The 121,896-nt window shown below is 40.9% G+C and overlaps 1 protein-coding gene across 2 annotated transcripts; it reads left to right on the forward strand.

The window, feature by feature from the left end:
• The first annotated feature begins 2,925 nt into the window (after nucleotides 1–2,925).
• On the forward strand, nucleotides 2,926–114,919 carry rxfp1 (relaxin family peptide receptor 1). Of its 2 annotated transcripts, none has more exons than XM_085789144.1 (18): nucleotides 2,926–3,262; nucleotides 19,010–19,147; nucleotides 60,836–60,919; nucleotides 71,941–72,046; nucleotides 74,188–74,259; nucleotides 75,560–75,631; nucleotides 88,789–88,860; nucleotides 89,134–89,205; nucleotides 89,391–89,459; nucleotides 89,619–89,690; nucleotides 89,886–89,957; nucleotides 101,968–102,039; nucleotides 103,893–103,964; nucleotides 104,407–104,478; nucleotides 106,038–106,267; nucleotides 112,444–112,854; nucleotides 113,070–113,275; nucleotides 114,013–114,324. In XM_085789144.1, exons 1-18 carry the CDS (start codon nucleotides 3,220–3,222, stop codon nucleotides 114,085–114,087), a joined length of 2,010 nt encoding a protein of 669 aa, XP_085645270.1. In that variant the 5' UTR covers nucleotides 2,926–3,219; the 3' UTR covers nucleotides 114,088–114,324. The 2 variants fall into 2 exon arrangements, with proteins under 2 accessions (XP_085645270.1, XP_085645269.1); XM_085789143.1 differs by having other exon boundaries at nucleotides 2,930–3,262; nucleotides 113,070–113,288; nucleotides 114,013–114,919.
• The last annotated feature ends 6,977 nt before the right edge of the window (nucleotides 114,920–121,896 follow it).

Genomic DNA, 121,896 nt, shown 5'->3' on the forward strand with positions numbered 1-121,896 from the left:
AAATGTTTCCGGCCTTAGTTGGTTATTTCATACACCCTAATGGTGCAGCTCGGACAAATCCTCAGTGATGAACCCATCATCACTGTCATAAGGTGTTTCGAGTCGTGTCCGAGCAGCGCTACACCATGGATCTGCCCTTTTGATCCGCAGCCACCTTGAGGCTTTTTCCTGATGGTTTTGGTGGTTTTCCTTTCCTGCAACCCTCAGATCCCAAGGACCCTGAGTGCCCGGTGCAGAAATTGCCTTGGGAAACCCTTACAGCCCACCTCGAAAGGCTCGCAACGAGCCCCCCAGCCATTCTCCCTGCAGGCTTCCACCAGCTCCAGGTATTTGGCCTTCTTGTGCTCATAGGCTTCGCTCATCCGGTCTTCCCAGGGGGACCGTAAGTTCCAGCAGCCCAACTTTCTTTGTGGAGTCGGATGTTAAAATCAGGTCTGGCCTGAGCGATGTCTTTACAATGTGCTCTGGAAACTTCAGCTTCCTCCCCAGTCACGAGCTGAGGCTGGCAGCCCGGTTGAGGCCTTCCGCTCTGCTCGAGGTTTCTCTCCTGCCCTGATGAAATGGATGTTGTGCCTTGCTGGGAGCTGATGTTTGCTCTGCTGGGTTCCTGTGCAGATGGTGTCAGCCATTGCCCTCAGAACCTGGTCATGGCGCCAGGTGTACCTCCCCCTCTCCCAGGGCTTTGGGGCAACAGCTCAGAACGTGCCCCAGGGTGCCTATTGCTGGACACAGTGGGCATGCAGGCGTTTCTGCTATAGGCCCCAACAGTGCAGGTTGGACAGGCTTGGGATTGCATCATACACCGACTGGATCAAAAACTTGAGTCTTAGATAATAGTTGTAAAAACATCCACAATATCAGAACAAGATGGTGAAGCTTTTTTACCCAGTTCTGCGTATACGCTGCACATATAAAAAGAAAATCATTGTCAATTGTCAACTTCCATGTTTCTTTTTGTTTTCTACAGATTTGTCATCAACAATTTGCTACTCGAAAGAGTACACACACTATGTTTGATTCCCTGAACATGTTTGTACATAATCTTTTTATTATCTTTTTCATTATTATTATTGTAAACAGCAACTATAATGATCGACAGAAGTATGTGGGCACTTCCTTTTGAATCGGTTGGTGGGGGGCATGGGGTAAACAAAGCCTTAGGTTTGTTCTTTAAAGCAGTAATAATTGATGGTGTTTTGTTTTGGGGTTTTTAGCCTATTTTTTTTATTGAAGGCACTTGTTGGCAGTGGAACAAGCTGAGAAAACATTTCATTACCAAAGAAAGTTGTTGTTGTTATCATAGTAAAATTGTTAGTGCACAGTTTGCACACCCAGCAGATATGGAGCAACATTAGCATTTATTTGAAGTCATGTTCCTGGCTGTCTCCACTGACTCATGAATAATTTCTGGCTCTTTAACTACTAAATGCTCCACTGTTGTTCACATCAACGTCTTGCCGACTTTGTGTACCTGCTGTGTGGTGCTGAACAGATACTAGACAGTGGGTTTGTCTTTTTTCACTGGAAATTAAATTGCTGAAAATGTGAATGAGGAGGGGAAAAACTTAAAGCAGAAGTAAGCGATCCGGTCGTTTTGGTTAACTTCTTGTCAGCCGATGGAGTTAGCAGTCCCCGCCCTCGTCCCTACGTCCCCACATTCACGCGCATCCCTTGGCTGCACACACAGAGAGGACCGCCCCTTTATGCCGTTCTCTCTCCTCATTGGATAAAGGTTGTAGGATACAAGGAAAGTTTTCTCCTCGGCTTACAGTAGAGCAGAGTGACTGACAGACCCGTGTTTTCAGACCAAACACTCACACTAAGTGATTTCTGTCGGAAGATATAAATGGTAAATGGACTTGCACTTATATAGCGCTTTTCTAGTCACTCGGACCACTCATAGTGCTTTACAATGTAATGGTCGCATACACCCTTTCACACACATTCATACAGCACTGTTCACAGACAGGCTTTGGAAACTAATCATTCACACACATTCACACGGGCAGGTGTGGGTTCAGTGTCTTGCCCAAGGACACTTCGACATGCAAACTATTTCCGCTTACTTCTGCTTTAAGGTATAATTCACAAAAGTATAACAAGCAGAAAGACCTCTCCCACAGAGGCTGCAATGTATTTACAGTAGCCCAAAATGGACAAAATAAAGAGGTATAGTGGGTTGCAGTGTGCAGCATCACCACTAGATGCCGCTAAATCCTACGCACTTGCCCTTTAATAGACCTCTGATGAAATAACTTCTCAAACTGATGAGACTGAAGTAATTCGGATCAACACAAACAGACAGAGAAGAGAGACCGAGTGAGTGGAGGAAAGATGAATTGAGTCAATAAACAACTGGGAATAAGATTTCAGTCATGGCTCGTTCTGTCTATCGGAGCAAAGACACATACACTCCCTTAAAGCAGGTCTTTATCAGTGAGCAAATAAACAGCAGCCGGGGATAAAGCAGCAGAGACAGGACAACACATCCTGCTGCTGATTACTTAGGACTTACAGCGCAGGTCTGGCGCAGGAAGGGGAAATTCTCTCAGGTATAATGGTGCCAGGTTTTAATTTCCCTGAAGAATAAATCATGAAAGGAATCCCAGGCTTACAGAAATTACAGGTTGTGTTTCACTGCCCTGAAATACATTGGTCATGCACTCCGTGAATTGCTGACATGGTGCAGGTTTAATGTGTTGATTGTGCCTCTATTTGTCATTACGCAGGACTGACCCACTGCACCTGATGAATGCAAATCAGCTGAACAATTTGATGAGCAGGTCAGTTCTCATATTTCCCTGTTACACTCAATACTTCTTCTCCGCCGCCTCCCCCCTCTCTCTCACTCCTTCCTCTCTCTCTCTCTCCCACCCCTCTCCACGCGCTGCACCTGTGCTGCTGCTGCTGCTGCTGCCGCCGCCGCTCGTGCGTCAGATGATGGCAGCTGATTCTTTAAATCTTTCTCTCAGTCGAACTGGCGGCAGACCGCGTCCACCTCGCGACGAGGCGCCACTTCTCCTCCTTGTCTCCACTCACTCAGCGTGTTTTCTCTCCACGCTCCTCCACGCCTTGGTGCCACAGCGGCGAGAGGCGAGCAAACTTTTGGTGATATCTTTACGCACAGATTTGGACAAGTAACCGAGAAGAGCTCTGTTTCCCCCCCTTTTTTGGGGCATCAGTCACGATTTTCCACAAAAATAAACTTCGGAAGGAGCCATGCAAGTTTATGTGGCTGTGATTTTCGCTTATGGAGTGTCGGGTAAGTTCGCCAACTTCTATTTTTGACCAAATCGTGAACTCATTGCATGTGCTGTGCATTTTTCCGGGCGGTAGCGAATTCACATTAAATTCCCAACATCCAAGAGATCTAAGAAGTAGCCTCGAGATTAGTTCTTTGAACTCTGTGTAATTTCAGAAACCGGGAGGCATTTGAGATTTGTTTATGATGGCGAAGCGGCATCATCACTAAATACTGTATGAGGAGGCTGTGGTTTGCACAGTAAACTCAATGTGCTGGTGTTGGAGCACCAGGGGAGCATTGGCACGTTTTCAGTTCAACACTGAAGCCACACGCTGCGTGGTAACTCCCTGCATATTATTGAATTGTCTGGAGGTGGAGGAGAGGGAGAGTGATCAGCGGGAGAGCTCCCTCAGGATGCTCAGTGATTCTGAAATGAGATATCTTAAGTACCAGACTCTAACTGTGAGAACTGGCTCTACAAACAGGATATATTTCCTAATGTGCAGCTGAATGTAAATGAGAGCTTAAGTGTTCTTCTCACCCACAGTGCTGGTGGTACACCTCATTATATCAGTGGTAGGTGGTTTTCTGTCTGTAAAAATTGGGTCTCAGGTCCATGGAAGTGTTACATCAGTCACTGCCTTCAGGAGTCAGTGAGATGCTGTCAGTCACTGTCCAGTAGTTCTGTTGCATCTGGTTCGGATGAAGCAAGCGCAGGGTTAAAAGGTCTGTGAGAAGCCTGAGGGAATAGGATTCAAACACTGAACTCGCTTTGCCAGTGATGTTTGGACTTAAACTGACAACATAGTGCGTAGTTCACAGAGCAGAGGGACCTGAATTCATTTTGTTCTCCGAAATCAAATTTAAACAGCTAATCACTGTCACAAATTCATGGACACGATAACACGAAGAGCACAATTACATTTGTCAACTAAACAGCCTCTGGAAACTGATGTGTAGCTTAATCTTAAATCATACTTTTATTTTTCAATTAGCCACAGACAAGTTAAGTGCATTTCTCCTCAGACTTTGGTATCTCACAAGGATTTCACTTTGCTGAACACATTCATTCATAAACTCACATACGCTGTTGCATAACTGTGTCTGCCTGCACTCTGACTGGAAGCATCCAAAATCTTAGCAGGGAAAAAAAGAAAATAAAAAAAAATGAAAACATTAATTGGCCAGACTGTGTGCTGGCTTGTGGGGAATGGATCTCCAGCAGAAGGAAGCAGCCCATTATGTTTTTCTCTCTTTTTTTTTTTTTTTTATCTTGTCGAACAGATGATAGACTGCTCCTCAGACGTTCGTGCCCTAAAGATCTCTTGGACTCTTATTCTGTCAGCTCTTGGCAGTGCTGCCTGTCGTCGCCCCTTATCAGCTTCTGTTTGGCTGTCTCAGCATATTAAATCAGGGGAGGAGAAGATCAGAGAGAGGGAGGGAGGGAGAGAGGGAGGGAGGGAGAGGGAGGGAGGGGGGGAGACATCTGAGTGATTGACAACCTTGTGAATCATTCTTCCCACTCATTTAGTGCTTTCTCATGTATTTCCCCTTCCCTTAAGCAAAAAGACAATGAATCAACAATGCAAAGCAGACTTTTCCAGGCAATTTTGATAACAAATTTCATACGATATTGAACATTTACAGTGCTAACAATGGAGTGAATCAGAATAATCTGAATTTGTTTGTCTTTGGACAGTGATAGTGAAAGTTGCTTCTTCCAATGCAGGTGCACAGCATGCAACATGTTTGCAGTTGGCTGGCCTTCAGCTGTGTTCTAGTGCAAAACACAGAGCAGCCTGGCTTCTCCACATTAGTCAGCAGAACAGACTTTACAACCAGAGGCTCAACGGTGGTCAAATGTGATTGTGTGGTGTAATTTGTGAGTGATTTGTCATATTTGTGTTAGTCTGTGAACACACTATAAAAGAAGTAGCAGTGAAATGTCCATGACAAGTTGCAACAATGTTCCAACGCAAACATTTTTTCATTTATTTTATCTTTTTAGAGCGTTGCAGTTTATTTCCTCCAAACTCTGACAGTCCACAGTTGTCCACAGCTATTTCTTGCCAAAACAACAACAAAAAATTGACACAGAAGGGCACTCATGCGCTTCAGCCAAACAATTGTCGGTGCTCCTGGCCCAAGACAAAGGTGCTCGATTAAATGGGCCACTTTAGACGCTACTGTGGCTTCATCAGCGTCAAAACGTTTGTTTGTTTGCACCTTATTTAAATCTCGGCTATCTATCGAGTGCTGCAGCCTCTTTTCATTTGGGTTCAGTCACTTTGAAGTGGCCCATTTGATCCAGCACCTAACAAAAAAATGACCTCATACTGTTAGAAGTCGACTCTATTAGGAACATGCAATAATCAGGACTTTATAAACCAAATACTTAAAAGAAAAGTAACCAGTAATATTAATTTAAATTAAAGCCGCAAGCGGCGATGGCGGGCCCTCGCTCGCCCATGCCACCACGGGGCCTGAGGCACGCCGGGGCTGTGGCGCGGAGCAGAAATGGAGAAAAAACCTGGAAGGAGGCCAAAAATGCAATGTTTCGTTCATCCACCAGGGGGCAGACACCGCATGTGGTGTGGTGCGTTCAAGGGGCGGCTGCTCATCACTCATGTGAAGTTTGGAGTGAATCGGACAAAGCATGAAGGAGTTATGAGCAGTTAAAGGTTCGTCCACCAGGGGATGCGTGCAGGTGTGTTCAGGGTCAGTCCCTCATCACACATGTGAAGTTTCGTGGAAATCGGACAATGTTAATGTAAAATATGGCACTTCCTGTTTCCACTAGGGGGCGAATGAGTGAGATCGCCTATGAGCATATGGAGACGTTGAGGTCGTGACCCTGGACCTGTGTACCAATTTTCATGTTGATACGAGTTCAATAAAGCCATCCAAAGGGCAAACGTATTGTCATGGCGAGGAATGGTCGCCGCGTCGCCACAGGGACGCCATTACTCGTAGCTTCACAGCGTTCATAATGTAACTTCACCAACTGGTTCTGCATGTTTTAGAAGTGGAATGAAGTTGATGGGGCAAAGTATGTACATTTTCCAAATTTTAGTACACTTCCTGTTACCACCGGGGGGCGCTATGAGTTACGTGGGAAGTTAATATATCGGGACGTTCAGGGCGGAGCCATCATCATGTCCAGCAAGTTTGAAGTTGATTGGATGAAGTATGTGGGCGTGAGAGCCACTCGTATGGACATGGCGAGCACGCCACAGTGAATTGAGCGCTGGCAGCCACGCCCTTTGACCTACGGACTCACGGAGCACAAGATAAGCTCAGCTAGGTCTGGAGATGTGGTGTACCTAATTTGAACTTGATCGGGCGAACGCTGTGGGAGGAGTTCGTTTTGAGTGGGAAAAATCAAAACCAAAATGGCTGACTTCCTGTTGGGTTGAGGTCATGAGGTCAAGAGGCTTTTTTGCATATCTGGGTATAATACATATGTGTACCGAATTTTGTGTGTGTATGACAAAGTAAGACGATGGCGATGCCATTGACACGTGTTTGTAGGGGGCGCTATTCGGTCATTTTGCGCCGCCCATGTGCGGCACCACCAAAATATCGAATTTCGGAGAAGGCCGGACGTCCGTGCAAAAGTAGACGCATTTTCGCATTTGGGAAAGGGGCGAAATTGGGGCATGAAGTTGCGTAAGATTAATAATAATAATAAACAGCGCGATTTCAATAGGGCTTTCGCTGGGCGACTTGCAGTCGCCGCTCGGGCCCTAAATATATATCTTTCTGCAATATGTTCTGAACAGATAGCCTGTCTTAAATATTTGCATAAACTTTGTTAGGCAAATGTACAGCATGATGTAATCACTGGTTTTCTCTTCCTCTAATCCTATATGAGGTGACTCTTCTATTATAATCACAAACTTATCATTTGCATCGATGAAGATTCGTAGTGGATGCCACACATTCTCCTGGAAAAATGTCACATTTGCTGATAAAGAAAGTTTAAACTGTCGGAGAAGGTGATTTATGTGGAATGTGTGTGTTTGGAAAGCAGAGACCGGCTTAAACCTTCCTCCTGTCCTATTAGGAGGAAAAATTGCTCTTGATGTTGGTCATTAGTTTGTCTCCTGTCAGGTGGGAGCATCACAGTTCAGTGCCAGATTTTAAGTGAAGATGTAAAGTAAAGAAAAGTCAGTCATGGATGATGGTTTCCCACATCATACGGGATCATTTATTTAAGTTGTAAGTGGAGGTGGAGGTATTAGTAGTGACAGTTTTATTGTTTTTTGTTTTTCCATGAAAAAAAGTCATAAAACTCATCTATAAATGTAGTTGCAGTAGCTCATGCTGAGTTTGAAATTTGCGAATGGGGGAGTAGTCACTCAGAACTGCTGCTCTCAGATCCCAGCCACTCATAAATACTGTATTATAAACTTTAGGCAAACTGCAAGTTAAGTTTAGTTTTGGCCCCCGACTAATTACATGCAAAGTAAATATATAGGTCCGACATCTAAATCAGTGTTCATGCTGCTGTTATTGGTCGCCATGGTGGATAAAAAGTTCATTAAGTTTATGAAAATGTTGCTTTCTTCAGGTTGTCAACTACAGTGCATCCAGTCATTGCCTATCATGCTGAGTGTCAGTTATGGCACACAGCAACAACACTTTGGTTTTCATTAGCTGTCGGGGTCAGAATCACCCGTTGTGGTTTCACTGCTGTAACATGGTGAATCATCTCAAATTATACCGTGGGCAGACATGCCATGTGACTGCATTACATTATGGATTATTACTGCCCACAGGGTTCCTCCTCTGTTATTGGTTTCCACTTACGTAAATGACTTAAATTCAGATACTGAATGAATGGCTCCAGAATCAAGTGTTTTTGACATTAGTCCTATTTTGTGTTGTTTTGTTTTTGTTTTTGTTAAATTTCATTCCTTATTCAAGGTCCATTATTCACCCCCGTTGCTAGTGGTTCATGAGCCCAGCAACCTCAGATGGAGTCACTCTGCACGTCTCTTGTTCCCTCATTTCCTGTCTTATCTCCCCTGACGACTTAACTAATAATGATGCGTAATTATAGTTGATGCTTAAAATATCAGCTTATAATTTTCCATCACACCACTGATGTTTGACCTTTTATTATAAGGAGCAACAAAACACATCCAAGACACGTCCCCCAAAAGTTTCCTGTCAATGAATACTGAGGGTATATGTTAGGTGTTTGATGTGTTTTGTAGTAAACAGGGTGTTGTGACTGGAGGGAGTTCTTCGTTTCACATGAGTATTTGTATGATTGAAGCAGCCATTCGATTGCTTTAAAATCCCTGTTTTTATTGGATTGGAGCTGTATTTATGCCCCCAACAACAAGATATTCTGCTGAGCAAATCTGATCATTTTATAGATAAAGAAAGCATGGATTTTATTTGAACATGCCCTCCAAAATGTATGTTTGTAACACAAATAGTAGGCCATGTTTATATATAACCTAACAATACTATGCCTGGAGAAACTGGTAAACAACATAAAAAAGCTATTTGTGTTGTCATGGCACCCTAAACTCTTGAGTTGCCACTAGGCTATTACGGGTTTCAGAGCGTGTTTGTGCCGCAGTGCGCAGAGACGAGAGCTGGGACACCAGGGTGGAAGCCAGGTACTACACTGATGTTGCAAAGTTGGTTTTCAGCCATGAGACGCCAGGTGGAAGGCAAAGAGCCACCATTCTCACTCGTAATAAGGTACAAGTCATGTAGTTAACTATCACAATTAGTCCTGAGCTTTTTAATTAAGGTGAAAATGTAGTATAGCCACACAGGAAACATCCTGCTTAGTTCCTCTTCAAGTCTGAATAAAAGTGGTTAACATTTCTGGGCACATCTCAGTCACCGGTGAATGTACCCCCTAAACAAACACGATGAAGGAGGAGTAGGTGGGGGGAACAGATGGAGAAGACAAAAGAGGAGAAGCAGATGGAGGATTCTGCAGAGGGTTGAGCTGACATCACCACCGAAATTCGTGAACTTGGGGAAGAAATTAAAAAAGACTGAAGGGTCTAAAAATAAGAACTTCAACAACCTCAAGGATGAAATTAACTGGAAATTGTTGGCAAATTTTATCAATGAAATGTAAGATCCCATGTGAGGCTACAGGAGAAAGCTGGAAACAAGAAGATGGAGAAACAAGTAGGAGTATGCAGAGGGTGCAGAAGGAGACTCTTTACTCTAGAGAAAAAACAGAAACGTCAGACGGGACCTGTGTGCAAAATTCACACAAGCGCTGAGGAAACTTGGCCCCAGGAAAGCATCGTGATCTGCAGTGGTTCATTTCTTAACAGTTTCTGAGCATGACTATGTGACAGCGGGGACCTAGGAGCTCATCTAGACACGGTTAAGAAGGAAATTAAAAAAGGGAACTGGAGGAGAAAAAGTTGTTCAAGTTCCAGAAACTACTTAATAAAGGTGAGATAACAATGCAACAGAAATGGCAAGAGAGTTGACGAGGGGGGAACTGGACATCCAGGTGATTAAATCCAGCAAGAACATGAGATGGAGGACTGGATACAGAGAGCGTCGTCATGACAACATGTACGGGGTGCCAGGAGCTCAAAGTGAGATGACTTGACGAGCAAAGCAGGAACTGCAGGAGTTTGAAGAGGTGAATGAAGAAAACAAGTGACAGGGATGTGAGGCGGTGTTGTGTGCAGGACACGAGAAAGAAACCGCACTGAACAGAGAGAGAGAGAAGCTGAGATTTAAAGAGTTATTTATCAGAACACACCAGGTTATGGGGCTATATATTGTCTTCCAGGTATTGTTAAAGCTGAGCACAGAGGCTGGATATAAAGAGGCAGCTGCAGGTTTCTCTTAAGAGAAGGTGCGAGTGGGTCAAACAGAGGGAAGTTTGACACAAAGAGAGATCTTTAATATCCTCTGTAGATACCTCTAGTAAGGAGCCCTTCCTTCAAAAGAGGGTTATTCTTGTTAGAGGTCAGCAAGAAAAGCATCCTTTTTAAGAAACAGGTTGAATACAATTTGTTTGCCTTGAAATAATCTCTGTTTAATGTGAACAATCTAGTGAATAGGGGGAAAGAAAAGAGATGCACTCTGCAGGAACATGAATCATTCAAAAAGTGCGGCTTTAAAAATGCATTCCATGACTCATTGAGATTATAAAAGAGGTTGAGCTATTCTTCTCATACAAATACAACAAAACGTTGGATGCCTGAGACAAACCTATCACAGAACAGGCTTTGAAGCAAATAAAATATTAGCCAGGTGAGTTAGAAATAAAACAAATGTTCCTAAAAACAGAGACCCTACATCTAACACTTAAATATTAATTCAGACGCACCTGTTGTGGATGAAAGGTAAAATAAATTCATCCAGCAGTAATAGGTGAGAAATAGAATCCCATTATTGACTCAAATATCACAGGAAAGAAAAATGGTAAAAGCAATTAATGGATGAAATTGAAAACTGAAGGAGTTTCACTTCTGAATGGTATGAAATGCCAACTTCACTTCAACACTTTTTTGTATTAATAAAAGGCAGATTGCTCTCTCGTGGAACTCTCCCTCATGTCTAAATGAATTAATGAAGACCAATCAGGCCTCATTAAGACAAATACCAAACACAGTTAACACAAGATTAAGAGAAAGATGCCAAATATAATTGAGGAAATGCAAAGAGAGCTGGAGAGTGCCATCCTAATTTGGGTAGTAGACCCAGAAATGGTTTTCGATATTGTTTGTTAGAAACTTTTAGATCTCTGGAAAAATGTGGCCTCAGTCAGCTGCTTTGAAACACTGCGTCAGGATCCAGTGTCAAGGCTAGAATAGGGAAAGAGAGTATGCAGTTGCAGTCTGTCCCTGGCCCTCTTGCAATTTTTCAATGCAATTAAAATATTTAGGAGCCAACGTGCACCAGGAGATACACCCACTTTAACATCCTGTAGGGGGTGTGCTGGGAGGTTTTCACTAATTAAGTTTGCATTTATCAAAAGTCTTGTCTGGTATTAGCATCTAGATGATATGATTTGGTTCAGGCTATCTTTCATCGTTTCGTCAGCCTGATCTGAAAACATCATGGCTGCCAGTGGTGGAGAACCTGCTTCCTTCCGTGGAACTAATCATATATTAGTCATACTTATTTTCAATAAAACAACAGTATAAATTCCTAAAATGAATTAGAACAGTTGTCTAAACATTCTCATGAAGAAAAAATGTTCCAACTGTGTTTGTGGTGTTACTTAGCAGCTTTTGAAATGTATGTATCCCATGAGATACGTTGCCAGATTAGGGGTAGAAATTTGGTCAATGTTCATTATTCAAAATGTTGTTTCAAACTGGAAGGCATGCTAATAATTACTGCAGTATCAGATATTATCATGCACAGCTTTGCCCATTACAACAGTATAACTGTATTTTACTTCAAGCAGGGCATCTCGGCTAGGTCATTTTATGGGAAAAGAAAGGATGTGGTCAACTGCTGTCACAGAACCAGTCACACACAACACAACAATAAATACAGACTATAAATAGCTAAAAATAAATAATAACTGGTGGTATGTATGTAGTTAGGGGTGTAACAAATAGTCAATTCACGATACTTTACGAAATACGACATAGGACTCACGATATGAAATAGTCACGGTATAATGTAAAGTGTGTGTGTGGGGGGGGGGGGTACCCAATGAAGATCTGTGTGACAAATTTTTGTTGATGAAAAACAATTTGACTGCAAATGGACTTTATGCACAGTTCCATAAGCCAGCTCGTTTATTTCCTGTCTTACATTATTGGACCCACTAATTAATCCAGGTGTGTCTGACCTCACAACAATGGTCAGACACACCTGTATTAATCAGTGGGTCCAATAATGTAAGACAGGAAATAAACGAGCTGGCTTATTTCAGGAAGTAGTGGAACTGTGCATAAAGCCAATTGGACTGCAAAAGTTGGAGAGAGTGTTTTTATTCTTTCTTTGTGAAGCAAAACACTCCTGCACAGATTTATCAATCTCATTAGTTCGTTTTTATTATTTCCTATACATAGAAGTTTTGAAAGCTTTTGACTTGGGGCCTTTATACTTTTGGCTCAAAATGCACAACTCAAAATCATATCTCTTAGCTTATAACAATTATAACAATTCTGTTTTTAACAAGTAGATCCCTACCTTGCTGAGGCTGAAACTACAGCGAAAAAGACATTATCTAAGACACAAACATAAAACACCTGAGTCAGGCAGCCCACAAGACCTGGGGCCTCATTTATCAAAGAGGGTGTAAAACTGCTACTAAAGTTTTGCGTACGGCGAAAAGACGAAAATGGCGTACACCCGAAATATTTACACCTTTTTCAGATCAATCAAACTGTGCGTACGCACAACTCTCCGCAATAAATCACACCGGACCCAAGAATGGTGCACACGTGAACACACCTCTTACTCCACCCCCGAACGCCTATATACAACTATATATGGTCAGCACGTGCATATTTAATTAGCCATGTGCTCTCTGTGGAGCGGCAACAAAGTGACAACAAAGTGACAAAGGAGACAACGGGCGGAGGGCGGGGGAAAGAAGCGGAACTTCTCCGCTTCTCCGAAAGCAGATACACAGGCAATAAATCAGTCAGAAAAATGATCTTGCATTTTAATAAGCTACAATAAAAACCAAAACCTCCCAAATCTCAACAAACAGGAGCAGAAAGAAGAATAATCTTATGTAATCATCTGCCCCTTTATCACAGAAAATCTTTTTTTTTTTTTTTTTACACCTAGATGTTAAAACAATAAGCAGGGTTTCCACGATAGTTACCATTACTTTGAACGGTTACGTTGTCTCAGTCTTTATTCTCTCGTCAGCTCCAAACTCACGTGCACCTCGTTAACTCAGGTGACAGATTAATAACAGTCTCAGTAGCTGCAGATCAGTGTGCGCTGCTGCCGGTTTGTTTTTAAACTTGGCGAGTTTGATCCTTGTCGGACGTCACACTAGAGTGTGTAAAAGCAAAAAAGCAAAATCCTCAATCCGCTCTGTTTATCAATTAACATAAAGCCTAGTGTTATTATAGAGCGGGTTGGATTGCCAGCATCAACGGTCCACCACTACCACAATTACTACAAAGAAATCCTACTGTCTCTTCTAAATGTACTCCGCTCCTCTCTCCCTCTCACACTGCAGTTCTCTGACTCAGCAACGGTGTCGCCAATTCCTCCTGTTCCTCAAAAAAGGCGTAAATCACGGTACGCCAGGGTCAAAATGGGTGTAAATGTCCGCACTTTTTCCCGTCAGGTTTTGGCTTGATAGATCAAAATTTGGCGGAGAAAAGTGCGTACGCACAAAACGGGGGAAAAAGGGTGTAAAAAAAGGTGTATCCACAATGATAAATGAGGCCCCTGGTCTTTTTGTTTTTCAGTCTTTTCCTAACTATGTGCACAAAACAAGCAAGTATTTTGCCATCTTCTGCCATTCCCATGTGCAAAATGTTAGAATACAATGTTATTATGAGTTAATTTAAGATTAGTGCGAAATACAAACATAAAATTCTGTCTCTCTAAAGGTAAATGCAAAAATATAATTTTTTAATTTCTCCCTTATGCAGACTTAGAAACATACAAAAGTTTGTTGCCTGTCTTCACTATAAAACAGTGTTTCCACTAGGATTTTTTTATGGAGTAGCAGCAGTGGCGTGTCACTTCTTTATGAGACTGCTTTCTAATGAGATTACAAAGTTGGATTGGAAAAAATTAATAAAATCAACTTTAAAAGGTCTATGTGTAATGTAAATGACCAAGGAATATAACAATGTATAACTTATCTTCATCAAAATGAGCATTAATATGTTTATCATTTGGGCTCTTTTTATACCTTAATAGGGCAACGTATCCCGGGAGATACAACTCATAAAATCCAAAATATTTAATATATATATATTTTGAATTTTGAAATATTTTTCTTAGGGCCTAAAGAGATGAGTGATAACATTAAATTATTTTTTGCAACTTATTTTCCACTCCTGCCTGTTTAAGGGTTAAGATAAAGGTGTAGTTGACAAGTCTGGGTTGTTCACAGATGGGATCATGAACTTATTGCGATAGTTCACCAGAGCTTTAACAAAAAACCTTGAAGCCTTGAATTACTATGCAGTAGGGTTGTTCGGTATACCGGTACTAGAGTGGTACCGGGGTACTGACGCATTTAAAACGGTACCATACTGCGCTTAGATGGGACCGGTACTTTCATTCTGCGCCGCCGGCAGCGGTGACGTCGCCACGTGAAGTCGCCGCATTGTAATTTGAGCCGAGGCGAGCGAGTGAGCGAGTCACAAACGAAGCAAGGTGCTGTTTTTATTACCGTTACAGCGCCACCTGTCCATGTGCCTGTGTTTGTGTGTGTATCTGTGTGTGTGTGTGCGCGCGCCGCGCGCGAGAGAGACGGGCCGCCACAGACTCGTTAATTAATGCAAACAGTGCTGGTTGATACGTTTCGTTTGTACCGCGGATCACCACTGGCATGCATGGTCTCTCTCTCTCTCTCTCTCTCTTTCTGTGAGTGAGTGAGCACAGCGAAGGAGCGCTACGCGGGGGGGGGGGGGGTCAACGTATGGGAAACAATAGGTGTGTGTGTTTGGTGTTTGAGTAACATGAACATTTGTGTTTCGTTCTATAAACTACTGATGACAATTTCTCCCAAAAATTACAACTGGTCAAAATAACCAAAAAAGATGCAGTGTTTTCAGACCTCAAATAATGCAAAGAAAACAAGTTGATATTCATTTTTAAACAGACCACTAATGTTTTAATTCAGGAAGAGTTCAGATTAATATAGATGGAATTTTACTCCTGCAGCAGCAGTGACTGTTTACCGATTTACTGATTATTTAGTGCTGCATATGTTATAGTTCTAAGATTTTCTATTAAAATAAAGCCAATAGTGACATTTTTTGTGTTCTCTTTTTATTTGGAAAAGTACCGAAAAGTATCGAAAAACATGTTGGTACCGATACCGGTACCAAAATGTTGGTATCGTGACAACACTACTATGCAGTTACTGTACGCGTTGCAATGTAGCAAAAACAATGTCTTAGACATTTCTGAAAATGATACAGCCCTAAACCAGGAGCCCAAAGAATATATAGAAAGATGTTCGGCACTTACATTGGACTTTTTCTTAATAATTTATTGCCAAGATTGTACCACTCTCTTCTGGTATCAAGCTCTAGGAGAGGACAGAAGCCAAGGATTAAGTGTACTATCCCTCCGTTCTTCAAAGATAGGGCAGCTTGGGCTTTAGCAAATCCTAAAGATCACTAACGATGCTCCACAGCTTCAGCCTTTGGTCGGCCAGAGCGATACGATATCTACTACAAGATGGAAAGATGTTGAATTGAATGTGGATGGATGTCCAAAGACGAAAGTGAGGAGCAGCTTGGCTCAGTCATGAGATTAATTTAGGAAATTTGGTATTCACTGTTTTTAGAAGGGGAAAAAAGTTAAAAGTTCTGAGAAACCGTCACAGTGATCAGCACAGTAATTTGAAAATTTCCCCAAATTTTAGAAGAATTAGAAGAACCGCCTCGTGGTTGTCTGCTTTTACCACTAAACCCTGCTCCAGTGTCACATTAACCATTTGTGTGTAGCTTTTGTCTTGATTAAAGCCACAAAACAAATAGCGAGTTTGTTACTATGACGATTGTTGACCCTTGACCTCCAAAATGTCATTTGTCTATGAGTCCCACACTCTAACAAATGATGTGCTGGTTCAACGCGAAAAAAAAATTGAGGTAACAATTTCCATGGATATTTTTAAGTTATTTCAACTTAGCTAGTATTAAAGCAGAAGTAAGCGGAATATTTGTGTTAATATAAGTCTTAAATAGTTTTATCTTCCGATGGCAATCACTTACATAGAGTGTTTGGTCCGAAACACGGGTCTGTCAGTCACTCTGCTCTGCTGTAAGCCGAGGAGAAAACTTTCCTTGTATCCTACAACCTTTATCCAATGAGGAGAGAGAACAGCATAAAGGGGCGGTCCTCTCTGTGTGTGCAGCCAAGGGATGCGCGTGAATGTGGTGACGTAGGGACGAGGGCGGGGACTGCTAACTCCATCAGCTGATAAGAAGTTAGCCAAAACGACCGGATCGCTTACTTCTGCTTTAAGTACATGCCACAGAACGTCTCTAGTTAGGCCAACTTAATTACTTAAATACAAGCAACATAATTTGCCTTGTCCTCTACAAGCTTATTTAAGTCAAACCAACTTAATTGTAATTGTGTTGTTAATAAATTGTGTAGTTATTCTAACTTATTTATTTTCATTTCATTCTACTCAGAAAGGTCCATGGAAATTGTTACCTCAATTTTTTTTAGTAGTAAGAACTTATACAAACTAACCCAATGAATCACTTTTACTGCAAAAATGTTGAAGGGATTCCTTTGAGGAGTTCTGTAGCTTTTGTATTTATAAGGCAAAAAAACCAAACATGTTTTGTGAGGTCACTGTGTGTTAACCTTTGACCTTTAGTCACTAAAATCAATTTGTTCTTGAGTCCAGTTGAACAATTTTACCAAGTTTAAGGAAATCCCCTCCAGGTGTCACACAGATGCAGTGTTCACTGGGCCAAAAATGTTGACCTCTGAAGCCCCCCCAGGCTTGATGGCATAAGAAGTGATGATGAATGAAAATGAGATGAATTCATACATTTAAAGACAGTAACAGTATTCTGTTTGTGTTGTAAGTGATGTCCACCAGGGATGGACTGGCCATCAGGCAATATGGCCAACGGCAGCGTAATGATGCGGCCGGTGGAAGTTCTGCCTTCCTGTTGCAGTTTTCACAGTCCCCTCGGAGAAAGGGAACAACAACAGGAAGAACCATGGATATTTCGACATGACTGTAAAGATATTCTAAGCGTATGCTTTTTGGTGCCAGTCCGTCACTGATGTCCACCCACCCTGTGATCCATGGTGCTCAGTGTCGAGGGGCCTGAAGCTGTGGGCACCAACATGAACATAAATTACACGCACATACTCAAGACCCTCATAAAAATGTTGCTTGTGCAATCAGTATTCTGCTGTGAAATGAAAGGCACCACTTGATTTAAATTAAATCAATCTTAATGTGATCTTCAACAGGAGTTTTAAAACCCAATTTTTCTTCCAATCAGATGCAGGTACTTGTCACAAGTGGATTTTGTAATTTCAGTAAAACTTTCATTTTTCATTTGGGACCTTGTGAAAAATGTAACTGGTTGGTGGATTTCAATCAGGTCAGTTCAGACGAACTTTAAATTAGACAAACTTTGTCATCAGAGAGCGCTGATGTGTAAAATCCTGTGGTAACCTCCATCAAATATTTTTTCAGTAGCCTATCTACAGGTCAGAGATTTTGAGAAAGACATGAAACCAGGTTTTGTTGTGATTCAGTTCAGTTCAGTTCAGTTTTATTCAAAGTTTTATTCAAGTTTGATTCAAATAGTGATTGTGACACTGAGCAACACACATAAGAATATTGTTAAGTGATTTCTGTGTTTTACTCCAAACTAAAGTCAAAACATAAATATCCAAAAGTTACAGGTCTAATTTATATAACACACAAAAAATTAAAAAGATTTTGGCTCCAACAGGAATTCTGCTGGGGGAAAAAACGGTGGCTGGATTTTATTCCTCCTAAAAGGAGAGGTAGATATTAATCTACACTGCCATGATGGATGTTGTTTAATGTAGATCGCACTGTTTGAAAATGAGAAAGTATTGGGATGATGTATGGTGCAGGCAGCTAACAGCAATATTACTGTATGTGATGTATCACCCAAGACCTTAGTGCAGCTTTATTTAGGAAAAGTGATGCACAAAAGGATGGATGACATGCACATAAACTGAGGAAATGTTGTTAGGGACACCTGCGAACTGGCTGCACATATTGTCGAGGACATACATGAAAGACTCCTGTTTTTAATTCAACAGCTGAGTGAGATGTGCCCCTGAAAGGAGGCTGAACGAGACTGAAACTATGTTCACAGTAACATTTTGAGCTCCATCATTAACTTGTGTACCTCGCTGGCTTTAGTGCTCTTGTATGTTCAATAATAGCAATGAAAATCAATATAAGTATGTGCAAAACAGTCAGAAAAACGTATTAAACCTACAGTAAGTACAAACCTAAAATATATCACCAACTTGCTCTGCATGTAATGAGACGATGTAGTATGAGAGTCTCATATGAACATAACATGATCAGGGATTTAACATAGAGCCAGAAAGCTAAATAGAATCATAAATTCTATTGTGTTTGTAATTGAAGGCAGCACAGGTGGAATATCTAATCTGCAGCTGGCAGATTGAACAGGTTGAACGCCTGTTTGCTTTGTAATGAAGGAATTTTCCTCCTAATCAAGGCCGGATAAGTTGAGGGAATGAGTCGCTCTCTTTCTCTGCGCTTTGCTTTACTTTCCCCCACATTTGTCGTATCCATCTGTTCGGTTTGTTCAATGTCTCTGCATTATTTAGACTGCAGAGTAAAGAACAACAGCAGTCACAAGTATGTTGATTAAAGAAACGCAGCAGCTCAGCACGCACAAAGAAAGAAGGAGAAGCGCTCCCTGAAGGGTGGATGAAGCCCGACGTGAGATGGTACAAAAGAATAGCAAAGCCTCTGTAATGAGATGCACAGACTCCCCATATGTACTCAGATCTTTAATAAGAGCTTTTAATATGCACTCTAATGAAAACAAGTGGATTAAAATGATGCAACTCATAATTGTGTTTCTGCTTTGTTTATAGCACTTAATGTCACAGAGGAGAAGGCAACATGCCCCCTTGGATATTTCCCCTGTGGCAACTTGACTATGTGCCTTCCTCAGCTGCTGCACTGCAACGGCATCGATGACTGTGGGAATCAAGCGGACGAGGAGAACTGTGGTGAGTCACTGTTCCTGCTACAATGAATGTTAATGTGACCACGTCTGTTTAACTTCATGCCCACGCCTGTAATGAACCAGCTCTGTGGGGGCACTTAGGTAATGATGTGTCTACATGGAAAACAAAAGAAAAATCATAATGGACTCTGAATTTGAAAGAACAACTTTCTGCACTAAATCTACTTTTGAGGTAATTATATTTGCATCCACTATGTTATCACTTTTTCAAGCTAAAACAGGGTGTGAAGTTGCTCTCTGCAAGTCAGCGTAAAGCCATGGTAGACTTTAAATATATATATATACAGTATATAGAGAAATATGCATAAAAAGTATAAATACTTACTGACAAAAGCAGCTATTCCTTTTCTGCAAAGCTTCTGCAAAGCTCAGTGCTGAACTTCACTTGATCTATACCCCCAATCAGATCAGAGTGGTGTTGCTGCCGTAGGCTGTATAGATAAAACTGTGGGGCATTGGGGTTCTTGTAGTGACGCACAACTGCGTGGAGAAATAAACAAATGTTAAAGTAAATTTACAAAGGGAACAAAAATTGCAAGGCGTGATCCATTCTATTTCTTTTTTTTCATTTTTACTGGATTACATTCCCTCATGTTCGTGCCTCGTCAGTGTTACAGTACTGTTTCTCCAAATCCCTGTGTACTCTATGCACAGCTGGTGTGGATACTTTCATTCATTATTTATTTCACCTGCCACGGCCCCAGGATTTATCAGCAACTGACCCCTGTAGTTTTGTACACAGTGGTGAGATGCTCTTAAAGCTGTTAAAAAATCCAATTATATCAGGAAAGGTGAAAAGAACACAAAACAGTCTTTCTCTCGCTCTCTCTCTCTTTCAGAATAATTTCAGTCGTGACTAATTAAGTTTTACCCATTCTCAATTGTTAAAATATATATTTTCTACAAGATACAAACAAGAACTCAACTCAGTTTAAGACGGGGTCATCCCTATGTTCCCCGGGTCCTATGTTCTCCGCTGTGTATGTGACCGGGAAAAATAGAACCCTTTTTTAGAAAAAGGATCCTATGTTCCCCGCTTTTCCCCCAAAGAACCTGGGGAACATGCAATTTTTGGGGAGCGTGCCTATGTTCCCTCTGGACTCTCTCTACCTATCTGGACTCTGTCTATCTGGCCTGTCTAGCCTCTACCTGGTCTTTTTACTAAACTTAAAGCAGAAGTAAGCGATCCGGTCGTTTTGGCTAATGCTGCGTTCCAGGTAGGCTTTTGAAACCGTAAATTACAGCTTCAAGTCACAACTTGCGACTTTGTAGCGTTTCAGGCAACCCACTCGTGTTTTTCCGACCTGTTTTACCTGTGAAAGTCACTATAACGGCCACTCGTAACTTCCGACCCGTGAACTCGTACCAGATTGAACTGGTATGACTTCACAGGTCGGAAAAACACGAGTTACGAGTTTCCTTGAACGCACCATAACAGTCCTCGTCCCTACGTCACCACATTCACGGCGTCCCTTGGCTGCACACACAGCCCTGCATGCCGTTCTCTCTCCTCATTGGATAAAAACTGTAGGATACGATAAATGTTTTCTCCTTGGCTCAGAGCAGAGCAGAGGGACTGACAGACCCGTGTTTCGGTCCAAACACTCTATGTAAGTGATTGCTGTCGGAACTCGGAAGATATAACTATTTAAGACTTATATTAACACAAATATATCACTTACTTCTGCTTTAACCAACTCCTTTCTTCATTGCCTAAACCCAACCAATGGTGGGACCAAATAGTACAGCGGTTAAGCCCTCAAATCAAGGGGAATTGTGCACTTTTTGAAAGAAACATGAAACTTCTACCATAGTTAGTTTATACCATGAGGTTTATTTTAAGATCGGGAGGGAAGTCAGATTTGACCTCTGAGGCCCGGGAGAGGTCAAATCCAAGATGGCCGCCAATAATATTCAAAAATGCCTATCGCTGGAACCAAACACAGTAGAAAAACACTTAAGGTGTCATTTCCCCCACTAACTTTTTGGGTGCCCATTCTGTTGGTGATACCTTTGAGACCAATATAATTCAAGAAAATGCATTTAGATCAATGTGGAGGTCAAATTATGCAGACATAGGGAGGTGAACGGTGCAAAAAGGTAGTTTATTTCCAAAATAATAGCCCAACAGTGATGATGATGTTAAAGGGATAGTTCAACATTTTGGCAAATTGGCCCATTGCCATAATCGCTACAGTCATAGCAGTAGGTTCATTACCTTTAATTGTAGGTGTAAGCTATTTTCAGTACGGCGGAGCGCAGCAGCTGGCTGCTGAGAGGAGGCTAAGGGAATTTCTTGGTTTCCCTCATTAAACTCATCAAATTCAACATCCCAAAACTCCACAGCGCTTTTGTAGACAAGTTGTGACCTGCACAACCACCACGCTATGAGATAATGAGGGAACGATACGAAACGGAGCCGTTTTCGAGGTAAATACAGGGTAAATACGGAGACTGCTTGCTGAAAAACTGTCCCTGAACGCAACGCGCATCAGCGATTTTGTATGAATTTACCTCGAAAACGGCTCCGTCTCGTATCGTTCCGTCATTATCTCATAGCGTGGTGGTTGTGCAGCTCACAACTTGTCTACAAAAGCGCTGTGGAGTTTTGGGATTTTGTATTTGATGAGTTTAATGAGGGAAACCAAGAAATTCCCTTAGCCTCCATAGCGTAGCTCTGAGCAGCCTGCTGCTGCGCTCCGCTGTACTAAAAAATAGCTTACACCTACAATTAAAGGTAACGAACCTACTGCTATGACTATAGCAATTATGGCAATGGGCCAATTTGCCAAAATGTTGAACTATCCCTTTAATAATGATGATAATAGTGCCAATAATAATAATCATTATCATAATAAGTTCTTTTTTTTTTAACTGATTTTATTATGAACTCATTGCTGCCAGCCATTTTCAGAGCAGAGAGCTGCATACCATTTTTAGAGCATTCTTTACAGATCTTTCAAGACCCACAGAATATTGGGTTTCATGTAAACATGTAAACACCAAAACTACCAAGAGAAAGAGAAGACTCTCTTCTTTCATTAGGAAAAAAAGTTTGTTTCTACCTTTTTCCATTCTTTAGTAAACGGCAGTAGAACATTGACTGTTTTCGCCAAAAACACCTGTTTTTGACCAAAACACTGAGAAAACAAACTTTTTTGTGGAAAGAAACATGTCAAGCAGAACAGTGACTTTGAAGTTAATATAACAACAGAAACAACACGTATATAGACATCAATGGCACCAATGAGTTAAAGAGATACTGTCTCTCGGCTCTGTTCGTGGCACTAGTACACCACAGCCGCTTGTTACTCTCCCTGGCTCTCAGGCTCTGGTCCACTTGGTGCTCCTCCTCCTCTATCCTTGCCTGACTGAGGGCTGCCACCGTGCCCCTGGTCCACCGGTGTGAGGGATGAGGGGACTGCCAACTGGGGGCCCACGCCCTCAGAACCGACAAAAGCTTGGATCATGGGCTGACTTTCAAGAGATCGCAGCGAGGGAGCTGCTCTGCTACGTACGAAACCCTGACCCAGAATCAGGTCGTCTGCAAGTGATTTAGCACCAGGTTCTCCACAAACATACGGTGCGAGATAGGAGGAGGGGGCGACCACCATCCGGCCGCGCGCCAACCCTGTCACCAACGGCTCTACTCGCTGTAATCAAAAGCCGGTTGTCAGGGGCCAACCGAAGATCCGTTGGTACTACAATTCTGACTTAGAGACGTTCAGTCATAATCCCACAGTTAGCTTCGCAACAATTGGCTCCTCAACAAGCACATACACCAAATCTTGGATCTTGGCCGCCACAAGCCAGTTATCCCTGTGGTAACTTTTCTGACACTCCTGCTTAAAACCCAAAATCGAAGGATTGTGAGGCCCCGCTTTTCACGGTCTGTATTCATACTGAAGATCAAGCAAGCTTTTGGTCCTTCTGCTCCATGGGAGGTTTCGGTCCTCCCTGAGCTCACCTTAGGATACCTGCGTTACTGTTTGACAGGTTAGGGTTAGGTTTGGCTAACCCTTAACCCAGTCATACTCCCCACCTGAAACTGGTCCCTTGCCACCAGAAGCGAGAGCCCGCTCAGGGCTTGCCTCCCCACCTCACCGGGTAAGTGAAAAAATGATAAGAGGAGTGGTATTTCACCGGCGGCCGAGGCGTCTTATTCTACACCTCTCATATCTCTCACAGTGCCAGACTAGAGTCAAGTTCACTTGTCTGTTCCTCGATTACGGACCACAGCGTGGTTTTCCAGACAGCATCATTTAACTCGGGTGAAGGAATAACAACGGTCTCGGTACAGATGAATTCTCATGTCGGACATCGCGCTCGCGACTCTTTCCAGTGACAAACGCTCTGCCCAATCAGTGGAAGGCAGTCGGCTGACGTCACGTTTAGGTATGGCTGTTCCAGGATTGAGGACTATGGCCCTCTCCGGGAGCCGAGCTGGCCTTCAAAGGGATGAGGGGACGGCCGCAATGTTGGGGGTGCCCTGAGGGGTCCTTTACACAATGCTGGCTGGCCCTCTATAACGGGAACCCACCCGCCTGGCTGGCGGTCAGCTGGGGGCAGTTTGGCTTGTAATGATTATAGAAGGTGGCGGACCAGCTGCTGATGCAGAAAATATGGGTCCGTGTGGGCTGTATCATGTTGCAGTACTCCCTCGATGGCGCCTAACGTGCAGTAAACACGGAAAGCCGTATGACCCAAAGTAGCCAAATGCCTCATCATCTAATTAGTGACACGCATGAATGGATGAACGAGATTCCCACTGTCCCTACCTACTATCTAGCGAAAAAACCACAGCCAAGGGAATGGGCTTGGCAAAATCAGCGGGAAAGAAGACCCCTGTTGAGTTTGGGAGCTGACGAGAAGATCGAAAATAGAGAGAGAAACAGTGCGGCCTTGCGATCCCCCCACACTGCTGAGGAGGAACTATAAGAACTCAGCTGTAATGGAAAAAAAAAAGCACCTTTACTGAGCCGTGCCGTGACTGTGTAGTGGAAAAGTGCCAATAGGTACTCCCGCCGTTTTACCTGCACTCATTGAATTTCTTCACTTTGACATTCAAAGTAGAGTTCTCAACGGGCCTGAAAATTACAACCCGACCTGAACCCGGCCCATGGGTTTTAAAAAAGCCCGGACCCGACAGAGGCTCGATAAACCAGCATTAGTTGTCTGGCCAAACCCAGCCAGCCCAACAAAAAAAAAGAAAATGAAACTAAAAAAGTGACATCTTTCTTTGCAGCGAGAGCAGACGGTGCCGGTGACGCAGCAGCACCTATCAGCGGGTGAAACTGATTAAAATTTCGGCCACAAAAACATTGTGGTTTTTTTGAAGATACATACAGCATTACAGACACACTCTCTTTCTCTCTCTCTCTCTCTGCTGTGCCAAACCCGACCCATCGGCCTTACTTGGGTCAGACTCGGGTTGGGTTGAAATTGGAGAACTCTAATTTCAGAGTACTGGGCAGAAATCACATTGTGTCAACTCCCCCCCGTTGGACCTTCGCAATGCTTCCACGCAGCGTCGGGACACCACCCCCTCTCGGCACGGAAAGATGAGGGCGACAGTATTATTAAATTGCAGATTTTACCTTTTACATAAAATGCATTTTCTTTGAATTCTAGTGGTCTCAAAATATAACGTCAAAGTACAGCGTTCTGCTTGACATGTTTCTTTCCCCCAAAAACAGCTTGTTTTCTCAGTGTTTTTTGGTCAAAAACAGGGTGTTTTTTTTTGGCGAAACCAGCCAATGTTCTACTTGCCGTTTACTAAAAGAATGGAAAAAGGTAGAAATAAAAAACTTTTTTTTTCCTAATGAAAAGAAGAGAGTCTTCTCTTTCTCTTGGTAGTTTTTGGTGTTTACATGTTTACATGAACACAATATTCTGTGGTCTTGAAAGATCTGTAAAGAATTTGCTCTAAGATGGCTGGAAGTATTATGCAGCTCTCTGCTCTGAAAATGGCTGGCAGCCAACGAGTTCATAATAAATCAGTTAAAAAAAAGAACTTATTATGATGATGATTATTATTATTGGCACTATTATCCAGGGATGCAAACGGGTCAGGACCAAAAAAGAGAGGAATTGTCTGGCGTGGGGGGGGGGTGCTCACCATTAACAAATGATTACATTACAATATCATGGAAAAGTCCATTTCCAGTAGTTCAACCCCAACCAAGTACTGGGTGCATATAGATGGACATAGTTTTCAGAAGGCCAACATTTCTATATTAAAAATGCTTTTAAAAAAAAAAAAATCCTTTGCAATATTTCACTGAATGATACTGAATTTTAGGTCTTCACTGAATGTTAGTCATAATTATTACTATTAAAATAAAACTGAATAAATTGAAGACATGGATGTTTCATTCAGTGTGTAATTGGACATATAGGCCTATATAATGTGTTAGTTTCACTTTAATTGAACACATTCTACATCGCGGAGGCGACGTCTTTCCACTTAGGGCTTCCTTCACCTCTGAAACGGGGCAGAGCTGCCTGACACAGCAACGTAGGGAACCGTTCATGTCCGCAGCGCACAGCTCCACGACATCACAAGCTCCAGACATGCACGGGGAAAAACGGCGTCGCCGTCGCACCGACTGCACGGTGGCTACGCGCGCTTTGGGTAACGAGCGCAGCGCGCACGTCGCGCGTTAACATTGGAGGTAAGGGTTGTGTATCAGTATAATCAGAGACAACCATGAATGAGTTCGCCTCAGTTTCACATGATTGTCACTGTCAGCCTGTTAGAAAAACATTTTACTGACCCCAGCTGAGACGCTGAGACCCCCCCTCCTCCCTCAAAAACAAAAACTCTTCGGATCTGAACGATTCACACAAGTCACCTAATTGGTCATGAAAAAAGCGAGTTTCGCTTTTCGGCGCGCTGTTTGCATCCCTGATTATCATCATTATTAACATCATCATCACTGTTGGGCTATTATTTTGGAAATAAACTACCTTTTTGCACCGTTCACCTCCCTATGTATGCATAATTTGACCTCCACATTGATCTAAATGCATTTTCTTGAATTATATTGGTCTCAAAGGTATCACCAACAGAATGGGCACCCAAAAGTTAGTGGGAAATGACACCTTAAGCGTTTTTCTACTGTGTTTGGTTCCAGCGATAGGCATTTTTGAATATTATTGGCGGCCATCTTGGAGGTCAAATCTGACTTCCCTCCCGATCTTAAAATAAACCTCATGGTATAAACTAACTATGGTAGAAGTTTCATGTTTCTTTCAAAAAGTGCACAATTTTCATGCTTAGCCGCTGTACTAAAAGGGCTGTGGGAATAGGGCCTAATTTTCAGTGACAACAAAAGTTAGAAATGAGGGAACATAGGGCTGAGGGAACATAGGGCCTAATTTTCAGTGACGACAAAAGTTAGGAATGAGGGAACATAGGGCTGAGGGAACATAGGGCTGTGGGAACATAGGGATGACCCCCGATTTTTGTACCCATACCTGGAAGTGGAGTTGTGACTTTGCAGATTTTTGCCTATTTCTGAATGAGAAGTTGAGTTGTGACTTTGAGTGAGAGGTGTAATTGTCCCATTGGTTGGGTTTAGGCAATAAAGAAAGGAGTTGGTTACGTTTAGTAAAAAGACCAGGTAGGACAGGCCAGATAGAAGAGTCTAGATAAGTAGAGAGAGTCCATCGACCAGCAACAGCGGGGAACATAGGACCCCTTTTTTGAAAAAAGGTCCTATGTTCCCCAGTATCTATTGTGACCGGGGAACATAGGACCCTTTTTGGGAAAACCGGGGAACATAGGACCCGGGGAACATAGGTACGCTCCCGTTTAAGACTGTGGTTGTTGAAATAACAACATTTCAACATTTAATCACACACTTGAACTGCATAACTTACTGTAAGATACCCAATACCCAAGACAGACAGTCAATTTCAATACAGAGAGAATAGAAAAATTGGTTAAAAAATGTACATGGTTACATATTGAAACACTTTGAAACAGTGACCTCTGTAACATCTATGAGCCTCCGCCTCTGCTCCACACAGGATTGTGCATGACTGATCGGCTGAATTTATCTGACTCTGACTGTGATGAAACAGGTGCAGCTTGAAAAATAGCTGTCAAATTGTAATAAACGACATTAATAAAATATATAACTTCCGTCCATTCCCCAGGCGCTCCATTTAGTCATACCACAGGAAGTATTATGATGTGATGTCGGCTTTTTGTCAAGTAAGTGCTCGGGGTTTAAAGTTAGGACCATTTCATTTCGCCGCCTATTAAGCACACCACACTACCATTCAGTGGAGTACCACCACAAATATGATTTTAGCGTATTGGTGTCCGACAGTGTAATAGATTATAGGGAGATGTACATGTTAATTTCCTGTTGCTGGTTTGAAGCTCCCCTCCCTCCCTCTCAGGGTTTCAGTTGCACAATCCACACACACACAGCAGAGTGAACGTCACAGCAGCACAATAACCTGGTCGTGGGTCGCAGTAGTGGGCAAGTAGAGCATAAATACTATTCATCTTTTCTATCAGCTGGTGTTCATGCAGCACCACAGGTATTTTCTGGGCAGAATGCCCAAACGACTGACGGGCTGGACTCAGGCCAGGCAGCGGCTCAGCAGAGGCCTCTATTGTCTTCAACCTCAAAGTGGCATTACTTCATATTTTAGATCCAGTGAGTGAGGAGTCTGTTGTCTTTGGCCTGCGTTGGTGAAGACGATAAATCAATATTGGACTCGTATTACAGTTGCTTGATTGCCAGAAACACAACCGTAAATAAATGCAGTGGAAGTTGTTTAAACATGTTGCTAACCCGTTTTGCTAAATCAGCTTCATAGTGGAAGATGATTAAATATTAGTTTGGTGTTTGCATTTTGTTGCACTGCCCTGATGTGTCAAAAAATAACTGCAGGTTAAATAACATAAGCTGTAACGTCATATACTCCTGACAAAACAGGAAATTTAACTAACATATCCAGGAGAGATGCAGCACTTTGCAATTCAAAATACAGATAAATAAATAATATTATTTGGATCGTTTTTCTTGGTTTTTAGAGCCCTTTCTACGGAAGCTTATTGCATTCATTCAATAAAAAAAAATACAGATCCTGTTTTTCTGAGTAATTTTTTCTGTTTTTCTGAGTAATTTTTTTTTAAATCAGTTTTTCTGAGTAATTTTTTTTAAAATCAGTTTTTCTGAGTAATTTTTTCTGTTTTTCTGAGTAATTTTTTTGGATCAGTTTTTCTGAGTAATTTTTTCCTGTTTTTCTGAGTATTTTTTTTTGGATCAGTTTTTCTGAGTAATTTTTTTCCTGTTTTTCTGAGTAATTTTTTTGGATCAGTTTTTCTGAGTAATTTTTTTCCTGTTTTTCTGAGTAATTTTTTTTGGATCAGTTTTTCTGAGTAATTATTTCTGTTTTTCTGAGTAATTTTTTTTCCCTGTTTTTCTGAGTAATTTTTTTCCCCCTGTTTTTCTGAGTAATTTTTTCCCCTTGTTTTTCTGAGTAATTTTTTCCCCTTGTTTTTCTGAGTAATTTTTTTCCCTGTTTTTTTGAGTAATTTTTTCTCTACTTCGAAATCTCGCGATAACTACGGAAGCCGGTGCTTGGCCGCCGCCGCCGCGGTTCATGAAGCCTGGTTGTCCCGACATGATTCACTCACAACACTGCGGCTGTAACGTTATGTTGTGTGTGTTATAGCCTACTTTTCGGCTACAACACACCAGAGGAGGCTGGTCCATTGAGGCAGAGGAGGTTGGTCCTCCTCTATTTTTGAGAGGCAAAAGGAAAATTTATTTTTTATTTAAGAAAGAGTAACTGGTTGAAATAAATCATTACCAAATCTCAGTATAATTTATAAAATATTATATATGTATTTTATCATAAAAAAAGTTTGTTTTTTGGAAGAAAATCCACTTAAAACGGCTCAACTGCGCCGCCAGCAGGCTCAGGAGACAGAGCAGGGCTGTGTGAGGAGCAGGGAGCAGGAAGGTGGGGGGCTCTACGGAGGTGGCAAGATTTTTACTTCCCTAAACTGCCTCGGGGCGGGATCTTCTTCCATTGACTCAATGCATTTAGGATGTCTTCATCCTGACCTGTAATTGGTCTAAGACCACGTAAAATGACGTCATGGACGGAGGAGGCTCTTCTGTACCAATCAGCAATCAGAACACAAGATTGACAGCAGGTTGGTCCAATAACAGTTCCCAAATTTCATTCTCACATTTATACAGCTGTAAACAGGAAAATAACCGCTATGTATTTTACAGCTTTTTCACTACCAGCTATGCTCGGACAAGAAATATGGAGTTTTCAGCGATATTGGAATCGGTTGGAGGACATAATGTTAGCGGCACGACCGGGACACAATACGACAGCAACGAAGTTGTTTTGTTGTGATATGCTGCTGTCGTGTGTGTAGTTACTCTGACAGCTGCATTCGCGTTGACTGTCACAACGGTAACCTGGGGTCGAGGCGCGGAAGGAGAAGATATTTTAGCGGCACAACAGCGGGACATAATACGGAACAGCAACGCACTTTGTCTTGGGCGAGTGTACTAATGAGTGTTGTGTGATGTGCTGTGCTGTCCTGCAGTCTTTGTAAACTGCTGCGGTAGCGTAGTGGGTAGAGCAGATGGCTGGCATGCCGGTGACTGTCCCGACGGTCCGAGCCCCACTAATTACCGTATTTTCCGGACTATATGTCGGCACCTGAGTATTAGTCGCATCTGCCTAAAAATACGTCATGAAGAGGAAAAGAACATATATAAGTCGCACCGGTTTATAAGTCGCATTTATTTTTTCAAACATTTAATTAATAGCCGGGTGTCATATAATGACCAGGCTTTGTTTACACGAAAGGCCGGCACCTATAGCGCGCGCTGCTGTTATGCATGCGCGTTTCTCTGTGGTGTGTAGCCTATGTGTGTGTGAGGATGCGGAGATGAATGAAGGCGATCGTCCCAAGGGGGGCGGCGGCGGCGAATATCGCTACTTTTTTTTTTTTTTTAACACGTTAGTTTAGGCGGCAGCGCTGGAAACCCTGTGATCAGAAACCCTTTGTGGACTCTGTGAAGACAGACGGGAGTGAAGCCGACCTCTCCTCTGCTTCAGAGAGGGACAGCCCTGCACTGTCGGACCTGGCTCTCTGCTCCGTGTCCGGAGCCCAGTCGGGACCGGAGCAGAGACCGAAGACTGACCGCAGAATACGCTGTGAAAATACTCTGAATTGACGGAGTGAAGCGCTACGGCGCAACGGAGACAGGTCAGACAGCGCAGAGAGGAGAACAGCACATGAGGAAGATGAAGATGAGCCACTGAATGAGGAGGGATGTCAAAGTCACTGCTCCTCTCATGGTCCTGATGTCAAAGTCACTCACCTGCTCTCATGGTCCTGATGTCAAAGTCACTGCTCCTCTCATGGTCCTGATGTCAAAGTCACTCTGCCTTGTGGCTTTACAAATTCTAAAGAAAAGGTGAGTACTTAATAGTTCAATTATTTTTTTCCTCAGTGTTTTTTCCAATTACTATGAAACTGACAAAGTTTGATTTCTGCTCACTCTGCACCTCTGATGTTGTCAACAGGATCTCTGCTCCTCTCATGGTCCTGATGTCAAAGTCACTCACCTCCACTCATGGTCCTGATGTCAACAGACTTTTATCATTTAATAAAATGTTTTTTTAAAGAAGTCTTGTACGTCATTGTTTTATTACTCAAATTAAATCGAATATAAGAAAGTAGAGATAGGTAGTTGACTAAAATAACATGACACCGTGGACTGGTTTTCCTCCTGTCCTCCCCAATTTTTTCAGTCACCAGCCGCCACTGCAACACACACAACATAACGTTACAGCCGCAGTGTTGTGAGTGAATCATGTCGGGACCAGAGCGATTGCTGGTCTGGACAACCAGGCTTCATGAACCCGCTTCACAGACCCCGGTGCCCGGCCGTAGGTGGCTCACACACCCGGGGAAGGCCATACTGGCAGCATAGTTAAGAGGAGAAACTTTCTGCTTCTAGTTTAGGAGCAGCGCAGCGGCTCGCGGCTGCAGCTCTGTTCACTTCATACACTGAAACGTTATGTTGTGTGTGTTGTAGCCGAAAAGTAGGCTACAACACACACAACATAACGCTGCTGCTGCTGCTACGGCGGGGGCGGCCGGGCTCACACACCCAGGGAAGGCCATACTGGCAGCATAGTTAAGAGGAGAAACTTTCTGCTTCTAGTTTAGGAGCAGCGCAGCGGCTCGCGGCTGCAGCTCTGTTCACTTCATACACTGAAACGTTATGTTGTGTGTGTTGTAGCCGAAAAGTAGGCTACAACACACACAACATAACGTTACAGCCGCAGTGTTGTGAGTGAATCATGTCGGGACAACCAGGCTTCATGAACCTGCTTCACAGACCCCGGTGCCCGGCCGCCACTAGAGCAGCGGCGGCGGCGGCGGCCAAGCACCGGCTTCCGTAGTTATCGCGAGATTTCGAAGTAGAGAAAAAATTACTCAAAAAAACAGGGAAAAAAATTACTCAGAAAAACAAGGGGAAAAAATTACTCAGAAAAACAAGGGGAAAAAAATACTCAGAAAAACAAGGGAAAAAAATACCCAGAAAAACAGGAAAAAAAAAATTACTCAGAAAATCAGAAATAATTACTCAGAAAAACTGATCCAAAAAAAAATTACTCAGAAAAACAGGAAAAAAATTACTCAGAAAAACTGATCCAAAAAAATTACTCAGAAAAACAGGAAAAAAATTACTCAGAAAAACTGATCCAAAAAAATTACTCAGAAAAACAGGAAAAAAATTACTCAGAAAAACTGATCCAAAAAAAATTACTCAGAAAAACAGGAAAAAAATTACTCAAAAAAAACTGATCCAAAAAAAAAACTCAGAAAAACGAAAAAATTACTCAGAAAAACTGATTTTAAAAAAAATTACTCAGAAAAACAGAAAAAAATACTCAGAAAAATAGGATCTGTATTTTTTTTTATTGAATGAATGCAATAAGCTTCCGTACCTTTCAGTGTATTTTAAAAAAAAAATCTTTTACCACTTTTGCTTTAGCTGCATTCTTTCATGACTTTTTATTTATTCATTAGTAGGAAATACTTAACTAGATTACAGTTTGTTTGATTTTTAGTATAAACATTTAAATCTGCAATTAGAGAATGAAGCAGTAGAAGTTGAAATGTTTTCTGCTTTTCTACAGCAGCTATTCACATTCACAGCCTCAGACTCTGGACCTTTTGGATATTGCTCTTGTCAGGAAAAACACATTTTTCACCTCCAACTTTGAGGGTGACTGATTAAATCGTCCCGGGGCAGTTCGACTGTAGCCCCTTTTTTCAAGCATCCCTGAGCAAGACATTTGGTTTAAATAGTGTAAATTTATCAGACTGCCTCTCTCCATCATGACCTCCCACTGAAAATAGCAGCCTTCCCCCCAGAGGGCGAGATACGCACATGAGCAACGTGTGATCAGCTGCTTGCATATGGTGAATAGTTCAGACAGAGCAAGCACAAGCACCACGGGCAAAATGGAAGAGCCACACATTCAGATTGAATTGCCATGTCGTCACCTCTCCAGCATCCAGTCGTTCAAGTGTTGCCCTCTTGCCAGCCGTTTTCCAGGAGAAGGATTTGATATCCAGCAGGTCAGCACAGGAGATGAGTGTCGCTGCAGAGATAGCAAAACAGGTTCTTAAGGCGAACAGCAGATACTACTTTAAATAGTATCTACATCAGTGTTTGCTGTATTATAAAAAGAAAATTCACAGCTCCAGTGTCCAATAATCATGGTGCAGTATTTTGCCGTGTGGCCTCAGTTTAACTCTTCCCAAAGTGTTTATTTCTATTCAGACGAGTACGGCCAAAAGCTGAGCACCGGGGTATCATACTGATAGAAATGACAGATGACAGATCAGACAGAAATCTCAGCAAATCGTCCTTATCCCGCATTCAGAGTCTTCGGATGAGCTGCCACAGTGCACTCCTGCTTAAAGTCTCATATTGTATAAAGTGAGATTTCCATGTCTTACCATAAGGCAGGTCTAGGTTCTATATTAATACTGTGAAAAATCAAAGCACCCAGTCTGCAGTGAAATGCAAACAGTCTGTATTTAGCCACTGTGCCTTAAAATAAACCATCAGCACTTGGTGATGTCACAACAAATGGCCCAAGCCCCACCCACCAGGACCCACCACCCAACCTTCAAAAACCCGGTCCAGAGAAAGATGAAGAAGAGAAGTATCTTTAATCTGTAACATTAACCGCGTAATGTTTGCTTTTGAATACCTGAAGCTCGACATGAGTGCAGTGAGTCGGTAGGAGGTCATCAGGGTGGATGGAGGTCAAATGAAGTGCACACCAGAGTTCACCTCCACAGAGTCGGTTGTTGTTAGTTAAGGCAACAAATGCACTCTAAGCCACGGGAGAGTCTAGATTTTGCAAATAAATGGATCAAAATGCAAATAAACACATGCCATAATCTTTCACCAACCTTAACCAAGTGTTGTGTGTTCCTAAATATCATAAAACCAAATACTCTCTCTTTTACATTTTAACCCACAACATCAATATCAACGTGTTTGCCACTCATTCAGTATATAAACTAACAATATACTCTCATCATCTTATTAGAAAACGTTACCCAGCCACAAATATGTTAGTCTATGATGCAGCATATTTAGTACACAGCTACTCACTCTGGCATGTGTAGATGCGTAGAGAAGAGGACACATACTTTTATTTTATGCTTCGAGAAAAGGTTAAAATGGTAAATGGTGTGAAAGCATCAGTAGCTGTGTGTTGATTTTACTGTCGATTGTGCAATTTTGACCTATGACATGAAAATGATACAACCCAGTCATGTTCTGATATTGAATATTATCCTCAGGTTTCATCAGTGACCTTCTAGATCTCATTTTTCTTTCCTCTGTCGACATAAAACTAGCTGATATTACTGCAGCCCAACAGTGGTAAATCCAGCAGAAGTATGTTTCTATCTAATCAATTCAGACGCAAACAACTCACCCTGAGCTGTTCGTTTACCTGATATATCAGCACAATAGAAGCAAGTGTATACAGTTGCTGTAATACGCTATAGGCTCTTTTAAGACCTCATCCTTCGTCTCCGGCCTCCAAAGAGCTTACAGAAAGAGGATGAGAGAGGGTCAACCACCTACTGTACATCTTTATTAAACAGGCTGAAGGAAACAAATGGAGTGATTCAAAAATTGCACAAAAAACTGTCCATTACCTGTGTGTCAAATGTCAGATTGCTTCTGTTAAAATATCATTTAAAAGTGTAGCGGCTATTTTAAAAAGGATACCATTATAAATGTGTTATTCTTTGCCTTTTACTTTGACTCCTGCTGTATTCAATGCACTGCTTTTGCAGCTCTCCAGCTGATGGATAACTGAAAGACAACTGTTTGCAGGAGACAGAGAGATTGTGGTTGAGGTTTCAATATGACAGCTGGTACAGTATGTCTCTGCAATGTCAGAAAGACTCAAAAGTGACATGATGTAAGTGAATTAGTTGGAAAGAAAAATCATGTTGACATCAAGACCCAAATTTAGCAGAATCTCACAACTAGATGTCAATGTGATGCAGGACGAAATGTCAAAGTTAGCTGTTGTCACATCAAATTCACATTGTTGTTAGTCATTGAATGTTGGTGCATCGATGTCACAACCTACATTCAACCAAATATCAACAATGTTGATGGTGTGTGTCAGTGACACTGTGTGACACTCTGTGGTAGTGTCACAATGTTTCAAAACTGCTCTTCTGAAACCTACGAGTGACGTCACAGAGGCTATGTCCATTTTTGTTCAGGGTCTATAGTATCCACACCAAAAGCAGAAGAAGATGAATGGGCTGTTTGACATTTCCTTTGAAACCAATGTCAGAGTCGAAATAAATCAAGCAGATTCTCATCAGCAATACCCCATGCTGATCTGGCTTTCCCTGTCAACATTTTCATCAGCACTTTAAGAGGAGTCAGAGAAACCTCTCTAAAAATCATCAAAGCATTAGGCGGCTGGAGTGGCATGTGTCACATGAACAGAAGGTGTAATGAGCCTGTGTGTGTGTCTTTCTGAGAGTGTTTTAAGTAGTGTGTGCCTGTGTGTGCTTGTGGCTGATGGGATGGGTGATAATTTCCTTGCTTTGATGACGGGTATGAAAGAAGAGGAAGTCTCTAAGGTGAGGGAGGATAATGCTGTAAAGCTCTTCAATGAATTCAGACGCATCACTAGTTAAAACCTGTGCTTGGAAAACATCTAAATAGTCAGTGCTGCATGAAGATTAATGGAAATGTATGTGTGCGAGAGACACAGTAGTTCATAGCATTTTTTATTTGGGACTCGCAAAGTCGCTTATATTAGCTTATTTCCTAATCTTGTTGATTTCTGACACAAAGCAGAGATAGTTTTTCATTACAACAAAATGAAGGTGCTCTGATGTTAACAGACTTTTACTAAATAGAAATGTTGTTGTTCCAATGCAGTTTAATACGTAACATATATTTAACCTTTTAAAATATCAAGTGTTGTGTTGGGAACATCCGTCCCATGTGATTTCATATGAGCCTCCAGGATCCATTAATTCAGAGAAACCTGCAGCAATTAAACAGAATTTAAAATGTTGTTCATGAAATTTATTGAAATTGTAGTATTTATTCCGTCTTTTCCCTGAACTTTGTGAATAATATAACACTTATGAGGGCGCGCTGGCCTAGAGCTTTAGGGTTTTGTCAGATTATTTTAATACTTATAAAACCTTGAAATGAAGATGAATCTGGAATTCCTCCACGGTCATCTGGTAAATCCCCCTGCAATGACATTTGTGCCTCTTCCCCCATAACGACACCTGGGATTTGTGGATACTGTTGTTGTTTATTTTGGCCCATCTGTCGCGCCAGAGTGACAGACAGGATGTATTTATTCAGAAAGAGAAAGTTAAAGGAGAACTAAGCAAGTCTAGGTGGGAGTCAGGGCTGTTTTGCAAAACAACAAAAAAGCCTTGGCCCCCAGTCATGTGTGCATTTGTTTTCAACAAAGCCACGAGAAGGCAATGTAGTCTTATCTGTTATAAACAAGAGATTATGGATTACGGGGTGCATTTATGGCGTGGTACATGCCGGCCAGTTGAGATCTGGGACACCGTGTCGGAGGCGTTGATCTTGCAAGGTTGGTTTTCGGCCAGGAGACGCTAGGCAGAGAGCCTCCATTCTGCCTGTTATAAGCCATTTAACCATCACAATTACTCCAAAACTGTTCAGTGAAAACCTAGTTCCTCTTTAACAGAGTTGCATGTTCCAATGTGTGTGTTAACGATGTAGTTTGAAGAAAAACTTTAAGAGAATAAAAAACACTTTGCAACTGTTCAGCATTTAGAACAGCTAGCATGCTAATGTACTAAAATTTAGATTGTAAATGTATAAAAACATTAATGCTGCTGAACATCAGTATGTTAGCTGTACCTACTTATTTCATTAAAAAGTATGTTTTTCATTAATCAGTAATCCCCCCATCAACAAACTGAAGTGATCCGGTAAGCTCTGAATTAGCCGTTCATATCATTCATATCTATACATGGAGCGGGTAAGCTCGGTGCTGGCTGCCATGTGGTGTCGCCATGTTTTTACGTTCAGTGGCAGCGTGACGGTAGGAAACCACGGAAACTCACCAGAGACACCGGAGCTGTCAGCTCAGGTCGAGGTGGCGTCTGTGAAAAGTCACCGCAGTAACGCAGTGAGGAGGAATGGAGCGTTACACTGATGCTGCTTTCAAGTGCAGTCGGACAGATGGCCGTCGGTAACAAACCAGATGTCATTTTTAGTCACAGAAGTCGAGAGAAAGGCGGTAAAACGTGGGTCAGGTAAACAATACGACATCGCCATGACAACATATTGTCACGTGTATTGTTTTGCCTCGTGCTGATGGACCCCTTGTTTACATAGAGGCTTGTTTATGCCGTTACATGTAGCGACTGTCGTCTGTCTGCCGTCTGCCCAATTTCATGTGAATGCAGCATGAAAAATATGACCACAACGCTAGATGGGAGTAATTCCTACACAATGTACCTTTAAGGAACTATGCACTGACTCGATGTCCCAGATTTCATCTCACGAGAAACATACACTGCACTATATGCACAAACACGCGGGTTAGCGGTAAGTATGCACTCCAAAACTGTATGGGGAGCTCTGTAGAAAAAGCGGACCAAAATAGCGGAAAAAATTACCAACTTGCATAGTTCCCCTTTAACTCCCTCCCGTGTGGGTTTCTACTGAGTCCGGCCTTCAGGAAATGACGAGATGGGACCGATCGCCATGAACAGGAAACTGTCAGATAGCCTACTGCACCTGTCAATCACGCTGCCTCCCACCTGTACGAAACTGTGAGATGTGACCGTCTTTGGCTTCCTCTTCCTCTTCTGCCACCGTGACCATCACAGCTTCACAATCTGTGCACAGAGTGACAACCCATCATTTGGCTTTCACTGCACTGACATGGGTGAGAGCCACACTGATGGGAAATATCTCGGCGCTGAACGGCACCACACTCATGCACAGGCAGTTTCCATCTTTTTTTCACATAATTTACCCTGCCTAATATTCCCCTCAAGATGCTTGTTATTCAGGTGAATTAGGGTGAAAAAATTGTCTCTCGTTCCCTTTTTCTTCTCGCCATCCAAGTCTTCATCAGACATAGTGACACTCTCTGGTGTGCTGTTGGCAGTCGATTGGTGTCAGCTTCCACATGATTGGCCTTGGCTTCCTTCCGCTGCTGCCAAAACCTTCAGTCCAAATCATCAGGTTGCAGCTGCTCAGTCACTGTGATGCTCACCTCAGCTTGGTTGGAGGAAATGACTTGGCTTTTTTCCCCCCCTGCACTTTCTCCCATACCTTCAACATTAGCACAGAGCTTTATTTTGCTGATGCACAGTCCGATAAGTTTCCCGATTTACAGAGAGAATTTTAATTTGTCTGAAACTCTTTCTTTTCATCCTGCCATTGAAGCTGAATCTCATTCTTCATCTCAAATCTTTTATAGATCTGTGATTATTCCTGGCTTTCCATTCATTTCACTTTCTAAAAGATCAGCCCGGCCACTTTTATTCTTCATCTGTTGCATCCCAACTTCTGCTGAACTTCAGTGTCAGCACAGTTTCACTTGAGCCGAGATGTGATCATACTCCGTGGACTATATTTACAGTATATTGCTAAATGCATTTTCCTCTCCCCACTGATGGATTGAGTCACTCCATGTCAGTGGAGAGCTGCTGGTTTTTGTCCAGTTGCTGGGTGACATTCAATGGGTTGAGGGTTCATATCGGTCCAACGCTCCATACAGTCCACTACGGTTCATCCCATACACACACAAAATTGTTTACCAACCCCTATAAAAATCAAAAAGTCAATAGGAAGAGGAAGGTGACAAGAGAGACTGTTATGAGAAATGGTTAAAAAAAAAAAAAAGAGAACAGCGCTGGTGCCTATTTATTGTGTGAAATAATAATCATAGTCTGTATTTGAGTAACACGATCTCAAGTGTTAGGGTTTGGTCAACATAGACTTTTACTCTGTACAGATTCTGACACACATCACACGGATGGCTCTTCGTAGAAATACAGACATGGATGTTATCGATTGACCCAAACTCTCCAATTACATTCGCTCAGTTGGTTCTAAAAGATAAGAAGCTGATACTAGTGGTATCTGATTCATCAGCCCTGAGGGGGGGAGCAGCTGTATAGCACAGAGAGGATTAACTTCCAACGAGACATTAACCGAAATGAATCAGTGAAAAATAGATGGAGTAAATATGGTTGATAAAAAGTAATACACAAAAAAAATAAGTGTACAGTAGGGCTTCAGGTTTTAAAAGACTGACAGCTTACGGATAAAAGCCGTGGATTCTTCTCAGCCCAACACAACAGCTCTGCCAGATACATCATTATATGGTCAATAAGCTACAGATCTCCAGCCTCTTGGCTTTTATCCTCAGTGATACCAAACACCAACTGAAGAAAATAAAAAGCTGTATTTCAGGAAAATGCAACATAGCAACTATTGTTCAATGATTTCTGGCATTTTATCATTCCTAAACAGCATTCTTCAAGAAATACCATAATTGAATTTACATACCATTTTATCTTTCCCCCATTGCTTGTCCAACATAATCTTGTTCCCATGGTGACTATACTGTAGCAGGTAGTGATTGCTGTTATCCACTTCAGCAATTCATATCTGCATCACAGCAATGTAACCCTGCTTTGTGTAAATAGCTTAAGACAATGATTGGGACAATGTGATCTGAAAAATGCAAAGCTTCCAAAGATGACAAGGTTTATTCTGAGGCTGTCAGCAGTATTTTAATTTAGTCCATGAGCCAAGACCCCAAAATTGGCCTCCCGCAATCGAACGGGTGGGCAATTTCTAGTTTGTTTTTTTGACTTGGTAGACATCTCTAGTGAACAGTTTGGCATGATAACCATTGCAAACAGGTAGCTTAGTGGTGGTTATCATGTGTTGAATAGGTGGACCGGTAGAGTGGAAACTTGAAAACTGTGTATAGTGCTTGTTCGGTATTATGCTGTTTGTTGACCACTCAGTGCCTAAATCACTTCAAGGATGTTTTTCCCTTTTATCAAGACCCTACTGTAATAATAATAGACTCACCTCAGAAATATGTGAATTAGAACATAGGCCTACACATGAAATAGCCAACGTTTTTAGAGTGTTTTACTTTTCATGCAATAACAAGAACAAACAAATTGTTACACAATTAAAATCAACTAAAGAGCTTGCTCCTTCTGTCACAAATAATGTGGAGCATACTGCCAGTACAGTATTTCAAGTGTCCCTCTGTCAATGAGCTACGCCTGGCCAACAGCCTGAACGAGTTCTACTGCCGCTTTGAAAGACAATGGGACAGACCTGATATCCCCCACACCTCCAACCACCAGCCATCGATCAGCAACAGCTCCTCCAAACCTGGATCACCTACACAGCCCCACACCCAAGTGCCACCCTCCCCCACACCTCTCACGCCTCTCTCCATCGTAGAAATCAAATCAAATCAAAGAAGGAGAGGTGAGGAGACTGTTTAAACGGCTGAACCCGTGCAAAGCTGCAGGCCCAAACTCTAGCCGTTTTCCTACTAACATCAGCGGGTCGACGCAGGTTTTTTAAATGCGGGTCGACCCGCTAACAATCGGCATTTGGCTCCTTTCCCATTGACCAAAATGAGCCGGGTCTGTCTGTCTAACCCCCGCATAAACTAGTCGCCCCGCTTTCATTCGCAGTGCGAGAAACACCGTGTCATGCCCCAGCCGCCCGCCACGGAGGACAGCGAGTCTGCCGCGGCCGCCTTATGATGGACGTCCGCGGCACAACATGTCAGTTAAACAGACTGTCGCTTCTTTTTTTTCAATCTTTTTTGGTCAGTGTTCTTTGATCTTTAAATCCCAGTCTTGAATGCAAGCAGAGCTTTGTTTTGGTAGCCTACGTGAGACGCGACTGGTGCGATGATGTGGCATCACGTAACGCCCAATGTCATCACATAAATTAGCGGGTTGAGCCGGGTCTGGTGTTCCCACTGCAAGCCGATCAGAGCCGAGCCGATTGAAGGCGATTTTAACCCGCGTCGCTTGCCGAGTCATTTGACGCAGGTCGACGGGGGGGCATACATCAGTCCGATTGAAAAGTCTGACGGCTCATTTCTCCGACTACCCATTCTACAGTGTTAAGGTTAGGTTTAGGGTAAGGTTGAGGGTTAGGGCTACTTAAGTCGGAGAAATGGGAGGTCGGACTAATGGACTCAAAAATAAAGAAATGTATGGTCGGAGAAATGGGTAGTCAGACAGACGTCCCGGGTTGACGCGGGTCGGTGCGTTTATGGGTTTAAAAGGGTTTTTTGGCCAGTGGGAAAGGGGTATAAGTCTCCCCCTCCACCCTGAAGCACTGCGCCAATCAGCTGTCTCCGGTGTTCACACACATTTTTAACACCTCACTGGAGAACTGTCATGTGCCAGCTTGCTTCAAGGCCTCAGCCATTGTTCCAGTTCCCAAAAAGACAAGGCTCACAGGCCTTAATGACTACAGACCCGTTGCTCTGACTTCTGTGGTCATGAAGACTTTTGAGTGCCTCGTCTTGACCCACCTTAAGGACATTACAGTTCACCTACAAGCCAACAGATCTGTAGATGATGCTGTAAACATGGCCCTCCACTAGCACCTGGACTCCCCAGGATCCTACGCCAGGATACTGTTTGTGGACTTCAGCTCTGCCTTCAATACGATCATCCCAGCTCTGCTCTGTGACAAGCTCTCCCAGCTTAATGTACCTGACTCCATGTGCAGGTGGATTACGGACTTCCTGACTGACAGACGGCAGTTCGTGAGGCTGGGGAAGCATGTCTCTGACACCCAGACCATCAGCACTGGATCCCCCCAAGGTTGCATCCTTTCTCCTCTGCTGTTCTCCCTGTACACCATCAGCTGCACATCTGGACACCAGACGATAGTGCTGACGACACCACCCTCATCGGCCTCATCTCTGATGGGGACGTGTCGGCCTACAGCAGCGAGACGGACCCTCTGGTGTCATGGTGCAGCATGAACAACCTGGAGCTGAACGCTCTGAAGACAGTGGAGATGATAGTGGACTTCAGAAAGGACCCACCTGCCCTCCCCCCTGTCATCCTCTGTGACTCTACAGCGACCCTGGTTGAGTCCTTCTTCTTCCTGGGCACCACCATCTCCCAGGAGCTCCAATGGGAGCAGAACATCAGCTCCCTCACCAAGAAGCCTCAGCAGAGGATAAGCTATACTTCCTGCTGCAGCTGAAGAAGTTTCACCTCCCTGTGAAGATGCTGGTGAACTTCTACACAGCCACCACTGAATCCATCCTCACATCCTCCATGACAGTCTGGTGTGCTGCAGCTACAGCCAGAGACAAGGCCAAACTGCAGCGTGTCATTCACTCTGCCCAGAGGGTGATCGGCTGCAGCCTCCCATCTCTTCAAGAGCTGTACATCTCCAGGACCCGGAGACCAGAGCCAGAATAGCTGCTGACCCCTCTCACCCTGGACACAAACTCTTCAAGCCCCTCCCCTCTGGCAAAAGGCTCCGGTCCATCCGGACCAGGACCTCACGCCACAAGAACAGTTTCTTCCTCTCTGCAGTCAGCCTAATGAACAATGCCCCAGTTCCCCCTAAATAACCCTAAACCTATGGATGTAACATGCTATAATGTTAATGTCATCTTTACTCACTACATCTTAGCCTTCTTAACCTTGGATGTATATATAAACATTAAAAATGTTCCCTGTATAATGTGATTTCACAAAAGTCCTCTGCTACTTCCTGCTAACAGCAGTATTAAAGCCGATTTTCCCCCTCGCTCCCTCATGCACCCAGTGGAATTAGCGTCAACTAGTGGTGCAAACAAATATTATCTGCAGGGCCTTTCTGCAACTGCAAAGGCACTCTAAATCATCAGTAGTGGCACACAAATTATGAAATGTGCAACATCGGAGAATGGCCATAATTGGTGTATATGGCATTTTTATGGTCAAAATAGTGAATGCATGATAAATATTGTTAAGCTACTCTTGTGCGAAGGTTATCATACCAATTAATAATCTGGACATATATAGGAATAATAAAATAGCAACAAGAATTTGCCCACCCTTTCGATTGCGATTGGTGGTCTGGCTCATGGACTAATTGGCCCAATTTCCACACAAGAGCCTGTAACACAGTGTTTTGGCTAATGATGTGAGAACGTGTATCACAATTGTGACAAAGATGGGAAAACACAAGAGCTGGAGCTGAAATGATCAAGCAGCTCAGAGCAGAATAACAGACTAAAGACTCAAACCGGAGCAGTCATCTTACTGCCTTCAGGAATTAGGTAAAAACTTCCTTATGAAGTAATTTAACCCTAAATCCAAATTCTTTGTTTGTAATTTATATGTACAACTGCTTAACCATGTTATTACTTGATTCTAGATGCAGTCTTGTTTTATTAGTTTTATTTGTTAGGATCCCCATTAGCTGCACTCTAGAGCACCACTAGTCTTCCTGGGGTCCACATTTAAAACCAGTACAAACATACATCTACAGTCACAACATCACAACATGAAAAAGACAAGACAAGTCAACAAAAACTTACATTAAATCTGCACAATCGGATTGTCATATACATCAAAGAACGTATGTAAGATAGGCTACTCCAATGTACTTGTATTGTCCATTGCTGTAGTAGTTACAGTATATGTCTTTTTATAAGAGAAAGTCAAGTATTACTGAAAATCTAACATTGCTCGGCACAGCAGACATCCCTAATTTGGCATCAATCATAAGCTCTTGAAAAAGAAGGTCACAGTTTGGAAATGTAGAGCTGTTGCCCTCCTTACTCTGTCAGCCTGTAATGAGTGTAAGACACCCTGAGAACAGGTTGTAAGTCCTTCAGGTTCATCTGTCCTTAAAAAATATGTTTAGCCTTCACCAGTGTCTAAGTGTCTTGTCAAACATCCACAAGAGATTTGTTATTTTCACCGTTTCATTCCACTCTCCTGCACAAAATTAGAGAGTGCTGACTGTCTCTACCTAAATTGTGTTAAACAAAACCCTGAGCTAAGCGTTACATTTTCCAATAATAAAGCTGACGCATGCAGCACACACTGTCTCAACCAATACAGTGACATTTCCATGAGTTTCTGCAGGGTCATTTGTTCCTTGTGTGATGAGGTGTTGCACTGAAGTAGTTTATGACTCATCATTTTTAGCAAGCAAAACATGAAGGGCAGCAATTTGTGCCTTAATACTACCATTCATTTTGTTACCACTATGCATACAATCAGTATGATTTATTTATAGCGCATTTACCTTTGTTTTCCTCCCCATTCATTGGTGCTTTTAGTAAAAAAGTCTTCTTCCTATGATTAATGTAAGCTGTTTGAGTTTCTGTGCTTTATAATGAGGTATCTGTTTCTGCATGAAATATTGCACAAGCCCCAAACAAAGTAATGAGAACTGTAAATAACTTTGTCCACCCCAAACACATTGATTTTAAGAGAGTTATTAAGGTTTTTAGAAAACCTGAATCAATCATAGCAGTGGCGACAAACAGTGAATGGCAGCAACATGTATGAGGCGACCCTTTAAAGCCCCCGGGGGCTCGTATGACATTTAGGTTTGTTTGAATATGCTCAGGATTTTTGTATGTATGATCTACTGTAGCTTTGTAAATGTTACGACTGATAATAGAAACTTGGCATTAGATGGATTGCTCCCGTTTTCACTGTGGCCAACAACACACTCTTAATTTCCATTTTGACCCTGGATTGGAGGGGATTTTCTGCACTGTATCAGCATTAACTGTTTAGCGAAGCGCGGGTGATATCAAAGCCCCGAGATTCAGACATCTGAAAGATGCAATGTTGTTTCTGTCCTGAGACCTGCTGAGCAATGAATACCTCACACAAGCGAGGAGGATTAAATAAGGTTACACTGTTGGCTTTGATACATTGATGCAGAAAGTTAAGCATTGTTAAACATAAAGATAAAGAAAGTTAAATGGATCTGGGAGGAGAGTGATGTGATGTAACGGTCAAGGAGAACATCTTGCACAGAAAGACTCCAGGTTCAGTTGCATCAAACATAATGTTCCCTGTTCAAGTGTCACTAACAAAGATACTGAACCTCTCACCACCAGTATAATGAGGACATGCTGGATATATAGATGTAGCTTATGTCACAAGGAGCAGGCGCTACAGCTTCTCTGTCACTGACTGTATCACTGAAGAGGAGATAATCACAAACACATTTCCATATCAGAAGTGCAGGCTCTGAATTCTTTAACTAGGTAAATTCTACTTGTAATTCACTGATTAGCTTAAAGCCCTGTTTACTCTCACTGGCATGTGTTTGTTTTCATGGCAGAGTCGCAGAGTGTCATTTCCCCTGGTGTCGAACATCACAAAGGCTAAAGAATATTCTAATTGGCATCACTTGTGTTGTCGCTTTAATTAATTGTGTTTTCTCTCTAACATTGTGAGACAATGAAAAACAAACGATGTAAACAAAAAACAGCCTGCGAATTTGGTCGTTGATTTTCATACGACGCTCATTACCATGGATGTGTGCACTGTGTAATTGCACTTGATGGGATGCTTGTGTCAGACACTCTCCAAATAATGACTTTGGCTCGGTGTGTGTTATGTTAGATGTTCCCATTGCGCCAAATGAAAAGTGCTTTGATTGAATTTCAACATAAAACATTCTGGAAAAATGTGTAAAATTCCACTCCACTTCCACACAATAAAACAGTGAAATAGTCGGTTACTGTCACTTTTTTTTTTAGCTGTAACAAATGTGTTGAATGCATTTCTCAACATTTTCAAAGATTAATTTTAGCAATTTAAATCCAACATATTTGTTCTTGTTCACCAGTTCCCACCTTTGATCAATGTTCTCACATTTTTACCTTTAAATGTCAAGCATTGTGATAAACATGCACTTAAGACATTTGTCATCTTAGCTTACACTCACATTCATACATCACATCCGCACACTCGTACACTGTAAGCCAGTGTAAAGATTTCATATCACTGCCACTCCTCTATAGTCAAGTCAACACTCAACTACTCATAAATTCCACAGCTATTTGTCAGATTATAAAGGGATAGTTCAACATTTTGGCAAATTGGCCCATTGCCATAATCCCTATAGTCAGAGCAGTAGGTTCGTTACCTTTATTTGTCAGTGCAAGCTATTTTTAGAACGGCAGAGCAGAGCTGTGAGCTGCTCAGAGCTACGCTACGGAGGCTAATGGGATTTCTTGGTTTCCCTCATCAAACTCATCAAATACACAATCCAACAACTCCAAAACGCTCTGGTGGACAAGTTGTGACCTGCACATTCACCATGGATGAGTTGGATGAATGAAACCAAGAAATCCCATTAGCCTCCGTAGCTCTGAGCAGCTCACAGCTCTGCTCCACCGTTCTAAAAATAGCTTGCACCGACAATTAAAGGGATAGTTCACCCAAAATTCAAATTTCACTCATTATCTACTCACCCTCATGTCTACTAAGGGCTGGGCTAAGTTTCAGAGTCCTCCGTGCCTTCTCTGAGTTACAGCAGGGCTCTGTGCAGCACTGCATGTCCATAAGACAGTTGCGAATGGGCCTCACTTCGTCCAAAAAGACACACCAAAAAACATCCAAATACCTGCTCGTAATGTCCCTCTTGTATTGAAGCCCCAACATGAGAAATTGTTCCAAAAAAAATTAAATAAGTATATATTTTAAGGTTGTTTGTAGCGGAAGCTCCCAGTGTTGCTCTGCCGGAATCTCGCGCAATTTGCGGAGCCATGAACTGGGTGACACAGGCAAAGCAGTCAACTGAGACACTGGGAGCTTCCGCTACAAACAAGCTTAAAATATAGACTTATTTAATTTTTTCGGAACAATTTCTCATGTTGGGGCTTCAATACAAGAGGGACATTACAGACAAGCACTATGGAGGTATTTGGATGTTTTTTTGGTGTGTCTTTTTGGACGAAGAAAAGTGAGCTCCGTTCGCAACCGTCATATGGACATGCAGTGCTGCACGGAGCCCCACTGTAACTCAGAGAAGGCACGGAGGACTCTGAAACTTGTCCCAGCCCTTAGTCGACAAGAGGGTGAGTAGATAAAGTGAAATTTGAATTTTGGGTGAACTATCCCTTTAAAGGTAACTAACCTACTGCTATGGATTATGGCAATGGGCCAATTTGCCATAATGTTGAACTATCCCTTTAAGCTTTACAGTAAGCACTAGCCTTCTCTCAATTTAGTAGTGGGAGAAAAATAACCAAATGCAGAACGACCGACTGATAATAAGTGATAACACTCTAAAATTAATTCAGGGCAACAGTGCAGGAAGACTTTATTTTATCCAGCATTATTAACCAACTACTGAACTGACAGAAAATATTAAGACAAACAACAAGGACAACATCATTATTGTCACCGTCATCGTGTGGGGTTCCCGGGAGCTTGTCGTTCCACTCCTTCCAATTTCTTGTCATTCCATGATTCATTTTTATTTTTTTGAGTGTACTTTTTTGATAGCGCAGTGAAGAGAGACAGGAAATGGGGAGGCAGAGAGAGAGAGAGGGAATGACACGCAGCATATTGTCCTCCGAGTCGGGATTCGATATGGAACTGGCTGCAGCGGTAGTAGTGGGGCGCCTGCTCTACTAACTGAGCTGAACGACGCCCCAGTCATTCAATGATTATGCACATGGACGAAGTCTATTCCCACTGATAAAGCTGTAATACAAAACAGCTCTAAACCAGTAAATCTTCAGCAGCAGGCTAAATCCTCCTGGAGTAAATTAGACCAAGTGGGTGCAACTGAAGTTCTGCCTTTTATATAACACATCTGGTTAAATACACGGTCACTCCTCACACCACCTGCTGAGTCTCACTGCAACATCACTCCAAACTCCCCAACTCAGTTTTGTCTCGCTGGGATCAAGTCCAAGCCCTGAAGTTATACAATTCCTTTTCTGAAACTCCTTTTATTCATTCAGGTATTTTTGTGATTATATCCCTTTAAATAAAGATGGATGTAGCCTCTGTGACAGTATAATGACGCTCAGAGTGGTCCTCTCTAGCCAGGACATGACGCCATCAAACTCCAGGGCTAATCCAAAAATGGGCAAGGACTCCGTCGTACAGTAGGCATGTGATCACACATCTGTCACTCAAAGCAGCCTCAGCTATGCAGAACTTTGACCTTCTGAGTCCTACCACTACTCTGCCAGCCAGCCCTGCAGCAAATGTCATCCATCAGTGCACTAATGTAAAAACATGTTCATGCTGCACATCAGATTAAACGGAACCAACTCAGCTACTAAAATTGTAACTTTCCTCTTTTCAGGCAGAAATAAAATCTTCCATTTCTGCTGCATGCCAACTTTCTTCTTCTGACCCAGTAACATTTATTTCACACATCTGAACAAATCTCCCAGGGGTTCCCTTTATAACCATACAATGATAGTTGTAGAGATATACTCTGTTAATTATGGGCATGTCATTTTTGAGCAGAAACCCAAAATAGAGACTCGTTTTAAACAGGTGAAGCCTCAGTAAAATGTACACGAGTTATATGAAAGTTCTTCTCCTGTTCAGTTGTCATGAAGTAGGAACACATATATTTCTTGTCATTTTAACATGTGAGCCAACAGGGCTTCAATGGCCTTCATAGCCAGCCTGTAGTGGCCATTAGAGGTTTCTGGTATTCCCATCTTTTAACCTTGAATATTGCTTCCTGGCCCCTTGAGATTTCCAGATGTGGACATGCTCACGTCATCTTTGGATTTCCTGTTTATTAATTTGTCTGAATGTCCATGGAGAAATGAAAGGAGGAAGCCATGTGACCTTTTGGCCATCACCTCTCTTATCCCTCAGGGTGGTTGCGTGCAAGTAATGTATCTGATGCTATTTTCAGAAACATAAAAAATTTAGCATTGCAGGAGAAGAGGAGCTGATTCAGTATTTTAGTATTCATGAAATAAGGTATGAGAGATTTCTTCTGTTTCAATGAGAGGGGAAGAACTGTTATTGAATGTGCTGTGTGTTTCTCATAGGAAATCGTTCATTCTCACTCCTAGAAACTGCAGTCCAATCACTGTCACTGACTAAAGCCAGATGTTGTACCTGTTATGTTTTGGGGTTTTTTTTTTTTTCTGATATTGCCCGTTCTCTGGATGGCCTGCAGTGCCCTTGTCTTTAAGTCTCTAAACTTTCCAGACTAGAGCAAAGAAAAATTCAGTTTTCAAACTCTCATCTCCATTCGCCACTGCAATTTATCTCTAAGAAAGGGTGAGACTTGCAGGAGCACTTTGTGGCACATCAGCCCCGGAGTAAACATCATCCTGACATGGATAATTTCTGAATCAAGCTGTGGGTGTGAAAAGGGTTTAAGTGCAAAACCTCAGCTGTTTAAGACAATCTTTCTAGGCATCCGCTGTTCATTTGTTCCACATCCAAAGTGAATTATGCCCATTTTTTTGTGGCAAATCTTAGCAGCCAGTCATGGCAGCTTAATCCACCCAGAGAAGATCAGACTCAGTGTAGTGTAAGGAAAACCATCCAGAGTCGATTGCCAATTGTGCACAGTGTACCTGAACACATCATCTTGCATCAAGCCTCAAATGTGGAGGTGTGATGATTAGGAAATTAAAAAGACTCAAAGGACTTTTAATGAGGTGGATGGTATTGGGGAACTGATCCATCTGACTTTTTCAGGTTGCTTTGTTCCAGGGTAGTGCTCACACATTTTCTCATCCTGTAATAACCATTTGCATGGAAATTAAACACATGCACCTATGGAGAAGCCAAATCTCTTCCCGGATAAGGTTGGAGGTGTCTCCCACTCGACGGCAGTAGTTCAGATCCTCTGCTCCGTAATTACATTCTCTCACCTGATCCCTGTGTCGACTGCAGAGCACTGTGCACATAGAAAACCCCTCTGCCCAATTAAACCAGAAATATTTCTATGCTTTAGAGCCAGATCTGTCTCCTGTTTGTGTTACGGCTGCATCCCTGTGGTAATCGCATCATTCAGAGTTTTTAAGAGCAAACAATTACGATAAGAAACAGTCACACTCACACATATCGTCTCTAACAGGAGTTGTCGGACCAAAACCCTGGGACACGCAGTGATGCTACTGCTCTGCTCTGCCTATACCACCTAATTACTTTTCCTTGGCATCCAGGGTAGCACCTGATTAGGTGGCTAACATGGAAACCAGCAGGAGACTCCAGGTCATGAGAACCTGAATTTAAGATGGAGGGCCACTGCTTTACAGGGTAATTGTAATTCAGGTCCGATGTGTGTTTGTATAATGCTGCCAATGTGCGATGTAGGTCAGAACTATCGACTGAAACCATATCTCAGTCTGCTCTCCGTAGATGGAGTGGCTTCGTTTTAACATATTCACAATGAAGTGCGCTGACAGATGATCGAGGGCACTTTGTTATCAGAAATAAATTGATTTTTTTTCTTTTTTTTCTCTGCAGGCATTTCGTTGTTTTGACTAGAAATTGTGTGAAGTCTACAGTACATCACATCACAGATTGTCTATCTACCTCCTCCTGCTGCTGCTCCTCTTCTTCCTTTTGTGTCACTGTGGATGTTGATTTCTGAATCTTGTTGATGGAGCTATCATTTTTTGGGGGCAATTACTGGTACTTGACTATGCATCAGTCTTAACAAATGTCTATCATCACAATAACATAATGAGTCACAAATGAATCTGCCTTTGAAGCCAAAAGTTCAAAGTGACTCCGTGAATTTCTTATAGTTTCACTTTCATGGCCACAGCTTTTTTCTCCTCTAATTAGACTGTTGACTGAAAATAATATAAACACTGCAGTATATAATATTGCAGTGGATGGGGTGTCAGCAGAGAGCATTGTAAAAAAGCAGCTAGTTGTAAGAAGCGCAGGCTCTTTCTCGGTTATCATAACAGCTTTGAAAATACACAAACATACAGAGACACAACACAAAGGAAAAATCGTCAAGATTGAGTATATTTGCTTTTTTATTATTATTCCTGATGCCTTTTGCTCTTTGTTTGCTGAAGCCCACTCCTATGCTGTGAATGTCCAATCATAGCTTAGCAACTGTAACTAGGTACAGCAGGTCTGCCAACCTTTGTCCACAGGAAATACATAGCACTAAGGAAGTACTGTAATGATACCACCTCAAGGCAGCTTTAGCAGCTTTTGCCGCCTACTGAATGACTCTAATGCAATGTCAAGGTATAAACAACCCAGTCAACCCCTCTGTGCTGATTTAGTATGCTGAAACATTGCCTTGATGTCAGGTGAATCTCTAATGAGCTCAATGTACAGTATATGTAGAAAAAAACAGTTTCAGAGACTGATCTCACAAGAGACAACAATGGGAAACTGAGTCACTAGATTTTTTTTGGGGGGGGGGGAGAAAAGAAGACATTACTCATGAAATTACACTGAGTCAGTCACTGTGTTTTTGCAAAATTGAGATGGTACATTCAACAGGTGTGACCTTCAAGTTTTGAATGAGACACTGACATGTCATCATTTTTCAGAATGGATGGATAGGATGATAGACTTGTTGGCACAGGTCCACATCAAACAGCTTCAACATTATCATTCACTTAGAGTCTGGTTTCTGTTAACCTGTCAAACTTCCTAGTCAATACTCATTCTCTCTCTCGGCTCTGTCTTTTGTTTGTTTTCCTGAGGGGGATATCTGGGCTCTTAAAGGGCTAAATGCTAAATGCTGTTAACCAGTTTACCTGTGTCTGTCTGCTGCAAGGTACTGAGCATGTAGTGCACACTGGACTTGTACTGTTTATTTTTATGAATAGAGCTGCTTTGCAATGGTTAAAAATATGACTATAGCAGCAGATGAGAGTGAACCAAAGCACAATAACAACTAAAGAATAATCCGAGGACAACTGTGGGTTCATACTGTAACACCACACACTTTTCACACGTCAATTACTGCACACCAAAATCTACACAATAACGTTGCAATGAGTTCTCTTTAAGTAGTATTTGGAGTGTCTGTTTCATTTTGCTGAAGTAATATTATCTGAGCATCAATCAGTTTCTTCATGTCATAAGAGAATCGTATTGATCTCTGCTCCTGTGCAGTCTGAAAATAATTCTGTTTATGTGTCTTGGCCTCTTGTGCTGCTCTTTCATCCTTCATAAAACAGTTGCTGTACTTTGTTGAGGTGCTGCATTGGGTTGCATCATATAGTAAGGTATTTCATGTTTTTATGGAAGAAATAAACACAAAATTGTTGTTTCAGTCAGAACAAGACCAATAGAATAAAGGGGTTTGAAATACCTGAATGTTGCTGTGTTTTTAATTGTAGTCACACAATAAGCTCTTCAGTTTGTTTTCCATGCAGCCCAAGGATCCAATAATCTGTTTTCCATTAGTGTTTCTCATGAGTCAAACTTTTAATCAAGATGCAGAGACAAGACCAAGAGCTGTTAATATGAAAATCATGGGGAGATCAGGGGAGCTGACCTGTCATGAATTAACAGGAGCAAACCATTTAAATAATGTGCACTTCTAAAATATAATCAGCATTGTAAGAGTGTGCTCATGAATATGTGACCTGCACATCGACTGATCTGTCTTCATGAGTTAGTGTCCTTTAGCCGACACGCAAGCCAACTCTGGTTCACTGGAGTGTCGTCATCATTCTGTGGAGTGCAGAGCTGCAGCTTGAGTGGCACTTTAAAACCTTGTAAACCTAATCTCAAATCAGACATTCATTCATGAGGGCCACAGTGTTTGCTGTGAACTTTTCTTATGAGATCGAGATTTATGAGTCATCGTAGTTAAGTTGTTTACAGCTTAACTAAGAACTGACGTCACAATTTGCCCCTCACAATTTCTGACCAAAACTCAGACACGCTCCATCTAACTAGCAGCTTTTTTTGAAATTTTACTTGATGATTGACTTCATAAATTAAATCTCAGGGCAAGAGAGGAAATGAGGAGAAGGAGAGAATTAGGTCAGCTCAAATATTATTTGAAAACGTCCATTGATTAAACAACGGATTGTGTCAGCAATAAAACATTCATCTATCCAACCTATTCCTTCAATAAGCACACAATCAAGCAGAACGTCACGTGTTTGAAGCATACATAGATAACAAATAATATACTTTGTTAGCGTTATAAGTGATAAGTTTTAGTCCAATCAATCTGAAGTTCTTCACCGAAGGTTTCTAACTTTAAAATTTTCTCTGTAAAGCTGCAGTAGGTGTAGGTGTTTACATGTTCTGTGTTAAGTGGGTGGCTACACTTTAATGGTACTACTCATGATATAGAGAGAGAACTCTATAGCATACACAGGCAGGTGGGTGTCTCTCATTAGTCCTTCAGATGTATTTTTATTTATCTAAACTTTATTTTAACAGGGAAGTCAAGCAAGCTCTCTTTTTCAAGGACGCGCTGCAATTGAGCATAAGATCACAACACATCAATGCAATACACAAGTACAGAAATGTAAAGTGCCAAAAATAATATACAGCAAGAACATGGTTGAATACTTGGGACTGTGGCATTAAGTAGAGCTTTGAAGGCCTCTATTGAAATGAGTTTGTTAAGTTTCATTAAGTCCTGTAGTTTATTCCAGCGGTATGGTGCCTAGACGGTGAAGGCGGTCTTTCCAAAATTGGTTTACATGAGGAATTGTTCAGACTGATATGGCTCTGTGAGTGTGTATGGAGTCCAGTGAAGCGGAGATTTAAAAGTGAGGTTAAATATGATGGTAGCTTCCCAATTAGATAAATCTGCGGGCCAGCCAACTTTACTATACAAAGTGCAGTGGTGAGTAGAAAATGGATCCCCTGTGATGAAACGTAGGACACTATGAAAAATTGCATCTAGAGTTTTCAGAGTTGAGGGTGTGGTATTCATATCGCCAAAATCATTACAAATTACAGAGGATTGTACAAAGTTTTTTTTTTTTTTTTTACAATGTGAGGAAACACAATTCTTATTTCTGTAGAAAAAAAAAACAAACAATTATGGCTCTAAGTTTCTTAGTGAGGTGCTCCACATGGATGCGAAAGGAGAAGGTATTTGTAGGAGTCGACAGTTTCAATTGGTTCACCATGCAAAGAGAGGATACCTACTGAGGAATCACTTTTGTCGGACCTTGTGAATAGCATACATTTAGTTTTACTCGAATTCAATACTAGTTTGTGGGCAATAAGAGATGATTCTAAATTATTAAAGACTTATTGTAGGTTCTCAGCAGCTGATTTAAGAGTGGGTGCAATACTGTACAAGATTGTGTCGTCTGCATAGTAATGGACTTTCCAAACTGAAGGGGGGGGCACAATATTATAAATATATAGAGAGAATAAAAGAGGGCCGAGAATGGATCCTTGTGGAACACCCTTATGCGGTAGAAGCGATCTGGATCTAACTGAATCTGCAGTGACGACTTGAGATCTCCCAGAGAGATAATTGGAGAACCAAATGACAGAGAGGCTATCCAGGCCGGTGGATGAGAGTTTTCTGAGTAGAAGTATCAAAAGCTTTTGACAAGTAGATGAAAAGAGCTGTGCAGCGCTGGTGAGAGTCAAGGCCATTTATAAGGTACAGGTACAGGAGACTTCATTGATCCCTGAAGGGCAATTCAGTTTCTACAATCCACCGTGACCATACACATACAGTACAGTCAAACAGACATGGCCTAACACACATAGCAGAGGTAGCATGATGGGACGTAGGAATGTACGAATATAGTTTCATAAATCTCATAACTTGTTAATGTTGTTAACAACAAGCGTTGTGGCTGACATTGTGCTATGGCCAGGTCTGAACCTGGATTGTTGTGGTTGGAGGATATTATTTGTATATGATGCTTCACCTCCATTTTAAACCAACACTAAGGAACTTTTCAACCTTCATATAATATTTTCATAACTTTTGTGATGGTACATCGACTTACAACAGGTTGAATGACACCTCTGTCATGGCCTGAGGGGGTCAGTATCGCCTTCACTGGCACTAAGCAACTTTGAGGAGCATGGTAGGAACCCGGCTCTCACTTAAGTTTCACTTTCACTTTCGCGAGTCATGACGAGGAGGGAGCAGACAATGCGGCACCTTTCTGTCGGATTGTGTATGTGTGTTTACTGAGAAATGATTTGCTGGTAACAGAAACTTAGTTTGGACGTCTTCTGTTAATTTCCATGCACTGGGAGATCAGAATGTTTACGGTGTTACGCGCTGGTGCTCATGGGAAATGGAGTCTTCCTTCAGGCAAAACACTACCGCTTTGGGCCACTGGCGCCGCCAAACTCAACCAAAACTTAAAGTTCTTAAGTACTGCTTTAACAGGCACTTTTGAAATTACTGTTAAACTCATCTCTGGCTTCTGTGGAGTCTGTAGGTTTGTCACTTTCTATTCATGTTGGCAGAGAAATCCACTGCCACATATTGATGAAAGGACGATTACAGGGATGTGTAACAGGCCAGAGCTAATTTGTCTGATTTTGATTCACTTTTCCTTATTGTTTTTGCAGACGACACACAGGGATGTGTCATGTAGCTGCCACACTATGTTTGTCAGGTTTCCTCCTCTCTGTTCTGTGCTAATGTTGATTTCACATGGTAAACAAAGTGTTGTCTTAGCTCGGCAGTAGAAAATTGAGCTATATGCAATCAAATCACACACATTTATTCACTTTAAACCAACTGTGTAACAGCTTTAACTGTGAAGACAGCGATGTGTCTAATCATCATAGTGAGGGACAGCAGAGAACAGTCCCAGCATGGAGACCTATATCGATGCTTCAGTCGATGGCATTGTTTTCTGTGAATTTTGTGGTTTTGGAGTCAGTGAGCAGAAAATAAAACAGACCTGTATCTACAAATGAGCTTTCTGTTTTAATTCTTTTTCCTCAGTGTGATTAACTGGAAAGTGCGCTCTGTCAGTAACTCACAAACAACTCAGTGAAACTTGTGTGTCCTACATTCGAACACGCTCGCATTCATGGAGGAAGCTTATCAATTAGTGCCGGGGGCGCTGTCTTTTTATATCATAGCTGCTTTTATCACAACTGATGAAGTCACAGCAACGCCACTTTATGAGATTTGTACTTCCCTGCCACACTGCAGCAAATGTGTGAGATCTCCTGCTGCCTTTGAAGTATTGCTATCCACTGAATAGTAAAATGCTGAACATAAATCTAAATGAGAGAGGGAGGGCAAGGTTTTGCTGCCCCAACACTCTTGCTGCTGTGGCTTTGATCACAAACCCCAGCAAAGTGTCTGTGTACAATATTCACGACTCACAGAATCACATGTGGTCTCTCCACCTGTTTCCAAGGGCAAAAATATAAATGCATAAAAGACATAGACCCGGCACATGAAAAAAGGGACTTGCTCTTTGAAGTAAATCACAGGTAAATGAGGTTTTACACGACAAAGGGTCATTTTTCCTGTTTTGTGAAGCTGGTTTTTTATCAGTCTGCAGCCACACCAGTCACTCTGTTGGGCTGCGCTTTGAGCAAAATGCTAACACCAGTGCTAATTAGCTCTAAACTCCAAAGTGCTGCTGAGGCAAATGGGAACACCATTAGCTTCGCAGGTATCAAAGGATAGTATTTAATTCAATTCATCCTCTTGGTACCATCAATTTGTCGACCGCACTCCTGAAGTTTGTACCTCACACATTAAGGTCCTGCACATTTGCATCCATCACTCTGTTTGAAGCTCGGCAGTTCAGTCTTTTCTTTTTAATTTCACTTTTCCTAACTTATTGTGCTAATCTGTATTTGCTTGCAGGGATCATTTATGTTCACTGATTCTTATTCTGATGACATACAGTTTTATAGATTACACTACACACAATTTGGGGATCATTTTCTTGTCCAGGATAGTGGGACATGCAGACCTGCTGGCTCTCCAATTAGCGGACAACTCTCTTTATCCTCTTGAGCCACGGCCGCCCCGGTGTACATCACTGTGTTTATTGGTGCAACACCGGATACAAACTATATACACACAGGCAAGAATACCGATTAAACACATTGCTCTGTATCACTGAGGCCTGTGTTTAGCCCCTCATCACCTGAGCTGCTGCAGCCTTGGGTTCTACTGTGATTTGTAATAATCTCAGAGGTCACTGATGTTGTTAATCCTGCCTTTGTTGGCTCTTTGTCCGTTGTTAAACAAAGAAAAAAAAATCAATGGAGCTGACACAAGCACGAAGAGGGCATCTAATAAATTGGTCCAGTGTGAATCAGTAATTTGAGGTCTCTTCTGTATTTTTTTTTCTTTTTTTGTGGAGCTTCATTGTCAATCATTAAAAAGCTTCAATAGCATTTTTGGCAGAAATTTCCAGAAGCTCCTACTGTACAGCTATTCAGCTTGCAGACCCATTTGGGGAAAGACCAATTTCTAATTAGTGAGCCAGCAAATTTCTCACAAACAGACTTTGTTTATTTCACACAAACACAGCGGGGACACAGATTCATGGGGGTAATTTGGCTTCAGATAAAAAACATGCAACTAACATATAGTTGACTTTATTCAGGTTGAGAATATTTACTATGGGCCATAGACATCAATGTATAGCAAACCGCTGAACTGTGCAGGAGAGCACAAGTGTAATGTGAAACTCCTGAATTGTTGGGAGATGATATAATTCAAATTACTAAAAAGTATTTTCTGCTGATAATACCCACTCATTTCACTCAACTGTGTGCTGAAGAGTGAAAGAATATCATGATGTGGTCAATAAGCTTTGAGTTGTTTTTATCTGCCTTTGTTTGACTTTGCTTTTGACTTGTCTACCGTTTTGTTCTTTACACCAGGCCTCATTTACAGTCATTTTTCCGTACATACACTGCTACTGTTAAAATATACCTATTGTTTTCATTCTTTTTATCTATGCACATTCTGAATTTTTATCATCTGAAACCTCTTTGCAATTTACTGTGAAGTTTTTACGTAATATGCTTGCTTTGTACATCAGACATTGAAATCCAGGTTTTGTTGCTCAGTCAGATTTTCACTATTCAGATAATCTGACTTTATCTAACGCCTACTTCATTGTCAAAGCAGCTCCTACATCCAGCTGCCTCCAGCTGCTCAGCTGGTGTTGATAGGTCTTCAGAGCCAGTTGTTGCCTGTCGCCCTCATATGGATTTTTTTGTCTAATCGTGTTTGGTATTTGCGCCTTTAAGGGCATCAGTTGTGTGTTACCTTTGTGAGACATGAAGACATTGCTTGAGCTTCACAGTTCACTCATCTCCACCTGTAGATCACACAGTTTCTATCCAGGACTTCATATCTCTGCAAGCATCAACTTTTGTTTTCTAAACCCAAATACTCATAGTTCATTACAGTAATAAAATAGTTATCATATTAATTTTTGATGAGCATAGTTGTTAGATTCAGCTCTGAACTTGAATGGTACCAAACTAACTCGTCCTCTGTTGCTGACTCTGTCAGTCCTCTTATTTGTTTTTCAGGAAGTCGTTGTTGTTGTTTGTCCTTATTAGAAAATGAAGGTCGTTGTCGTCCATCCTTTGACAGTGACTTGCCAGCTGGCTGTATCACTTGCGTCTGTGATCAACACTGTCATTATTTCCATTTATGTTTGTTCCAGTTGACCTGGCCCTATACTTTTCCCCCCAAGATGGTGTCACAGCCAATGAGTCATGTCTGCAGAGTCACAGTGGGCTGGGAAGCAATTATTTGCAATGTTCTCGGTTACATATTTACAGTAAATGATACACCAACACTAATTGCTGCAGTGATACAGTATGACCGATTCATGGCTGACATGTAAGGTTGAGAAGAAGTGGGAGCAGATAATTAGAGATGGATGTCAGCATCAAATTTCATACCTCTGCAGTGATATCAATTCATCAACTACATATGCCAGACTTTTTTTCTTTTTGAAAACCCTGTATTGCTGGTACAAACTGCAGAGTTGAAGTTATTGTAATGGTTTGCTAGCTACTTCAGTGTTCCAGGCAATGCAGATTGTTCGTCATTAGAGATAGATAGATAGATAGATAGATAGATAGATAGATAGATAGATAGATAGATAGATAGATAGATAGATAGATAGATAGATAGATAGATAGATAGATAGATAGATAGATAGATAGAGAATACTTCATTCATCCCTAGCAGGGAAATTCAAATTAGTCCAGTAGCTCACACAACAATGACACAAAAAAGAAAGAAAGATGAACACAAAAAACATTTTAAGAAGTGTTATATAACACGATTGCAGCAGGAACGAATGACCTCTTAAATCTTTCAGTTCTGCAGGTCAGGGAGATGAGCCTTTTACTGCGGCTGCTCCTCTGACCTGTGAGGGTTTTGTGTAGAGGGTGTTGGGAGTCACCCAGGATGGTCTTCAACTTACACCCCATCCTCCACTTAACCACAGCCTCTACCAGCTCCGCTCCCTCCCCCATCACAGAGCATTTTTTGATGAGCCTGTCTAGTCTGTTCCTGTCCCTGACAGTTGTTACCCCAGCAGACAATAGCAAAGAATGTAACACTTGCAATGACAGACTGATAGAACATACGCAGCATTACATTACAGATGTCAAAGGACCTGAGTCTTCTCAAAAAGAAGAGCCTGCTTTGTGTCTTTTTGTACACATCATTTGTGTGTACGGACCAGTCCAGCCTGTCATCAAGGTGTACTCCAAGGTACTTGTATGACTGAACCCTCTCAATGTCCAACCCATCCACAGTCACAGGCCGTAAGGATCTCTTGGACCTGCCAAAGTCAATAATCATTTCTTTGGTCTTTGATGTATTAAGCAACAAGTTGTTTTTGTTGCACCAGTCTGTGAACACCCCCACCAGGTCCCTGTATTCATCTTCCTGTCCCTTCTTCACACATGCCACTATGGCCGTGTCGTCAGAGTACTTCTGAACATGGCAAGATTCAGATGTAGATGTGAAATCTGCAGTGAAAAGTGTGAAGAGGTAAGATGAGAGCACAGTACCTTCTGGTACTCCTACACTGCTCACCACTGTGTCTGACATGCAATTCCCCAGCCTCACATACTGTGGCCTCTCTGTAAGATAGTTATAGACCCACAAGATGATGGTTGGATCTACACCCATCTTCTCCAGCTTTCCTCTCAGAAAGAAGTTGAATTGTGTCAAAGGCACTGGAAAAGTCTAGAAACAGCAGTCTCACATATCGCCCATGGTTCATCCAGGAAGGAGTAAATCCGATGCAACATGTAGATGATTGCATCGTCCACCCCAATGTTCACCCGGTATTAGGGATGTGCACAGTTACCCGAGTACCCGGGTATCCGAGTAGGCAATCTGCTACTCGGTTATGAATTTATTATCCGGTTAACCTAGGATTAAAAAAGCGGCACGTTAGAGCGCAGTCTAGCGTCGGATCAAACTACGTTATCATGCCATGGTTCAGCTTTTTGTAGTGTTAAACAGTTTCGGATCAAGCAACGTGATTTTCCGCTGTGTAAAAGCGTTTTTGGATCGAGCCTCGGACTTTCAAACCTTTTACAATAATCTGTGGTGGCTCCCTCGGCGTAAACCGTCGGGAGGGAGACAACAGGTGTCATCAAGTCTGTTAGAAAATATGCTTTCAGTTTACAAACATTCTCAAACCTTCCCAGTTATTTCCTGAGACAATGCGAGGCAGAGAGGACCGAAGGCACCAAAATGTAGTGTGGACTAATAAATAAGCACCGCTAATGATTTTTAAAAAAAGAAAAGCCTGATGAAGGTCACAGTTGTGACCGAAACGTTGCTTTAATAAACTAATTGAGAGTGAGACAGTGTGCGGGAGCTTCTTCTGAACTCCAAAAAAAGAAAAGAAAAAATAAGTTTTCTCCTCTGAGGCAGCCGCGGCATAATGTTCATGGGTGTTTATTAAATCCTTATATCCATCAACACCTTCATCCAGAAAGTAGAAAACAGGAATGACCTTGTTCTGTGCAGTGTGTGTCCTGTTGACAGACAGGAACATTTGATCTGCTATACCTGATTAAAGATATCTGAGGTACAAATCTTCTTTAAACTGCATCTTTCTGTCTTACTTTCTTTTCCAGGAGACAATAATGGATGGCCCCATCTTTTCGACAAATATTTTGGCATGCCGAGCCATAACGCCAGGACCAAGTCCAATGTATGCTGTAAGTGCTGTTATTTTTCTAAACTGTCATTTTAAAGATGTTTCTTGGTCTGCTGCTGCTCAGAAGTCGACTGAAGGAAATGGTCCTGAAAGAGCTGAACTGACTGGGGCAGAATCATTGAATCATTTTTATCTGAACTGCAAATGTGAACAGGTTTACCGGTGTAATACCACCCCAAATTTAGATGGTTCTGTGGCAGGACATATTGAAGTTTAAGTGTCCTGACATGGCATTGGCCCACACATACTATCAGCTTTAATAGTGTATTAGACAATATTGAATAGATCATTGCCCTGAGATATAAAGACTGTTGAGTTTTCCAGGATTTCCTCCTTCCTGTCTGTTGTCCTGTGGACCAGTAAATAGAGAGCTGTTCCTGAACGAGGCTGCAGGTTGAATGCTGTGGTTCAGAGTGGCTCTATTAAAGGAAACTGGGGCACAGAAGTGTGCAAAACATTGGTGTTTGAAAAAGCTCCACAGACACCAAACTGGTTTTAATCACTATCTGCAGTTGCAGCTGAGGCGAGTGCGTAATCTGCTGTGGACTTGGAGCTGGTGGAGGGATCCTGTTCCAGCGACTGTGGCTGGCTGGTTTGCTGCCCTCAGTGGAGGTGGGATGAGGTCTTCATCCTAGTCAAATATAAAAAAGCAGGGTCCTTTTACGTAGCTGGTAGAGCAGGCGTCCCATGTGCAGAGGCTATAGTCCTCACTGCAGCCAGCCCTGACTCGGGCACCCCCTTACTGCATGTGTAGCTGATGTTAATCTGGCCCTCTGCGTTGTGTTTTCGGTACAGACTGCCGCAGGTGGGGTTCGGACCCTGGTCTTCTGCACGGCAGGCGACGATGCAAACCGTTTTGCCAAGAGCTCAATGAGCCGATTTGCGTGTGCTTTATGGGTGAATGAGTACACATGTCATTCCCCCTCTCTCTGCCTCCCCATTTAAAGGCAAAAATATACTTTAAAAAAATAAAATTCTAAAACTCCAACCATCCATATTCTATTGCTGTTGAAATGAATATAAATCAAGGGTTTGGTAGCCATTCATCCCAAAATTAAAAATTTAAAAGAAAATTCCAGTGCATTGAAGACATTCTTCTCTTTTAAAGGTTAAATCGTTATTTAGCAAACCCTTTCACTTTATCCACTCTCATTCAGTTGCAGACAGCATTGACACTGCAGTGGTGCATCGTATAAAGGTTATTTATAAATTTAAATAGGGAGCCAAGAATCAAGTTTTGCATCAAAGAAAACATCACAATGACATCAGGTTATGAACTTTTTGCAAGACATGAAGGGGCTCTGTACACTGCTTAAAATATAAAAGCAAAAAGTCTCCACTTCCTGTCCAGTTCACATTATTCTTTCCTGCAATTTAAAAACTCAAAAGTCACAGGACGCGTTGTCCATTAGGACCCACACTCTCGCCACTCTCTGGAAATCACAGCCCAGTCAGTCATCGGTTCAACCAGCTGGCACCAACTAGCCACTGCATCACAAAGACAGAGGGAAACTAGAATTGGACAATCTACAGTGATATTAGCCTGAGCAACGATAAAATGATAGACACGCTGGAAGCTGACTCGCTGATGTTTGCATCTGCTGTGCTGCGCAGACATCTAACTATACAGTAAAAACAGGAAAAAAAGATGAACTCTTGATTACTGGTTTGTCCTACTCATCCCACCATATGTAGAGTTTAAGTTAAGACTGGATGGACTTTATTGATTTTTGAATTTAGATTAAATCAGTTCTCATCCATCTTATATATACATGTATGTATTTGTGGTGACGTGCTCTCCTGCACTATTCTTTGCATATTAACAAACCCATTTAATTTCTCATTAACTCAGCCAGGTCTCCTCTCAACTTGTTGTTGTTGAAATGAAACATATCTTGCAAATTAGATATAATATTGGTACTAGCATCAGCAATTTACTCTCAGTTTAATGGTTTGTGAGGTGCTCTCCATTGATGCCATTTTTACTTTGATGGCAGTGAATTTATATCAGTTTGTCAGTCTTCATCTCAATGTAGATGGTTATTGCACATTGGGACTGGTTGTTGATATAATTATACTTTTAATTTGCCATCTGCAAAAAATTAAAAACTCACAAACATGAAAGGGAGAATCAAATGTTGTCAGGGTTTATTTGTCGTTTTCCATCAACATCTGCTAATTTGTCGCCTCTCACTGGAGTTTATGATTTCCCTCTTGAGTATGTGTGCTCTTGACTCTCTGACATCCAAGCAGTGTTCATTGAGAGTCCATAGCATGCCACCCCCTTAACTCAAGTGCTGCGATGTTGCCAGCAATTTAGACCATTATTGACCAATTTTGTAGAGCCATACACTGTAAGAATATATACACCATATTTACTCAATATAAATGGGATTACAAGCAATATTATTAATTAAATTTTGCAATGTTTGGTATTGAGTAAATATTAATTAAATGAGACCCTTAATATTTATCCATTTAATGAGTAGATCAAATCAGTGCTGACTTACAAACATAGCACTTTCAAATGTAAAATTCTCAAGCTCTGTGAAAGCTGAGCATTGTGTAGCACAACATGTACTGTAGGCTACACTGCAACTACAGTCTCATTTTCAAGCCAGAAGTTTGCTATTGGGGGACTGGACTTTGTTTGAAAGCTTTGAATCATCCAGTTCCTAGAAGAGTTTTTTGAATACCTCAAAGGTGCTCAGATGTCTGGGATAATCAAGATTCAACGTGTAGTAATTCCAATGTTCTTTGGCTTGTAGAAGCTCCGGGTTTTGTGGTCACAGTAATTACCATTATGAGCTCTTCAGGTTCCTCCAAGTTCTCAGTGTAGCATATTCTATATGGACACATACTATGGCTCGTTTGAAAGGTGAAACTTTCTGCTTCCAATGGGGACAAACCGTTTATTTCTACATGCCTTCGTTCCTGAGCGATCCCAAGCTAAACAGTGGCCAGTTTTCATCAAAATCCCTGCTTGTTGTCCCTGCGCTGTTTGTGCCTGTTGCTCTTCTGACGCTTACATTTCTGGGTCAAAGGGCTCGTGTAAGATAAATGTTGTTGTTCTATTCACAAAACCACCATGGGGGGCGCTACAAAACAACAATAACACAACTACTGCTAGAGGCGGGACTGCCGGCAACCATCAAAAGCTGAATTATGATAAAATGTCCAGATCGTGAGTTTTCATGAGATTTTGATCATCATCTATTTCAGTTCTGTTCATCATAGAGTTCCCCAAATCACACATAAGGTGTGTTAGAGTGTCTATTTTCGAAATTTAAATTACATTTTTGGCACTCGGGGAGTTAATATGAACAGTAAAAAAAGAATAATACACTAAACTTTGTATTTCCAGAAGTAAAATCACAGCAGGTTTTGTCTGGTGTTGGAGGATTAGAGGTTCGTGACGCCAGACAAAGGGGTAACATAACAACTACAGACAGCTCTGGCTCCATAAATTATGTTTTCTTCATTGAGATTGTGTTTTTCTGTACATTTTCATGACGTCTTTGCCCTCCTACAGAGAAACTCCTACATTATTCAAAGACAGAATAATTGCCTACACTTAACATTCACTGAAAACTATGGTAGAATACTAAGGAGCAGTGGGATTGGCATGATTGCTGTGGTCTTTGAATTTATCTGCATTAGAGTATAACACTATAGAAGTACTTGTACATTCACCATCTGTAGCTACTTATCAGTCTCATCTCTCATATTTGAATTGTATAATGCATCACCAAAATGTTTTCTTCCATTCCTTTTGTCTTTTAAGATGAGCCTGCAACAAAAACCTAACCTAATGTTTCTTATCAGTTCAATGATGCATATTGTTAAGGTATCACAACGAGACTCAACTGTATAAAGCCAATGAATTTTATGTACTGTACACAAACTCTTAACTTCCCATTGGGATCAGTAAGTCTGTTCAGTGTTTTCATGTAAACAGCAGTTGATTCACAATCCAAGAAACATGTCATTATTTATCGCCAACAGGGGAAGTTTAAACTGGTTGTTTGTCACAAATCCCTTCAAGTCCTTTGACTCTAGACCCTTAAAGACAGAGGCTGACCTACAACAGGAACTGACCTCCAATTTCAAGTGGAAAGTGGAGATAGATTGCTTTGTTATTACTCGGAGCGTCCCCAGGTTAGACCCCTCTTCAGTCGAGTACAACACCCTCATATCACTGCACGTGCTTTATCAGTGCCAAACCCACTATCCCTCTGACCCCTTGCTAATGAACAAGACCCCAAAATGATTAAACTCCCTGGAGTGTGGAAGCTATTTGATACCCATACAGCAGGTTCACCTGAGAGTGGGTTTGGGGTAGTTTGTACACTGCCCCATAGTGAAGCACATCTTCTTGGGTCCCTTTTATAAACTGAAAACTGCATGTCCTTGTCCCCAAGCCTCTCCTCTGACCTTCATTCAGATTCCACGTCCCTAACCTCCCTTGGGATGCAGATGATGTGGCATTTGAAAATCTTTCAGACAGGGGCATCTGCCGGACATTCCCATTTTACCCTCACTATCACAACAGCAAGCTGAGAAGTAAATCCTGACACTGCATACCCAAATAACAAATGGCAAATAAGAATAGAAAGGACTGGAGTTCAAACAAATGTCTGCTCCCCTCCGCCCCGTCTGAATCAACTCAGCGGTGTTTCGGGATCATATGGAGTTAGATGAGGATATGTGAATATAACCCAAATAAGCAGACTATCTGGCTGCTGCCAGAGGTCAGTACTGCGACCTCATCCTCACAAACTAGCTCTGGGTTTACATCCCTTCATCCAGCAACAAAGCCATGGGTCAGACTGCAAAGGCATCCGGTTGCCTACTTACCAAGCATCACACACAGACATTGATCTTTGCAGGTGTGGAGCTCACATGGCAGCAGGTACATGTTGTTTCTTCTAACCCTGCAACAGATGGAGGTGGTGTGTGAATAAAGAAGTTGTTCAGAGTGAGAGCACCAGTGTGAATTTGATTGTGGTGTAGACTTCAGGGCGGGGGTGTGCCATGTGAGCCACGTGAGCTCATCACCTGTTGCTTTGCACGTCAGGGCCGCAGGTCAAAGAAATACCTTGACAGACTGATCCTTGGCTTTGGTAACTGGCTGCTGGGACCCTCACAGTCTGAATGTCAGTGTTGTGTTGCTAATTAAACTAGGGCATGGTAATCGATCATGAAGTCTGTGATCGATTTGTTTGTTTTTTTCCTTTTTGACACTCTCATCGGCAATTGTTACATTACAATGAGTAGGCTACTTGGCATCCTGGAAACCTACCTGATTTTGGAGATATGCAGTGTTTGTTCGCCATTACTTTCATTATTTCTGCTAAAACCTATAGTTGCATTTTGTTGCCAGGTGACCCCTAGTGGTCGAAGTAATAATTACAGGCAAGGCAAGGCCATTTCATTTGTATAGCCCGTTTTTACAAACAGTTTGTCTCAAAGGGCTTTACATGGCATCATAACAACATCCTCTGCCCTTAGACCCTCACATCGACTGAGGGAAAAACTCCATAGAAAACCCTTTTACACAGGGAAAAATTGGAGAAATCTCAGGGTGAGCAACAGAGGAGGGATCCCTCATCCAGGACGGGCAGACGTGCAATAGATGTTGTTACAGACAAGAAAACAGTTTATAACACAGAATGTGGAAAACAGAAATGCTAACAAGGGCTGATGAAGGCAGCTTCTGGTGGGAGGAAAGGCCATCTTAATGGGAGGACTGGATGGCAGACTGGTTCATGGGAGGGGAGGGCAGGCCGGTTTAACAGCAGGGGATAGAGGGGTCAGGGGGCGATGCAGGTGGCGGTATGTGCAGAGGGATGGAGCTCTGGTGGATCTGTGGAAACCAGAGTGCGAGACACCACTACAAAGTGCAAGAGATAATGATTGAGAGGAGAGGAGAGGGGGGACAGGGCTCCATCTAACCAGATGTGTCCTCCAGCAGTCTAAGCCTATAGCAGCATAACTATAAAGAGCTACCTGAACCAGCCCTAACTAAAAGCTCTGTCATAAAGGAAGGACAGGAGGCAGGAGCAAAGAAAGAAGCTGCAGTGATGTGGTATAAAGAGACGGATGTAGGGAGCTGAATGAACATTGAATACAGTATTATTAATGTAACCAGGTCCAATTCATGTTCTTTTCCTAAACCTGACCAACCAAACAAACCAAGCCAAGATCATGGCGCTGATCAATACACCGCTCCTGGCACGATCATGATTTTTATGATAAAACCCAAGAAGCAAGAAAAGAAGAAGAAAATGAAATAGAGGGAATGTTTTTTTCTTTTTTACAGCTTCAGGATGGATGTCATCCTATAAGTCGCACCACAAGGTTGTGAGGTGGGAGGACTTATTGTCCTGTCACTGTGTCATTCTGGGAGGAGAGTCTTTTTTTCCCCCCACACACAGCTCCCAGGGTCACAGAAGCATACAAATTCCTCTACAATTATCTATTCATAGAAGGTTTGTGAATAATGTTTTCCCTCCATTTCCAGTCTCTTTACCTTGAAAATGGCAATAGGTTAAAGTACAGAGATGGACCCCTTCAATCTCACCTTTAGTTCTTTTTCATGTGAATCCAAAATCAAATTTTTCCTCTTTTTTTCAGCATGAAAAACGCTTTCCTCTGTCACTTTGCTGTATTCAATAACGCCTAGATTGAACATAAAGACGTAACTCTGTATGTATGCTGTCATTTCCTCTGCCCTCCCTCTTTCCAAACAGACATATGTGCATTTGTGGATTTTAAAACTCTTTTTAATTGCCTGAGATTTGATGTGGTATGGTAAACAGTGGGCGATGTGTTCAGTTATTATCAGGGACAGATGGGAGCATCAAACCAACACACGCACCCATGTTGACTTCCCAAAAGACATTGTTATAGGACACTTTTACCACAACTGTGACATCTCTATTTCTACAATCCCATTATTTTCCTTTCACCTTCTTCCTCCCATCTTCACCTTCATGACTCTTTTTACAACTGTATCTTAAAGTAACAGATAAAAACAGTTTTATTATGGATAAGTTTATTTAGGCAACAAACACTCTCACAGTGGACTTACATGATCCTTTGATTTTCTTTTTTTTTTCCATCTGAATTCCTTTGCGGTGTGTTACCAGGGCTCAGCTCCAAGCGGCGGTTCATACATTGCCAGATAAAAATGTCAGGAAACTGACTGACACACTGGACTTATTTGCGAAGCATGACTGAGTCACCATCATGTTCAAAACAAAAACAAGCTGCTCCTTTGTCTTCTGTAAAGCCACAGTGTGGTGCAGGTATTCAACAAAGCTGTATGAATCACCCCTGCAAAGGTGACAGGGAGCTCTACAAAAAACATCAGTGGCTCCTTGTTGATGTGCTCTGATAGTATTTACCTCAGGTATTTTTTTTTTTCAGTGTAAAGGTCCTTCCGATGTCCAGTCCACTTTAACTCAACTTTAAAATCTATGTCTGTTTCTAGGTCAGTGTGTAGCCGTCCAGATTTAATTAACTGCGTCACTGGTTCCAAACATCAGTCTTGGTCTGGTTTCTCAGTGAAAGTCTGTTGCTCTGCACTTGTTGTTAACAAGCTCTGCCTTGATGCACTCCTCTGCAACATGTTTGTGTATGCTTTCCATCCTTCGGCCAGCAGCATTCATTCACCTTACTGCAGGTTGAAAACACGTGCTCCAATTTACAGACTATGGATGTGCCACTGCTGCAGCTCCTTTTTCTCCTCACCTTACTTTTCTCTGCTTGCACTCTGGGAAATCACCACTTCTTCTTTCACCCTGATCACTTTCAGAATGTGAACTGGATGAATTTCCTACTTCATTATATTGTACTGCTGCCTTTGATCCTATTGAACCACCTGCTTGGTCTCCTCCACCTTGTTGAGAGTCAGAGCTGCTGTGCTGCTTGTTGACTGTAAACTACATGTTACCTACAAGACTGTCCGACTTCCTCCTTCCTGTCTATGCTTGGAGGGGGTGTTGTCATGCATTTTTCATAAGGTAGTCTATTTTCTGCACTGTGATTTGATTTTTAGGAGCCGATATTAAACCCTGACATGACTATTACATTATATTGTCAAATAAATAGTGCTGAACAAAGATTTGATTTATTTGAAAAAAAACAAGCAAGACAGCAATTGTATTTTCAATTTAATAGCACTGCTATTGGACTAAATGTAGGCCTATATTTTGTGTGAGCCACTCTTCAGTGCCTCAAGGTTCAGTACTAGGCCCTTTGTTATTTACTTTGTATATACGTAAATAATATTGAAATTAATATTCCAAATGCAGCCTTTAATTTCTATGCTGATGACACAGTCATATATTGCTTTGCACCCACACCTGCAGAAGTGTTTGCATATATGCAGAATGCATTCAATAGAGTGCAAGAACAACTCTGTCATTTGCAACTTGTTCTAAATGCAGATAAAACAAAACTTATGTTTTTCACTAATTCTAAATCAGCAAGATCAAGTCAGTCTGTCATTGTCACCACCAGTAATGGTCAACAAATTGAACTTGTATCTACTTTTAAATATCTGGGGTTTTTGATTGATGGCCACTTGTCTTTTAAGGCACATATTCAGTATACTGTAAAGAAGCTGAAGCTTTTACTTGGATTTTATTTTAGAAATAAGTCTTGCTTTTCTTTTAGGGTGAAACAGAAACTGGTGGAGTTAACCTTTCTTCCGATTATTGTCATTCTTGGCCAGGTCTCTCTTGCAAAAGAGTTCTTGGATCTCAATGGGACAAACCTGGTTAAATAAAGGTTATAATAATAATAATAATAATAATAATAATAATAATAATAATAATAATAATAATAATAATAATAATAATAATAATAATAAATATATTAATACCCAGCATATTCCATCAATATTTCAGAGTAGTGGTTTGGCCAGAGGTTCAAATTTACACCCTCTCTATTCATATTATTATTCATTCATAAATGAGTCAGGAGGAGTAGATATTCCTGCTCTCTCTGCTGCCAGGGGATGGGCAGGGAGAGTGACAGGTGATGGGCAGGGAGGGTGACAGGTGAACAGGGGAGTTGGTTTCCCTTGATCCCCTCTCTAGTCGCCCCCTGGCTGTAAATCCCTCCCCCTGCATTTTTTAATTAGTTGATATCACTGCAGCCTGTGTCTGCAGGATTCACAGTGGTAGCCACTGTTTTGGTCAGTTAAAATCAAAGCCCTGTCACTTCATACTGTAGAAATAGACCGCCATGTATTCAAAGCACTGTTGCAATGATCCCTGTTCACGCCAAAGCAACACTATTGTTAGAGCCACTCTTCAAGCAGTGGGGAATCACTGCAACACTTTATTAACCATGAAGCCTGAGGGTCCATAAATATGTCCCATAAACACCACACGTTGCTATTTTCCAAACCATTAAATGCTTTCTCCATGTTTTTTTATGCTGTTGCTGTTGCTGTTGTTTTCTGCGCAACAAGTGCAGTGCTTGGGAGCTGCCAGAAAGCCAAATTATAACCCTGAAGAAATGTAATTGCAGAATATATACGTTTCCTTCTGGCAGTCACATCACTGTGATTTAGCTCATTTGAGATCCATTCGTATTGTTCGAAAATGGCTTCACACTGACAACTGCAGCATTATTCATTCACAGGGCCAACTTTTTATTGTCATTTTCAGGAATGTGTATAGAGTGTCATTATCTGAATGGTGATGTCGAAGCTGTGGTTGTTCTGCATTACAGCAATTCTGCATTGTGTCTTATTTCCTCAGGGGTTTCTCTCATTAAAACAAAGCTAAAGCCAAGTAAATGTCATATTTTATTCTCCAGCACTCCATTTGGATCAAGAGTGTCGGGGCAGTGGAGCACAGACTCACAGTTTGTTTGTGTGTGTCATTCTTATTGGAAGTTAAAAGACCTTTCAGTTATTTTAAAGGATGCTGTTCTGAATTACAACCATGGAGCTGGAAGTGGGAAGTGGAGTCACACTGGGGAGCTTCACATAGTAAATAATTATGAAAGTTGTTTTGTTTGATTTCTGTGTTTTTCTCTATTCTGCTCTTCTCTACCCCATTCATCCTAAGTGAACAAAATTATTTAAATTGATTTTGTTGTGCATCATCTGCTATTCAGAGCTGTGATTTACCTACAGTACTAATCACAAGGAAAGTCTGCTTCTTCTTTTTTTGTCCTTTTTTTACTTATTTATCCAAAACATTTATTTGCTATTGTCAAAGCCACACATTCTCTTAACCACTTAACCACTCTGTGTGTCAGGGGCCAGGGCATGCATCCATTGCTTCTGATTTAGAAATGTAAAACTGTTTTATAGTGAGCACATAAACCGGTTTGAATCAGGTAATGAATCATGCTTGAAAGAGCCACTGCTGCATTTAAATATTATAATAAAAGATACTTATATCCACCCCTACTGAGAACTGGTGAACCTGCAGAGAACATTCAGTGTAATCATATATATTCTCACTGTCCTCATTCAGTAATAACACTGACAGCATTCCGTTGGCTGAAATCAATGGGAGTTAAATATGACTTGTCACAAATTTGTAATTATCTCAGTAAATGAAAATGAAATGTGTTTGCCTGACAGAGGGGAGCCTTTTCATTAACTTCCTACCCTCGTGGCTCTCGTCTGATGTGTCCTCAACTATAATTTGCCGTTATTGGAGCCAGGAAAAGCCCAATTAAACAATTGTATCTGTTCCTTTTCATCACATCTCGCATGTCCCAGGAAGGTTTTAATCAAAGGTAGCTTAACCCCGGAATATTCAATAAGCAATATTAATAGGCCAGTGTCTAGTTTCTGTTTTATTTTTGAACCACTGCAGCCTTGTGATTCGTCTCTGAGTCACTTTCATTTCAATCTGTGCCTATATTCTCCTCCAACAAGACACAGTTTCCATTTGTACAAACAGCACTCATCTTGACATGTTGGCACTTGGTGTGACCAGTTGATTGATGTCTCCTCTGATGCCCCCCCCTCTCCCTCTCTGTCTCCAGTGCTGGGTGTCGTTCCTGAGCTCTGCCAATGCCGAGACCTGGAGCTGGACTGTGACAGCACACAGCTTCAAGATATCCCGGTGGTGGCGATAAATGTCACCATGATGTGAGTAGAAAATAACTGTTTCCTTTTTTTCTTTTCTTTTTTCATACTCAATATTTAAAATCTCAAGCTATCCCCAGGGCGACTCTCCATACCTGACTGTGACTGTCACAACATGTCTTCGCCTTTCACTGTGAGCAGCTGCGAGTATGTGCCGGCAGAGCTAAAGGTGACTCTGCTGATCACGAAGCAGCCTCTCTCATTAAGGTGATGAGCAGTTGAAAGTCTCATAGGAGACAGCAACTCACATTTTGTTAGATGTATGCATTTTCTTTTTTTAATCCATCTTTATTTTACATGCAAAGGCAGGACTGATCTGCAGATGAAAGAGGGAAGCACAGTGCTTAGATAATGTGAGAAGCTAAATTAAATGAAAGAACATTCAAATCCAGTCATACAGGAGGTCTACTTAACAACACCCTAACACAATTTACAAAGCATGAAACATTCAAAAATTGCAGCAGAATTAACAGCAGTAATTGTTTCTTCTGCAAACACTTAATGCTGTGGGGGGTTTCAATTTAGTATGAGTGAAGCGTTGCCAGTTAGCGGCTTTTTCTGTTCATGGTACTGTAACCTTTGTACAAATATATCGTGGAAGGGATGACACTGTAAAACTTTTCTTTCAGGATAAGTGGGAGTTAGGAACAGGCAGCGTGAAATGGTGTGTCTATGTGGAAATATAATAGCAAACCTTTAGCTGGTGTTGAGCAGACAACCAGACAAACCAGATGGTTCTTCCATCTAGCCTGCATGCACAGTTTGCTAATCAGAGTACTTCAGGTAAATAAAATGGTGTTTTGGGGTCTGTGCACGTGCATGTTCACCATTGTGTCGTGTGACATCACTCAGTTCTAGTCAGATAAAAGAACTGTGTAGATTTTAAAAGTGCCATTAAAAAGCTGCTTTGAAAATGAAATGCATTCAACGCGAGTGTTCGGTATAACACACAACGGGGCTCTTGAGTCAGACTGACAGTACAGAAACCTATTAAGGCTCAGCTGCTGTTAGGAAAACGTCCTCGCCTCGACAGCCTCAGGTTCTTTCTGCAGGATTCTGTCCAGTGTCACTCTGCTGTGTTGCATCAAGCAGTGTAACACCAGCCACTGGGAGCTGTAATATGCACTCAGTATGATTTTCATTATCAGCCTATTATTTTCAAAATCATGTGTTTGCGTGTGAAAATGCCTGTTTATATTTTTCACAGTCCAAGTTGATGTCTTTACATCTCTTGTTTAGTCCAGAAGGCAAATATATAACTAAGATGAGAATGAGCGGCATGCTCTCAGATATTGAACACTTTTGCAACAAAAACACCCATACAAGATGATCCAATTATGAGTCATAACATTTAAACTATAACAACTAATCAACTAATCATTGTATTTGCAAGGCTAATGATCAAATCTTTCAACATGCAGCTAACACAGAATACTTAAGGCAAACTAGAAATGGACAAAAAGGAAGAGAGACTTAAGATAAGAAATGTCCCTGAGCTTCAGGTCGTTTTGGTAAATAAGCTTGTTTGTTTGCAGGAATGCACCAGAGTGTGTCTCAGAGTGTTAGTGGGCCATGAAATACACTGTCCTGGAGTGATTGTGTTTGAGAACAGCGAGCCCCGAAGAGACAGTGTCAACAAGAAGACGATCTTCATCACCGTCCCAAAAACTGACCACTTCCAATAACAGCTTGATTTGACTGTGTGTGAGAGAGTGTGTGGGTGAGCCTCTAATCACCAGTTAATCCGTTAAAAGCTTTGGAATCAACAGATCACATCGAGATGATAAAAAACAAATTTACAGGCCACGGTTTGTTATGTTTATGGATTTAATGTCCTGGTTATAGACACAGTCATTTTTGTTTTTTATATTTTTGAATTCTTTGTTGTGTTTTTATTGACAGGATATCGACATGACAGAAAGTGGAAAAACACCGAGATCTGAAAATGAGATTAAGGAATTCAATAAATTTTCTCTTTCTAGTTTTTTTTTTTTCTGTGCACCCACACTCATAGAGGCCATGACAGTCTGAGCAAATGGACTAGTGAACTTTTAAAATACTGTTGTCTTTTCTTCTGAATCGTGACGAGCTTTGTTCATGGTGTCGTTAATTATTCTGATTTTGAGCCTCTGTCCATCCCTCAGGTCTCTACAAAGAAACCGGCTCCAGAAACTGAGAGGACACACCTTCTTTCAGTATCAGAGCTTACAAAAACTGTGAGTTTGGCATGAATTATGTATGTATATGTTAAAGGGATAGTAGCATTTTTTTAAAGTGGGTTTGTATGATCTACAAATAGCCCCTATGCAGGAAAAACACAGTTTTTATTTGGACCTAACCAACTGCTGATCGGCGGGCGCTAACCCTGGGCCGGAGGGATACGTGAGTTGGTTAGGTCCAAATAAAAACTGCATTTTTCCTGCACTTTCAGGGGCTGGAAAAAATTGTATAATAGTGAACAATGGAACTGTGTATTTTTTTTTCAGGTAAAACCTCTTTTAGGCCACGAAAATAGGCCATTTCTTTGGGTCCATTCACAACAATGTATGTTGTAAATCTCTGGGCAGGGCTATGGGCTGGCGTTGCTAACGGGAGGAGTGTAGAGAGTCTTCTACTGCAATTAAAGTACTTAGGGGCTATTTGTAGATCATACAACCCCACTTTAAAAAAATGCTACTATCCCTTTAATCAACTGCACAGGCTATTCTTCATCATCATATATTTCCCCTTTTTACTATTTGCTGTTGTTTTGTCTCTGTGATTCCACCTCCATTATGTTTTCGCTGTTCTATATGTTAAACATAAATGAGCTGATATTAGTCCATCATGATGTAATGCATGAGTATAATAACATATTAGGATCTCCACTGTTCATTCAGTAGAGCATAATACTGTCATCATACTCAAGAGCCGAGAAGAACAAGCTCTGAGTGACAAATACAACAAACGAGTTTTGTAACTACAAAGCTGATATGTATAAGGCTAAGAGGACTTCTAGGACCGCTGACAAGTGATTGATTGGTTCTGCATACAGATCCATTCATTTCTATCTTATGTTGTTTATCAGTCTCACACAGTGGCCCTGGCTGTGTCGGCAGCAGAGTAGGTCTGATCCTCTGCCAGGAACCGATTGGCAGCCGTAGTGTCAGACTTCAGTCGCCGCTCAGATTGACAGTTTGAACGCATTGAAAACCTCCCAGAAATATGCATAAACAAACATCCAGATGAATAACCAGGTGTGTAAAATACACTAAGGGACAAAACACAGCTGTCATCTGAGCTTTGTTGAGCAGTGAGTGCAATACTAAAGACGATGCCGGGTATTAAATAGATACCACAACCTCATTTTCCTCAGCTGGTCCAATATCCTCTATTTGTTTTTCATGTACACAAACCATTGTGCAGCCATGTTTCTTAATTGAATTACTAGGCTAATAGGTTGCAGAAATGTTTTTTCCCCGTTCAAAAGAATTACTAACTGTTTTGTTTTGTTTTTTGGGTTTTTTTTTTACATAGATACCTTCAGCACAACAGGATCCGAGATGTGAGTCCAGATGCATTCAGAGGCCTCTATAACCTAACAAGACTGTGAGTTGTTCATTTTTCTAACATTTCTAACACCTACTGTTCTGTGACAGGGCAAACAGTCATGTGGGTCGTACCTCTATGTGCACAAAGTCTTAGTTAGCACTACTTTGGCTGCACTGGGGTTAAACGGTGATAATCAGCTGCTTCATTCATGCCTCAAAGTCACAGGCTCATTCACAGCTCAGTGAATGATTCATTTGGCCAAACACATTCATGAAACATGAACATCACAACCTGGCACTTTTATTATTACTGCTGATTCACCAAACTCAACCTCCACCAACCTAGACCTACTTACTGTGTGTGTGTGTGTGTGTGTGTGTGTGTGTGTGTGTGTGTGTGTGTGTGTGTGTGTGTGTGTGTGTGTGTGTGTGTGTGTGTGTGTGTGTGTGTGTGTGTGTGTTTTGTTGATTTTGGTTATTATAGAACTCAGCAGCAACACAGCAGAGTCTGTTTATAACTATGTTACTGTTTGCTGTAATAAGCAGCCAATTTCTGTCTTTCGCTTAAAGGTCCAGTTTGTAATAATTGGCTGGGTTTAGTGGTAAAATTTGAATATACTACCCATGAATATATTTGTGTAAGTGTATAATCGCTATAAAATAAAATTTGTTTAGTTTTCATAGCCTTATAAATATTCTTTTGAGTGTCGCCATTTTGCACCGTCATGTTTGTAATGGAAAATCCAGCCAGCCAGAGAGCACATTTTACGTTCATAAATAAACCACCAAAGAAGGAGTAGGAAACAGCATATCGTAAAATGGTTTAGATATATATATGTGCTATGTTATGGGATATGTGCAATGCTATTATGTCTTGAGTTTGCTGGGTTGATATGGCTGAGGTATATTGTTTTTTTGTAACTGTGTTCTCTTTTATGGCACAGCTACAGTGTCCAGGACAAATTTCCCTAAATGGGACAATAAAGTTTATCTATCGTATCGTATCGTATCGTATCGTATCGTATCGTATCGTATCGTATCGTATCTTATCGTATCGTATCGTATCGTATCATATCGTATCGTCGTGGTAAACACATTTTGGTAACGCTTCCTTTTACAGTACGGTAATTACCAGGTAATTAAATGCAATTACATTGTAATTACAAGTACTTACTAGGTAATTACAAGGTAATTACCCAGTTTTACAGATATTTTTTCTGACTACTACCAGGTATTTACCCAATAATTTCCTGGTAGATACACAGTAATTGTATATTGTAGATTTTAAACCCGGTAGTTAAAAAATATTTACCTGATATTTATCTGATAAATACCAACAAGTTACCTGGTATTTACCCAATAATTACCAGGTAGATATCCTGCAATTGCATATTGTAGACTATAAACCCACTGAATGTGTCTATACGTGACTTTGTTAGGGTGATAATAACTTAGATATTTACCTGGTAATTACCAGGTATTTACTCAAAATGATCGCTACCTTACCTGGTAACTACCACTTATTTACGTGGTAGTTACCTGATATTTACCTGTAAATATCAACTACTTACCTAGTATTTAGCTACTAGAAATATACGGAAAACTACCAGGTATTTATCCAGGAATTATAGATTATGTATTACCAGTCAACCTGTGTAGTCACAGTGAGGGTATAACTTGCAACTATTTACCAAGTAATTACTTTCTAATTACCCAGTAGTTACAATTTACATTATCAGGTAAAACCTTATGAATTACCCTGTAAGGAAGGTGGAACTGTACTGTAAAAGGAAGCGTGGTTTGTTTCAATGATATTACCATGTACTTTCCTGTAACTGTAGGTTATAATCCTCTGCCCCCCATCAGGGTGTGTAATTTTGAACATGGTACCTGGTAAAAAACTCCCATATCTACCTGATAATTAACAGGTAAATATCAGAGTTTTACAGAGTAGTTACCATGTAAGAAAAGTGGAATTGTACTGTAAAAGGAAGCGTGGTTTGTTTCAATGATATTACCATGTACTTTCCTGGTAACTGTAGATTATAATCCTGTGTCGTTTTGAACATGGTACCAGGCAAAAACTCCCATATCTACCTGATAATTATCAGGTAAATATCAGGGTGATATCGGAGTTTTACAGAGTAGTTACCATGTAAGAAAGGTGGAATTGTACTGTAAAAGGAAGCATGGTTTGTTTCAATGATATTACCATGTACTTTCCTGGTAACTGTAGATTATAATCCTGTGTAGTTTTGAACATGGTACCTGGCAAAAACTCCCATATCTACCTGATAATTATCAGGTAAATATCAGAGTTTTACAGAGTAGTTACCATGTAAGAAAGGTGGAATTGTACTGTAAAAGGAAGCGTGGTTTGTTTCAATGATATTACCATGTACTTTCCTTTACATAAAGATACAATGCATTTTGTTACACTCTGTGACAAATACGCAAAAACATGTGAACTGTCAAAGAGACTAACTTTAATCCTCTTAATCTGCAAAACAGTGAACTTGAAGAGAGTAACTTCAATACTCTTAAAGGTATACGCAAACATTTTTTTGTGTGTCTTGTCTCACTCCCGAGTCCATGACAGGCAGATAGACACCATCCTTTCAACTGTGCGTGCAGTAACAAGGGAGATACGGGCAGAGCTGGCGCACCGCTAATTAGCTTAGCTCAAACACTGGAAGTGTATGGGTAGTGTTAGCCTGCCTCCACCTAAAGTCATCAGAGAAACTCTTCAGCAACTCTAAACGGAAACCGGCGGGCTGATCTTCGTCTCAGAGCTGACAAAACTCTCTGGTAAGACATCTTGAGCGGTCAAATGCCGTTAACAAGACGAGATCGGTCAAAACGGAGGGTTCAAGCAGAGACGGTTATTTTGGTTCAAGCGAGCTACATCGAGGGTAGGTTAGCTTCCTATTTCAAAACAAAAGCACAAATTATATCGTCATGGTTTTCTGTATGTAAAGAGCAACCAGTGATTGGTTGGTCACACCGCAGTTTGAGTAGCGCCAAATTTGTCCTAACAAAATTGTAAACCACATCTGATATTTTGACAAATTAACGACACACTGCTGATCCAAACGTCTCCTTTCTCACCTAAAAATGTTTGAAATGTCGATAAAGTGATAGGCTATATTTACAGAGTTTATTGCTAAAATGAAATCAGCTTCTGACTGCTGATTTCGGCTCAGGTAGGAGGCAGGCTAACACTACCCATACACTTACAGCGTTTAAGCACAGCTAATTACGGACGATAGGGGCTCTGCCTTGTTACTGCACGCAAAATCAAAAGGATGGTGTCTATCTGCTGGTCATGGACTCGGGAGTGAGGCAAGACACGGGGAAAAAATGTTGGCCTATCCCTTTAAGTGCTAAACATACAGTAACATGCATATTAAAAAAGAAAATGAAAAGAAAAACACAAAGTGCAGAGCTTTTTGCCTTCTTCACATGTCCAGTCTACACATTTTGGCAAATTACATCAGTAAAAACTATAACCTATCCACACCCCACCCCACCCAACAGAGATGGGTGCTCCAAGGCTATCCCAGTGATGCTTCTCCCTAGCATGAGGACATACAGGTATTCTGTGCTACTGCTTGTGGTCGCCAGGTACTGCACCATGTTTGTTCCAGGCTGAAGAATAAAGAAAAAAAAAACAAGATTCAAAAATTAGTTTGTACAACAGGTTAGGTTCATCTCTACAGGTAATGCTGTATCAGACACTGTATCTGGAGTCTTAGCCCATAGCACATTTCTTTAGGCTAGGGTGACCAGACGTCCCGGATTTTCGGGGACAGTCCCCGATTTGGCCGACCTGTCCCCGGTTAAAGCTGTCCCCGAAAATGTCCCCGATTTGAATGGGGGAGAAACAAAGTTGCGTATGGATACAAACTCCAGTTATTATGGTTAAACCATAGGGTTAAACCAGTATAACTAGCGTGCTGACGTTACGTGCGCGATAAATGGCTTGTACCGACCGGCTGCGGTCTCTTTTTGTTTGCTTTTTTTTTTTTTTTTAAATAAAACACACGCGCTGTTACCGCTGTGCTGCGGCATCAGACAGCAGAGCGCTCCTCTGCTCCTCTGCTCGTCTGTGCAGCTGCAGGTGAATGACGGGGGAGCCGACTGGAGAGCCCCTCCTTTTTATTTTAGGGGCACCGTACGCGTTGCAGGTTGCACTCAGAGTTTGTTCTGACTTTCTATCACAGGGAGTGCACAGCATAAGTGTAAATCCTCTCATGTAACACTTTGCTGTGAAATATGGCTGAAGGCACGAGTGGAAGTGTGCACGTGTTGACAAGCTCCCATGAGTTGATTGACATAAAATAAAAAAAAATTAAAAAAAACATAATAGCCTAATAAGAAGAAGAATCAGAGTAAAATCAGAATACAAGTTATTGTTATCAGTTAAGTTTGTGTCCAAACAAATATTATTTAGCTCCTAAAAATAATTTGGCTTTGTTGAGCATCTGTGTCTGCAATAGTGACTGTCTGGCAGAGTTGGCTAATAAAATAGGACTCTTTTATGTCAGTGGGTAGTGGCAGAGGCCTGCACAATGACCTGGCCTTAGCAATGACCATTACTGAGTCAGAATAAACTAACTACACTGTAAGAGACAATATTTGTATTAGGCTATATTTACTGTATTAGGCTGCACTGTCATTTTGTAACATTTTTGGTTGGTGTGCCACGGGATTTTTTTAATGAATATGTGCCATGGCTCAAAAAAGGTTGAAAAACACTGAGCTAAGAATCCATCCAGGAGTGTGATAGTGTTTGTTTGGTGCAGAAGCCTCTTTCAGCACTGGCTTCTGTTTTGTTGTTGTTGTTTTTGTTGGTTTTGCTGATGCTGTTGAACTGGTAGCCAGAAGTGACTGAGAGGTTGGAAGGGTTATGGGTAACTTCTTATTGGCTACTCATTTGCTTTGTCAAATACATTAACATGTAATTGCCCCTGTTATTAATTTCATAATGATAACATTTGAATTTTGACCACCGCGCTGAAAATGTCCCCGATTTTCATTTCGGAAATCTGGTCACCTTACTTTAGGCACATGTAACAGCCATCTCAGGTAGATATAAAATCTGTACACTGGGTACAGTAGCCCATACTGTATGTGCACAGCCAACAAACACCTCTGCATTTAACCCTTCAAATACCCATCCTGTTGATGCCCATGTGGTAGAAACAAATCATGAACTAGCCTATATATTTTTTTTCTATAATGTTTTCGAAAATATCTATTTATTCCATTAATTTTTAATCAGGGCCCTATATGAATTCTGGGATGAGGGATTCCTTGATTTTTAGCCAGAAGTTGAAATCAAATATGCATTTTAGACAGGGCAACACACAAACATATACTCACCATGCCTTGAGTGTCCATGAGAGGAGACCACAATGTCATTTGCCAGCACTTCTCACCAGTTATACTGGGTTCTGTAGTGGGCAGAGAAAAGAAAGACCACAATAATCTCAAAATAAGCAAACCCAAATACTCCAACCTAGCACCAACAAGCACTGCGAGCAAAACGTCTCTGCTGCTAGTCACTATGGTGACGTCCGTTACGCACCCCCCCTCCCCCCTCCCTCCACTAACGACAAAGCAAAACAGTTCGAGCGCACATACACACACACGGCTAACAGAAAACTACACTCACCCTACACTCATAGACTTTGATAGATAAGCTATGTGCAGCAGAAGCAGAGTAGGAGGGCTACTAGCACCACCAGATGTCCTGGATCAGTGATTTTCAACCACTGTGCCGCGGCACACTAGTGTGCCGTGAGCTTTCGCCAGGTGTGCCGTGGAAAATTACCAAATTTACTTAATTGATTCAAACTAGTGATGCACATTTTGATTTTTTTTTTTCTGACCGATAACCGACGCTCAGGCGATTATAACCGTTAACGAGTGAGATTCAGCACTCCACTGAGTGTCTGTGACTATAGGCTCGTGCCGACCGGCCAGTCTAATTTTGTTTGTTTTTTATTTTTATAACACACGCGCGCTGCTCCCGCTGTGCTGCGGCTCATCCACGCCAGAACAGCGGAGCGCTCCTCGTCTGTGCAGCTGCAGGTGAGTGACGGGGGAGCCGGCTAAGCCCCTCCTTTTGATTTTAGGGGCACCGTCCTTATTCGTATTCACTCTGTTTTCCACACACACACGTAAACATGTGTGTGTGTCTCGTGTGCAGACGCAACGGTCAAATATAGACGGGGACGAGCAACAACTTAATTAATCATCATTTAATTCTTTTATTTTGAAAATTGACCGGATTCTCTCGCCTTTTCTGTGCCCGACTTCCTGTCTGGTACGACCTGATCTGGTCTACCCAGCTTGACAGACGGTGCTCTCGGGGCTCACGGCTCGCATGAAAAATAGAACTGAACCGATTTGAAGCGCTGCAGCTGCATGCACTGCGCTCCACAGCGCGAGATGTGCGACCAGGCAGAGTGAAGCACGTGTTGCAGGTTGCACTCAGTTTGTTCTGACTTTCTATCACAGGGAGTGCACAACATAAGTTTAATGTTTGCTGTGAAATATGGCTGAAGGCACGAGTGGAAGTGTGCACGTGTTGACAAGCTTCCATGAGTTGATTGACAGCTAGAAAAAAAGGCTTTGTTGAGCTGTGTCTGCAATAGTGACTGTCTAGGACTTTTTTATGTCAATGAGTGTAGTGGCAGAAGCCTGCACAATGACCATTACTGAGTCAGAACAAACTAACTACAGTGTAAGAGACAAAATTTGTATTATATTTACTGCATTAGGCTGCACTGTGTCATTTTCTAACATTTTTGGTTAGTGGTGTGCCGCGGGATTTTTTTAATGAACAAAGTGTGCCGTGGCTCAAAAAAGGTTGAAAAACACTGTCCTGGATGTTAGCCAGTGCTGGTAGCAAGTCTCTTCCTCTTAGCAGCAGCAGCAGCATCGCAAAGGAAAGGTGAGCTAGCTCGATGCTAACTTCGACTAGCGCTAGCAGTTAGCATCCGCTGCTAACACCCACTCTTTTTTTTTACAGTCTATGCACCCACTTCCCCACAAGGAGGCTACCGTCATTTCCTTTCCTTCACGGCCCTGACAATTGATGCTGCTGCTGCTGTGCTGGAAACTATCTTATCAGGTGAAAATAACTAGCTAGCTAGCAAGTTAGCAAGCAAGCAACACGAGGAAACAATGCCTGGCCGCAGAGTGAGGTGAAGTTTTTAAAGTAACACTAATTGGCTACCACATTAAACTACCAAACCTGTAGGCTAATAATTATAAGTTTACTTACCAAACACTGTTTTCTGAAGCTGGAGAGTGATTAAGGTGTCGTCCAAATCTCAGCCCAATCTGTTGGGTCGAAATATTTAGGCTAACCCAACCTTGGAGTTTTTACCAGGTACCATGTTCAAAACACCCTGATGGGTGGTAGAGGATTATAATCTACAGTTACCAGGAAAGTACATGGTAATATCATTGAAACAAACCATGCTTCCTTTTACACTACAATTCCACCTTTCTTACATGGTAACTACTCTGTAAAACTCCGATATCACCCTGATATTTACCTGATAATTATCAGGTAGATATGGGAGTTTTTGCCTGGTACCATGTTCAAAACGACACAGGATTATAATCTACAGTTACCAGGAAAGTACATGGTAATATCATTGAAACAAACCACGCTTCCTTTTACAGTACAATTCCACTTTTCTTACATGGTAACTACTCTGTAAAACTCTGATATTTACCTGTTAATTATCAGGTAGATATGGGAGTTTTTTACCCGGTACCATGTTCAAAATTACACACCCTGATGGGGGGCAGAGGATTATAACCTACAGTTACAGGAAAGTACATGGTAATATCATTGAAACAAACCACGCTTCCTTTTACAGTACAGTTCCACCTTCCTTACAGGGTAATTCATAAGGTTTTACCTGATAATGTAAATTGTAACTACTGGGTAATTAGAAAGTAATTACTTGGTAAATAGTTGCAAGTTATACCCTCACTGTGACTACACAGGTTGACTGGTAATACATAATCTATAATTCCTGGATAAATACCTGGTAGTTTTCCGTATATTTCTAGTAGCTAAATACTAGGTAAGTAGTTGATATTTACCAGGTAAATATCAGGTAACTACCACGTAAATAAGTGGTAGTTACCAGGTAAGGTAGCGATCATTTTGAGTAAATACCTGGTAATTACCAGGTAAATATCTAAGTTATTATCACCCTAACAAAGTCACGTATAGACACATTCAGTGGGTTTATAGTCTACAATATGCAATTGCAGGATATCTACCTGGTAATTATTGGGTAAATACCAGGTAACTTGTTGGTATTTACCAGATAAATATCAGGTAAATATTTTTTAACTACCGGGTTTAAAATCTACAATATACAATTACTGTGTATCTACCAGGAAATTATTGGGTAAATACCTGGTAGTAGTCAGGAAAAATATCCGTAAATACCTTGTAATTACCTAGTAAGTACTGCATTTAATTACCTGGTTATTACCTAGTAAATACATCTTATTACCTGTAATTACCGTACTGTAAAAGGAAGCGTTACCCAAATTTTTTTTGTCCTTGGAGGCCACGTCAGGAGGGGTGAGTGCAAGTGAGCAAGCGAGCGTTGCGATCTAGAATCTGAACGCTACAGTAGATATCACAGTTTTCCCCACATTTTACACACTGCACCTTTAAGTGTTGTATTTAGTCCATTAAAATGAAAACAATGTTCAGTGAGAGGCCAGAGTGCTTCAGCTGTTGAATGCCAGCTCAATGTCAGCGCCAGACTCGTATTACCATATCTTTACCAAGGAGAGCTGAACACAACACTTTCTCTAAGCTTCCCTTTGTATTAGTGCAATGTGCCTTGTCCTCAGATCATTAAAATATTATGATGATTTCTAAAGGATTTTTTTCACTCAATTACACCAAACTAACAACACAGTTCTGCAATATGAAGTTTAATGTTCAGTTCTTGCTGAAATTGAACTATTGCACAATGAGCTTTATACTGTTATTTTGCCTGTGCCTATTGATATTAATTAACAATATGTTTCATAAGATTCTTATATTAAACAAATATATAGCCTATTGAAAAGTGAATGAAAGTAAGAAAATACATTATAATGCTGGTTGGGGGGCCTTGGCATGGAAAAGTTTGGGAACCCCTGGTGTAGGCTATCAACAAACAAAACTATTTAGTCTATGATGGGCTATACTAGCCTAGAAATCTAGACGCACCCTAGCGGCAGCAAAAATATTTGCTCCGTAGGTGGGTCTAGAAACGAGCCATAGGAACTTTTTGAGTCTCGAACACCGATTGTGTTCACCAATCACAGCGTTCTATCTGTTTAGAGAGTCGTTGGGCGGGCTTAACGCGATGGCGACATACATTTTAATTGGCTTGTCAGGCTAACAACATCCTGCTCTTTGCTCTGATTGGTCGTAGCGCTACCCTATTGCGTGCAGAGGCAGTTTGAAAGACAGCCTTCATCCCGCCCCCTGGATTGAGCCGAGGTCTACCGGTCATTTCCAGACTATACATTTTAGTGATATAGTCTGGCTTGTCAGGCTAGGCCTATACACCACCGCTACATCAATAAATATGAAACGGTCAGTCAGTTGACATTAACAATGCAGGTCGTTTTCTCCCCTGGGAGGAGACCGCGGCTTAGCCGGCCGACCACCACAGCAGTCCGGCTGCTTCCTCTGTGATTTCAAAGGAGTTCGCAGTCCCAGCCTGGTCAGATGCTACATGAACTGATGAAGCCTCTTGGATGAGAGGTGAAACGTCTTCCTAGACAAATAACTAAGTCCAGTTGCTTTCGATTTAACCTCCTTGAGAATATGTACCGGCTTCCTCTGTGATGATCCGCTCATCCAGAGGCAGCAACCGGGTTGGGGCTTGGTTTCTCCCCTGGAATGACGCCGCGGCTTAGCCGGCCGACCACCACAGTAGCCCGGCTGTAGCCTCTGTGATGATCTGCTCATCCAGAGGCAGCAACCGGTTTACTGAAGTGCTCGTTTTCTCCCCCGAGAAGACGCCGTGGCTTAGCCGGCCGACCACCACAGCAGCCCGGCTGTAGCCTCTGTGATAGACCGCTCGTCCGGTGGTAGCCTAGTTAGCTGCTCCACAGGTGGAGCTTCACTGCTCCGCGAACGGCGGAGCAAACTTCCAAACAGGTGTCATTTGGATAAAAATAACCACATATTGGGGATCTAAACAGTATAACATCTAAACATCGAATCAGATCGGCTGCTGCTGTGGGCTGGCTAACCAGCGTCGTCATTCCGGGGGAAAAAACGAGTCGGGGGAGACCGGGATGACAGCGGAGGTTAGCCAGCCGAAAACCACAGCAGCCCGGCTGTAGCCTCTGTGATAGACCGCTCGTCCGGTGGTAGCCCAGTTAGCTGCTAACTAGGCTACCACCGCGAACGACGGAGCAAACTTCCAAACAGGCGTCATTTGGATAAACTAACCGCATATTGGGGATCTAAACAGTTACTTTATCGCATGAAAAGGTATTAAAACTTAATAAAGTGACGCATTAACAGTGGGAATTAAAATAATTTCTCGAGATAATCCCTTTAATTCAGCTACTCGCCACCACTGCCCCTCCTGGTGAGGAGAGCGGCCCTTTGTGAATCAGCAGCTGTGAGTTTGTGGATCTGTGTCAATCTCGACAGGATTGTCTCAGAAATACGTCATTGAGGAAAGAGATGTGTGTGTGTGATTGGTGATCCACAAATGCAGAGTCACACTTCACAAACAGAATTTTCGGTTTTACAAATGGCTTTTTTGTTTTTATAAATGGCAAATTATACATTTACAAATACCCAATATATTTACAAATACACATTTATTTGTAAAAACCAAAATACAAATTAGACATTTGTATTTGTGGATAGCAAAACACGTGTGCAAACCAAGGAACAGTTGTAGATCACCCTCTGTGCGTTTACAGGTATTTATGAGACAAAAATAACTCCATAAAAATAAGAGAAACTCCCATATTAATACACTTCACTGTAACTACATGTATTGACTATAGCAGCATTAAATGAACAGATAATAACAGAATTTAGAAGTAGACTATTACATTACTGCATTTCATCAAAAACACAGTGGACCTACCTACTTTGAAACTGTCTTTCTTGTTTGGTTTGAGTCTCTTAGTTTTAGTTAAAGAAGTTTTTGTAAGTTTTTCTATTGCTGCTCTTACTCAGGGTAAATATTGTGAGCTGTCTGCAGAGGTGGACAGCAGCAGCAAAGCTATCACGGCTTTTCTTTAGCACATTATCTAACACACACTAACCACCTTGCCCTGGCCCATGTTGTCCATTTCAGATAGCAAGTCACTGCACCCTCTAATCTCATTGTTCAGGGGGTTTATTATTACCACCTCTCCTGGCTGTGAATGCACCTGTAAGAAACTGGGTTCAGCAGCAGAGGAGACGTACAGATATCTCCTTTAAGGAAAATGATAAATCTCTACTTACGCCTTAATGACTTTGTGTGACAGTTTGTTCAAGACTCTCCTATCTCAACTTGACATCTGGCCCTGTGGAGAGAGACAAAGCAAATTAAAAAGTAATCTGTGTTGACTTGACTGACGGGCACAGAGCATCTCACCTCAACTTTGAGCTGAATATGTTTAAGAACACATTCATTATTACTATAGGAACTCTTGACTGTGTGTTTAAAACTACTAAGGCTATTTATATTCAAATACATCATGTAGTATAGAGCGTTTTATTTATAAACCGCAGGATCTCATGACACTAAGTAGAGTCAACACTTCACACTACATCCTGTTAATTATTTAAGTTAGTCTTCTCTATTTAGATATAAAAAACGATTAATCATTCAGGCCTACTTCTTCCATTTCTACACCTTTGGGATGACTCTAAATACCAACTGTGTGCGAGGATTTATCTTCCTGCATCAGTGCCTGGCTTTACTAATGCTCTTATGGCTGAATGGAAGCAAATCCCTGCAGCGAGGTGGAGAAACTATATACGTTTCCAGAGGAATGGAAGCGCTTATGACTCCAGGTTAATACTTGTGGTTTAGGAGAGAAATGTCAAACAGTTACACACCAATGTGATATTTTCGCATTGACATATCTGTCAATCCATCTTCTTACAGTAATGGCAGCAGGAATGAAGGATTTCCTCTGACCTGTGAGAGTCTTGTGTAGAGGGTGTTTAGGGTCTCCTGTTCAGGGGCTCCACTCCCCCTCCCATCAGTGGTAAAGAATATAACACTTGCAATGATGGACCGATATGCGCAGCATAATACATTACAGATGTCAAAGAACCTGAGCAAAAAGGAAAAAAGAAAGGACCTGAACCTTCTCACAAAGAAGAGCCTGCTTTGTATCTTTTTGTACACAGCATTTGTGTGTATACAGACCAATCCAACCTGTCATCAAGGTGTACTCCAGGGTACTTGTATGACTGAACCCACTCAATGAAATTGCTTTCTGAATAGAATTTAGTTGCACCTACTCACAGAGGCCTTTATTAGCCACTCCCCCTGGTACACCTGGAGTGCGGTGTCTTCCCTTTCCTCCATGTCTGCTCCATCGTGCTTTACTCTCATTCCATGAACCCACTCAATGTCCACCCACACGGCCGCAAGGATCTCTCGGACCTGCCAAGATCAATAATCATTTCTTTGGTCCGTGAACGCCCCCACCAGGTCCCTGTGTTCATCTTCCTGTCCCTTCTCCCTTCTTCCTTCTTCCTTCTTCCTTCTTTCTTCATCAGAGTAGCTACTTCTGAACATGGCAGATTAAGATGTAAAATCCGCAGTGAACAGTGCTACTGGTCTGTAGTCCCTGATTCCTGCTGGCCTCCCCACTTTGGGAACCTTGTAGTCCTTTTAATTTGCGAATGGCTGTTGGTCTTGGATTGCTTTTCTTTTGAATGTCCCGTGTGTGTCGATCAAACCTGAATGTATTGTCTATTGTCAGTCCAAGGTATTTGAAATGATCCACATTTTCTATGAGGGTGTTTTCAATGACGATTGAATGTTGTTGATGTTATTTTGTTTTATTGAGATTGTACCACTTAAACAACTATTTATCTATGTGAATTTAATGTTGAAATACTTACAGTAGCTGTGTATGATAACCAACAGGTATCTTGTTGACAGAGAGCATGGTCTTCCTCCTGTCTTCTCTTAGATACCTGAGCTACAACAAGATAATTGTCTTGATGCCGGGCGTGTTCCAGGACCTGCACAAGCTGGAGTGGCTGTAAGTTTAATTTCTACCAAAAGAAAAGTTATATTAATATAGTATACTTTATATTATGTAGATATTAGGACAGATCGAGTTGGATAAGGTCACGAATAATTCTAACCGACAAAGCAGGTTCAGTTTTATTTTCTTCCTTCCTCATAAATTCTTTTGTTATTATAATAATAATTGTTATTCAGTACCGGTAATGCTACTGATGCAGTTTATTCTTCATCAATGGAAATGAGGCTGAAAAATTATGTCCTGTTTTGCTTGTGATTGTTTTTGTAGGATCCTAGAAAATAACAATATCCATCAAATATCCTCCATGACCTTTTCAGGACTGAACTCCCTGGTTTTACTGTGAGTCCTTGTTTCCTTCATCTCTTTCTCTGTGATCTCCTCTCAAATTATCAGAAGCACCACTATTAAGATCCTTTGTGATCTGTTTAGATTAAATGAATGCTCCTGCTTTGAGGAAAACACACTCCACCTTCCCACATCACAGTTGTGTCTCTTTCTTGTGTCTCTCTGTCTCTGATTGACAGGGTTCTGTTGAACAACTCTTTGACAAAGCTGGACGACATCTGTCGGGAAATGCCAAGATTGAACTGGCTGTGAGTAGAATGTGAGGAGATCAGAAACTGTCTTGTCACAAAATTGACATGCTTTTTGATGAATGAATTCTGTCTCTGTGTGCCTGTGTGCGTGGGTGTGTGGGTGTGTGTGACTGTATTTGGTCTCTGTGTGTGGCATTTCGTAACATGTTATTGCAGGGATTTGGAGGGAAATCACATAGAAACCATTGGAAACATGTCATTCTGCTCATGCAGTATGCTGACAGTTCTGTAAGTACACATACATTTACATAATCTATGTCTGAGGCAAAGTTTCTGCTTTTTTAAATAAATTTGTCTCACTTGAATTTTGCAGCCAGTGGTCTGTGCGTGGAATCAGTGCTGGCAGGATTTTTTTTTTTTTTTAAGTCATAAAATAAAATGGATCTCTCGTTTTTTTTGTTTTTTTTTGTCGTATTTCTCCAGGGTTTTACAGCGAAACAGGATCAGCCATATACACGAACAAGCCTTCTCAGTCCTCCAAAAGCTTGGAGAATTGTAAGTTCATTTCATTTCATCGATTTAATAAACTTCAATCTATCCCAACTTTCAGGATTGTTCCTACAAAAGAAGCTGATGTGAAGAACTGAACTGAAGACAGAGAGATAGTTTAAAAGTCTGATTTCTCCTTTAAATTTATAACATTCACAGTCTTTGCTTATAATGTATGTAAACCAAGATGCAGTAAGTTTATGCTGAATAAATATAGCTACGTATATATAGCTATAGTTGCAAGCAACACGGATCCACATGTAGGATTTAGGCGTCACTGAACAAATGCATGTCGTTAATGAACAGCATTAGTTGTCACTTTCAGCCCGGGGCTGGACATTTGGTTTGTTGATGGTTGAGCTCATTCTTCTGCTCCTCTAAAACTTTATTTATTGAAAAACTTTAGACCAGACTTTAGAGCTAGGGGGATTGATATTGATTTTGGTGACTTCCTTACCTTTGGTTCACAGTGAGGTGAAAATGTCACGTTGGACCTTTGGTGAAATTTCTCTTGATTGTCTGCTCCCACAGTTTTTTCTTGAGAGCTCTTGAGTTTTCCACTCAAATTTCCAACAGAACTCAAGAAACAGCAAAATCTAAATGTCAGATTTCAATGAACCTTCAGACTGAACTCATTTGAAACTTATTAACAAAATTAATGAAGAATTATTGAGTGACAGTTATAAGATTTCACAAACAAAACGTTTCCTAATTCACAGTGGTTATGACCTGTCCATGATCCTTTCTCTTGATCTCTCTTGTGATAATATTGTTAGTGTGCATCATTCAGCTGCCATGTAAACCACAGCAAATTAATATTTTTTATTATTAAACATCAGTGCTTCTCTTTATAATGAACTTCAAAGGACATCGCTCCTCTTGATGTAACTGACTGACTATACAGTAGGTCTGCGGGAGATGCCTGCAGATCTTTGCTTTTTACCTTTGATGTCATCGTCATCGACTCTGGAGTATTACACTCTCTTGCTGTGATCTTTTCTTAATCCCCAGTCTGTACTTCTTTTACTTTGTGTGCTTTACTGTCTGACCAAGCTCCTCAGAGTTTTAACAATCACTTTTGTAGCTGTTAAAAGCCTAGTGCCTTTTGACCGTTCTTCTGTTCAACTCCTCACAAATCTATATTTTTTTTCCTTTTTGGCTCAGTGGATTTTGCTTTGAAGATCTTTTTTTTTTCTTGCTCACTTACTCCATTCACACTGTGAATTCTTAAGCGGAATATTTGTGTTAATATAAGTCTTAAATAGTTATATCTTCCGACAGCAATCACTTACATAGAGTGTTTGGTCCGAAACACGGGTCTGTCAGTTACTCTGCTCTGCTGTAAGCCGAGGAGAAAACTTCTTGTAATACTGGTAACGCTTCCTTTTACAGTACGGTAATTACCAGGCAATTACCAGGTAATAAGATGTATTTACTAGGTAATAACCAGGTAATTAAATGCAATTACATTGTAATTACCAAGTACTTACTAGGTAATTACAAGGTAATTACCTAGTATTTACAGATATTTTTTCTGACTACTACCAGGTATTTACCCAATAATTTCCTGGTAGATACACAGTAATTGTATATTGTAGATTTTAAACCCGGTAGTTAAAAATATTTACCGGATATTTATCTGGTAAATACCAACAAATTACCTGTATTTACCCAATAATTACCAGGTAGATATCCTGCAATTGCATATTGTAGACTATAAAACCACTGAATGTGTATATACGTGACTTTGTTAGGGTGATAATAACTTAGATATTTACCTGGTAATTACCAGGTATTTACTCAAAATGATCGCTACCTTACCTGGTAACTACCACTTATTTACGTGGTAGTTACCTGATATTTACCTGGTAAATATCAACTAGTAAAAACTAGTATTTACTAGAAATATACGGAAAACTACCAGGTATTTATCCAGGAATTATAGATAATGTATTACCAGTCAACCTGTGTAGTGACAGTGAGGGTATAACTTGCAACTATTTACCAAGTAATTACTTTCTAATTACCCAGTAGTTACAATTTACATTATCAGGTAAAACCTTATGAATTACCCTGTAAGGAAGGTGGAACTGTACTGTAAAAGGAAGTGTGGTTTGTTTCAATGATATTACCATGTACTTTCCTGGTAACTGTAGATTATAATCCTCTGCCCCCCATCAGGGTGTGTAATTTTGAACATGGTACCTGGCAAAAACTCCCATATCTACCTGATAATTATCAGGTAAATATCAGAGTTTTACAGAGTAGTTACCATGTAAGAAAAGTGGAATTGTACTGTAAAAGGAAGCGTGGTTTGTTTCAATGATATTACCATGTACTTTCCTGGTAACTGTAGATTATAATCCTCTGCCCCCCATCAGGCTGTGTAACATGGTACCTGGCAAAAACTCCCATACCTCCCTGATAATTATCAGGTAAATATCAGAGTTTTACAGAGTAGTTACCCTGTAAGAAAGGTGGAATTGTACTGTAAAAGGAAGCGTGGTTTGTTTCAATGATATTACCATGTACTTTCCTGGTAACTGTAGATTATAATCCTCTGTAGTTTTGAACATGGTACCTGGCAAAACCTCCCATACCTCCCTGATAATTATCAGGTAAATATCAGGGTGATATCGGAGTTTTACAGAAAAGTTACCATGTAAGAAAGGTGGAATTGTACTGTAAAAGGAAGCGTGGTTTGTTTCAATGATATTACCATGTACTTTCCTTTACATAAAGATACAATGCATTTTGTTACACTCTGTGACAAATACGCAAAAACATGTGATCTGTCAAAGAGACTAACTTTAATCCTCTTAATCTGCAAAACAGTGAACTTGAAGAGAGTAACTTCAATACTCTTAAAGGTATACGCAAACATTTTTTTGTGTGTCTTGTCTCACTCCCGAGTCCATGACAGGCAGATAGACACCATCCTTTCAACTGTGCGTGCAGTAACAAGGGAGATACGGGCAGAGCTGGCGCACCGCTAATTAGCTTAGCTCAAACGCTGGAAGTGTATAGGTAGTGTTAGCCTGCCTCCACCTAAAGTCACTAATTAGCTTAGCTCAAACACTGGAAGTGTATGGGTAGTGTTAGCCTGCCTCCACCTAAAGTCATCAGAGAAACTCTTCAGCAACTCTAAACGGAAACCGGCGGGCCGATCTTGGTCTCAGAGCTGACAAAACTCTCTGGTAAGGCATCTTGAGCGGTCAAATGCTGCTAACGGGACCAGATCGGTCAAAACGGAGGGTTCAAGCAGAGACGGTTATTTTGGTTCAAGCTAGCTACATCGAGGGTAGGTTAGCTTCCTATTTCAAAACAAAAGCACAAATTATATCGTCATGGTTTTCTGTATGTAAAGAGCAACCGGTGATTGGTTGGTCACACTGCAGCTTGAGTAGCGCCGAATTTGTCCTAACAAAATTGTAAACCACAGCTGGTATTTTGACAAATTAACGACACATTGCTGATCTAAACGTCTCCTTTCTCACATAAAAATGTTTGAAATGTCGATAAAGTGATATATTTACAGAGTTTAGAGCTAAAATGAAATCAGCTTCTGATTTCGGCTCGGGTAGGAGGCAGGCTAACACTACCCTTACAGCGTTTAAGCAAAGCTAATTACGGACGATAGGGGCTCTGCCTTGTTACTGCACGCAAAGTCAAAAGGATGGTGTCTATCTGCTGGTCATGGACTCGGGAGTGAGGCAAGACACGGGAAAAAAATGCTGGCCTATCCCTTTAAGTGCTAAACATACAATAACTTGCATATTAAAAAAGAAAATGAAAAGAAAAACATAAAGTGCAGAGCTTTTTGCCTTCTTCACATGTCCAGTCTACACATTTTGGCAAATTACATCAGTAAAAACTATAACCTATCCACACCCCACCCCACCCAACAGAGATGGGTGCTCCAAGGCTATCCCAGTGATGCTTCTCCCTAGCATGAGGACATACAGGTATTCTGTGCTACTGCTTGTGGTCGCCAGGTACTGCACCATGTTTGTTCCAGGCTGAAGAATAAAGAAAAAAAAAACAAGATTCAAAAATTAGTTTGTACAACAGGTTAGGTTCATCTCTACAGGTAATGCTGTATCAGACACTGTATCTGGAGTCTTAGCCCATAGCACATTTCTTTAGGCACATGTAACAGCCATCTCAGGTAGATATAAAATCTGTACACTGGGTACAGTAGCCCATACTGTATGTGCACAGCCAACAAACTATGCATCTCTGCATTTAACCCTTCAAATACCCATCCTGTTGATGCCCATGTGGTAGAAACAAATCATGAACTTTTTTTTTTTCTATAATGTTTTCGAAAATATCTATTTATTCCATTAATTTTTAATCAGGGCCCTATATGAATTCTGGGATAAGGGATTCCTTGATTTTTAGCCAGAAGTCGAAATTAAATATGAATTTTAGACAGGGCAACACACAAACTACTCACCATGCCTTGAGTGTCCATGAGAGGAGACCACCATGTCATTTGCCAGCACTTCTCACCAGTCATACTGGGTTCTGTAGTGGGCAGAGAAAAGAAAGACCACAATAATCTCAAAATAGCAAACCTTATACTCCAACCTAGCACCAACAAGCACTGCTAGCAAAACGTCTCTGCTGCTAGTCACTATGGTGACGTCCGTTACGCACCCCCCCTCCCCCCTCCCTCCACTAACGACAAAGCAAAACAGTTCGAGCGCACATACACACACACACGGCTAACAGAAAACTACACTCACCCTACACTCATAGACTTTGATAGACAGGTATGTGCAGCAGAAGCTGAGTAGGAGGGCTACTAGCACCACCAGATGTCCTGGATGTTAGCCAGTGCTGGTAGCAAGTCTCTTCCTCTTAGCAGCAGCAGCATCGCAAAGGAAAGGTGAGCTAGCTCGATGCTAACTTCGACTAGCGCTAGCAGTTAGCATCCGCTGCTAACACCCACCTCCCAACTCACCACGACGGTCCTCCTGTCAATTAAAACACAAGACTGGAGGCTACCGTCATTTCCTTTCCCTCACGGCCCTGACAATTGCTGCTGCTGCTGCTGCTGTGATGGAAACTATCTTATCAGGTGAAAATAACTAGCTAGCTAGCAAGTTAGCAAGCAGGGAAAAAATGCCTGGCCGCAGAGTGAGGTGAAGTTTTTAAGTAACACTAATTGGCTACCACATTAAACTACCAAACCTGTAGGCTAATAATTATAAGTTTACTTACCAAACACTGTTTTCTGAAGCTGGAGAGTGATTAAGGTGTCGTCCAAATCTCAGCCCAATCTGTTGGGTCGAAATATTTAGGCTAACCCAACCTTGGAGTTTTTACCAGGTAGGCTACCATGTTCAAAACACCCTGATGGGTGGTAGAGGATTATAATCTACAGTTACCAGGAAAGTACATGGTAATATCATTGAAACAATCCATGCTTCCTTTTACAGTACAGTTCCACCTTTCTTACATGGTAACAACTCTGTAAAACTCTGATATCACCCTGATATTTACCTGATAATTATCAGGGAGGTATGGGAGGTTTTGCCAGGTACCATGTTCAAAACTACACAGGATTATAATCTACAGTTACCAGGAAAGTATGTGGTAATATCATTGAAACAAACCACGCTTCCTTTTACAGTACAATTCCACCTTTCTTACAGGGTAACTACTCTGTAAAACTCCAATATTTACCTGATAATTATCAGGTAGATATGGGAGTTTTTGCCAGGTACCATGTTACACACCCTGATGGGGGGCAGAGGATTATAATCTACAGTTACCAGGAAAGTACATGGTAATATCATTGAAACAAACCACGCTTCCTTTTACAGTACAATTCCACTTTTCTTACATGGTAACTACTCTGTAAAACTCTGATATTTACCTGATAATTATCAGGTAGATATGGGAGTTTTTGCCAGGTACCATGTTCAAAATTACACACCCTGATGGGGGGCAGAGGATTATAATCTACAGTTACCAGGAAAGTACATGGTAATATCATTGAAACAAACCACACTTCCTTTTACAGTACAGTTCCACCTTCCTTACAGGGTAATTCATAAGGTTTTACCTGATAATGTAAATTGTAACTACTGGGTAATTAGAAAGTAATTACTTGGTAAATAGTTGCAAGTTATACCCTCACTGTCACTACACAGGTTGACTGGTAATACATAATCTATAATTCCTGGATAAATACCTGGTAGTTTTCCGTATATTTCTAGTAAATACTAGGTAACTAGTTGATATTTACCAGGTAAATATCAGGTAACTACCACGTAAATAAGTGGTAGTTACCAGGTAAGGTAGCGATCATTTTGATTAAATACCTGGTAATTACCAGGTAAATATCTAAGTTATTATCACCCTAACAAAGTCACATATAGACACATTCAGTGGGTTTATAGTCTACAATATGCAATTGCAGGATATCTACCTGGTAATTATTGGGTAAATACAGGTAATTTGTTGGTATTTACCAGATAAATATCCGGTAAATATTTTTAACTACCGGGTTTAAAATCTACAATATACAATTACTGTGTATCTACCAGGAAATTATTGGGTAAATACCTGGTAGTAGTCAGAAAAAATATCTGTAAATACTAGGTAATTACCTTGTAATTACCTAGTAAGTACTTGGTAATTACAATGTAATTGCATTTAATTACCTGGTTATTACCTAGTAAATACATCTTATTACCTGGTAATTGCCTGGTAATTACCGTACTGTAAAAGGAAGCGTTACCTGTATACTTCCTTGTATCCTACAAGCTTTATCCAATGAGGAGAGAGAACGGCATGAAGGGCTGTGTGTGCAGCCAAGGGATGCGCGTGAATGTGGTGATGTAGGGACGAGGACCAATAGATCCATGACGAGGGCGGGGGCTGCTAACTAACGAAGTTAGCCAAAATGACCGGATCGCTTACTTCTACTTTTAAAGTTTTTACAAGAATCCAGATAAAACCATTTGTAATGAACAAATGTTTTTCTCACAGAAATAGACGTGTTTTATTGTTAAAGGATAAAGAATATATACGTAGGTGTTGATATTATTAATAATAATAATAATAATAATAATAATAATGGTTTACATTTAGCGCTTTACTATTTATACCTGATACCCAAAGCGCGTACAGAAACCATCATTCATTCATACCACATTCACATACCACCATGTTGAGAGACTGAAACACTAAGAATAACAAAAATAGGATAACACTTCTCATTATCTGTAATATTGAGGGCAGAAAAAATGTGGTTGAAGTCAGTATCGCAGGAGATATTTATATATTTATATATAGAGAGAAAGATAATGAAATATGACAAATCGATAATAACATATACTACAGTATGGTTGGCTAATGATCATATTGATATGACCTGCTGCTACTGTGGGTTTTTTCTGAACGAGGACATAATTGGAAGTAAACAAGGAGAGGGAAGTGAGAGAGACGTGGACAGAAGTGAACAGAAGTGGCCCCATTTCAACAAGTTCATGGTGAAAGAAAAGTCTCAAGTCAAATACTGAGGGCTGTTATTTGAGTCGTGACTTTGGGACTCTTGCAAAACTGTCATTTCTGATTATTGTGATTCACCATTTCAGTATAACTCACTGAGCAGAGCAGGTTGGTCACAAAGAGTATGAGGAGGAGGAGAGTGGGAATCACACTGTAAAAAAAAATCCTCATCCCTTTCCCTCTTAGTCTCCGGGATGATGGGCCACATGTATCCTCAGCGGAGATGCATGTGTCACAACATGTTTTCTTAGAGCTCAGAATCTCATTCTCACTTTTTATCCACTGTTGAAACTGACACTTTTCAGGAGCGATGATCATTATCAACGCAGCGCTTCTCTCCCCTTTTTACACAATAAAACCTAGAGCAGAATAAATTGAGCTGCTGCACACGATCAGGGGACTAATGGAAACTGTGAGAGTATCAAAGAAGTGAATTGCATTAAACATATTCTGTACAGGAAGTAGCCTAATAATTGCTGGGCTTACTTACTGTAACATACAGTGTGATTTGGGATGTCACGATTATACATTTTCTTGACACGATTATTGTCAGAGAAATAATCACGGAGTTACGATTATCATGATTATTATGCATTAATTAATTTCACAACACTATGAATCGTGTAAAATCAAATACAGTCAAAATATAATTACATTACTCATTATGTTAAAGCAGAAGTAAGCTCACTTACATAGAGTGTTTGGTCCGAAACACGGGTCTGTCAGTCACTCTGCTCTGCTGTAAGCCGAGGAGAAAACTTTCCTTGTATCCTACCTTTATCCAATGAGGAGAGAGAACGGCATAAAGGGGCGGTCCTCTCTGTGTGTGCAGCCAAGGGATGCGCGTGAATGTGGTGACGTAGGGACGAGGGCGGGGACTGCTAACTCCATCGGCTGACAAGAAGTTAGCCAAAATGACCGGATCACTTACTTCTGCTTTAACACAAACATTCCGCTTACTTCTGCTTTAACATAAAATATTTCAAGTATCTATTAATATAGGAACAATTATTAATACCCCCTAGAGGAAATGTTTGAAATATTCAAGTCATAAATTGTCATTTATACCAAATGTTTACGTTTTTTGTTTTCTTTTCTTTTCTTTGAATTACAAATGACACGCTAACATTTAAATTCCTACCAATTCAATGTTACGTTAGTTAAATGGACCAGTATCTGTGCATTTACCTTTATTTTGGCGCACATTATGGTTCCAACATCATCTTTTTTGGAAAGTGACGGTATTTAGGAATCTTTACAATTAATTAATTGTGGCATTTAATACCACGATTAATTGTAAAAACAAGTAATCGTGACATCCCTAAGTGTGATCATTATGCAATCATTTCATTTCATTTATTAGTTTATTTCATAGGGACAGTGCACCACTAATCAACAGAGTTAAAAGAAAAACTGTAAGTGGGCCAGAGTTAGCCAACAAGGCTAGTTTTCATCCGTTGTCCCTGGCCAGATGTTAAAGGCAACCTAAAAGCCAAAAAAAAGGGCAACAATTAAGTACTTTCAAGACACAACTTACATAACAATCTAGTAATCTATCTAGTAGTAAAAGCTCATAATAATAACAAGTAAAACAGGTAAGAAGTCTGACATACAGCATGACAAAAGCTCATGGCATGCAGACATAACATGCAGACAGAGAGAAGAAGAGCGAGAGAAAGCAAGAGAAGAAAGTACGGCTAGAAACACATGCAAATAACACACAGAGCTAAAACATTAGCACAAACAATATCAGACATTACAAGGCAGGACATGAAACGGCATTAGGCAAGAGAACCAAAGCTAACAAACAAGCAAACAAACAGGAACAAAACAAAACAAAAACAGGACATATGATTACAAGCATTGAGAAACAGCACAAATAGCCTCATGATTGATTAGTGATTTACATGATTAGTGATTACATGATTAGTGATTACATGATTGATTATTGATTAACCACTGCTTTAACTGTCTTTTAAAAGAATAGTGAGTGTTTGCTTCTCTAATAGACCCTGGTGTTGAGTTCCAGTCCTGCACTGCTTTTACTGAGAAGGCAGCTTGGCCAAAGACACTTTTTCTCATGGGAACAACACAGTCTCCTCGAGCTGATCCTCTGGTTGCCCTGTCATTGATTGATCTTTGGGTTATGAATGTTTGGAGAGGAGGAGGAGCAATATTGTGCAATATTTTAAAGACCAGGCAGAGATTTGCATACTTTATTAAATTATCCCAACTCAGAAGATCATGCTTTTTTAAAATGAGGCAGTGATGGTGGGAGTTAGGTTTGCGATCTAGGATCTTAAGGCTTTGTTTGTATAGTGTTTCAAGCGGTTTGAGAGTGGTCTTATTTGCTTGTGCAACACTCGTCAAACAGTATGTTAAACGTGAAACAATCATTGCATTTACATAAAGCTTTGCTGCATCCATGGTCATGAAGTTTCTAGTAAATCTTAAATTGGATACACTAAATTTAATCTTATGACAGACTGTCTTCACATGGGATTTAAAGGACAGCTGTTGGTCAATCAGTATGCCAAGATATTTGTGCTTATTTACAATTTGAAGTTTTTCACCCAGTAGAGTTATGTTTGGATCTGGACTCGAAGTTGACTTTTTTGAAAAGAACAGTCCGACTGTTTTACTCGTATTTAATTTGAGGCAAGACTTATTTAGCCATGCTGTGACACCATCCAAAGCCTTGGTAAGTTTTTCTGCGGCCTGTTGTTTTGAGCTGCCATGTGCATATATCACCGTGTCATCAGCATAAAGCTGGGTCTCAACTTCAGGGCATACAGAGGGCAAATCATTTATATACAGACTGAACAAAAGTGGTCCTAAAATGGATCCTTGCGGAACACCAGTTGGACAATTTAGAGCATCGGATAAGTGGTTGTGAACCTTCACATGTTGAATTCTATTGTACAAATATGACTTTATTAACTCAAGGGCTTCGTCTGAGAAGTTAAATGTGGAGAGTTTGGAAATGAGCACTTTATGATTTACAGTATCAAATGCTTTCCTCAAGTCGAGAAAAACAGCCCCAACAACACCTCCCTTGTCCATCATAGATCTTATTTTTTCAAGAAGAAAGCAGTTCGCAGAGTCAGTGGAGTAGTGAGTTCTAAACCCAAATTGCATTGGATGCAATGAAAAGGGGCTGTTATTTAGATGAGATGTAAGCTGTTCAGCTATCCACTTTTCTGCTACTTTAGATATTACAGGTAGAATACTGATTGGCCTGTAGTTAGAAATATCCTGAGGGTCACCTGATTTGTAGATAGGTGTCACAATTGCTGTTTGCCATGCTCTTGGAAATACCCTTTGTGAGATGGACAGATTGATATTTTTTGATATGGGGGAAGCTAATGAGTCCTTCAGGCTCTTAAGCATTGATGTGTCCATTCCGTGGATATCTTTAGCTTTAGACGATTTAAGTGAATTTATGATCATTTTTACTTTGCTCTCTGTGATATGAGCAATTTTAAAAGAGGGCAGACTAGCATTCACTGGAGTGGGATTCACACATAGGTTGGAAAAGGACTGTGCAATCTCTGCAATAGAGCCAGTAAAATATTCATTGAATTCTCTTGCCTGTTCCTCTGGATCTTGTACAAGTTTACCACATACTTTTAATTCTAGTTGCTTACTGCACCTTGGGTGACCAGTCCCTGTCAAATTCTGGATTTGTTTCCATATAAGTTTGGTGTTGCCATTTGCCTCTTTAATGATATTGATAAAGAAGTTAGCTTTAGCTTTTCTTAACTCTTTAGTAACCTTATTTCGTAGTGCTATGAAATTACGTTTGTCATATACCTGTTTAGATTTAAGAACCTGTTTCCATGCACAGTCCCTCTCTTTCATCAGTTTTAGTAAGTCAGAGTTTAGCCATGGCAAAGACCTCTTTTGATTACTTTTGGTTTTGACTTTTTTGGTAAACTTAAGGGCTATCTCCTGAATTTTGTTTAATAATTTACTGCTGTCTTCGTTCGCATTCTGTCCCAGTAGAAAGTCCTCCCAGTTTGTTTGTTGTATAGTATTTTGAAAGTTCTCAAGTTCACCTCTAGGGATCCTAAGCTGCTCAGAAGATGCATAACCACTCTGAAATCGTTTCTTTGAGAGTTTTCTTAAGAAAATGGTTAAATTGTGGTCTGAGAGCCCTGTTACGAAGTTAAAAGTCTTTGTTACTCTCTCTGGTCTATTGCTAAAAATCAGATCGATCTGGGTTTGGGATGAGGTAGTAATTCTGGTAGGCCCATTGATCAATTGGGTGAGGTCAAAGCTATCTGTAATTTGTTTAAGGGATTTCCTACTTTTCTTATCTTGCCAGTGCAATCTGTGCCTCCATACGTTGGAGAGGTTACAGTACATGGGGTGGATTTGACTTAGAAGATCTGTATTCATTTGTCACATGCTGAGTTGCTATACAATAATATTTGTCTGTTGTTTTGTGTTTTTTGGGGAACCGATGTGGATTCATGTTGCCGTGCAGGGATCTATCCAACAACAGACTGGTGGCGATTCCTCCCAATCTCTTTGTCTTACTGGAGGATTTGCTACAACTGTGAGTTTTATTTACACTAATACACTGGGATGTACAGTTCCGTGTTTGAGCGTGCTCATTCAATGAATATTTAATCGACTGTGTCTCTTCATGCTGTCAGAGAGCGACAATGGAGTTCATCAATCTCCAGAAAAACTGCTATTTATGCAACAGTGAAATTATGCAAAACACTCGATAACTTCAATTAAGTGAAGTGTGCTTTCAAGTGAATAAACTGAATTAAGCTGTAATCCTTGAGGTTTCAGCCACAGAGCAGCAAAGCACCATAAACACCAACCCTGTCTCTTTTTGTAGACGCACCTTGTTGACTAATTGTATTACAGTTCCATTGGCTGACTCACATTAAAAGCCACACTGTGTTTCCCCCCAGTTGAACACTTTCAACCTGCAGCAGGGAGGTCATGTTTGTTTAGCAATAACGTAATAAATCTCTGATGTGGTGTTACAGTAAGAGAGGAAAACAGTGAAGCTGATGTCAATGAGATCATCTTGATGACAACTCAGGCAAAACTATAGAGATTAAAAAAAAAAAAGTATGTATGTATTGAATGAAGTTGTGATTTCATAAAAATCTTAATGGTTATAAGTCGGTGTCCAATTATAAACCAATACTGTGGTCAGATGAAAACAGGATGCTCTTGAAAGAATAATAAGCAAGGACACATCTTCAAAGCATACAAGAGGTAAAATCCTCATCCTATTACAGTTTTTCTCGATTGCTAAGACACATTTCTCGAAAGCTTCTCTCATTTTCTCTAAACTGTGAACACAAACCCCAATTTTCAAGCTACATTCACAAAACCTCAGACTCTTCTTGCAAAACCAAACTTTCACCTCAAAACAGTTCAATCTGTGCCCAAAACTGAACTATGTTGTCAAATTGTGCCCCGAGTCAATCAAAATTAAAAACACTACTGAGCAGTCACTAAACACTACATATAAAAATAGAAAACACAATGCTCAGCACATGAAGCTGTAGAAATAAATGTTTATCGTTCACTGTGGGCTAAATGCATGTTGCAAAACAAAAAACCTGTGCATTTACACTGTAGCACTTCTCTCCTTCCCTTTCTTTCACCAGCCTCCTTCCCTCTCCACATCCATTTCATCCCCTTTTCCTTCCTTCTTCTTTTTTCTTCCCAGTTCATCCCTCCCTCCCTCCCTCATCCTTTCTTCCTTCACCCTGTCGTCTCTCATCTTCTCCTCTTGCAAAACAAAAAACCTGTGCATTTAGCACTTGTACATGGTAAAAAAAAAAAAGAAGTACAAAAACCAGAAATCTTGTGCATTTACACGTAGCACTTGTACAGTACAAAGACAAACAGAAATCTTGTGCATTTAGCACTTGTATACAGTAAGCCTACGTAAAAATAAAGTACAAAAATATAGAAATGAGAAGTGCATAACTCAGCCACAGCATCATTTCTCTGTACTGGATCAGGCCACAGGACTTCATCCTGAACTGGCTTACAGTATATGTGCCCTCACATCATTGGACACAAGTGTTATCAATTTTGAGTTGTTGTGTTCAACCGGTGAAACTTGTGCTTTACTTGTGTTTGACTTTTGCCACCTGTGCTCAGCATTATGCAACACAGGTGCATCACAATGAAAATGTGTTGGTAAGATGTGTCTAAACAGGTGAAAAGTGCGGATGGTTTTGCCAAAAGAAGTGACTGATTCAATCAGTGGGTTCAGGCAACTGAGAATTTGGTTCAGACAATAGGGTTTAGTGTTTTAGCAATTGAGAAAAACTTAAATCAACTGTGCTGCTTTGTGCGTAATACATTGTATTGATTTTCATGTTACATAATTGATTTTAATCACTTAGTTTCTTCTTTATATTTCCCTAGGAACATATCATATAATCCCATCGAGGAGCTCCAAGTTGACCACTTTGACAAGTTGCATAAACTCAAGTCATTGTAAGTATCCCCTTTCCTAATGCCGGATGACACGTCCTGTGGTGCATTTGGGGGGGGAAAAAACTAGGTCTGTGTTGAAAAGAAAAAAGAGGCATTTGTAGAGCCCTTGTGTCTCTGCCATGTGTAAAGGTGCAGGAGAGGGGCTAAACAGATGACAAAGTGGGATAATGAAAATGAAAAACAGCCTTGACAAGCTGGAGGGAGGCCATTATTCTGTCAGCACTGATCACAGCCTCTGTGTGTTGCCTGAATATGATGTGGTTAATGTGCACTTTCTTTTGAGAGTTCCCACAAAAGTCAAAAGTCTGAAAAAGAGAAAATGTTTGTGAAAATGTTTCTCACTAAAAGCAAAAAGGCTGTTTGAACATTTTTGTAATTATAAACCATTAACCTGTGTGTCATCTAAGACAAAAAAAATCAGTATGTGTTTATTATTCTGCAGGAGCATAGAGGGGATCGAGATTGGAAACATACAGCGACGGATGTTTGAACCTCTCAAATACCTGACTCATATGTAAGTGCTCAATGTTTATACTGCGAATCCACATGATGTCGTCTGGACTCATAAACGTACACCATAAGGCCACTCACGTATCTCAAGCAGGCCTTATCGGTACTGTCAGGCTTCTCCTCCAGCTGGGAGATGAGTAAGTCAGGCTTAGTGTAATCCATTTACTGTGTGCAGCTCGAGATACACCCATGCAGTTTTCTGGATAGGATGCAACAGAGGGAGAGAAAATTCCTTTTCAACTTCTACTACAATCGTAGAAGCTCTTCAAGGGTTTTTTTTTTTTTCCAATAACGAACAGCTAAATGGAAATACTGTTCACCAGTTATTCATCCAGGTTTTGAAATACAATGCATGCGCCTCTTCCTCCACACATCGGGGCCGAACTGAATTTGAATTGAATTGAATCATTTATTTGTGTGAATCATTAAAATATTTATAACATTGAAAATTTTCAAAAGCAACACCTCGTTACAGAAACAGTTGGGAAACAGTCCCTGTGGATAATACACGTGTTTTTGGAGATGTCAGTACTGTCAATTGATCTACAATACCGCTTTGGCTTTTCAATGGATTGCTGTGAAGTTTTGTATTATTATTCAGTTCAGCAGGTCATGATTTTATACGTGAATTTAATACCTAGTATGTTAATGATATGTTAATTTTGCAAGGGAGAGAAACAGGAATCAATAGATGTTTATACAGCGAATCATCAAACGCACTATTTGCTCAGTTAAAGTTGTTGAAATTCAATGCACTAGCAGATTGGTATTCAACAAATCATGTACAAAGCTTGTTGCAAAAAGGTCTCGTCCAACATCTGGGAAAAAAAAGAACTATAACTTAGAAAACGATATTTAAAAAAAACAGGGACAGGAACAAATTGAAGGAACGTGTAGTTCAGTGAAATGAATTAGTGGATGGAGGAATCTCAACTAAGAAAACAATCATCATTAAAAGAAGAGGAGCGTGAGATAATGTGAAAAGTGTTAATTGAGTTTTGTTCTGTTCTGTTTTGTTGAGACAGATCATTCGTTTTGTGAACTTCTTTAATGTTATAAAAAGAACTGTAAGTAACAGAGAGGTGTGAGTGTCTGCGTGGACTTGCTGCTATGCCTTATAATTACAGTATTGTTAAAGACATTGTGACAGATTGTTTGAGAGTATTCTTCTTCCTGCTTCTTCTCAGTCAAGATTTAACCGTTTATGTTGATTATTAACAACAATAATAACATATTTTGTTTATATAGCGCTTTTCATGATACTCAAAGAAACTTAACATGATCATATTAAAGCAAACACACACCAACAAAAGAAAACACCATTATGGCTGTTATATGGCTGGGTGGATGAATTAAATAATCTTGTCACCCATTTATAGATCGAAAAATCTACCACCATAAGGAAATATATCTCTGGTTTGTTTTAGGTTCACTTTCCTCTTATGATGCTCCCCCACAGCTGTCACAATTTGTAAAGAGACCCCCTAACACAGTGTGTGTGTAACACATCCTCTCCCTTCTCTTTTCCTTAACCCGAGCCTCTGTCTTAATCCGCTGTCACAGCTACTTCAAGAAGTTCCAGTACTGCGGCTACGCTCCACACGTGCGCAGCTGCAAACCGAACACCGACGGCATCTCATCCTTTGAGGATCTGCTGGCCAACATCGTGCTGAGGGTCTTCGTCTGGGTGGTGTCCGCCACCACGTGCTTCGGCAACATCTTCGTCATCTGCATGCGCTCGTACATCCGCTCAGAGAACAAGCTGCACGCCATGTGCATCATCTCCCTCTGCTGTAAGTCACTGCAAGTAAGCGGGTTAGCGGCTGGTAAAAAACAAACATAACATCACAGCAACTAGCTTTTTATTTGTAACATATCATATATACACTGTATATACTTACAGTGAATAGTATTTACTTCCCAGTAACACATGTTTTGTTTTGTTTTCAAGCTAAGACAAATTGATGGCTGCTTGCCTAATGAACTCTGGTTCACAGTTTACCACATTTATATTTACCACTTCGTTATTTATATGCCCGACTTTAATCTTTTGAAGTGGAAATAACAAATTACTCAAAGTACTCAAGTTCCAGACTTGTGCAGTAAACAGGCCTGAAAACTCGGTTGGAAATCTGAAATTAGTGCCCACCCAGTGTGCTTATCAATGTGTTTCATCAAGACTGGTTTCATTTTACACACACTGTTAGACACCCTCATAAATACTAAATATACAACTAACAAAATCTAATTTCAAAAATGTAATATCTGCCATCTAAATACAAGGATTCACATACAGCAAGGAATTATTCACAAACCAAAATTGACACAAATTACAGTAACTACTCGAGCACAACGGTCCAGGAAGGTCGATGGCTGATTAGATTAGATGTATTTTCACTTTCTCATCTGCCAAGATAACAGAGGATATCCCTCAGATACAGCCCACAGCGTCTTTCTATCACTTTGACTCACATACAGTGTGATCTGAAGGAAAGAGGCTCAGAAGATTTCACAGGTCAGAATTATTTACTTAAAGATTTATACACAACAAGGAGGAAGAGGTGAGCAACACAGCGTACAATCAGGGCCGGCCCTGTACATCTGGGGGCCCTAAGCAGGATAAAATTGGGGGCCCTGCCTCACAGTGTATATGTGCGATCAAATATTCATAAAACCAGCTACCGTATGCAACCCTTGCATATTTTATTGTACCTCTATCAACATGATGGCGAGCAGATATTTTATTACTAATTAGAGTCACTGAAACACTTCAAGCTGTCTAATTGCACTTGTCATTTTTTCTTCTACTTTGTTTTTGTCTGAATGTTAATGTTAATATTGTGAATGGCAATAGCTGGCTCCAAACCTGCAGTATTAAATCACTACTTTTGATGTAGCAGAAAGATAAAAGATTCTACAAAAGATTACAGTTTGAACAGATTTATTTTCTTTAAATTATCTGTACAGCTAAATTCTAGAACCCTTAAAACAAAACTTCAGTTGAGAAGAAGATAGAGGATGTTGGTTGGTCAGCAGCATCATCAGCAGTAACCATTGGAGCTGTGGAGAAGATTAGTAGATTTTTTTAGCCACTTGTGTACACACAATTTAATTTTCCAACAGAGATAAACATATTGTGGCAACATGACATGTCTAATCAGCCATTAATAAATGGGTGATTGATCCTTTATCCCCTCACAGGAAAACAGCTGTTATCTTTTCACTGTAAACAGACCTTAAAATCAGCCAGGACATGTGAACTACAGCAGGCTACATGTAGCAGCTAGCCAGCTAAGTGAGCTAACACAAGCACCGACATGTTTTTCGGCTAAACGTTCATCTGGTAAACATAACATTAATTAGCCTTACCTTGTCCTTGTTTTTTTTTCATCCTCGGCCTTCTTCTTTTTCCTATTTTCTGCACCTGACGGATATATCCTTTTGGACATCGTCGCTGTCCAAAAGCCAATCACCTCCTCGCAAATCGCGATCTCAGTGAGTGAGGGTGGGAGGGGGCCAGGGGGGAGAGAAGGGGAAGGGGTGGTGCGCTCGTTACCGGACAACGGCCACAGTCTGCGTTACGTTTACGTATGCGTGTCACGGTCATTGTTGCCAGTTGGGTCAAGGGTTACACGTTGCCGTTGTCAGAGACGGTTAGACAAATGATTGAGCAAAGTTTGGGGGCCCCCTAGTGGCTGCGGGGCCCTAAGCAGCTGCTTAGTTCGCTTATAGGGAGGGCCGGCTCTGCGTACAATACATGAATCAGACTTAAACCCCAGCGGCTCCTGAACTTATTTGTCCAACAGATCGAATGTAACGGTGATGTCACACAGCTGCAACACACACTTCATATATAGTATGTGTGAAAGCTATTGAGTATAGTCACATTTCCTTATTCCCATTCAACCATTCACGTTTGTCTACACCTGTCTTTTGGTAGATTTCTGTACATTTTACTTTTTCCCATCCTTATCTATAAGACCTTGGTCTTCATAGCTACAGAGGGTGAATATGGACGCCATTTTTCTTCATAAAATCTAAAGAGTGAGTGAGCCATCTTATTGGTGTGTTAGTGTGAGACAGGAAAATATATGTGTATCTAACATTTATATTTGATCTACTGTAGAACCTGCATAATTAAAAAGTTGGGAAATATGACACAATGCCTGTAGACATGGCCATAAGTCACTCAAAACTTTCTGTTTAAAGTTAAATACAGCAAGCAGTTCAACCATTTTTTTTTCCTTCTAAACTTTCTAAACTTTCAAACACAGACTTCAGATCAGACGCTGGCACTCTGGCTCCTATTTATATAACGTGAGGACACTGACAAGTTCAAACATGACTGACAGCGTAGGACTTTGCTATAATAGAGTATATTTTCTCCTGTGATCAAAACAGTGGATGGTCTAACACATCCACAGACAATGTGTTCTTCTTACTAAAAGCTCTGAGGACTTCTGAGAAATGTGGTGGAGCAGAAGCCAAACTTTCCAAAAAATAAAATCCTCAAGTGAAGATTCAGTTACTCAAAAAATATACTTATAGTACTTAATGCGCTTTGTTAGTGTTGTAGATGTTCAACGCAAATGCATTTCCTTATAGTGGAATGATATCAGCAAAGCAGCGAGGTGTTTGGATGTGTCACCTTATCTGTGATAGGAGATGTCAGTCAGAAAGAGCCGGGAGTGAAAACAGATTTTGAAGCTCTTTAGGAAATAGAGCGACATGGAAGACGAGGCTCTGGAGTTTGTTGGGTTGAAATGTACGAACAGTTGATAAATACGATGTGTGTATTCTCGTGGAAAGACAGGAAATTACTGAAGCACTGATGCCAAACAGATAAAAGTTTGATATGAGATGGAGCCACTGAGGTTAAAAGGGAAACATGCCACATTCCTACATGTGACATGTTGGCTTCTGATTGGCAGACACTCTGCGTCCTATCCCATATCCCATGATATTACAAGTCAGATGAGGAGAGGACTTCCTGATTGAGAGAGTACAAAGCAGGCAAACTCAATTAAAAAAGGACCTCCAGAGTGCTGGAGGTCATTATAGGTAAAGCTAATGGTTTATGGTGATGATCACAAAGACAGGATGGAATCTGACTTTCAAGTGCACAGAGCAGGAAAACATAAAAGCACAGAACATACAGTAACACATCTCCATATGCTTGTGATGGACCTCCACATCTATAAATGAAATACAAGAGATCCTATATGTAGGCTACTTTCTACAAGGCTGAGAGCTGCTGAGATCAAAAAGCTCCGAATATGCAAAGCAGAACTCCTATGTTAGGGTGATTTCTGCTCTTATTCCTGCTGCATCCACGACGAAAGCCAAAATCCGCAACATCTCATTTTTCATTATGCTTTATGTCTTTAGGGCTCACTTGCTTATTACACCAACCTTTAAAAGTTTATAACCAGAATGTCAGTGGGGTCTTAACTTTTGTAGCACAGACAAAAACAGATCTTATGGTAATTAACACTTAGCGACGTGACCAAGATATTTGTAATTCTATGCTTCTTTTTAACAACATCGGATTATATCCCTCTCATGAAAGCAGGGCGTGCTTGCATGTTGCTTTTAATCCTGTTATTAAAGGAGTGGAGCAGAGCTGAGCCAGGAAAGAGAGATGAGTCATGAACAATACAGAGAGATGGATGGACAGAGTTGGATTCACTGTTATTGCGGTTCTTGAGCTGATTCTTCCTGAGTTGTAAATGGTCATTTCATATTTTTATATCACTCGCATCATTTGACATAATTATCCTCCATTATGCTCTTCCCCCCCTCCATCCAACCATTTCTTTCCAGAGATCTTCTCTATTGGTAATTGCTGATATCCTTTTTCGTAGTATCCATGCAACTGAGCCCCTCTGCCCTGAGATGTGACTTTGAGGTCAACTTTAATCTTTTATGAGTTGAAGTGCTTATGGGAATTTGACGTTAAAGGATGTAGAATCATTATATAAATATATGATATAGAATAAAATGGTAGGAGAAAAAGACAAGATTGAAAACAGCAAAATTGTAACAGCTGTCTGAGAACAAAGCTTTCCATTCACAACATTCACTTGTATGAAAACATACTGTGAGTCCCTAATGATGATATGCACAGAAAAATTAAAAATGCTCTTGATGATCAATACCTCACATATCAAGGGAATGACTCTCAGGGGGATTTGACTTTTTAAAGATCTTAATCTATACTATATACATAAGGCCACATTGATATATGACTCACAACTTCTAATCAATTCGTCTTCCTTAGGTCCAACTGGACTTATGTCCCTGTGCGATGAAATTCACCTGAGGCGCTCCTGATATATTCCTAATGCAGTCAGAATAATGGGCTAGTTCAAGGTCACCATAAGATCAAAAGGGCCTGAGTGTGAATTGAGCTGTGACAGTTTGCAGTAACCCTGCATATACGTATGATTCTGCCACATCAATTTTGTGCTAATAAAGACTTGTATTTCCTCCATTTGTGGGCATAACAGCAAAATTGTGAGAGTGTGTGTGGGCTCTTTCTCTCTGCGCTGTCATTTGCTTCTCTTTGTATCACGTCTTGTCTTCTATAGGACTTAGCATGCCGACTAACGAGCCTATGCCCTGCCAGCCCCTCTGCTGCTCACAGGGTGTATCAGAACCTTTTGTATCTTGCATTGTAAACATAATGAAGACTGATGGCATGCAAACACATTCAGCAGCAGAGGAAACCTCCAAATAGCCTCTTTGAAGAACATGATACAGCATGTATCAATGCAAGAGGTTTAATGTTATAACATAAAAGTTAGCTCTTATGATACCCAGATAGGCCTACACATCACAGGCATCAGTGTGCAAAGCTGCAGATGCAAACTTTCTGTGCATCCATCATTCATACATCTGGTCCCTGTTATGTAATCATCTATGACTCACTGTTACATATTCAATCTTATATTTCTACATCTACAGAATACTACCACCAAGGCCACTGATTATTATGGTTGAGCTGTTTTGCAGATTCGCAGATCAAATGGCTTTTTTCACTTATGATATTAGCAATTAAGTTTCATTTCATCTACTATATTCTATATAACCAGCTTGAAAAACTGCCGTTACATACTATTTTTATTCCTCAAATGTGCAAATAACAACCATGGCCAGAGGCTTTAGGTTTAAAATCTGTTGGTACGTTGGTTTGTCGGTCCATTCCTGTGAGGGATTTCTCAGTAACACGTTGGAGGATTTTTTCCAAATCTGGCACTGATTAAATTTTAGAAATGTATTCTTGGCCTACCCAAGAATTAAATACACAGAACGTATTATGAAATTCCTTAAAACTCTTCACTGTATATTATATGAATCTGGACAGACATGGATGTAAACTGCAGTTTTCACAGGCTGTAGCTAATTCCAGATGCGTCTTATGTCATGTGCTTGTTTTTTTGTTGTACTTTCAACAAAGCCTGATGCTCTGTGCACCTCTTTGCATTTATTTACTTTGTTCTATTGGTCTTAATACAGAACACATGGAGGAGTGGCTGAGCTGTTTGTCCTTGGTTTCATTTTCCAGGCTGAATGGCTTCTACTATCTGTCTTTGTGTCATCATTGATCATTTATGTAAGGCCTTTCATGTTGGGCCATTTGTCTGCGTGGTTTGATTCTGCTGTCACTTCCAAGAAATCACTGGTTTTCAAAGGCGGGTCTGTGTGCAAAAAATTGCACACAGACTGCCTGCTCTCTCAAGGAAATCACTGGTTTCCTTGAGAGAGCAGGCAGTCTGTGTGTGTTTTTCGTAGTGTTCAAATGAGTTTCTGTGCTCACTTGTTGAATTAATGAGCCAAGACGAGGGAGGAAACACTCCGAAGTTTGTTTCACCTTTCACCGCACTTCAAGTCTGGATGCATCTGGAAAGTCAGATGTTTAATTTCACTTATAAATCTTCAAAATGTCCTCTTTTTTTTTGGCCTGCAGGTGCAGATGGGCTGATGGGCGTCTACCTCTTCATGATCGGTGCGTACGACCTGAAGTTTCGGGGCGAGTACAACCGGCACGCCCAGGCCTGGATGGACAGCAGCCAGTGTCAGGTCATTGGCTCGTTGGCCATGCTGTCCACTGAAGTGTCCGTCCTGCTCCTCACGTATCTCACCCTGGAGAAATACATCTGCATCGTCTACCCTTTCCAGTACTTGACACCTGGCTGGAAACGAACTGTTACCATCCTGCTTGGGATTTGGGTGTTCGGCTTCATTATTGCCTTCCTGCCACTGGCCTGCAAGGGGGTGTTTCGTAACTTCTATGGGACCAATGGTGTTTGCTTCCCGCTGCACTCGGAGCAGCCGGAGACGCTATGGGCTCATGTTTATTCCATAATTATTTTCCTAGGTAGGTGATTTGTACTTTCAATAGACCCGACTCCCCAGAGCTTTTTTTTGTTGTTGATTTCATTGTGTTGAAAAAGACATTATCTACTGGATGTATTTGTATTTATTTGCATATAAGAAATGCACATCCACAGGTCAAATAGACACTTTTGCAGTTGTTTAAAAAAAAAAAAAAAAAAAAGGAAACATGAACTAACCAAATATCTCTCTGTTTAGGTCTGAACCTGGTGGCATTCCTCATCATCGTCCTATCCTATGCAAGCATGTTTTATAACATCCAGAGAACAGGCACTCAGACCACAAAATACAGCAACCACATCAAGAAAGAAGTGACCATCGCCAAGAGGTTCTTCTCCATCGTCATCACCGACTCCCTCTGCTGGATCCCCATTTTCATCCTGAAGATCCTGTCACTGCTGCAGGTGGAGATTCCCGGTATAGTAGAAGTGCTATAACCATTTAAAGGAATACTCCACTGAAAGTTTACATGAAGAGCATCAGTTGTGCTCCCTCTGTGTCTACAGTAGTCTGTTTCTTCACAGAGGACAGCTTCAGGGTTGTACCTGCTGTAGAAAGCACTCAACATGACCCCGACTGGAACAAATCAGGATGCTTGATATAGTTTGACATATCCGTTTGCTACAGCTCAGCTTTGGAGCTGCATTTGGGCTCCCCTGCCTCTGAAAAAAAACATAGCAAAGAACTGGAAAAATCTATATTTTCTGTGGTGTATTCCTTGAAGCATTCTATCGACTGTGTATCATTTAATCTTCCAGCAGCCTGAGCTCCATTAAGTGCAGTTCACATGGTTAAATTGTTTTGGTTTTTTTTCAGAACACCTCTGATACTGTAGAAAGAGCATTAACCCGTAGCCACCTCATTGAAGTTTGCACTGTATACTCAGATGACCATTTGTTGATGTGCAGAATCCATTAAGCTCGACATACACTGACTAGTGAGGTGTGACGCTCTAATTAGGCTCCCTGTAGTGACAAAAGGGATTTCCATTTTTTATAGAAATGCCATTGGGGAGAAAGAAAAAAAAAGCCTCCCCCATGCAGAATAACTATGTAACATTCATTCATCCCTATACAGAGACTTTACACTAGCTTTGTTGTTTTAATCCCCCTCCCTCTGTCTTTTCCCTCTCCTCCTGCAGGCACCATCAGCTCCTGGGTTGTCATATTTATTCTCCCCATCAACAGCGCTCTTAACCCGATCCTGTACACCCTGACCACCCGACCTTTCAAAGAGACCATTCTGCAGGTGTGGGCTAACTACAGACAGAGGAGACCCCTGCTGAGCGGTCACCCGCCTCATCACCCATCGCTCACCTGGCAGGAAATGTGGCCCCTGCAGGAGAACAGCCACGGCCTCACCCCGGGGAACCCTATGGAGACGACGTGCGTGCAAGCCAAGCTCACCCCTGTGGAAAATACCAACGACGGATACAATGACATTGCCGTTAGCACGCGGCAGCAGCAGCAGCAACAACAGAAGCAGTGCACGGCGGTGTCCGTGATGTCGCAGAAACAAACGGTGTCGCACACACACACTCAGACACACATACACTCAAATGAACTCATCTAGGTGACTTTACACCGGTTAAATGTGATTCAGGTCCATTCAACTCCACAGCTGAGCGTGTTCATCATGTTTAGAAGTACACTTTTGATGAAAAGGACACTCTTGTGACTCTTTGTGACCAGATTTCTCCTTTGTTGTGGAAAATCATTCGTATTCATTAGTGTTTTTGGAAATCCCGCTGTGTGCCTGTCTTGCTTAAGCAACAGCAGCCATAACAGCAGATGGGTGAAGTCAGTGCAGAAATCAATTAGAAGGCAGCACAGTTCCCCCAAATGAAGACAACATGCTGGCTCCAAAGGAAATCTCTTTTCATGCAGAAGTCCTGCCCCACTTCTGGTTGAGCTTTTATCCACCATCTTTTAACACTGAGTTTTGTTGTTATTCTGCCATCAAAGTCAACAAAAAATAATAATGGAGTTTTCTGTCCAAGTTCTGAGCTGAATATTAATCTACAACCAAAATACTTGGCTAATAAGGATCCTAATAATGGTGTCTGAAGCAAATATTTATTAAAGGGATAGTTCACCCAAAATGTAAATTTCACTCATTATCTACTCACCCTCATGTCGACTAAGGGCTGGGAGAAGTTTCAGAGTTATCCGTGGCTTCTCTGAGTTACAGGGGGTCTCGGCATAGCAGTGCGTGTCCATATAACGGTTGCAAAAAGACACACCAAAAAACATCCAAATACCTCCATGCTGCTCGTATGTAATGTCCGTCCAAGGCCGTAGCTACCATTGAGGACACCGAGGTCATGACCTCGGTATTTTTTTCGGCCTAATGAATGAAAAAAAAAAAAAAGTGCAAAGTATTAGGGAGGACAGATGGAAGGTGACTGAGTGACTCTCCTCTCTTGTCCAAACAACAATTCCGGTAGGCCTATAATGCTCTTGTTTATTGATGCCCTCACGTACGCTGGTGTTTGTTTACTGGTCGCGGGAAAAAAGGCGATTCATTCGGAAAAAGCGAGTGATACAGCGCGTCGCGGAGCCTGCGTGCATGGAGGAGAAGGCTACTGAGTGAGTCGGTTGGCTCTAGATAAACTGCTCTTTCCAACCAGTTGTTACACTGTAAAGGTTTCGTACATACGTGCACTTGAAGCGCTGTATTATTTCGGGACGGAACCTCATGTATGCGGAGAAAACAGCTGTTTAATATGGTCAATTCAGCGCCGTTTACTGTCTGTGTCCTGCACTATGCACTAGTTGAGCTACAGTAAGTGGGGGAGAGCAGAGACCTCTTTCCTGCAGATACTATACTGAGGGGGCATCTACTGCACTGTCCATTCTTCCATCAACTTTATGTGAAAAACACAGTGACATGATACATTTTATGTTTACAGACAGGGGCGTCACTAAGTTTTAAGGACAGGGGGGGCTTAGCCCCCAGGAGATGCACAAGATGTGAGCATATGTGGTGCACGAGCACAAATATTTCACAAACAAAGACTGTGAAATTTTTTCTAAAAAATTTTGGACAGATTTAACAAAGAGCATACGGTGTAAAGTTTAGGCAACCATTAGTTTTATTTCAGTCTTTTTTATTTATTTAAAGAAAGCTAAGACCTGTGAGATTACTACAGACATGTCTGGAGTAGGCTACAGTAGAAAATGTAAATTTTTCATCTCTGCCTAGTAAGACTAACAAAAATCACATTAGAGTAAAATCTACCTTTGAATCATGGCAAATCAGGCAAATTAATAAGTAATGTGTAGGCTAACTGTGTAAAAGTAGATGCTAAAAAAAATGAACCTGAGCAATTTTGCAGCTGTTTTATTATCAGAGATACGTATGTCCAGGTGGAATTTGACCTTTGGAAAACTAATTAGGCTATATTTCACTAATAGCCGGTGTCATAATATTCACTCCATCCAAATACAACTGTTTTTGGCTCATTTTGATTTCACCTAGACCTCTTCATATTTTCCCATTCAAAGAAGACCATACAACCGAAATGAAGTTTGACACCAATATTTTACTCATAAAAAATATGCATAGAAATGTGAAATACTACACAAACCAACAACCAAAATTTGCTGCAACAAGGAGCAGTCAGATGTATGTTTGTGGTAACTATAAGGAAAAGCAAACAAACTTCCTGGGCCTGTTTCAAAGTGAGGAACACAGCTGACGCTCCAGAAGGAAGTCACCCAAAGATAGTAGGCTATAGCTATGGTAAAAAAAAGAGTGCACACTTCACCCTAGAAACCTGTTCATCTTTATGTTAACAACCAGGACCATCACATTGCATTTCAGACTCTTTTTTTTTTCGAGCTGGAATTAAACTTTATAATATAATATTTTTGCTACTCTGTGGCTGCTATGAGTGTGAGGAGCTAGTCTACTGTTTGTAATAGATGGTGTGTTCTCATCAGAATTCAGTGAAGTTGGGTCTTCTCTGGATGATCACTAGTGATGATAATATCATAAAAATGGCATTAATCTAATATGATGTGTGTAGTTTTTATCTGTCAAAGTGCACCAGATTGAAGCCTTTTAATATAAAATTGCCCAAAATTTCTGACGCCACCCCCCCGCGCACCACGACTATGACCTCAGTATTTAAAAAATCCTGGCTACGGCCCTGTGTCCGTCTTGTATTGAAACCCCGAAATGCGAAATTGTCCCAAAGTCTATATTTCAAGCTTGTTTTGTAGCGGAAGTTTCTCGAAGCTCCTCTTCCCGGTTCGTCAAATTTGGACGAACTGGGAAGAGGAGCTTCCGCTACAAACAAGCTTGAAAAATAGACTTATTTGATTTTTTTTCGGGACAATTTCGCATTTCGGGGCTTCAACACAAGACGGACATTACATACGAGCAGCATGGAGGTATTTGGATGTTTTTTGGTGTGTCTTTGGTGTGAAACTTCTCCCAGCCCTTAGTCGACATGACGGCGAGTAGATAATGAGTGAAATTTTAATTTTGGGTGAACTATCCCTTTAAACATGTTGTTGAGTGTGTTGAGTAACAAAATGTTTGTTGAGTGTCAATAGTCATTCTTTAAACAGCAAAAAAAATCTTCATTCAAGATTCATTTAATAGCTTTTGTTTGAGCTGTCAGATTACATCTTGCAGTCTTCCTCAGCAAATTGAGTTTACTCAACAAATAAGTAGTGTTATCTTTGTTGAAATGGCGAGCTGCTCATTAGTTATTATTGTAAATGGAGCTGCAGACAAATTCAGGTTTATTTTCCAGCATCCTGCTTCGAGCCGCAACATAGAAAATACGACTCCAGTCAAATGAAAACAATATTTCATCCAGCCATCTCCTATTCATTGATCTTTCGGGGCAATTATTCTGGGATTGTGCCCCTGAAACTGTGCATCGAACAGCAACCAATTTAGAAAAGTTTGACCTGATTTATACAGATAGTCTTAGGGGACCACTGAATTGAAGTGTCTACCCGGATTAACGTCTCACAACTAAAATAATGACCCAGAACTTTTGAATCTGGGGCCTCATGCACTCACTGGCAAAGTGTGTTTTTCTAATGGCCTATACATCACAGAAGTGTTAATAGCTACATTTATCTGGGATTATGTTTGTGTTAAATATAGACCAGTGACTAAAGCAGAATTTAGCTGTTGAGCAGGATGTTGTGCTGTTAAAACAGACTGGACACTCTTGGATTGACGTAAAAAAAAATACATTGTCCACAATATAAGTACCTACAATCTGAAGGCTGAAAACCATGATGAGCTGTTACCTACCTAAACCTATATTATTTGCGGCGTCCCTGCTGCAGCCTCTCTTTCTGGGAACAGAAATCATTGATTGCAGTGTCTCTGTAAGTAGACACAACTGTGGCTCTTCATGCTGTTTTTCCTGGTCTATAACTTCGAATCTGACTTAAAGGATGTAATCAAACTTACAAACAAACTTAGCTGAGAAAAATTCAAAGTGAGTTGAGTAATGGAAATGTGATACACTTTGTTTTTGGCACCACTACTTTTCTCATTTGTTTTTACATGGTTTGTTGCATTTGCTTTTTAACCAAAATTACTTAATTGTTTTTTGATTGTTGCTATACTGCTGGCTCAGTCAGTTCAGCTCCTATGTGGATACAAAAATGTGTGTGTGCGGCTCAATGATGTAACTTTTGTTGTTGTTGGTGTTTTTCCACGGCAACATTTCAAATTCCAATTAGATAGTGACACAAAAGTTACAGTCTATTGCATGCACTGAGATCCAGTACTGTGATGCATATAAAACCTGTCTAACAGCTGAACATTTTTATTTATTAATTATTTATCTATATGTTTATTTATTTGTGTGTTTAGGTGGGGACATTTTCTAACTAACCCTGTCACATTTTCAAATTGGTGTAAACCAAAAATCAGTAAGCAATTGCGACAGAATCAGTCATAATTGGATAAACAATCGGTGAAGGAAGTGACCCCTAGGGTTAATGGTAGGAGCTTTAGTTTGTGGCTCAATAAACAGTTCCGTCTGTTTTTGTCTTTTCGTCACCATCCCATTGTTGTGAAATGAAATGTCATTCTGATTAAATGATTTTGCATTTCTACAAATCGCCTAAGTTTTAAGAGTCTAAAACAAGGAAATGTTCTGCTGATTTCGTAACTTATTCAAGCAAGACCGTTTGTTGTTTCATTGTTAAACATGTTTACTGTACATATTATGTGAAAAGATCATAAAGTTCACGGCTTCCTGTTGGGCACTGAGTGTAAATGCAAAGAGTGAATGTTATGTTTCGTATTTGTAACAAACCAGTGCAACAGGTCAAAACACTTCCAGGCTTTGAAGTGAATCATTTTAATATTTAACGACAGTTGTTAGCACTGGGGGCTCTGCAAGAACACTCTCTGGGATCCAAGTCCATGGACTGTATGGGAATGAATGATTAATGTGGCTGTTTCATTGTTGTATGTTAGGCCCACATCTTGAGACCTTGCAGTGTTGTTGTTGTTGTTGTTGGACTGAATGTGAGAAGCATATAAACATGTCCCTCATCTGCTTTGGGGCAACAAAGATGTTTATTCAAAGTATGTGCCAAAGCCTTTGTTTTAAGAGGTTTCTGCATGCAACAATGAAACTGATGTTGGTCAAGGACCTTAAGTGTGTCTCTGATGCATTTTTTCATGAATTTTGCTGCCAATACTTTTTATAGTTTGTTGTTGCAATGGCTGATGAGGAATCGCGGAGGAAATCCTGCAGGAACAGTGTATTTCATATCTTTGTTTGTGGGAACAAGCAGGGGTTGAACTGGGGAATGAATACAAGCAGAGACGGCCACCATGGCTCGGTAGACAAAAAACAAGGACACTGTGGGCAGCTCCGGTTCAACTGCATAACAATACAGTAACAACTTCTGAAGTTTTTTGACATTTGCACCACCTGCAGGTGAGAAATACAATAGGCTTCTTGTTAGTCAACGCACTAGGGGTGATGAAGGTCAATCAGTCAGTTCACCACTTTGGGACAGACTAAAATATCACAACAATATTGGAATGGGCTTTATGCACAGCTCCACTACTTCCTGAAATAAGACAGCTTGTTTATTTCCTGTCTCACATTATTGGACCAACTGATTAATCCAGGTGTGTCTGACCATTATTGTGAGGTCAGTTGTTAGCATGTTAGCGTGCTTATGTAAGTATTTTGGATAGTCTCAAATCCTTTTGGGCAGCAAACAAAACCTCTCACACTGTTAATAACATGATAGAAAGTGTTTCTGTCAGAACTTCTCCCATGTGAATCGTTGTTTAGAAGAATTCAAAATGTGGGTGTAAACAGTGACATTGGCCATTCAACCTGGTAGTAAATAGCAGTGTTGGCTACAAACACCTAGGTAGATATAATCTCAAATTTCAGTTAATAGCATAGCTGGTGCAAGTGTTAAAATAGACACAGCTTTGTCTGTAGGGGGCAGTATGTAAATCTGCGTGTCTGTAGTTGTTCCTCTCCTCTCCAGTAGGAGGTGCAGGTGGAGGAGATGCTCAGAGTTTACCAAACTGAACCTGCTATATCTGACACTGAGTCGCGACTCGTGAGCAAGTTCTTTGTGATTCTGTATGCAAAAGTGCTCCAAGATTAATTAAATTAAATTAAAATTTATAGATGGAAAGAACAGCTCAAATTGCTTAAATCTGTCTATGCTGGCCCATGAAGTCACCGAGGTTACATGTTTATTGTTGATTTTATTGTGGCTTAATACATTTGCAGTAATTAGCTCGTATAATTTTATAATGACACGTGTGATATGTTTGTTGTGCCATCTCTATTGACAATAATATACCAGCTTCAACACTGTTATCATATTTGTAGCTGCAAATCAGCGCATGCTGGCATGGCAGAAGATGTACAGTAACATTAGGTACTGATCAAACTAATGCTGATGGGAGGCGCATTGCAAAACACCACAAGAACCATTTACCACCAAAGATGTTTACATATATATATATATTTCTAAAATGTGTAGATTTAACTGTAAATATCGAAACTGAAACAAAAAGGCAGAACATCAATAAAGATTAAAAATGTAATAAAATTTTTCTAGCTCATTGCGGTGCTCGTGTTTGATTTTAAACTACATCAAACAGTAGCCGAACATAAATAGTGCAGTGAAAGAGCCACCATCTTTGGTTTGTTTCTGCAGCTTCATTAGTATCTTTGCAAATCCACTGTAGTTTCTTAATGATGTATTTTGAAAAACCTTTTTACGATCAAGCTTTTTTGTACAGTTGGTCACTGAGCAGCCGGTGAGTGAATGAACCTCTTTTGTACCGCCACCAGATTACCCTTCATGCTGTTCATTGCTGTTCAATACTGTATATATAGACAGCCTACATTTGCATCAAAGACCATTTTTTCTGGCTGTATCATTTATCTTTTTGAAGTTACAGATTTGTCCAATCTGTTAAGTGATGAAAAGGATGCCATTTTTGAGTCTGTATTTTCTGTTTGTGTTGCATCTGCCACCAAGATTAATCAAGTAAAATACTGAATGTAATGTATGACATGAATCCAGTGTGTGCAACAAAGAATGTATTCAATTCATACAGGTGTGACTTGGTGTGTAAGGTGTATGTGGGATTGCAGATACAGGCAGCAGTTTTGAAATGCCTTTTATAAATGCTGTCTAAAAAATTCCCCAGCTGGTCTGTGGGTGGGAACACAGACTCACCCTCACCTCACCCACAACTGCACCAAACCACACATTTTTAACACTGTGATGATCTTCGAGGACATTTGTACATATAACCATCAACTCTTCTGTGCATACTTTGTTCAGTGAGAGGTTGATTTCTCGTGGAACTGTATTTTTTCATACATTGTAAATTTATGAATTTCTAGCAAACACGGAGGAGATGTTATTATTAAGATGTTATACCTTTAAATGTGTGAGTACATTGTATGTGACTGTCAGTGTTTCCATTATGTTCCTATACACTATGCCGAAAGGGCAGAGAAGCCAGCTGTTTGCTTGAGATATTC

Source organism: Trachurus japonicus, chromosome 10, assembly GCF_045865225.1.
Source record: "Trachurus japonicus isolate A0001 chromosome 10, Traja_1.0".
NCBI classification, from domain to species: domain Eukaryota; kingdom Metazoa; phylum Chordata; class Actinopteri; order Carangiformes; family Carangidae; genus Trachurus; species Trachurus japonicus.

Excerpts from the sequence above, each read along its gene's own strand:
- rxfp1 (XM_085789143.1), top strand. The coding sequence starts at position 3,220 with ATGCAAGTTTATGTGGCTGTGATTTTCGCTTATGGAGTGTCGG. Across the intron at positions 89,691-89,885 it reads TGCAGTATGCTGACAGTTCT|GGTTTTACAGCGAAACAGGA; the intron begins GTAAGTACACAT and ends GTATTTCTCCAG. Across the intron at positions 106,268-112,443 it reads GTGCATCATCTCCCTCTGCT|GTGCAGATGGGCTGATGGGC; the intron begins GTAAGTCACTGC and ends TTTGGCCTGCAG.